The sequence below is a fragment of the Amblyomma maculatum genome, chromosome 1 (assembly GCF_055883805.1).
Source record: "Amblyomma maculatum isolate TAMU_Amacu chromosome 1, ASM5588380v1, whole genome shotgun sequence".
In the NCBI taxonomy this organism is placed as follows: Eukaryota; Metazoa; Arthropoda; class Arachnida; order Ixodida; family Ixodidae; genus Amblyomma; species Amblyomma maculatum.
In genome coordinates this window covers 37,874,825-37,992,216 of record NC_139344.1, presented here as the reverse complement: position 1 = coordinate 37,992,216, position 117,392 = coordinate 37,874,825, and the positions used below count along the sequence as shown (strand labels likewise).

The window sequence follows — 117,392 nt, the reverse complement described above, 5'->3', positions numbered from 1 at the left end:
GATCAACCATTCTGTCGATAGAAATTAATGGATCACATGCTTTGATTTCAAATCTTCCTACCTCGGCTAAATGATAAATTCCTTTATTTCATGCCATCTTAGATCCCATTAGCTTACGGTGGACTAGTTTCCCATCAGATGGTCTGGCCGAAGTCTCAGGCTGTTTTCGTGCGCCATTCTTGCACAGTGCAAACACTCACGCCTTGTAGAAAGTTTCGGCCCACAGACAGCCGTGTACTAGCTCATCTGAGCGACTTAAATGTAAGGAGACCGTGTGGAATAACTGTCCTTCAAACCTTATAAGCTTTAAGGCTATAGCTGTCCCACTGTATGGCTTAAGAGCAAACCTCCTGGGCTGTGTGCTTTCACTAAATCAGTTATGCCAACAAAGCCCATCGTATAGGATGGAGCCTAAGACGGTCAACCCGAAGGCATTTCACCCAAGTAATAGCCATATTTACCGCAACCATAAAAGCAACGAGATGTACGTAAAGTAAGACTGGAGTCCGCAGCTGCTTTATTCTTAATGAAAGCATAGGTAATACAATGGCGACCGACATGAACGTAGCCTAGTCATTGTTTAAAATAAAAACAAATCCAAATAAAGCCTACACCTGCGAAAATACGGAGCACTGATTTTTCCGGCCACCTGCATGCGAAGAGCTTCATAACGAGTGTTAATATGGGCCGAAGTCAAACCTGCCAAGCAGAAATGTGTAATTCAGTGCCAAAGATTACAAGGGGCACCTAAGTTTGGTCAAATTCGGACAAAGTGATCTTTCGGGAGTTACAGGGCCAAATTTTGAGGCGGCCCACGTAAGTTGGGAAGCCACCACCTAATTGACCATACTTGGATTAGGTTAGAAAATGATTTTGGTCAGATCTGACGTGTCAAATTTTCTGGATCCAGGGGCCCAAATTGTGGGAGTGGTCAATCCCAGGTTGGAGGTCACCGCTGAATAGGCCATGCCCGAATTAGGTTAGACATTGATTTTGGTCGAATTATGTATATATCACTCTTTGGGGGTCCAGGGGGCCAAACTTTGTGTGGGGCCATTCCAATTTATCTGTGGTCACTAAATTGGTAATACTCAATTTAGGTAACACATCGATTTTGGTCCAATTCTGGCGAGGTCAAACTTTAGGAGTTCGAGGACCGAGTTTCGGGAGTGGCCAATCCAAATTTGGAGGTCACCATCTAGCTGGCCATACTCCAATTATATTGGATGCCCAATTTTGTCAAATTACCTGGCTTTTTGTGCGGACGCTCTCTGATAAAGATTTCGGCTGACAAACTAGGTCCACAGGTTCTGTCCACGGCTTAATTGGCTCAATCAAGTAATTAACCATTCAGTTACACTTTTCACACACTTCATTAGTTATCCCTGCTATTTAAATGTCTCCTTAATCAACTGTTATAATATTTAGCCATGCAACTGGTGACTAATACTTCGTACGGACACTTTTGGTAACATGTTCTGATGAGCCGCTGTCCACGCCACCCATTAGCCAAGAAATCTTTCGCATTAAACGTATATTTGAAACCAACTTGTTCAATTTGGAATTCAGCCTGCCTCACATGCTTGTATGGCTCACTGCGATTGTTGTTCGAAGGATGAATGTAATTAGAGTTCGTGCACTGGGTACTGGATTTCGGTTTGCAATACTATAACCAGATCGGCGAGTTGTTAATGCATTGTTAGGGAAAGGGCGAAAGACAAAAGCAAGAGAGAGGAAAGCTGGACGACCGCTGACAGACGGCCAGCTGCTAGGGTTTAGCAGAAAGTTCATCTGGTTTGGTGTCTTCTTTACTACCACCAACACCACCTCCATCATCATCAGCCTGGATACGGCTACTGCAAGAGAGAGGCATATCACGCATATTTTCAGTTCGTTCTGCACTGCTCTATGGTAGCTGTAGCTCCGCTAGCTGCGGCCCATTCCGTCCCCCCCCCCCCCCCCTAAATTTGGCTATCTCATTAGCTCGCCGGTCACTTTGTCGCACCCTTCTGCGGTCTCCTGTTGACCAAGCATCGGTTACTTGCTCTACGCGTTACATGCCCTGCTCATGCCGGATTCTTCCTCTTAAAATGCATTTCTTTGCTGATCCATTCTCTTCATTTCCTGTCTCTCAACGTTACAAGTAGGCTATAATTTCCTTTCCACGGAGTGCTGCAATGTCTTTGATTACTACCCTTTATGTAGACCTCCGAATTTCCAGCGTGTTACTGAGTGCTGGCAATATATGACTATAATTTTCTCTCCTTCTAAACGGCATTGGTAAAATGCTAAATGTACCAAATGCGGTACATCCATTCTTACTTAAGCTATAGCTCGCACTCATACTTCGCATCTGCGGTCACCACATGGCCTGTAGATAATAGTATTTTCTTACTGCTTGCACTGCATCTCGCTCCCTATTACGATCTGGTATTCCCTTACTCCTTCAGAGTACTGAAATTCTCCTTATAGCAGTTTTCAACCACGCAGTTCTGCCCTGCGTGGTTTCCCCAATCATACGATGCGATTCTTTCCCCGAGTCACTTAGGAGAGGAATGTGGCAAGTCTGGGGTTACTGAGATGCTCTCTATTCACAAGTACGTGCAGCTCATACCAAGCCAATTCTCTGAATAGCTCTTGCAAACACGCGGTAAATGTAGCGGAGTGATAGTGTCACCCTATCTGATGCTCCTACTAAACGATATTCACAAAGTTTCTGCTGAAGTAGTATGGTCTTTGTGCAGTCCTTGAAGACACTTCCTAGTGCATTCGTCTAAGCCTTTCCGACTGACCCGTGTTGCAGTTCATTATAACTGCTGCACATTCCGACTGCATCAATTTTCTTTGTTTAATAGATCTATACGAAGGAGGGGGGGGGGGACGTTTTTGTGTCCATGTGTGTTCGGTCTACATGGCGGCTATCTTACTTGCCTTTTGTATTTTGTCAGCGCAATGCAGCAAGACGCAGGACCTAGGGACAGGTGCAGGACGTTGAACATTCGTCAAGGGTTCATCATTTAACCACACAGGTCTGTTTTGCTCGAAACAGCGATTAATGGCAGTCGCGCCCACGTACCCTGTCCATTGCTATTGCAGCCCTCACCCACCTGCTTACTATACGCCAGCTGCATCGCGCCAGCTTCAAGCAAACGTTCCGTGTAGACCCCAAGGCACCGCCTCAGTGGCTATGCCCCTGCAAGCAGCATTGACAAGCAAGGCAATAGTTTTGTAGTGCTCAGCTACGACGCACTGCGGAGGCGTTAAGATCGGGGCTCGCTGACGGCGCCTCGGCACCGGCTAAAAGAAAATGGGAATATGGTCGGACCGCGTGTGCTTTGTGCGCAAGCATGGTAAGAGTAATTCCTTTCAGGAAGCCTGATACGCAGCTCTCTTGTTTACGCTCTCCACTGCGAATCTTAACAATTATGACTCCAGCCAATAATAGACCGACCCCAGCAACCTGCTGCCCTCTGGCGACCTTCCGCCTGACGTCGCCTCGCGCCCACGGAATCGTGCAGTCATCCAGCTCCTCCTGTCGTTGTTCTGGCGCCAGAACCGAAGGTGTGGTTTGTTTAAGGGGAAGCTATCTCTTATGTTCACTGAGTAACCTCAGAGACGACTCGGTTCTACCACCTATCTTCCAACCTTTCACCTGAAGAGGCTCAAGAGAAGGCGGATATCATCGCTGGGCCCTTGGATGATACCCCATACCAGCGGCTCAGGCACAATATTCCGGAACGCACCACGTCCTACAGCCCGCTCCTCCAGCATTTGCCTACCATCAAAAAACTTCGCCATTGCCGATCCTCACAGCTACTTATTCTAACACTTCTAACGTGTTACATTTTCTTTTAGCAAGCTAGCTGGGGCGTTCTTCAAACTTTTAGGCGAAACCCAGGGACGGGATGATGATCTGCTTGACTGATATCTTTTCAGTTTGTATGAAAGCACCGGTTGTCAAGCAAACAACATCAGAGTTTCTTCGTGGGTGTCCGTGCAATGGACTCTTCCGGCCGACCACGCAAAATTTCACCCAGAGACGAAACACAATACAACTCTTAGAAGCACACAAAGCTATCAGAGCATCCAGAGGAGAAACCTCTGATATTACCTCTTGACAGGGTTTTACTTACCGCAAGAGGAGGCGTGACAACCGAAAGTAAAAAATTAGTTGTGCTGTAACTCTGGTTAACCCTAGTTGAATTGCGATAACAACGGTGGAAGCTTCTTGCGCCTGCTACATTATTCTATCCCGCCCTATCAGTTTAAGGTGCTACATTATTGGGGACACTTCTTAAGCTCATCCATTAACAGTATGACGCGAGAGCATAAGTTTGCCAGTCTTCTTCTTCTTCTTCTTCTTCTTCCTCCTCCTCCTCGGCTGTTCAAAGTCAAGCATGGCCTCCTCCGGAACCACGCGACGGCTGTCGCAGTATTGCTATCGCCATAAAAAAGCACACAAACGTCGTCAAAGCACATTTTACTTTAGCTGGGGGGCAATTCTCAGCATACGCAATTTGAAAGCTAAACATAAATGATGGACTCCAAGTCGTGACCCCCAATGACAACCGTAGCTATTTTTGTGGGCCTGCTACAGGCTTAAACGCGACCTCGTGACGAACGCGTAACACAGCTAGTGGCCGCGCGCGCCATGTTTGAGCTGTTGTATATATTCAAGCACTATTCGAATCCAAAATGCAACAGGGATAACATGGCCACGAATACAAGGCACAATTTCGGAAGCCGGATCGGCTGAAAATTTGTAAATTGATCAAGAATTTCATCGAATTTCCTTTCAAGTCAACAAGTACTGGACATAATCTAATAAAAGTGATCCCCCTTTTGAGGGGTATGGAAACTGCCTAACGTCCTTGGCTGTGATAAGCATGCTGTTCTGTGTTAGTCGCAACTAGAAACCATCCATCGAGTGTCCGCCGCAACTATTATTTGAAGAGGGTGGGAAAAATAAAAGTACTTTTGAAGGAAAAAGAAAAAAAAGCTTTGACTTTAACTGAACATAAACCTTTAGAGGACCAACGTAATTAGAGTGACTATAAACAAAGAATTCTGCGTCAGAACAATTCTGCATAATGCACTGGTGCTCCTCTACACGTGCTCAGGTTGAAATAAATAGCCCCGAGTAGAAGCGGCGCAGCATGGTAGACTATCGCTGCTGCATACTTGGATTTACAGCAGATTAATGTTTTGTTTCCATTTAAGATGGTGTAATAATAGTAAAAATATCAAATACTCGCTGCTTTTTTTTTTTTTCAACATTTGCGGCTTCAGTAGACGTTAGTAAAATCGTGGACCCTTTGTTCATTGAAAGCAAAATTGCCTTCACGAGGGAATGACCATACAGCGGTGCGCTCTGGTAACTTCTTGAATACGGTAGCGTTTCTACGCAGGTCTTAAAAGTGGAGGGTCGACCCAAATAACCTGTTTAAGTGAGGCGTTATCTAATCATGGCACTCCACGGCAAGTGCCTTGATTAGGTGTTCGAACGGTACACGGTTTTTAGCGCCCCTTACTGCATGCAAAAGCGCCCAGGCGGGTCATAACATTCCTCCGCTGGTCCTGACTTGTCCCGCCTCTCAGTGCGAGCATCACATTGTCTTGCTCGTGAGTACGCATCGTAACCAAATGCTGGCTAATTATCCTCAATGTCATGTTTGTGCGAAAAATTTAATTTCTGTTCATTCTTTTCTTAACGTTAGGTCACGATGCACAGGGGAGAAAATGTTCTTTCGTCTATTTTTATTGATGAGGACATCAGTTCTGTCGCGCAGAAAGTAATTGACCGAAAGGTATGTTTGGAAAAGTCTTCTTTGGAAGCCATGTTATCTGTCTGTGTGCACTGTACTTTTTGCGATCGGTTTTAACAAAGGAGGGTCAGACCAAAAATCATTGCGCCAGTTACCTTGGAAAGCCCACTTTACAATTATGTTCAAGATTAATGCAATGGAATGGAAAACCGTAATTTAGATCCTTTTTACGGGAATGTTTGAAAGTCGGCAATTGGCTGACAGTTTTATGTGCCGAGCCTTTAATGTATGTTGTTGTTTGTTCGTTTGTTTGTTTGTTTGTTTGTCTGTTTGTTTGTTTGTTTGTTTGTTTGTTTGTTTGTTTGTTTGTTTGTTTGTTTGTTTGTTTGTTTGTTTGTTTGTTTGTTTGTTTGTTTTTCACTGCAAGGTACCGAACTAAAATGACGAAACTGTTTTTCGAAACAGAAATATAGTATGACCACATACCATATAACATATGACTTCCCTTTCCCTCCTCTTCAGTTCTTGAAGGTCGTTCCGAAACTTCCTAGCACGCAGTTATAATAGCCTTCCAGCATTTTTACATCTGGTGACATGTATGCGAGAGGATCGATGCTGTGCGTCATAGAAATCATTTGCTCACGAGTTCTCACAGTTTATATACAGAGAAATTCACGACACGCCGATCGTTTCTTATTACTTGTAGGATTTCTTATCCTTCAACTAGAAGACGATTGGTCAAAATTCTTTTCTGCACGGGACACCACACATCCTCTTGCGCCTTAATAGAGTCTGAACTATTTCAGGTATACGAGGACGAAGCCTTCTTTGTTTGCGACGTACGAGACGTTCAGCGCAATGTTTCCCTGTGGAAGCAGCAACTGCCACGCGTCAAGCCCTACTACAGTGAGTGGTCGTCCCATCCACACCTCGAAGACATCCACTTTGATGTCAACTTCGCCCTTTTTCTCACTTCCGAAAAAAATAAATAAGAAGAGGTATGATAACGTTGGCGCCATTTCAGGAAGTGTTATTGACTTCTCCGCTAGAACTAAAGATTTCCTCGCACCACTTATTGTAAATAATGCAAATAGTAATAAATAATAAATAATGCGCTGCTGCATCTATTTCCTCGGCACCCCAGTAAATTAATTTGGACAGTGTTATAAATCTTCCATACCTTCATGAATCCTTTATGAACTACGTTAGTGATTCATAGAGGATTCGCACCGTGTCTTTTTGTCGAAATCACGACGCTAAGAGGCGGAAGGGTTCGCAGGAGTGGCTCAGTCGCTGTAGCGTTCGCTTCTGAACACGATCTTTTAAACCGCAGCCCCGGCGGCAGCATTTCGGTGGAAGCGACGCTCAAATAGACGCCCGTGTATACTGCGCGATGTAAGTGCGCGTTGAAATGAACGCAGACGGTCTCAATTGATCAGGAGAGTCAAATAATAGCAAATTTCATTTTGTTCCTACTTTGACCTCCCTCCTTGATCATTTTTGCCATCGTGGTACAGTGTTTGGGCGTCCGACTACTGTGCCAAAGGGTGCGGAATCTAATCAATGCTGCGGCAGCCGCTTTTCGATGAAGGCGAAAACGAAGGAGCCAGTGTACTGTGCGATGTCAGTGCACGTTAAAGAACCCCAGGAGGTCGAAATATGCGGAGCCCTAGACTACGGCGTCTCTCATAGTCTGAGTCGCTTTGAGACGTTAAACCCCATAAACCATAAATTACAACATATCGGCGTGGTTTATCCACCTGAAACGATACAACTATGCTGCATCTTTCCTTTCATCACAACCCATCCTTTCTCATCACTGTAGGAGGTAGAGCCATTTTGGATAATATATACCACTATGCACCTATAGTGGTATATATTATCTCACGACAGGTAAGTTTGTGCGGTCTGTGAAGGTCAGTTTTACAGCAAATTGGGCATTATGTAACCGATAGAGATTGTTTAATATATGAATAATCAGCTAAAGCTAATTAATCAATTTCCTATGTTTTCATTTTAAGGAGAAATACTATGCAAAATCGAACGTCAAAAATGCGTAATTAAAGCCTCGTTTATCACGTTTATTATGCATCAGATACAGGTGCCGATTGTGTATTTAGTTGTGTGGAAGATGTTAGCATGGTTTTTAAGACATTAACATACCTAACAGCGTCACTGTATAATTACACAATACTATAAATCCAACTCGGCGAGCATTCAAATGCGCCTTTTTGACATTCGATATTTCTAACCGCATGTGCCGATTAAGAAAGCCTAATAACCATTTATATTGGTGGTATGAAAATCCGCAAACAATATTCACCTTAAAATGAAGAATTAAAAGATCATTGGCAATTATTCCTAATTAATCGCCTAATTATCTAGCTCACTCACGTACATGCCCGCCTTGCTGCAAACCCATCTGCATCTCGCATAGTTCTTAAAATAATAGTTTTTAAATGGCAAAAATAAAATTATTTCGTATATTTATTCAGGCTGTCACAGACTTAGCAGTTCATAAATTTCGTGAATGTTGCGAACAAAAGAGGAAGCATGACAATAATGAAGTTTTAGAAGCCCGCACCAGTTACACCCCTTAAACAGTTTTATACGGTCGCAGCGGTGGGCTTCAGTTGATGAGCTCTAATTGACTTTAACTATAAACGCGACTTTCTTTGGGAGACTTCGTGTCCTCTGACATCCATAGTTAGCATGTTTCGCGTAGTTCTTTGCTGCGACGTTTCATCGGATAACCGATTTATTAAGGAAGTTCCATTGGAATGTCCAAAATAAACTCATTGACCAAAATATAGTTCCACCTCACCTCTTAATGCATCCATTTCTACAGCAAAGCCCTGGCGACTATATTTTTCCGGCCGCCTAGGGCTATTGCGTAATTACGTAGGCTCTACCATTGCACGTAAAGGCAGTAACGCGAAACCATGCACAAGCTCCCCGAAAAAGTGTCATCTATTGTTTACCGCGACGGTAAGCGGCAGTTTCGTCGTTGTCGTCAGCATGCAGACCGTGTGACGCCCGACGTCTCGCTTCAGCCGGTGCAGAACCCCAACTTTAACATAAAAACCTAGATTTTAGAACTCAACTTTCACTACCGCTTTTATCTCACGATTTCGTTATGTACCTACCGTTTCTTTTTTTTAGTAGACAGAGTTTCTTTTCTGCAAACGCATTTCTAGTACGAACATTTGCTAAAACACTCAGTCGCTAATTAACTCAGAAGTCCTCGACTCTTGCCGCGGATAGAAATGTTTTCTTACGCACACTTTTTTTTCGGCACCCGAACACCACGGCTTGACTGAACTACAGCGGATAATGTCAAGCTACGTGTATAGTCTGATCAAGTGAAATACTTTGACAATTCCGAAGTGAAAACATTCTTGGTGGTGTAAAATGCATTGAGACAGAAAAGCAGAAAGAACAGAGATGGCGCTGACACATAACAATTTATCCCAGTCACCACTCGTTAAGTACACTTCAGCTTGTAAAAAGAAAAAATTAAGAGAAGAGAATACAAAGAACACAATGCACATAATCATTCAAAATCACGTCACATGGCAAGCATAAGTAGAAGTTCACAGCATCATCTCAATCTGAAGTAGATATACGACCTTCTAACGGACACACTTAAAGAAAGTGCACACGCCCTTCGTCACCCTTCGTCATCTGGTTATAAAATAAGCAAGCTCGTTTTTTTTTGTTTTTTTTTTTCAAGAAACCTCTAAAGACCCGCGTCCTGAGGGCATTACTATAGAGGGTAGTAAAAATCAGTCATGAAAATACAAGAAGTAGCATCTAACGTGAGAAACTGAACAAAAAACAAACCGGGGAGAAGAACCGGTGAGAAGAACGGAACCAGAAGAAAACTACACATCGCTTTCAATTTTTAAAAGTTCATAAAATGATGTCGCATTGGTTTCAGTTGTAATTGTAGACGACAGCCGGTTCCGGTCAATAATGATTTTGGTTATGAATTATTTGCCAAAAGTTGAAGTGTAGCATGAGAAGCGTTTGATATTCAAAGGGTGGTCCCGTCGTGGAAAAACTGCTCAGGGTGAGTGAAAAAAATCGTGGTGTAGCAACGGATGAGGATAAATTTTGTGGAAAAGAGTTAAGCGATCTAGTTTGCGACGATGGGAAAGGTTTTCAAGTCTAGCACTTGCTTTTAACGTGGTGATGCTAGTAAAACGTAGCGGCATGCTTTTGCAGGAATTCGATACTATCTTTGATATAGGCTTGATCTGGGTCTCATGTGGCAGAAGCGTACTCAATTTTAGGTCGAATTAATGTAATATGGTCAAGTGTACGCACGGCCGCCGGAGCATGTCAAAGGTTACGTTTTAAGAAGCCAAATGAACGGTAAGCAGCTGCTAGAGTCAAGTTAATAGACAGAGCCAGGTCAAGTCTGGCTGAAGGCAAAACACCTAAATATTGATGAGAGGAAGTTGTCTCAAATGCTATGTCATTAAAAGTGTATGTGATTGGGATGCGATAAGCATTTTTTGTAAAGAAGATCAGCTTTGGTTTGGAGGGGTTTAGGGTCATTACCCACAACTGGCACTCAGGGTTAATAGAATCGAGATCAGCTTGTAAAGATTGTCGGGCAGGGTCATTTGAAATGGTTCGGCACACAACAGAGTCGTCAGCAAACATTATAATTTGAGAAGAAATGCAATTTGGTGAGCCATTAATAAATATTCGAAAAAGAAGTGGACCTAGCCCCCTCCCTTGGGATACACCAGATGTGACATGGGCCAATGTTGAGTTAGAACCAGTGGCAGAAGTGAACTGAACGCGAGATGAAAGGAAGACCTTGATAAATGCTATAGTACCTGAGGGTGAATATTTAGATGCGATAGTTTTAGAAGTAGTCTATGGTGCAGAAACCCATCAAATATCTTAAAAAAATCTTGAAATAAAGTATCGATTTCAATTCCGGCATCTAAAGCAGTAAATAAGTCGTTAGTGAATTCGGCGAGCTGAGTGTCGAAAGAAAATCAGTTGTGAAAACCGAGCTAATATATAAATATGATGCTACGATCTTCAAGATAATTAATGACCTGAGTGTGTATGACGTGGTCAAAAATATTTGAGAAGATGCAAGTGAATGAAATGGGTCAATAGTTTGAAGGATCAGAGCAGATGCCCGATTCGAAAATAGGTATTACTTTGGCCACGCGCCAGTCGTGAGGGATGTAGCCAGATGATAAAGACTGAGATATGTAATTAACTATTTTGTTGACGAGGCCCAGTGGATCCGTGCTTGTGGTAACCTAAAGATTAGCTAACGAAGAAAGAATACCATCTTCATTAATGACTACTGGAGGCATACAATAATCGTGAAATGAGCTGAGAACTGGAGATTTGGTGATGTCTTCTTGAGTGAAAACAGATGAGAAAGCGTTGTTAAAAAGTTGATCCAGATTGGGCATCATCCATTTGGCCATAATTAGAATGAATCAGGACGTAAGTTATGGTTAATTACGCTCCAAAATCTTCGGAAGTTATTAGATGGCATAGTGGGCAAAACGTCATTGTAGAACTAGCGAGGAGCAGTTTTGAGCATTTTTTGGTAATGTTTATCGCTTTATTTGTAGTTTTTCAATGTTTTTGCAAGGTTAGCAACCGCCTTCCTATACAACCGCTTCATTTTTCTATTAGCATCTTCGCAGCCTATCTTTCACCAGAATGCACTTGTACTTTACTTAACTGTGATAACCAGTATTTATTTTATAATGAGGCTAATTTGGGCAGTTTTTAACAATGTCTGCTTTTGTTCAATGGACCTGGATGAGCATTCAGCCAAGAACCGTCCGGAAAAAGAGGTTAATTCAAGATTCATCCGGTCAAAATTAGCTCTGTTATAACACATGGTCACCTGGTGGCAGTTTTTCTTTCGATAATACTACACTTGATGCATCCAGTAATAATATAATGATCAGAAAGACCGTTAAATTAAATATTTTAGAACAAGCATCAGGAATATTGGTTAGAATCAAGTCGAGAATGTTTGCAGTAGTAGCTACGGATCCCGTGTGCTTTTTGACAAGTTGAGTTTGGTGAAAATCTAGACAAGCCTTTAGGAAAGCGTGCGCATCCTTATCACTTGGACAAAAAATATAGCTTTTCCAAGTTGATACCTGGGAAATTAAAGTCACCAAAATAATTAGGACAAAATTTGGAAAACGCGTACACACATCGATTAGTAAGCGACAAAATTATTTAGCGAAGCCATCATACAAGTCGGTTGGGCAATATAACTCGCCAGCAATAATGTTTGTAGTAGCACATTTTGATGAGACGAACACACACTCGAGAAAGCTAGACGTAATATTTGGTACAGAAGTCAAGTCTTGCTTGATCGCAATAAGCACACCACCCACCTCTTGTTCTGATCTTTTAATCGCACCAAAATAGAACATTATTAACATGGAAAGATGTCATCTTCTGAAGTATAATGGGTTAGCCAAGTGTCAGTTTATGTTATTAACGAGGTTTCCGAGGAGTCGATAAAAGAGGAGAGGACATCACTTTTCGCTGTAACGCTTCTAATGTTAGTATAGAGGAAGCAAAGGTTATCTAGACATCTCGGTCCCGGCAATACTGGCGGTGCATGATCGGAAGCACCAGGATGACTTCAATGTTGTCAATCAGTGGAAGGTTCGAATTCAGTAGACAGTTCAGATAGACGCACAGCCCGATTGCAAGTATAGTCCCAGTGATAAACATCGTCGTTTACGTGAAGTTTATTAAAATACAGACGAATGCGGTCCCCCTCCTTCTTTATCGTCTTGGAAAAATGCCACAGTTTACGGCGCTTATCCCGAACAGCTTCAGAGTAGTCGCGTGATATACTAAAATTGGTGTTCTTCAGTTTGTAGCCAAGACTAATGATGGATTCGACTTCTTTCTCATTATAGAATCTGGCAATAATGGGACGTTTCTTGTCAGGCGAAAGACACCCGAGGCGGTGAGCTCTGGCAACGGAAGTGACGATAATGCCAAGTTTCTCGGCGCAAAATTCTTTTATGCACCGCTCTGAATTTTCCGAAGACTCAGAAGGATCGCGGTCATCGATGCCAAAAAATAACAAATTGGACCGCCTTGAGCGATTTTCCAGATCATCCACCATGTCCTGAATTTTTTTAGAGATACCAGCACCTACCACTGGTTGACCGGAATGTAGTGTTTCAATTTTTGATTCTAATTCATTAACTCTTTTAGTCAACTGTAAAAGGTCGTTGTTAAGGGTGACATGGAGACTCAAGACTTGATTTATCGATTCAAGAAGGCTTGTGTTGTTCGCCTCAAGACGGTGAATGGCTAAAGCTACAGTATCAAGCTTTTCTTCTTGCGCTTTAGTCATACCTGGGCCTGGGTTTACCTCCACGTCACCGCCGAGAACTAAAAGAAGCCTAATGTACGACGCAGCCGCCCTAACATACTTGATGTAATCTAGTTCACCAGGTGGCCACGACACCGCAAAGAGGCAAACAGTATTGCCTCGATAACACTTACATTCAAGATAACTGACATTTACAAGCTTCATTCGCGAGTACGGATGCGTAACCGCAGTGTCGTGGCCCACAGCGTCAGCAGGAATGACGTTCTTTTCAAGCAGCCTGACAGGTGACGTGGCTCCATGTTGCTCGACGAACTGAAGAGTAACTTCCAGAGTTAGCGATGAAGGATAATGCGGCCAATCCACGGGAAAGCAGCAGGTATCAAACGGCTCTGTGAAGCAGGTTGAAGCGTCGCTCTCCCAGACTTTCCCTTTGGGCCCGTCCAGGCAGTAGGTCGGACTCGATAGCTGGCCCAGGATAAGCAGCAGCAGCACCTGCACAAGCGTCATTCGTTAGAACGGATGCATTATAGCGTAAACAGCGAAGAGCCTTTCTGTTATAGCCACTGTGCATCTCGGTGCTGATATGCATGTTGCAAGGGGCGTGCAGAACGCAGGTACAGAAGAGATCTAAATCTAGCGCCCGCAAACCGAATTGTAAGTAACCTTCAGACGGCTTATTGTTACCATTACTCGGACGACAAACGATGAAAATCATGCAAATCTGCGTCAGTCTAAATTATCGTAGCGACTAAACTTAAGCTTAAGTTAATTTTTGCCACACAGGAGAGGTAACATGTACTCGCCGTTCCGAACCGGACACTGTAAGAGGCGAATGTCTAGCAAAACGCAAACTGGGAGAACTGTTGCATCTCGTTGCATGGTTAAAAAAAAATATCCCCAGGTGGTTTCGAGGCCTCAACCACTACACACCATGCAGTATAGTGGGGAATTACATTCCCCATGTCATTCCACCACCGAGGTGAGGAGAGCGCCGGCCTCCACCAAGATGTGCTGTAACTAATTCGGGACGCAGATGGCGGTGCATATCTGCTCCCGAGAGCGGTACTTCATTACCACTCAAAATGGTTATAAAGTACAATTCGTTACAAACATACTGGAGTTAAATAAAGATGAAAAAAGTGCGTATTTGCTGAAAAATAAATACTAAGCTGAGAATCTGGCATTCCTGGCATCTCTGCGCATTTGAACTACGTCTCATAGGGAGGAAAAAGACGTTGAATTTTCAAACCCTAACTTTTTCCTTTGGGTCCCTTCACCAGCGCCATGGTAGTGGTGAACAACTTTGACTTTAGCAGCGACACCTAATGTGCAATATTTGACAACGGCTGTGTTATCAAAACGTAAAAATGAGACCGCTGATCACAACTTTCCAAGGATGCTCTTTCCACTCATGTCACGATGCGTAAACTGGAAGCTTGGAACAACATCGTTCAATTATTGTTTGAGTAAAAAGCAATCCTACGGGTATTTCTGGGTACGTCTATATTTGTCTGGCTTCAGAAAACGCATCTAACGCCGAAAAAGTAGCACGTCAAAGTTTTTCCGCCACTCATTTTAATCGTCAGTTCAGGCCGTCACCTAGTTTTGAAGTGAATGGAGGTGGTACATCCTAGTCTATGGGATACGCAGCAAAAAAAAAAAAAAAAAAAAAAAAAAAAAAAAAGAAGAAAAAAGCTGTCGACAGGCCACACTTTAGTTGCGAAATCGACTGGTGAGGGCAATAGCTGTGTCCACTTTTCTAGCTTATATAACTTTCTTTTTATGTGAGCGCGCTTTCTGTACAATTTGAAGGCGATGTCCTGTTCATACACGCGAGCTGCTCCCCCAGCACCCCTTTAAAGCATTCACAGAGAGCACGAATATAAGTGGAAACGCCAGATTATCCACGTGCGAACCTGACTGCTATTGCGCTGTTTGTTTTTGATCGTTTACAATTTAGTCCATCTTAAGCACTGCTCAAGTGCGATATGGTAAATTATCTTTTTTGGTCCCCACCAGATGTAAGATGCTGCTCGGATCTGGTTGTCCTGCGTACGCTGAGCTCAAGAAGCGTAAATTTTGCGTGCGGATCAAAGGTAAGGAGAGTGTGTTTCGGAATTAATCAAGCAGTAATTTTCGCTCCACCTCCCTAAATCCTTCGACGCATGAGTGCTTGTTTAAGGATCTCACATGATGAAAATAGGAGCAATAAATGCGCCTTACTTTATTACCCTGAATTTATCTTGGTTTATAATAACAAAGTTGATGCCGAAAGCTGATTTCACAAAATTGCAAAAAGCGATATCACGAAGTTGTAGAACAAAAAAATATTATGTCATGTATACTGTGGCGTGTGTGAGTTTGTACATTTTCTTTGCACTTGTCAAAACTCGATTTAGCGAAGCCCAATTTAACGAAAGTCTCAATTTAACGAAAATATCCCGTTTCCCTATCAAATGCCCATATCGTCCAATGCTTTGACTAACTCCAAATAATTAAATTAATTTCGCTATCTGTCCCGGAATAACGAACTTTTTGCTTAAAACAGCGGTAACATCGTGCAGCAACTGCGTCCTGCTTTTGCCAAACTGCGCGGCCAGAAACGCGAATTATATCAATTTTAATTGACGATCGCCAAATCTGTGTCACACGCAGATAAGTTCACGGACTGCAAAAAAGGCGTCGTGTACAGTGTTCCTTTGGCATGCGGAAAGATTATTATGGTCAAACCGGCAGGTGCATCAATATCGAACTGAAAGAGCACGAAAATTCCCTTGCTGTGAAAAAATCCCCCTCTTCTAGCCTCGTGCGGCACTGCCGTGATTGCAATGTCTTAAATATGAACCTTTCCTGTCTGACTTGCATAACGCAACAATCCAATAGTACAGCAACAACCAGATAGGCAGGGAGATTTTTGAAGCTTACTGCATAGCGAAGAACCCGGTCACGTGTGTGGCGTAACCGTCCGTTACGTTACAGGATACGTTACAGGATAATGAGATAGCCTTCATTGATAAGTGCCTTTCTTTGCAGCATAATCATTGATGTCTTTTTTTTTTAGTTTTGTGCGCTTTCACCTTATATAGTTCATGTGTTTTCAAATAAACCTTCAGTTCTTAGAAAGCGCCCATGTCGTCTACTCATTCTTCTGTCCCTTGTCTTGTTCGCGTCATTCCACGAAATGAACCCTTTGTTACCTCGCTTTGTAACGTCTTTGGTACGTAAAAACCAATTAATTTGGGGATTTTAGGCCTGTAAGAAGCACTACACTATACTCTGAATGCCAAAAGTATTGAGATTGCATGGTTTGGTATCTCATTCGCATAGTGGAGGCCGGGGGGTTCGTTAAATATTAAAATCACGTGAAAAGTGGGGATTATGGCTCTTCGTACTTTGCAGAGATTTAGTAAGTACGCTTCTCTACGGCTGACAAGAAAATCCCGCAGCTTGCTTATTTTGGCAAACACGATGCCTCTCTCATTTTACTAATTCCTTCGAAGCGTTGACAACATTCTTGAACTGGTGGCAGTTTTTATCACTAGAAACCAAAAATAGTTCGAGGCCGAAGCTGGAAGACACTGGCTGGATACCGGCAGTTGAATACAAATGGTACAGTGGTACTGTTTTCTACACTGAAATGTCGAAATAGCAGCACCCAGTCTAGAAAACCGGATAAATATTTGAAATATTGTCCCCATGCTGGCATTCAGCAAGTGAAGAACGAATTGTCTGGGTATGTGAATGAAGACGACGTTGAGGGTTTACTTGAGCCGTTAAGCAGTGCCCATCGATTCCGGTGTTGTGTTGCCCACTGGTGCGTGGTTTCCACTAGTAACATCTTTGGTGGAGGTGAAATAATCGATCCCGTACAACAAGCTGGATCTCCGCAGTGAACGCCACGTCGGTACCGTCATCATATCCACAGACGCCACCCCCTCTACGGCCGCCGCCCCAGCTATCGTCATGGCTCAACCCCGGGACCCGGGCACCTTTTGCGGGACCGACGAAGTTGATGTGGACGACTGGTTGGCACTCTACAAGCGAGTAAGCAAGCACAAAGACTGGGATGCAACGCTCATGCTGGCCAATGTCATATTTTATTTGACCGGAACCGCGCGTGTCGGTTCGAAACGGACGAAGACCAGATGACATCTTGGGACGTCTGCAAACAAAAGCTTCACGATCTCTTCGGCAAGCCTATTGGACGCCACCTTGCTGCCAAAAAAGACCTGGCATCTCGCGCCCAAACTTCGTCCGAAACTTATATTTCCTACATACAAGACGTCTTATCCCTGTGCCAAAAAGTCGACTCGGCCATGACTGAGGAAGACAAAGTGGGCCACATACTAAAAGGTATAGCCGACGACGCTTTCTACCTTCTCTTGTGCAGGGACTGTTCTACTGTGGACTCTGTTCTTCAGGTGTGCAGGCGCTTTAAGCAGCCGAAACAAAAACGCATAAATCACCGTTTTCACCGCCTGCCGAACACAGCTGTTAGCTTGTCCTGTACTGACCTGCCTACTCTCCATCAGCCTTCCAACCAGACTAACTTAACCCGTATCCTCCGCCGCGAACTCGAGGCCATGGCTCCCGCTGTTTCCTCATCGCAGCTGACGGGCAGCACCTTGCCCTACTGCATCCTTCATCCTTGCTGCTGTTCGCCAGGAGGTTGCTAATATGGGCATTTCTACTGGCCGTGTCCCGGACACCATCGACTCCAACTCAGCCCCACCTGTGATCGCTGCTGCCTCTAACCCCAGCTTTATGCCACAATACCGCTACCACAGCCCTAATGACTGCCATACCGCTGACGATCGCCCAATCTGCTTCAACTGTTCCCGTGTTGTTCATATCTCCCGTCACTACCGCAACCGCTGGTACATGCCGTCCCGCCCATTCAATCGCAGTGGAGTCTCTGCACCGCGCCGTTCTTCGCCACAACCTGACCCGCCCCGTGCAGATCCTGTTCCACCTGTTCATGTGTCCAGCCGCTCACCTTCCCCGCAAACCCGGCGTTCCCGCTCTCCTCTTCCTCGTCGTAATTCTTCACAGTCCTATGCCGGCCGCTTCTAGGTAAACTAGACAATGCAGCTTCCGGAGATGATGCTGCATTCGCGACCTGGACTGAAAAGCTTTTGTTGACCTTTGCCCCGCAATCTAACCTCATCGAAGTCCTTGAGGATGGTGTTCCTGTCTCTGCCCTTATTGACACCGGTGCCCAACTCTCTGTCCTCAGTTCCTCGTGTCGTCGTCGCCTGAAGAAAGTCCTGACGCCGGCAGTTTCGCCCACTGTTCGTGTAGCCAATGGCAGCCCTGCTGCCGTGCTTGGCATGTGTACCACCTGCGTAACCATTGCTGGTCGTCACACATCAATCTTATTCACCGTCCTTCAAGAATGCCCCCATGGCCTGATCCTTGGCCTTGACTTCTTGACCGCTCACTCAGCCCTTATTGACTGCTCAACCGGCATTCAACGCTTGGACCTTCCCCTCTGCTCTGAAGTCCTCTCCACGCCCCCTCGCCTCCGCTCAGCAAAGTATTCCCGCCTCCCTTATGAAGCTGTTTACATTCATATGTGTCCTTTCCCGCCCGTGCCCGATGAAGACTACCTGGTGTGCCCCATTACAGACGTCGTCCTGCAGCAGCACGTCATCCTCCCACACCTCATCGTACACGTAACTCAGAATCGCACCACACTCCCAGTCCTCAACTTCAGCTTGTCGACCCAATTAATTCCCGACGGAATTTCATTAGCTGAACATTCCCAGCTGGCCGACTGTGAAGTTTCAGCCCTACCTCCTTACCCTCCATCTGCAGCCCGCACAGCCCTTGCCGCTCCTATCTCGTCTCCTTCCCACCGTGATCTTGTTTCCAGCATGATTGCGGCCGACCTGCAACCCGATTCTGTCGACACGCTCTACAAGCTGTTGCTTTCTTATAGCGACATACTTTATTTTTAAAACAGACCTCTTGGCCAAACGTCTGTTGTAGCCCGCCGCATCATCGCCGGCGACGTGCCCCTATTCACAAGCGACCGTACCGTGTCTCTCTTTCCGAGCGCCAGGTGACTCAATTTGAAGTCGGAAAAGTGCTGGCCGACGACATCATTGAGCCTTCGAACAGTCCCTGGGCGTCATCTATTGGGCTAGTAAAGAAGGAAGATCGGAGCTGGAGATTTTGCGTCGAGTATCGCCACCTCAACAAGTTGACCAGAAAAGACGTCTACCCTCTTACGCGCATCGGCGATACACTTGATTGCTTACATGGAGCCAGCTATTTTTCCTCCATCGACCTTCGCTCTGGCTACTGGCAAATCTCCGTCGATGAACGAGACCGCGAAAAAATGGCATTTATCACTCCTGACGGCCTCTATGTCATATCTTTTGGCCTGTGTAACGCCCCTGCAACTTTCGAACGGACGATGGAATCGTTTCTGCGCGGCTTCAAGTGGACGATTTGTCTGTGTTGCTTAGACGACGTCATTGTTTTCTCATCCAGTTTTGACAGCCACCTCTCTCGCCTTTCTACCATTCTGGAACTATTCCGCCGCGCCGGCCTTCAACTCAACTCCAAGAAAATGCAATTTCGGCCATCGGGAGATCAAAGTTTTTGCCACTTAGTGAATGCTGCTGGTACTGGTGTTTAGCCTGACCCCGATAAGATTCGCACCGTTCGTACTTTTCCCACGCCACGTTCATCTAGTGATGTTCTAAGTTTTCACGGCTTGTGTTCGTATTTATGTCGTATCGTTCAGAAATTCGCAGCCCTTGCTCACCCTCCCACCACCCTACTGAAAAAAGATGCCCCTTTCTCTTGGGGCTCTTACCAAGCTGCAGCTTTCTTCGAACTTATCTCTGCTCTCACCAATCCACCCGTCATGGCCCATTTTAACCCTTCGGCCCCTACCGAACTCCGCACTGACGCAAGTGGTCACGGCATTGGAGCTATCCTCGCTCACCGACACTACGGCCGCACCAGAGTGATTGCGTATGCCAGCCGCCTACTATCTAGGACAGAACAAAATTAGTATATCACAAAGAGGTTGTGCCTAGCTCTTGTTTGGGCTATTGCGAAATTCCGCCCTTATTTGTTTGAGTGACCCGTTACTGTAATCACGGACCACCATGCCTTGTGCTTCACTCAAAGACCCTACTGGATGTTTGGGACGCTGGGCGTTAAGGTTGCAAGAATACATCTTTTCCGTGGTTTATAAGTCTGGTCGCCTTCGCCAAGATGCACACTGCTTGTCTCGCCACCCTGTCGATCCTCCCAGCTCGGACTGTGATATTGACGCATGCGTCCTGTTTTTATCAGCCTTTACCCACATAGCCGACGAACAGCACTTGGATTCTGCGCTCCGGTCTATCATCGACCGTCTGACCATCGTCCAGTCTCATCTTGCCCTCGCCATGTTCGTACTCCAAGGGGACGCACTAATACCGCCGCAATACGTGATCTGATGGCTCTGAGCTCATGATCGTCGTTCCGAAACATCTGCGCTCCACCATCCTGGAACAATTTCATGATGCCCCCACTGCTGGACATCGTGTGTCCCGCACGTATGACAGCGTGTGCCGACGTTTTTATTGACCGGGTCTCTCTCGCTCAGTCCAGCATTAGGTGGCCTCATGTGAGCTCTACCAGCGTCGGTAAAAATCCGTATGACCATCTGGACACCTGCAGCTAATCTCCATCCTGACTGACCCGTTTTTCCGTGTTGGTGTTGATTTGCTTTTACCCTTCCCAGTCTGCCTCGCGCAACAAATGGATCACCGTAGTGACCGATTATGTTACGCGTTTCGCCATTACCCATGCGATCCGGACTAGCTGCACTACAGACGTCGCTGATTTCCTCCTCCACGACGTGATACTACAACACGGTGCCCCTCGTGAACTACTCAGGATCGTGGTCGCTGCTTCCTCTCCAGAGCGGTTGACGAGCTACTTCGTGTGTGCACCGTCCGTCACAAATTTACCACCGCCTATCATCCTCAGACCAACGACCTCACAGAACGCCTCAACCGTACGCTCACCGATATGTTATCAATGTATGTCTCCGGCGACCATCGTAATTGGGGCATTATTCTACCCTTTGTAAAGTTCGCCTACAACTCTTCTCGGCATGATACCGCTGGCTACTCTGCCTTTTATCTGCTTTTTGGACGATACCCACTACTCCCTTTTGATACATCGCTACCTGCTACTGACGCCGCCACTAGTACTTACGCTCGTGATGCCATCTCCTGCTCGCGACAGACTCTTTGCCTCCCAATGCTCCCAGCAGTCCCGTTATAACAGTCGCCACCGCGATGTGCACTACGCTCCAGGCTCTCTCGTTCTGCTCTGGCTCCCATCCCGCCAGGTGAGTTTATGCGAAAAGCTTCTACCACGCTACACAGACCCCTACCGTATCTTGCGCCAAATCACCGATGTCACATACGAAATCGAACCTCTGAACATGAAGTCATCTCGTTGTGCATGTGACACGACTCAAGACTGTTTCGTTTACTTAGAACGCACCGGGACTGTGCTACTGCGGCGGGGGTAATGTTATCTGGTGTCCCATGCTGGCATTCAGCAAGTGAAGAACGAAGTGTCTGGGTGTGTGAACAAAGACGACGTTGAGGGTTGAGTTGAGTCGTTAAGCAGTGCCCACCGATTCCGGTGTTGTGTTGCCCATTGGTGCGTGGTTTCCACTCGTAACAATATATTTAGGGGTTGTAAATTCTTCCTTAGTGAAATCTTTAAATTGCATCTCGTATACTCAAGAATTGCAGAGCGAAAAAGAAAAGCAGGCAAGAGTGTTCAGTTTTCTGCAACAGGAGGCAGCCTTTCTGGGAAAGAGCTTTTAGCTGAACCAAGTTGTTCACTTTTATACGCTCATATTAATTTCATTGTGTTCGTTCATAATCGAAAGCAGTTATCGATGCTTTGTCTGAATTACGAAACACTCTCGTTTGTAGCACCATTAGTTTAGCTGGTCAGAACACCAACCTTAGACGACGAAGTTTGTCGAGCTTTTGCAAAATGTGCCAAACTTCATCTTGAAACAATATAGCTGCGCCTGTTTCCCCTCAAAAAGATTATAGAAATCATTACTAGGCGCACTTTTGAAAATATTGGAGGTAGCTTTCACCGATTGTTTTCTGAATCACTGCAGTAAAACGCAATCAATTGGGTTTCAATACACGGGATATCTACGTCATACGGCTGAAAGGGGCAGGTTGTGAACCTGTCACAAACAATGTATGTTGCAAATTGAGCATTTCACAAAATAACAACGAAGAGATTCCGGGAGACGGCCTTCTGCGCCTACAGATGGAAAGGCGTCAGCAATGTTCGCAACTGAAATAACAATGGCTTCCAGCATATAATAATATCAGCGCAAAACACAGGGACACAGGAACATAAAAACCGAAAACGACCGGACGGGCGCTGTCGTTTTCGGGTTTATTACACAGCGCCCGTCCTGACGTTCTCGGTTTTTCTGTTCCTTTGTCCCTGTGTTTTGCGCTGGTCTTATTATATGCTAATATGAAACAACTGGCCCAAAGAGCTATTTTAATCAAATGGCTTCTAGCCCCGTACGTGTCGGCGTTTTTGCTTTCGCCCATCAATATGAAAAATTGTCGATGAAAGAGACTTCTACTGCGGCCGTCTCTCACGACTTAGATCACAGTGTATTAAGAAATCTAACATTCACTTTGAGGTTTTAAACTAACTTTTGCTGATTTTACGTATTCTTTAATAGCATGAAATGCAGATTTTACTGGAATCTGGAGTCAGAGCAGATTCGATCCTGTACAACAGTACAACGAAATGTGGCTCGCATCTGAAATACGCTGAAGAACGCGGGGTGCTACTGATGTGCTTTGACTCCGCCGCGGAACTGGCAAGAATCAACGGCACCGATGCAAGGTGATTCGAAAACTAGAGGCTGACTTTGTTAGTAATTAATAGTAAAAGGTGCTAGAAAAATTGTTTGCTTCAGTATTCCGCGTTTGTCTTATCTCGCATATGCGTTCATTCGCGCAGTGAAATTTGCGTCTTATTCTAGAAATTACTCACGTGGCACTGGTGTACAGCTGTATAATCTTATTGTGTCACTAGACGGAGGTCCCTTAGCCCAGAAACGTTACACACTGATCTTTTGTCGAGAGGCTGTGTTTTTTTTTTTTCTGTTTTGCTTTTATCTAAGGGTACTTTTTAGTTTATATGCTACAACCAGCGTTCCTAAAATAGAAGCTTTCTCTTGTATCAATTCTTCTCTCAACGAGATTAACCTGAAAGGCAAGCTGTTCGTCCGTAATAGGCGCTATTATTATTAGGAAAGTATAACAGGCGAGAGGTGAGCTTCGCGACCAGTGTTGTTGTTTTTTTTTTTCGGGAGTGTGTTTATAGCGTTCTCGCTTCATAGTTTATTGAAAAGCGTGCCACGCCATTATTGCTTTCATATTTTTTAAGGTACAAACTACTAGCACGTACAGCACAACGAGAGCATGTCGTGATTTTCTCGCAAAAACCAGAAGCAACGGCCCGTCACTTTCGATTCCTGTCGGCAACAATTTCCTGCCGACAACTGAAACAGAAGGATCTATTGAATACTGGGGCCTGCAAACGCTGCCGACTCCTTTTAGCTCATAGATATTTTGCAGCGACTTTGATGGGTTGTCTATGCACGAGTGCACATTGCAGGTTGTAATTCATGGCTTAATCTCAAGTTGGAAGCCGTTGTACAGCTCCAGCAAACAAATTCAGGGAAAATGAGGGGATTCCTTGAAACAAATGAAAGCCTAGAGTATATTTTATTTCGCGTTTATCAATGTGAAGTAAAACAATGTAATCGTGGAGAAAATATATTAGAAAGTAAAAGGAAAAAACCACGCGCGGCGGGTGGGATATGAACCCACCAACTCCGCATTCCGCCACCGGCGCTCTCCAGTGTTTTACCCAACTGTTTGCGGGCATTCTTGTTTTGATTAATGCATGCAATTTGAATCATTTTCCCAATTCAACCCAAATATTTCAGGCTTCTGCTTCGTATCGCAGTGCACGATGGCACACGCCAAGCATTCCTCAATGACCAGTTTGGTTGTTCGCTAGATGAAGCTGAGCAGCTTTTGCGCCTTGCAAAGACAACCCACCGCAACATCGTTGGTGTTTCGTGAGTACCTGCTCTTATGACGAGCTTTCCTAACCAGAAGTTGTTTAGTTGTTTAAGACGTTGAATTTATGCTTGCGTCCTGAAAAAAAAAATGAAAAATTTGTAATGCACAGTACTTTGGCCGTTCATGAACAATTTGAGGCTATAGCGAGCCTCTGCACATACAAAGTAGGAAGGTTTAGTTAGATTAGTCCTTATTTGTAACTAACTTTGATGCCTTTGCCACTCTCGCGGTTACTGATTTTTTGTCACATATGTTACTAATCAGTAACTGCAGGTAGTATGGGATATAGGTAGTAGCATATTTTACCTCTAGAAGGTAGTATCTTCTAGAAGGTAGACTACATCTAGCAAAATGTACTACGTCTAGGTGTAATACTAGCAACAACATTTAGCAATATTGCTACCTATAGGAGGTAGTAAGAGCAACTACCTTTAATAATGTGCACTGATACTACAGGTAGCTAAAGGGACGACTTTTTGCAAAATTTGCTACTTATAGGAGGTGGTAAGAGCAACTGCCTTTACTAAAATTCACTACCGCCACAGGCAGTTAGAGGAACTAGCTTTAGCAAAATACACTGCCTCAGAAAGTAGTAATAGCAGCTACCTATATCAAAATGTACTACTTCTGTAAGTAGCAACAGCCACTACCTTTAGCAACACGCACCACCCTCGGAAGGTTGCAGTACAGCCTGTAGTAAAAACTACTACACATTTAGCAAGCTGCTCTGCTTTGTTCGTGGTGGCATAACCACCAACCTGACCGCTGCATTACACAAGACAGAAGCACTGTGAACCAGTGGGCTTACATGGCTTCCAAGAAAAGAAACAAATTGAACACAAGTGTGATTAAGAAGATGCAACTTTATTTCTCATTATTAATTTGATGCATTCAATTTTCTAAATACAAAAAACTGCTCGCATCATAAGTGGTGAAAAGGAGATTGACTGCAGATGAGAAAAATGCTCAGAGAACAGGTACTTTTGTTCTGGTTTGGTTATCACACATTCATATGAGACAGTACATTTACATCATTTACATCGCAATAAGAAATCTGCCACATGCAGCTGTACAACTTAAGAACGCAAGGCACCATCTTGGAGAACAAAATCGCTTTTCGCTAGAGTGCTCGCTCAGATGGCCACTTCGCGCATCTAGTGACCAAGAAATAGCAAGCCAGAAGCTGGTCGCATCAGAGCTTTCTGTTAATGCCATTAAATAAAGCTGTGTAAATAGTGCAAACGTTGTAGCCAGCTGTTATTCAAGATGACCAAAACCCCTACCATACAAGCTTTGTTGCCAAAACTAACAATAAAATAATTAGTTTTATTAATTGATAAACTTTGGAAAATGAAGAAATGCTTCAGATTAAGCTTCGCGACTTATGAGCTCTCATCTGATTTCAGTGCACTAGGACACATCAGTCTTTTAAAAGCTTGGTAACATTAGCTGCGGCACCTTGGTGTATATTATACTGACTGGTGCGGACTGAACCACGTTTATTAGAAAAGAGGTTTGCCTATAAGTCGAACGGCAGCAATAAAAGGCCTTTTCATTTAATCATATATTAATTGCATGCCTTTGTCCAGATTGTTTTTATGTATGATGTGGTCAGAGTAGAGGAAAAGAGGGCAGGCATAAGGATGACTATACATTTGTCATTTGCTAACCCTACAGAGGTGATCACAATAGCACTGTCAAGCATCTATTACTACTCCGATTGTTTGCTCGACTGCAATGTCCCCAAATAGCTAACATTATATTTATTCCCAGATTTTGCCGAGCTGGGCGTCTTCCCTAGGTTTAGGTGTTCAGTTTACTTTCAAAAATCGAACAGACCACCAAAATCTGGCCAGCATTAGTGCAGACCATGAAAGGCCAGTACTGTTGTGGAGACTGACTGAAAAAAGCTAAAAGTCACAAGGAAAGCACAATACTGTTAGACGAAAAACTAAAATATTTGGAAACCAAAACGTTACATGTGACCTTAGGAGGTACCTTGCACATACTTCAGCACATGTCACTGGATCACTCATGTATGAAGCCAAGTATCCTATATTCCCTACAATACTTATAAGATAATTTCAAATACAAGATGTGTGGTCTGCAGTGTTTTCCAGGAACCTGTACATTTTAAAACTCTTGAAGTTAATAGTCGGTGGGATAAACATGCCGTGACAATCACCACACAAAACCATAACTTTCAGATACATCAATATGGTGCGAGGTTTGGCTTTGCTAACCGCAACAATGTAGACAGAATTGTTTGAGAATGAATTCTTATTTCACTGACTACACCCTTATTAAAAGAAATAAAGTAAGCACACCAATGCAACTGTTTATTCATACTAGAATTTTTAGCTATGCTCAAGGTGTGACCGAAATCCTGCATCCCTGAACGTGACATAAAATGTGGTGATGGCTTGCAGAAGGGCACTGCAGTGTGGTTGCTGGTAGATGATTTAGCGCATTCCTCTCGTTTGTGCTATTATATGTAGGTGAGCACAGGTAGGTTCCAGCCATTAACTGTAGTCTGAGTTACCAAGTAACTGCGTATATAAAGAGGGAAAAAAATCGGCAAGTGAGACCGGGCAAACAACTCCTTTCGCAGTAATTAAAACGGGCGCAGCTCTGAATCTAGTACGTAAAACCATGAAGCTTCTAGGCAAACAGCATTGAAAAGACTGCTCACAGAACAATGAAAAAAGTGTTAGACTTCAGCCTCAGTGCAATGTGCCGTAATAGCCAAAAGTTACCAGCCTGCATGGTTTTCTTCTTGCTCGTGAGCCTTTACATATTCCCTAAAAATAAAAAGTCATGAAAGGCAATTAAGGTTTTCCTTGTCTTTGAAGATTTAGAACTGAGAGATGGCAAAAGCATTCCACAATATGGATGACAGGTAAACCTTGAAGCCTGATTCCCAGAAAAAACTTCAAAAATGCCACAAGTCTCAAACGAGGCTATTTTGAATAATTTTTTTTTTCTCCACAGGTCTGAGCCACACCTACCTTAAAATCCGAAAAAGGATAAGGAAACTGGTGCAAAAAAGTTAAATATTTTTGTCTTCCATAATATGAAAGGACATGAAACATTTTCTCCATTTTGGCCTGTTCAAGAAGAGTAAATTTTTTCAAAACTAAGAAAATATATATGTATTACCCCATAACCTCAGAAATTACTCCATAAACTGTCCGAACATTTCAGGAACTAGTCTCTCGGAGGGGATAGAGAAAGACTTCAAGAAAACGCATTGCATTATTCTGCTTTCAAAATGTTATCACAGCTGAAACATGCAGCCTCAAGCGTCATTACAAGTGTTTGAATGAAGGTGCAACGGTAGCAAACAATGCCCGTTGCTGGAAATTTCTGCATATGTTCAAACAGAGACCTGCACTGCGAAGAGACAGCATATCTTATTACATTATTATGGACAAATGATGGTTTGTTACATGAGCTGGCGCAGTCATTAGTGGGTGCAGATAGCAGCTTGAAGTGATGCCCATAGGAATACATATAAACAACTGTTTCAAAATTTCCTAAGTTCAAACTGCAACTATGAAACGATTATATATTAACGAGCAATAAATGGTTGTGTAAAATGTAATTTCAAAGCCAGTATTTCTAAATGACTCCAACATCACCTTGTCAAACATGTTTAGCATGTCCATATTTCGTTGCTCTATTAAATTTTTTTTTTTAAGCAAGAGAACCTGATTTTCTTATCTTGTAAAACTTCTGACAGGAAAAACTGAACAGGAAACTAAGCAAGAGTGTGGAAAAGCCTACTATAGTAAAGCTACGAAGAAGCAAATAAATTGTATTAATTGGGCAAAACGAATCCCAATGTGTATTTTAGGAATAAACGCCTATTACAAAACAAAAATGAAGCAAGTATTTCAATAACAAAAAGACAAACCAAGGACCTGGGAATTCCAACGAATCGTAGATGCACTGTGAAAAGAAAATATTACACTTTTCTGAAAACTGTCATTTGCAATTACATTCATAAGGGCTGCCCCGGGAACTACTATCTGCACCCACGGATAGTGGGATAGTGGCACCACCACATCCCGAGTATGTCACAGATCAGCATTGGCTTATAATAATGTAGTCAGGCGTGCTTTCCTTTAATGACAAAGGCCTCAGCGGCCGTGTATGGGCAGTATTTTGAGGAACGGCGAGTTAATTTGTAGCCTTTGGGCTTTCATTTTAGGCCTTCTCACAATGCTAAAAAAAAGCAGATTTCAGATTTGATAACAATCCTGGAAACAATACAATGCAACATCATGTCTCATATTATTTTCCATCTCTTCCAAGAGATTTGATCCCTAAATTTTAGGAAAAATCAGGGATACGGTTGCTTCCTCTATTGCCTGAAAAAGAACGTTCAAATGGGCCGAATATGGGACAGCATTTAATGTTGCGTTTAATGGGACAGCGTTCAAAAATATATTTGCGAACATTTTACCACCCAAGCACCTATCTTTTCTGCAATTCTGATTTTAGGTGTGCCTCAGTTGCAATGAAAAAAAATATTTAAAATAGCCTCTTTTAAGACTTGTGGCACCTCTGAAGTTTTTTTCTTAAGCGGTGACTTTCTCATGTCAGAAATATGCCTGAAATTCTGTACTCCTTTTTGTTCTTATATACATGAAATATATTCATTTGGCCTGCATATTTCAATTACTAAGTGACTTCAAAGTTGTGAAAACGTTTATGCACAGAAAAGATGCCTATGCCTCGACGTCAGCCGTTTTTTTTTCTTCCGGAATACTAGAAATAGCGCAAAACTAATTTCACTGCTGGCGTATTGAGCAACCGGTGTACAATAATGCAACCAAGGACTTCTGCACAAATAAGAGCCCTTAATATCAAATCAGCTGGAAGCACAGCCGACATGACATCAAGTAAGGTGAAAGGACGTTATCATTCTTCGTTTGAAACTGTTGATTAATGCAGCATTTCAAAGCTTCTTTTAAAAGCCACAACACAACGAATGCGACTTCTCGCTGAAAGCTTCTTTCCGCCTTTGAACAACACTAAGATGCGCATAGTATGTTAGTAAGTACCAAAGGCTATTTGGTAATGAAAGCAATCACTCTTATCATGGACATTTGACTACGTGCGTCACTCAAATAATTATGTCAAGTCGTCATTCTACTGCCAAGCACCTAACAGCTTAATACATCAGTTTGTGCCTTAGCATCAGACTACCATTTTTTACAGAGATAGGAATATTTGTTGCACATGCCCACAAAGCATCAAAACTAACTGCGGCGACCACTCTGAAACATACGTCATCGCAACAACCTGCTTTAGAAGCGTTGATTCCACTCATCGCAATAATGCACCCAACTGTTGGAAAAAGAGGCGAATTTTTAACAGACTCTAAAAAAACATCTAATCTCAACTAAAAGATTGAAAACCACAATGGTTATACTAAGAAATAAATAAATTACAAAATAAAAGCTTATTTTTTACCGCACTTCGTTCGAAAAGGATCACACATGCAGTCGCAACTCGTTCGCTCACTTCGGGGTATTGATCACATCTAACACACACCCGCTACAACTATATAATGAAATATGCACCATAACATTATGCTTATATTGTACTAATTCTTCGCAATCGGGACGAACCTACATATGAAAAGCGAGGGCTTCCGAAGAGTGATTGGCTCGCCCTCACGGTAAAAAAAAAGGAAGCTTAGTGAATCCGTCGTGTTGAGTTCGCCGCCTGAATTATGAAGACAATTTGAGACCATACGCTACAGTATTAACAGCGCGTGCCTGATTCATCATCGTCATCATCAGCCTGACTATACCCACTGCAGGGCGAAGGCCTCTCCCATATTTCTCCAATTAACCCGGTTCTGTGCTAGCTGCATCCACTTGACTCCTGCGAACTTCTTAACCTCATCCGCCCACTTAATTTTCTGCCGCCCCCTGGTATACGCTTTCCTTCCCTTGGAATCCAGTTTGTTACCCTAAGCGACCATCGGTTATCCTCTGTTCGCACTGCATGTTCTGCCCATGCCCATTTCTTCTTCTTGATCTCCACTGGAATGTCAGTAACTTGAGTTATTTCTCGGACCCACGCTGCACGCTTCCTGTCTCTTAATGTTACCCCACCATTTTTCGTTCCATATCCATCTGCGTTGTCCTCAACTTAAGTAGAATCCTCTTGGTTAGCCTCCACGTTTCAGCCCAATAGGTGAATACAGGTTAAGATACAACCGTTGTACACTTTCCTCTTGAGCGATACCGGCAAGCTATTGTCATAATCTGCGAGTGCTTGCCAAAAGCGCTCCATCCGAGTCTTATTCTTCTTGTTATTTCCTTTTCATGGTCCAGATCTGCGGTTACTACCTGTACTAAGTAGTCATATTCGCCTACTACTTCCAGTGCTTCGCTATACAGCAACATTAAAAAAATAATTTCAAGCAGCGTGTTCACATTTGCAAGCAATCACGACAGGCCATTTTCTTCGTCCGTGCTGATGCCGGCGTTGCCACAGCGCGGTGCAAGTGCTGTACGGGCAGTGAATCTATCTTCCGCTACTTCACGCACTTCAGAACGTCTTTCGAAGTGCACATGTCACACATCAATTATGCGGCTAATTCGAGGAACCACAGCACAAATAAGCAGCACAACGCAAGGAAACGGCTTTCACAATCGCACCGCATGAAAACAAAGGCAGCATGGCACCAACATGCTGCCTTTTCGCTTCTGACGACTTCAGATCGGATTGGATTGACCTGTCGCTGGTTTTTCTGACTTTTTTTTACTGCCGCTTCATAAATGGATTTTCGGTTTCAAAAGCCAGTTTGGGCATATTTGTTTTCTTTGTTTTTTTTTTTTTTTTTTTTTTTTGAACGGAAGCATACTGCCTGAATCCGAAGCACAAATTACCAAAGCACGAAGCTGGCAGTCTCGGGGAAAGTGGTTTTTGAACGCATCTTCCTCCATCATGAAGGTAAAGTCAGGTTCTGTACTGTCTTTGAAAGAAGTGATTAAGTGAATTAAGGTCAGTGTTGGTTGCAGGGTTTGCAAGGGAGTTTTTAAACGTGCGCATGGATCGCTCTGCACGCACAAAGCAAATCGACTATTGAAAACGAACAACGGAACCCCTAAATGCCGCGTATATGCTATGTTAACCCAAACAAAAAAAGCACTGGAATTTTTTGCATAATTAGGAAATCATTTTTGCCGCATAAAAACTTACGAGATAGAGTAGCAACGTAATCAGGAGTGTTCCAGCTAGTGTATATTTGAATATTCCTGCCGTTTATGATGTCAGATATTTTTGATCATGGTAGTAGCAGTTGAAGTCCATCGACTACCATGCGCCCAGTGAGGTAGTAATGAGGTAGTGCAGAGATAGCTGAAGTCAGAAGACGTAGTAACTGCGTAAAATACTACCTTTTTACTACCTCATTTTTATTTGAGCTGGAAAAGGCTGCGATTTCAATGCCATCGCGCGAGCATCGACCGAGAACATGAACAGCGCCATGCCTAGAATCCTTTGGCGTGGCGAGGAAGGTATCAGGATAGTTTACCTCACTCTCTGCTGTTCTTTAGGCAGCCTCCACTCCACTTAGGGCGAGCAGATATTAATTTGTTTTCTTTTGGCTTCAGCGAACAGACTGTGATTGTATTGCGCGTGACGTATTTTCACCAATTTTTGTTACACACTAAACAATTGCTCTCCCTTAAGATTGCAAAAAAGGGCGCGGCGCAGATTTTCACCCCATAACGCACCCAAGATCAGCCTATTTGGCAATATCTCACCTTTAAAGGTGCGGAAAAGGGTGCGGCACAAATTTCCACCTTATTTTGGCGAAGCACCCTACGTTAAGGGTGCAGAATGGGGCATCTACTCGAAGGGTGCAAACGATGGCGCATAAAGGGCGCGGCAACAAATGGATGCGGCAAATACAGTATATATTCTAATGGTGCACACATCACGAAGCGTTATTATTAATATGTTTCGGAAAAATTAAAAGAGTGTAATTGACACAGGGACGGGAACCACAAAAATATTGAATGTTTGAAAAGGATATTTATTCTCTCAGCAAACTTGTATTTCATTCAATTTCTTTTTTTAATAGATTGCAATTAGCATGCACATATCATTCACATAGACATTTGCAGCAGCAAAATACAATCTGTACTGGTTTAGAGAGTGTATAAAACAATGTATTGACTATAAGATTGATGGCAGTGTAGCAAATTTCTTAGGGAGAATGTAAATAATATTGGATCATATTGGAGGGATGTTGCGTCCATTGTAGAAAATGTGAGATTTCTGGTTTTTTAAATTTGGGCGAGAATGAATAATGAATGAACAAAAGCTTGGAGGGCGAGACGACACAATAAGTGAAGCTCCTCTTAAAATTAAGCCAGGTGACTGATACTTCTGTATAATTACATGGTCACACATTTGTTGTTGCAGCTGTCAAGCGCATGTGCGCACCAGGCCCGGCACTTCCAAACATGATTTGATATTGGCTTAATTCAACTGGGTATAGGCATTCTGCCAAGTTCTCGGTAATACACGTTCGCCACCAATAACGTCTCAATCTCATCGGCACATTGAGTGCTAGCACGCAAGATTTTGCAGCCTGTGCACCTTAGCATGGCGCCTATTCGAACTACATAATGCATAGATGTTTTAAAAAGGCCGCCTTCGATTTTCTTACACCGCATCGAATACAGCCCTTTTAAAACGCGCATCCCTAATTAGAAAGGAGAAAGAGAGAACGTTATCTGCATCTTCTAATCTTTCACGGGACATCTACCAGACAGCGTTGTTCAGCACCGCATTATAGGCACACATAGGGAGACAAGGCTGCATACAATAGACAACGGACTTCCAACTCGGGTTCCAACTCTGCCGCTTCATTTGTCGTGCTGTCGATCACAAATTTGAGACAGATGCCTCGTTTTCGAGACTACTGATGTTCTACAACAAATTTCATGCTCACTTTGTTCAGCTCGCTGATCCATCGCTGGAAAGTGAGAATCGTATTAAGGCTGCCATCTGAACTCACACATGCAATTTTCAAACTCCGTACGAAGCAAGCAGCAGGCCCTTATTCCACATTATCCCAAATTGTCAATTTCGTGGGCATTGTTCTGGTTTCTTCTGTCGCCAATTTGCCCTTATTCCAAAATACAGCACTAGAAATAACACTGAAACTCAAAATACACTCAAGCGTTCTTTTTTTTTTTCTGCATTGAAACAGAAACCGAAACAAACTTTATGTTACGCTTTCACCCTTTCACCGCCAGGCGGTCGCCGGTAGCTACCCAGGCCACCTTGCTCTCGCTAACATGGCTTCTTACACTGCGGCAGTTAAGAGCACGTTTCGACGATTGTTAAATGTGTTTCATCTATTGTGACCCGTCGGGAAATGTGTTGCGTTTCGCGTGCATAACTGCTGCAGAAGTGTGTATGCCTCTGAAGTGCCGTCGACAGGTGATGTTTAAGGCAAACGTAAATTATCGTGCCGGCAAGTTTGCAGCGTTCGTGTTCTTTGTGTTTTGCTCAAATGCATGGGTTGCTTCACCGTGTCACGTTTGAGAGGTTCGAAAGAAGAAGGCGTGAAAGAGTTCTTTCTGCGCGACCAACTGAACTCGCAATTGTTGGTTCGGCTCCGGTGATGCGAAGGCAAACAGCTTTCTGCACGGCTTACGCAATCGTCTGTAAAGGTAAGCATACTCTTGTTCACATTCCGATGCCGGTAGTGAGGGAAAAGGAACAATGGGCCTACCGCAATGCTAGAGGCAGTGCTGCACTGTCTGTATTTTGTTCGGGAACGTGAAAGAACGGGAGTTGAAAAGTCTGGGAAGCGCTTGATTGCTGCCAAAATGACATCGCTCATGAAGGTGCAGGGCGCGGCGATTGTTTCCGCACAATTGTCGCAAGAAAATAGGACTCCTTTCTTTAACAAAAATAATAAGCGTACTGTTCTATCTTACCTTTATTACGCGCATGGGGCTCACGAAACGAAATTATTTTCATGGGGCTTGGGTGATGAGCGCTGTTATGTTCTACGCGTTTTTTGTTCGTGCTAGTTTACGTTATGTAACAAAGTACAGAAAACTTACTATGTTTGTACATGAAATGTTTATCAGACTATCGAGATAACGCTAGCATTTTGCGAACGTAGAAACTCAAACCACTTTCCCATCCGTCATCCTGGCTTTTCCGCTCCGCTGTTTATCCCAAGGTAGCAGGTTAGGTTGAAGTGAAAAGGAGAAGCGCATGGTATAGTGCCTTGTGAGTGCACGTAGCTGATTAACTGATGTCTAACACTATTCTTCAGCCATCCTGTATAGTCGTAGCCCATTTGCCCTTTCGGGACGTTAGATCGCATAATTTACAAAGCGCTATTTTGAGTTGGTACTATGCCCAACCATTAATAATTTCCCGCACCAGGATTTTACATTTTTAATCGCAATAGGAGCTGTTTTTATCGTGTGGATCTTGTATCTGCTTGCCTGGAGTGTAAAGTCTTGCATTTAAATTGTGATGTTTTTCTTGTGGTTTTTACACTTGCTTCCAAGTTTAGATTTTGTGTTGTCGGTAGTGGAGATTACAATGAATGGATATCTGCAAGTGATTTTTCTGCATTCATGTAGAAGCTTCAAGCTTGGATTCTAGGCCAAAAAGCATGCAGTAAGTTATTGTCACAATATTGCTATGTTTCTTGTTCTGACCAAATGTTTACTTTCTTTGCTCTTTTCTTTAAATATAATGCATGGAGCAGTTCTAAGAGCCTGAGTCTCATGTGTCACTACTGTAGTTATTTGCTCGTTATAATGATCATATTGTAGGCCTGTTAGTTTTTTGTTTGTTTTTTTCAATTGTTCTGCGTGCCAGTGTAAAAAGCTCTGTATGTTCTAGAACTCTGAAAATGCATGTGTCATACTGGCACTCAGTGCATTTGCAAAATGTCTGCTAAAAGTTGGCAGGCATTGTGGTCAATACCATTTCAGATCTCGTTTTTCTGAGAAGCAAAAATCTACCTCATGTAAGAATTCAGCACATGGAGCAAAGTGTGCAGAATGGTGCATCAATATTTGCATAATGTGCTCCAGTTTCGTTTCACACTCTTTTAGTATATTTCGGTCAGTGCTTATTGAACTGAATATGTACCTGTTACTTTTACATTTTTCAAAATACCTTTTTCCAAAAGTAATTGCACTTTAGGGCATGCCAGTGCCTATTACTACCAATAATATTACTACCAATAATACAGGTTTGTCTACTTCACGTGCAGCTACTTTGGAGCCGTCTGCTATGTTACCTCTCATCGCCGACAAGGACAAGGTGACTCAACCTACAGTGCATTCTGTGGATCCAGCTTCAGACCATTTCTTCCCAGTCAACTGCCCTGCTGCACACCCTCTAAGCTCTGGTATATTTATGCAAGCCATCACCCTCCTGCAAGTGCCTGAGACGTGCAACTAAAGTGCATGAAATCATGCAGTCACGGTTTTCAGCTCAGGTTAGTTACGAGACTAGTAAATAATTCTTAATTTTGGTGTATCACCTCCTTTGACAGTGACATTTGTTGCCGATTATCATAATTCATGCATCTGAATGACCTCTCAGAAGATGTTGAACCTAACCCTAGACCGTATATAGGAGCCTGCCTGCATTGCTTGTAATTTATCTGAAAAGCTTTATTGTAGCTGCAATTTACACAATACATCATCCTCGCTTAACTCACTCTTATTTTCTGTTCTAAGAGACATTGAAGATATGTTTGGTTGTTAGCTTTTTTCTGCTGGCACACTAGAAAAGGCTGGACAAATTGAATATCTGTTTATTTCTGCGCCTTGATGAGCAGCATAGAAAATGTCCACTCGGAGATTGACTCTCAGTGACAAACACAGCACTGTGAGTTGCATGCAGTTATTAAGCTTTCTTTTTCATCACAGATGATAAGGGTGTGTTCAGACAAAATGGTAATCAAGGTCCCATGACAATTTTTTGTTCTCAATGAAATTTCTTTATATGGTGGGCAGATCTCTCGACGCAAAGAAATGAGCTTTATTTTTGCTAGATGCAGCGTAGCTTTCTCGGGAAAGAAATCGTATATCACTACAGGAGGAAAACGCCATTCTGGCCCTTTCAGAAAATTGCAACTGGAGACCGGCTGCTAGCGTAAAGAAATTTTGTCATCCATTCCTTTTTACCCACTGAATCTATGCAACCATTACCTGTAGCGGAATGATTGAAGACCTGTTTTTGTGTTGCACTTGAATTAGTAAAATATCGCAAATATTGCCGTAGCCCTAAGTGTGTCCTCCAGAACGTATCAAATTCGCTCAAAATTCGAAGAGAGTAAAGCCACACAAATCTGATTCCAGTTTAACAAACACCATAATTGATTTTTATGAACATCTCTTGCAAAATTTCTCACTACCTCAGAAATGTTGGGACCCAAAAAAGTCTTCCATCATTTTGTTTAAGAAACAAAAATAAATGTAAACTGAGCGCTGGTTTTCAGAATTGTCAATTTTGAATCCTACTTCTGGCACGACTTTATTAATAAAGTGTTGCAGCTGAAGCTTTTTCTCTTTATTATCCAGGACTAGCTCTGTATTTATGTCGAAATTAGGAGCTCTTGTTGGTTCTTTCTCTATATTATATTTAAATAGGCAAAAATCCAAAATTATCAAAAATGAAAAACTTTTACTAGAATTTAAAACTACTGCATCTTGGATATTTATCGAATTCTCCTAAAAACAATTCTGGGTACTTTATAAACATCAAACATCAGGTACTAAAATGTATTCTCCTGTGTAAACTTCAGATATAAAAAATATATACCTGAACGAATATTATTCTATGGAAGTACTTATAGCTTTCCTTTAAGAAGTAGGCATCAAAGGTCCGATTTAGTATTTGCTGAATTTAGTTACATTTTACCTCATGCAATCTCTATAGCCTTCTCAATGCTCATAAAGTCGTTTTCTGCTTGTTGGTAGTGTTAATGATTGCTTAAAATAGAATAAATTCTGGCAATTTCATTGGAGAACACAAGTGACTGTTGAACTCTTTCTCTATCTTGCTTTTCTTTTGTTGCACGGAGCTGTACTGTTCAATCCACTTGTTGATTATATTATTTCATTTCTGCTTTATGACAAAAATTGACAATACTCTTCTTGAAGACCATTTTTCTAATGGGCACATAATTACAATCATAAGCAAAACACTTTGCAGCATGGCAGTTTAGGTGGAATTTTACATTTCTTTATAGCAACAGCACAAATGACACAAGGTGATGAGAATTCGTGTTGACAGAGCCATCTAGCTACATTTCTTTATAGCAACAGCACGAATGACACGAGGTGATGAGAATTCTTGTTGACAGAGCCATCTAGCCCAGAAAAAAACGAGCCAGCACGGAGCGAACCCGTCGTCCACTTAAACTGCAGGTTATGTACACTTTGCAAGTTAGGTGGATGGCTGGCGGGTTAGCTCCGTGTTGTCTGGCCTTTTCTTTCTGGACTAGGCTCTGTCGACAAGAATGCTTGTCATCTCGGTTCATTCGTGCTGCTGCTATAAAGAAATATAAAATTCTACCTATACTATCATGCTGCAAAGCACTTTGTTATGATTTAAATTGTGTGCACATTAGAAAAATGGTTTTCAAAAATAGAGTATTATCAACTTTTGTCATAAAGGAGAAATGAAATAATACAGTTAAGAACTGGATTGAATAGCACAGCTCCTCGCAACAAAACAAAGTGCAGGATAGAGAAAAAGTTTAACAGCCACTTGCATTCTCCCATGAAATTGCCAGGAGTGGCGAATTTATTCTACTCTAAGCAATCATCAACACTGCCAACAAGCAGAAAACAACTTTATAAGCATTGAGAAGGCTTTGGATATTACATATGCTAAAATGTAACTAAATTCAGCAAATAATAAATCGAACTTTTGAGGCCTACTTACGTAGAAGCCATAAGCACTTCTGCAGACACAACATGTGTTCAATTTCAGATTTATTTCTATATTGTTAGTTTAAATATTCCAAATACTTTAGAACCTGATGTTTATAAAGCACTTTCGAATGTTTTTACGTGACTTCGATAAGAAGGCAGATGCTGTAGTTATTTAACTTGGAGTCAATTTTTTTCATAGTTTTGAATTTTGCCCGGCTTTAATATAATATGGAGGAAGAACGAAGGAGTCTAGAGCTTCTAATTCATTTTAGGAATAGAGAACTTGTCTTAATAATACAAAGAAAAAGTCAGCGGCAACACTTTATTAAGTCGTGCCAGAATGTAGGGATGAATATTGACAATTTTCAAAACTAGTGCTCGGTTTTGCACTTGGCTTTATAAATTTAAACAGTATAATGCAACACTTTTTCAAGCCGTAGTATTTCTCAGGTACTGAGGATTCTTTAGAGGGACTCATAAAAATCTATTTTTTTTTTTCTAAATTGAAATCAAATTAGTGCGTTTCTGCTGTTTTCGAATCTTGAGAGAATTTGATGCATTGTGGAGAACACACCTAGCAGTCCAGGGCTCCTAATTTTGCCTGAAATTAAGAAAACTATCTGAATAAGAAATGGAAAAAGGCTGAATACTAAAACCATGGCGCATCATGCCCGTATTTTAGGTTGAAAATGGACTTTTTTGAAGTGCGTTGCTTCTGGAGCAAAGCTTGCGGCTTTTTGCCACATCAACTGCTACAACTAAAAATGTTTTTAATAATTCCCATAAAAGTAAAAGTTGCACAGGTTTAGCGGGTAAAAAAGAATAAATGACAAAATTTTAAACTAGCATAAGGTATACAAACTTTCAACTTTTTTGAAATGGCAAAACCGGCATTTTTCTCCTGCATTGATATACGATGTTTTTTCCGAGGAAAGTACATTGCACCTTGCAAAAACTAAAGCCCATTTCTTTGTGTCGAGATGTTTGCCCACCACATAAAAAAATTTAATTGAAAACAAAAACTGGTAGGGCACCTCGATTACCATTCTTATGTGAAGACGGCCATAGGATTTTATAGATGCTTTTTTTTTTTTTTGTGACAGCCACTTGAAATATTTGTAAATCATAAAGCCGCTTAACTGGCTTCAGTCTTTTGTTCTATTGAACTTCATGGCACATAGGCTGCTAAGGCCACCAGGCTTATTTCTAGAACTGAAACCACAACATTTATTTCACTTTATAAGGTTACCTTTGCCGCTGTTCGGAAAGTTACTGCCAGCACTTTTTTACTCATGCATGGCAAATAGTGCAGAAATAAGATCACTGTCATCTTAATTTTCCTACTTACAACAGTACATAGAATAGAAATCTCTCAAAGATCCCTACTTATGGGTATCATGTCAGCTCTCACGATTAAGTTTTCCTGTTATCACTGAAGGCAAGAATTCATTATATTAGACCAGACTGTCAATAAATGTGGCCCTTCTACGTTCAGTCAGGAGCTCATATTTTACTTGGAGCTTTAGAATGTGTTAATTTTGCCTTTGATTTCCTTTTATTTATATATTTTCGTGTATCAAGTGTGTATATGGCTCTTTTCTTAGTTCCTACAATATCTAAACTGCAAGAAATACTACCACTCTTCAGAGTTACCTCTTTTTTATTATTTTTATTATTACACAACTAGAAGTCCTTAAGAGATTATAAAATAATGATTCTTTGTATTTTGCTGTATCTATACACAGTGTTTTCAAGAATACTGAGCAATGGTTGAGGTTAATCCTCAGTTCAAAAGCCAACGTTTTGATATAAGGACTTGTTCTCATCTTGGCTGTGCCGTCATCAGTGGTGGGGCTTTCATATGCGTTTACTTCACAAAAAGAAAGCAGAGGAAGGAAGGCAAATAGGGCTAAGGGTCAAAAGAATGTTATCTTCTAAGTTCCTTTCACTGGATTCTGAACCCATGATTCTACAACCTAAAAAAAAAAGGCAGTGACAACAGAAAAAAAATACTAGGTGAGATATGGGTTGAATCAGCACAGGAAATGAACTTTATGTTGACACCTGTTTCTGGGAAGGTGATAGTTATTCCAAAAGGAATGTGATAAGGGCTATAGCAGCAGCAGAATACATTTAGAAAGCATTCCGGAGGTGGCAAATTATATACCAGTGTTAGGTGTGGGCAATAAAACAAGAACTATATGTCGTGCGTGCCTTGTGGAAAATTATAAAACATTGTTGAGAAGCAAAAATATAAAAAGACAAAACGTTGGATAAACACGTGGAGTCATGCATTGAAAAATGTATTCATCACCTACTGTCTAGAATGCTCCCACCGCTATAAACAATACATTGCAGAAACGGCAATCAATGAGCATAACTTTAAGTAGTCATCGGGCAGGCACAAGCAAACGCGTCCTGAATGCAATTTACAGCCTTTCAATGAGAATAACCATAATTTTGATGAAATTAGGATACTTATTCTCGAGTCAGACTTTAACTCCAAAAACAAAATATAAGGTGCATTTCTAATCCATGAATTTAGAGCAGAGGAACCAAAAAGAATAAATATCTCTAAAGGAACATTTGAATCCCTCAAATATAACCCCTCGGCACCATGAGTAGTTGACAAGGCAATCACATGCACCATGGACTATGCAATTTATTCATAGCAAGTGTACTCCACTAGCAATGCTCCACGTTTTTTCTAAATATCTCCTTATCACTGCTTACTTTGGTTTTTGGTTCCCCCTTGAATCCTTTTCGTCTGATAATGCCCTCTTTGGCAGATGTGGCTTACTCAAATTTACTATTCTATTTTTTTTTTTTTCAGTTGTCTTCTCTCCTCAGTATTTCATTTATATTTTGCATAACATTCTTGGTTTATGCTAGTATTAAACAATTTCCAGAGGGCTCTTTACAACGATTTACCTGCAGCTGTATTGCCTGTTCCTTTCAAGAAATGTGCCAACATTGAACCTGCTTTAGATGCTGAGTTATCTACCCCATACTGTAGTTTCTCTGCTGCGGCCATATTTTTATTTTGTTTTTCGGCTAATGGGACTACCCAGGTCAAAGTAAAATAATACCAAAGCAAACATAATTTTGTTTGTAGTTGTGTCACACTTTCTCTACCCTACCTTCCTCAATTTTCTTATTGGGAAGCAAAGGGTTCTTTCTTCTCTGCCAGTGATGCTTATGCTGTCCAGATGAAGACAAGCGTCATGTCAAACCTTTGGCTTGGCTTGCAAACTGAGGCTTTTTTGCTACCCTTTTTCAATGCTCTTTCATAATATGTAGCCACCTTGCTCTTTTTCTACCCTGGATTATCTTCCAACATATAAGCAGTATGTATATGTGCAGGTAATGGCCACACTGTATGGGCCACTACCGCCCAAAAGGGAGTCTGTAATCGTAAAGACTAACAGTAGTCATAGTAATCTACATGTAAAGTAAAGCCATAAATAAAAACTGATCGAAAGGATTGTTAAATCTAATCTAAATGATCCCTGGAATGTTTTTACATTCCATGGAGAGCTACTGAACGTCATTTTGGTTACTTGGCATACTGTCTCAGGGTTTGTTATAAGCTTAATCATCATCGGTATTTCAAATTGTGTTGTGCAGAAGACCATAATTTCTTTAGATTTGATAAAGGTAAGCGCAATAGAAACATCAAAGAGCCTAAGAACTGTGAGCAAGAGCGGGTTGCGCACTGTATCTGCAGGTCAAGTAGTTTCCCAATCATACATGAAAAAACTGAAATGCTGCTTTCAGGTAACGATCAATTTTTGAAACATGCGGTATTTACCCACATATCTATTTGTCAGCATTCCACCTGCAGTCATGCAACCTGTTTTCTGCCCAAGAACAAATATTTAGTGGCATCTCTAAATGGCTTGCAGATTACTGATGGCAAAGCAATTGGGTCATGTTTGTTCTTGTCAATGTTTAATTTAAATTACAAACATATTGACCTGAGCAAATTTGAAATAATTAGAAAAAAATGAAAACTGCCAACTGAAAAATTGTAGTTATGCTGGCCTTTGCCAAAAATTTACATTTGGCTTAAACAACTATTGCATGCATAAATATCAAACGAGCCATTTGTAATGTTAAGATCCTTTGTATTACAGTGAAATAATTTATAGCATTTCAGTAGCATTAAAAAGAGTGGATTTGAAGTAATACCTCTTCAGCAATCAGTACCAATGCAATATTTAATTGCCACTGCAGGACTCATATTCCAGCTACTGTCGCCATATACTGTGGGGAAAGCATTGAAGATGTCGACCTGCCGCACATCCAGGTGAACTGTGAAAAGATGTTCTCTGTGACAAGTGAAGAGGAGGGACTGACAGCAGCTGCGCCGATGTGGCAGTGACCCGTTCCGCCATCGGACAACAATAAGTCCGCCTCGCGCGGCGAAAGCCCATTATGTGGCCCTTTTTCCCAAGCATTTCACCCCAGAAGAGCCGAGCACCAGGCCGCAGGAAAGCTTGTACTCATTGAAAAACCGGTGGGTAACCGGCGGCACCAGGGGTCGAACCCGGTACCTCCCGAATGCGAGGCGGATGCTCTACCACTCTCTAACATGATGCTCTCGAACATGGTCTTCAATATCCCGTACAACTGCAAGCTATTCAACGCTTGTTCTAGAGTGCCTCTTGTTTAATTATGCATTTAGTGTACCTAGAGTGGTAGCTACAAATTTCTTGAACAGTCACCTAAAGTATGTCAATTTTTTATGTTCTAGGAGTTTTATGTTGTGCTGCTTTCTCATGAATGTGCTTGTTTTTTTATATGTCTACCCATTTCTTAGACATTCCTGTAGGAGAGAGTACAGTTCACGAAATAATTTATACAATAGTTTGCTCTGATATGTCTATTTTATGATATATGCTGTGATAAATTGTAGACATCCCTCCAGCCTAAGTAATTTTGAAATTTCCACCCCTATAAACCAACCAAATAGTTTGCTGATAGTGCAAATAAACACTGCTACCACTACTGGTGGTGTCACTTCTTATATGATTGTAGAACTGCCTTTGGGTAAAATGTTGCCAGGTGTATATTTGCTTTTGCTGCACACAATTTTTTACTTTTGTGTTTTAGGAATTGCCTTGCCCTATTGACATGTTCTTGCCCGGCACACGTATTGGAACAGTTGCCAAGCATCTCCATGACATGCACAGATAGGCCTTCAATTAGAGCAGTATTCATGTCTAATTCTGCCTCCACAAAATTACATATGCCTTGAACAATATATCTATAGAAAGTATTTTTTGTTAGATGCTTATAGGGTGCTCCACATAGATTTGGCCTGAAGCAGAAGCCTGGGATGGATGTGTGGCAGGAAATGCGTGCAGAAATAAAAATTTCTGTAGACCAATATTTTTGGTTTGCATTGTTTTTGCCCTCAATTATTGGTACAAACACAGGAACTCCTCCTCAATGCTTACTGGCAACTGAACAGACATAACTGCAATGTCTTAACCAGTGCAGGGTAAAGTGAAAATGACTTCGGACAGGTCAGGGATGCACAAAAACTGAATATCAATTTTCATGCATCACTCACATTTCCAAAGTGTCATTTTCACTTTCTCCTGCACTGGGTAAAGCATTGCAGAGATGTCTGTTCGGGTACCAGTCAGCATTGACAAGGAGTTCCAGTGTTTGTACCAAACAGTTGACAGCAAAAACATGCAAACTAAGAATATGGACCCACAGAATTCTATATTTGTGCATGCATTTCCTGCCACACATCAATCCAAGGCTTTTGCTTCAGGGCGACTCTATGTGGAGTACCCTCCGCCACCTATTTCGTAAGGGTGCAAAGAAAAATTTGCACCCTTAGACAAGGGTGCAACCATCGCACCCTCTAAAATTTTGAACTGGGCACTCTATTTTAAGGGTACGGTATCTGCACCCTATTCTTTGCACCCTATTGGTTGCACCCTTTAGGTAAAAAAGGGTGTAAGAAATTAAGAGGTGACAAAGTCAGCAATTTATCGCAAGGAATAGAAAGCTTAGAATAGAAATAAAAGATCATGAATTGGTCATGGGGGTAATGGTTTTATCATGAAGCAGCGAACGAGGGAGAGAAGAATGAGAAATCATGATTTTCCTTGGAACACTAGGCTGGTCGACGCACGCGCCGTAGCCTTCAAATCGCGCTAGAATAATAACGATTAAAGAAAGATAGTAACGATAGCCGTTACTACCTTTCTACTACCTTTTTTCTAAGAGTGATGGTACTTCTCATTTGTCACATCCATTTATTCTGCACATTTGATGAGCATGTGGTCTAATTAACAGGCGTTCCAAACCTTTTTCCATGTCTGTCACTATATCCTTCAGACAATAGCTACAGGTCTAATATTTTTGGCTTAGATCTAGACTCATAAGTATGAATGGCTTTAGGAGATAGCAGTAGAAGCGAAGCACAGTACCTCAGCAAGCATTATATTGTGATCTGATGTTTTCTAGAAAAAAGGAGGCAAAGGCGAAAAGCTTTAGGGAGCTTAAGGTGCCGTCATATGCGACTGTCAGAAGGTGCGCAACTATGTTGAGGAATGCAAAGAATTTATATGAGGCGTCCCACGCTCCCATTCGCCACGGCCGCCACTGATGAAAAATTGGGGCGCGAGGAAACAGGTGCTGATGATTATAAAGCGTGTGAGAGTTTTTCGGTCAGCCATGGAGGCAGGCATTGATAGTATCCTCGTCGAACTAATAGTCTCCTCAAAAACATCTTGTGTACATTCAATATGTGTTCATGTTTTTGGTGGTATCACGGGTCTCCTGAGAACGCTCAGGCCGAAAGCATGAAGAGTATTTCCTGCTCAATTTAATCCAAACGCCAGAATATTTACTCTTAGCACCATAGAATTTAATCTAGGTGCCATAGAAAACAATCGAAACGCTAAAACATTTAATCTCGCCGCCACTGATTTTAATCTGGTCGCAGTCCACCAGTTCCTGGACAGCCAAGACCATTAAATCTTTTTTTTAACCCTATAATCATGGGTACCAAATTATTGTGCTTTCTGAGCATAATAAGGTAAATATTCTTGTAAAACGATTTTGGTGAGTCATGGGACATGTAACGTGACTTGGTGTGACATGCGCAATAATGCTGCCACTTTTTCAACCGTATCATCACGGGTGTCAAATGAAAGGCCTTTTTGAGCTTAATAAGGCGAATATTACAGTACAATGATTTTGCTGAGTCACATCAGAGTCTAAAATGATTTCACTTGAGATGCGCGATAATTTTCTTTTTTGTCAACCCTATAATCATAGGTATCAATGATTCGCCTTTCTGAGAGTAATAAGATGAATATTGTTGTAAAACGATTTTCGTGAGTCATGGGACAGTTCAACATGACTGTGTGACATGCGCAATAATGCGCCAATTTTTCAACCCAATCATCACGGCTGTCAAATGAAAGGGCTTTTTGGGCTTAATAAGGCGAATATTGCAGTAAAACGAGATTGCTGAGTCACATGACAGTGTAACATGATTTCTCTTGACATGCGTGATAAGTTACTTTTTCTTCAACACTATAATAATGGGTATCAAATGATTGGGCTTTCCGAGCGTAATAAGATGAATAATGTTGTAAAGCGATTTTGGTGAGTCATATGACAGTGTAACGTGATTTGGTGTGACATGCGCAATAACGCGCCCCTTTTTCAACCTTATCATCACGGGTGTCAAATGAATAGTCTTTTATAGCACGCCAAGACAAAAATTGTAAAAAAGCTCTTTTTCTGTGTCATGTGGCAGAGTTACATGGTTTGTTTTTAGCTGCGTGGTAATACGCCACATTTTCAATGTTATCATGATGTTTCCCTATGTGCAGCAAAGTTACCGTTGCAGCAAAGCTATTTTGCTGATTCATGTGACAATGTTGGGTAATTTGGTGTGACATGTACGATAATATGTTTTTTGCATCACTATTTCGCTTGGTGTCAAGTAAATTAGTATTGCTTGCGTAAAAGGCTATCACTGCAGCAAAATAATTTCGCTGAAACATTTACAAAACTACGTGATTCGCTTGGACATGCCCTAAATTTTGTTACTTTTGCAGCCTATTGTTAGGGACATAAGTTTACTCGGCTTTTTGAGCGTACAGCGCAATGCAGCGAACGAATTTTCTTATTCTTCTCATTATACCTAATGTTGCTTGACATGCGATAAATGCCTCTTTTGTTGCCGAGTCGTGTTGGCTAGAGTAGATCGACTTTATCTGCGTAAGAATGCTACCAATGGAAGGAAAGTTTTCGCTACGCCAACACGTGGCTTATAGCGAATGCATCTTAACACGTCGTTTTCAGGATTTTGATGATGTTGCCAAATTAATTGGTTTTTGTTTTTATAAATGAAGTCAATGATCTTTCAGCCATTATAACACGTTCCTTATCCGCTTGCAACATGATCAGTCGCTTTTCCAACCTTATAACGTCCTCCTATCGCGCTGCTACGGAGGCAAGAAGACAACTTGAAAAGCTCTATGAGACTAACCAAGTTAAGTTGAATAGCTGGTTTGAAAGCTAATATACGAGAAAAACGAAATTATTGTTCAACATTTTTGGAACGAGACAAAACATTACAACAGGCCACCATGCATTGGAATTGGGAAGGACAAATATTTGTTTCGGGCAGATAGTGACTGCAGATTGAGAGATTGTGAATGAAATATTGCACGAAGATAATGAGAATGAGGACGAATTCAAGGGCCGTATCCAGCGGAGATTCCTTTCGGGAACCGTTCTCTTTCAAGATGACGTCAATTTGACGTCAGCAAGGCAGCGGGCGCCACCTCACGGCGAAGACGGGAAAGACAGCGGCCAATCAGCGATGGCCCCAGATCGTAGGCGTGTCCACCACGAGCATGTGGCTTTTTCTGGTACCAAATACTTGTACCAAAGTGGTGTTAAGCACGAAATAAATCTAATAATTACACAGTAATGCAAACTAGTGAATAATACACTGAAATATTCTTAGAAGCATCCTGTTAACAACTGCCAAGCAATTGTCTTGGCTCATGAGTACCTTTCTTCGCCGCTAGATGGTGTCGCGCGCGCGGTGGCGTCGTCTGCTTCCTCGCTCGCTGTGAAGTTTTTGTAAGGTCTGCCTTTCGCACAGATGGGCAAATATCCTAAGAACGATGTCTACAACGCCCGTAGTATGCAGTCCGAATCACGCTAGCTCTTTGACGGAGGAGTTGCCGCCGCCGTTGCGAGTACGAACGAGCTGCTTGATACCGGCACCGCGCCTACCTATGTAGCGGGGCAGCGTCCGTAGCCTTATCGGCCGCTCAAGCGTCGTGAGTATGCGCGACCTTTCCGTGAATAGCTGTCAATGTAGGACGCAGCCGATGACACATGGAATCCGACCGCACTCGACCCAGTCAGCCACCGTCTGCTCCCCTTCCGCTGATGTAGAAGGAGGGAAAACTCAGCCCACACTTACGGACGCGAATTATTTGTCTCTATGACTGCCGGATTCAAATGGTCGCACTGCTGTTGACTGAGAGCTCCCGATCGCAAAGTAGCGATCGAAGCGCGTAGAGCACCTTTGCTTCTGACGGCAGCCCGGCATACCCCTTCGTCCCCACTTCGCTTCGCGATCGGCACGCAGCCTTAGCCAGTGTTGCCGCAAAACCTCCTGAGACATGTAGAAGGCGTTGTCTCGTTTTTCTTTTTTTTTTTTTACTGCGTCAGTTTACTAAACCCGCAAAGCGCTGCCCAAAAACACACACAACAAAAATTGGAGGCTTATTAAGGTTAAGCCCAGTGGATGCGAAGCATGTTAAGCAGCTGCCTCAGTGTGGATGGGGCTAAATAACGGAGACGTGGTTTTAGGTTAATCGTCGTAGGCATCTTGACCGCATACACGCCCTGCGCAAAGACGCTGGCGCGGTTGCGGGCACAGAGACTGACGCGACGGCGGGCGCGCGCCGCTTCATCCCTGGCGTGACGTCACATATCACGTGATGCAGCGATGGTGACGCCGCCGCCGCGTCGCGGACGACGGCGCGAACCGAAGCGTGGAGGCCTCCGCCGGGCGACGTCCGGCGGCGCGATATGAGGCCCCATCTGCAGCCGGTGTGACGTCATCACGTAACGTCACATCATGTGATCTCACTTCAAGGTCAATGGTGGCCACCGCCGGGAGGCGACCGACGGCGCGATATGAGGCCCCATCTGCAGCCGGTGTGACGTCATCACGTGACGTCATGTCACGTGACCCCACTTCAGGGTCAATGGTGGTCACCGCCGGGCGTCGCGCGAAGGCCCGAAATCTACGTTAATATGCTTCGCATAAAAAAAAGGATACCACGGCCGTACTCAAGCAGCTGCGCGGCGCGCGCCGTCGCTCGACTACGGCCATGAGGCGCCACAGCGAGCGCAGAGCGGTTCCATCTCGAAGCAGACCAACTCGTCGCGGTTCCTGCGCCGGCCGGCAAAAAGGTTCCTTTCGGAGCGGTGGCCCCGCCCCGTGACGTAGGCGAAAAACGCGGAGCCGCCTCCGGAAGTTTTGGGGGTGACGTGACGCAGCAACCAATTAGGAGCGGCGAAAGGAACCAGTTCCTGAACGGAACCGTCGCGGGATCTGGCCCCAATATTCCAATACTATGATGTGATGATTTTCGGCTACCAGTCACCTTCAAGGTAAAAGTGCACATCTGCAGCGCTTAGTGTCCTCAATGCTTATTCACTGATATACGTGGTTGGTACTCATTTGTGGGACAGGAAAGGTAGTTTTAAAAATTCAGTTTAAACTGCGTTCATTTAACTCAGAAAGCTATAAAAAGAGACAGGAAAGAAGGAACGGGAAGCGAGCAGAATAGGGAGAAAAAATTTGATTATATCATGCTCAAATAGAAGGAAAAGTGCGCACAAGCTGGACTGCTATGCGAATTCAAGATAATCCATAGAAGTAGGGGGAACTAAGTGGACTCTTAGAAAGCGTAAGTCTAGTAGATGACCAGCAATATTCAGGCAGTTGATTGATATTAGGAAATTCGCAGGAATAATGATGACCCAACATACACCGCACAAATGTTATAACAGTACTGTGGGCGAGCCGTTTGTCCAGCATTGGGAGTAGGGAGATGCTGATGATAACCAATGTGAGCTTAGCAGGTTGAAGCAATCTAGAAAGGCATTGTGCATTTACATGCCATTAATGCTACAGCGGTACTTCCTCCTACCCTGCACTTTCATTTCTGAGCGTCACCGCCTGGTCTCTGCATGTCGCTAAATTAAATTGATGAAATTATTTGTTACAACGTCAGGTTTTTGTTACGCTCTCTAAGTAAAATTTACGCTGATATGCGCCAGAATCCTCAACGACAACCCACCGAGGCATAGACGTTGTATCTTAATAAGTGCGTACTATTTGCGGTATTGAGTTCGTTGAAGAGTGTAATTAACTGTTGCCAGTCGCTCACTCTCGCTAGAAGATCTGCATCGGTCATGGAAAGCACATAGTCATCAGCTGGGACACCAGCAATTAGGCTGCAAATCGTGGCCCCTAATAACACTTTCCGTCCGAGCGAGTAAGTTTAAACACACTGAAGTGGGTTACACCACGAAAACAATACGACCACAAGAAGACATGCACAACTGTTTGTATGCGTGTTGTTCTCTCGCTGTGACCCTCCTCAATGTTGGCTTTACCTTTTTCGCCGTTTTCGATTTTCCTTTTGTGTGTTTTTCTGTGTTGTATTTAGGTTTGCATTTGCGACTTATCTCTCTGTGTTCAGGGTGTCTAGCAACCAGGAAATGTCAGCGAAATTTCATGCACCGGGAAAAATAGGAAAATGTCAGGGAAACCATCAAACATTTCTCAAAGTCAGAGAGTATGGAACAATATCTTCTGCGGTGCATTTTCGTTTTAAGCGGGCGCACCGCAAGCATGTCATTTATGCAATTGTTTTTGTGTGTGGTCTGCGGGTGGCCTCCACCGCGAACGAGCCGCTAGGCGAGGTGCGATATATTACTTTGACGCCAGCACATGGCTGAGCTGCCACAATAGAACAACCAAAACACACGTGAGTTGGGTACTCAATAAATATGCCGAAGAGCTGCGTGAGAATAGTACGTACGCGACAAAAAGCAGGAATAATCGTGCCGGCAGCGGCCAGCGCGAAAGCGATCAGAGAGCTGAGCTACAGCCTGGTCCGTTGTGACACTCCAGCGGTTGACCGCTCCCGTCTTCGTGATCTCGCCGCAGGTTCCGCGTTTCGTGTGCGCGATATGACCACAATCACGAACTTGGTGCCGGCATCGCATTCCGCGCTAAAACTGAGGTGAAATTCGCGTTGGGTCGTGGACTTTCCAGACAGAACGGCAATGCGCCGGCTTCTCCATAGTAGTATAAGCAGCGGCGGCGTCAACTCAAAGTGTATACCGTAATCCGAGATGCCATTCGCGCTGTAATTGGAACCCACGGTGTCGTCGTGGGGCAGCGTGGTTGCTGTTCCCTGCACATCTAACAAGTCTGGCCCCGGCTGTACTCAGGTCCCGACGGGCACGCTTGTGGCCTGCGTCTTCTAGTTTTTGTTCCACGCCGGTTTCTTACAGCTTCCAAAGGCTCGTTGCGTGCACGGTTACAATCTACTGATTTTCGGCATCTCGATCGCAAGGAAAAACTCTGCACAAAGAGGTGCATCGAGAAGCAAGCGCGAACGGAGACGTGCATGAAGCGGCGACAACGGCAACAAACGCCAAACAGCAAGAAAAAAAAAAAGGACGCACAGATCAGCGCGCCACGTCAGAGCTAATAAGGGATAATAAACGGCCTTCGGAAAACCGGCGCGCGCAGCCTGTCCGCTTGAGCGAAGCCAGTTTGAGATAGCGGAAATAGCGCACAACAACAATAGCATTAAACCAAGCCCACGATGGCGGCGATCGGCCAGGTGCAACTACCGCGGCGCGCGCGGGAATTGCGAACAAAATTCCTCTTTCGGGGGGCATTTCGTGGCTGCAGTGACGTTTTGAAAGCCGATGTTATCGCATTTCCTGACCGAATTCAGCATTAATAGTCTGAGTGCAGGGGCCCTAATTCCGACACACATGGCCGCCGTTCACGCCATGTTTCTCTGATTAGTTATCAAAAAAGTCACATATGTTTCAAATTTGTGGCTCGAAATTGCGGTCTGTCGAAATGGCTTTTTTGCGGTGACGTGAAAATGACGTGAGCATGAAAATGAATTGTTATCAGCGCTAATAATGATGCCTGGATGGTATTTATAAATAATTGCGGAGGAGAAACGGAGATATAGATGATAGACAGGAAAGCACTTATGCTCGTATTACGAATGAGGTGAAATGAAATGCCCACTGTCAAGAGGCGCCTCTTGAAATCTGATTGCCTGATGTTGTGTGATGGAAAATACGTCATGCATAAACATTATATGATGACGTCAAAATGATGGTTGAATAGGTGGCGCATTATCGCGCATGTCACACCAAATCACGTTACACTGTCACGTGACTCGCCAAAATTGCTTTATTACAGTATTCATCTTATTACACTCAGAAAGCCCAATAATTTGATACCCATGATTATAGGGTTGAAGAAAAAGCAAATTATCGTGCATGTCAAGAGAAATCATATTACACTGTCATGTGACTAAGCAATCTCGTTTTACTGCAATATTCACCTTATTAAGCTCAATAAGCCCTTTCATTTGGCCCCCGTGATGATACGGTTAGTTGCGCTTATCGCGCATGTCACACCAAGTCACGTAACACTGTCCCATGACTCATCAAAAACGCTTTACCACAATATTCATCTTATTATACTCAGAAAGCCCGATCTTTTGATACCCATGAATATAGTGTTGATGAAAAAGCGAATTATCGCGCATGTCAAAAGAAATCATGTTACACTGTCATGTGACTCAGCATAATCGTTTTACTGCAATAATCGTCTTATTAAGCTCAAAAGGACCTTTCATTTGACACCCGTGATGATAGGTTAAAAAAGTGGCACATTATCGCTCATGTCACGCCAAGTCACGTAACACTGTCTAATGACTCGCCAAAATCGCTTTACAACAATATTCATCTTATTACGCTCAGAAAGCCCGATAATTTGATTCCCATGATTATAGTGTTGATGAAAAAGCCAATTATCGCGCATATCAAGAGAAGTCATGTTATACCGTCACGTTACTCCCCAAACACGCTTTACAACAATATTCATCTTATTACGCTCAGGAAGTCGAATAATTTGATACCCAGGATTATAGGGTTGACAAAAAAGTAATCGCGCATGTCAAGAGAAATCATGTTACACTGTGATGTGACTCAGCATGACAACCAAACGAGGCAAGTTCGCCTCGTTTGGTTGTCATGGGGACCAGGCGTCGGAAAGCGCGGAAGGTTCAAATGAGATTTCCCTGCTCAGCCTGGATTGGTTAAGATTGGCCGATTTCGTCTTGTCTGAAGAAAAGAGTTTATATAACTGGTATTTTTAAGATAGCTTTGTACAATGACAGCAGTTTCTGTTTAATAAAATAGCGTTATTGGCTTTTATATATTTACATGCTTTTCACGGTTTACCGTCTGGCCGCTGCAATCGACAAACGCAAGCTCCGCTCCGCTGCATCGGGAAAACGCACTATAACCCTATTCTAAAACTCGCCGGTCGGCTCGAACGTTGCGCCGCGGCACGCTATCTTCTTGGGGGCCCCAATCCTTGGGTTCCCCTATTCTAAAACTTCCTAGTATTCGTCTTATTACGCTCAGGAAGGCGAATCATTTGATACCCATGATTATAGGGTTGAAAAAAAAAGCAGATTATTGCGCATGTCAAAAGAAATATTGTTAGACTGTCACGTGACTAAGCAAAATTATTTTACTGTGATATTCGCCTTATTAAGCTTAAACAGCCCTTTTATTTGACACCCGTGACGAGAGGGTTGAAAAATTGGCGCATTATTGCGCATGTCACACCAAGTCATGTTACACTGCCACATGACTCACCAAAATCGCTTTACTACAGTATTCGACTTATTACACTCAGAAAGCCCGATTATTTCGGACCCATGATTATAGGGTTGATGAAAAAGCAAATCATCGCGCATGTCAACAGAAAGCATGTTGCACTGCCACGTGACTCAGCAAAATCATTTTACTGTAATATTCGCCTTATTAAGCTCAAAAAGGCCTTTCATTTGACATCCGTGATGATATGGTCGAAAAAGTGGCTCATTATCGCGCATGTCACACCAAATCATGTTACACTGCCACATGACTCACCAAAATCGCCTTACTACAGTATTAAACTTATTACGCTCAGAAAACCCGATTGTTTCGGACCCATGATTATAGGGTTGAAAAAAAAAAGCAGATTATCGCGCATTTCAAAAGAAATATTGTTACACTGCCACGTGACTGAGCAAAATCTTTTTACCGCAATATTCGCCTTATTAAGCTCAAAAAGCCCTTTCATTTGACAGCCGTGATGATTGAGTTGAAAAACTGGCGCATTATTGCGCATGTCACACCAAGTCATGTTACATGTCCCATGACTCACCAAAATTGCTTTTCAACAATATTCATCTTATTACGCTCAGAAAGCGCGATCATTTGATACCCATGATTATAGGGTTGAAAAAAAAACATTTATTGGTGGTGGCTTTCAGGAACTGGTGGACTGCGACCAGATTAAAATCAGTGGCGGCGGGATTAAATGTTCTGGCGCTTGATTATTTTCTGCGGCGCCTAGATTAAATTCTACGGCGCTAAGATTAAATAGTCTGGCGTTTGGATTAAATTGAGCGGGAAATACTGTACAGGCCAGCCGTACCCACACGGACACACATTTAACACACACACACACACACAGACGCTAACACGCAAACAAAATTAACAAAAAGCTAACAACCTACAAAGACTAATGATAGACGCGATGCTTCACACTTTGAGAGAGCGTTTCATTTTCGAGCTTACAGTTCGAACCGGGCTACGCATTCCGTGGGTCCAGGCAATGGCTACGGCGTCGAGGTGGCGTTCGGCTTGCAATTAGCTGGTCTTGTTGGCCGCAACGGACGACCTCCCATTGAAGCGTGGGCTGAAGCAACGTTAGCGTTCGTAGCGGCGTTGAGGTGAACCTCCTGGGTGGACGGTGGTACAAGCTTTGGAGGTGCACCCTGGACGTAGCAGGTAGCTGAGTAGTCGCTCAATCACCGGAACTGGTTCGAGAACAGCAGGGAGTCTACGGTGCAGTGCCCGTAGAACATGAGGACACCGGTACAGCAGCCGGCGTTGCTCACTCCCAGCCAAGGCGTCCCTCACCTCCCGGAGCCTCCGCTTCTCTAGCTTCCCCCCTCTTGCCTCTCCATATCGCGCCTTTTTATAACCTCCGCGTTAATACACGTCAGCCTTATCGTCGTCTTCATCGTCTTCTGTTCACCAATCAGCGCTTGCCATGTCACCGACTATAACCTCCGCGTTGATACACGTCAGCCTTATCATCGTCTTCATCATCTTCTGTTCACCAATCAGCGCTTGCCATGTCACCGACTACTTCTTCGTTTTCTTAATCCTTCGTTTGTCTACGTAAGCCTTTTCGCCGTCGTCGTCTTCTTTTCTTTCGCAAAAAGCCTCTGTATTTGGCCTCTTACATGTGACAAGTGGCTTACATTTTTAGAACTTAAAATAACGAAAAAGCGATTTGAATGTTCCCCGGGTATAATTCCCACGAATGCCCCTCATAAGGCCTGTCTTCATAAGTGGTCAACGACTAGATGCAATATCACTGCAACCATGTGAGCACACAATAAAAACAGAAACGTTTAACACGGCTTAACTTAAGTGGACAGAACGAAAGCGCGCGACTTTTCCATGGATGCATGCGAACCTCAAGGGCACCACAGTCGTGTTTAGACAAGGTGCCGAGGGCACTTGAAGGGGGAGGTTATGCGTAGTTATTAACCATTCACCGACATTATTTAAAACTGGAAATCCAGGCAGCAACGGTGGATACTTGAGTCATTACTAGTCTGCATAGCGGGACTGTAGCCTTGAGTAAAGTGTTCTCACAATTCAAGACGACACGAAGGCGTCGAGGACATTTTGAAAGGGGAGGTCCCATGAAGCGAACCAGGTGGGCTGTGGTGGCGGGAAAAGGTAGGCAGGGTACTTGAAGGCTGTGTGGCATTGCGTCAGGCAATGTTGTATATTTGTGGAGGTAGATACCAGTAGGAATGAAGTTTGCCAGGTGAGTGAAGAAGAAGCAGATGTGCGATGAATCGAATCAGCAGAAGAAGAAGTGAACGTCGCCGGCTCCACGCGCCATAAGTGCGAAGAAGCAAACGTTGCGGAAGCAGGTATTGTTCCTGCTGGTAATATGGACCACACATATTATCGGCAGCTGAGACTTGGTGGTGAAGAAGACAGCCGCCCTGCATCAGCTGGCTCGGCACTCTCCCAGCCTGCTCGGCTTGAGTCGGATAATGCCACGTTAGCGATTAACAGCGTTCAAGCCACGATGGAAGCACCTAAGGACCATAACGACAAAAGTGGAGACCGGACGTTTCCTACGTTGCCTCCCGAAAACTTGGCCTCAACAAGTCAGCTGGGGCCACCCCGCACCAGCGTTCCTCGGAGCTATGCCCGGCCAGAACCACCTTATGTGCCAGGGATGCGGCCGCAGACATTAGAGCAGCTGCTGGAATTTCAGTGGGACCGCGGCTCCAGCTTTCTCACGGGGCAGGCCCAACACGTTGATATCGCTACACTGTTGTCATGTCTGCACCAGTTGCGCTCTGAAAACATGGAGCTGGAGTCCCGCATCAGTGACCTCGAGGCTCGCCGGAACCATCTGCTGGCTGCCAATGCTCGCCTGATGGGGCCTCTGGGCGGGGGCAGGGCCTTACCCATGATACCTACATCCAACCCTCCTGTACCTCTCGGGCCCCATCACACTGCTGGAGCTAGCGCAGCAGCAACCATGAGACTTCCCACAAGCCCAAGCGCGCCTACATCTTCGGTGAGTGCCCAACTGTTCGAAGGAGATAGAGGAAGAGGTTGCATGGAGAGGCATGCCGGAGCGCCACTAGGCTTTTCACTTGGTTTCCCCTCCGCGGCTCAGGCGCGTGCCGATTACCAGCAGCCCCAGGCGACCGAGCTAAGTGAATCGTCACAGCAAGGCGTCCCTGTCAATGCATGCCTGATGAGGCCTCTGGGTGGGGGCAAGGCTTTTCCCACGATACCCACATCCAGCCCTCCTATGCCTCTCGGGCCTCGTGCCGCTGCTGAGGCCAGCACAGCAGCAACCATATTTCCCGCAAGACCAAGCATGCCTACGTCTTCGGTGAGAGCAAAAGAAAAAGGAAGAGGTTACATGGAGAGGCATGCCGAAGTGCCACTGGGCTTTCCACTCGGTTTCTCCTCCGCGGCTCAGAAAAGTGCCGATTACCAGCAGCTCCAGGCAACAGATCTGAGTGAAGCGTCACAGCAAGGCTTCCCTGTCAATGCACCCCTGATGGGGCCTCTGGGTGGGGGCACGGCCTTTCCCATGGTACCCACATCCTGCCCTCCTCTGCCTCTCGGGCCCCATGCCACTGCTGAGAAGAGCACAGCTGCAACCATGAGCTTTCCCACAGGAGCAAGCATGCCTACAGGTTTTGGGAGTGCCCATGTGTTCAAAAGAAAGAGAGGACGAGGTTGCATGGAGAGGCATGCCGAAGTGCCACTGGGCTCCCCACTCGGTATCCCCTCCGCGGCTCAGTCAAGTGCCGATTACCGGCAGCCCCAGGCAACCGAGCTGAGTGACGCATCACAGCGCGGCTTCCCTGTCAATGCCCGCCTGATGGGGCCTCTGGGCGGGGACACGGCCTTTCTCATGATACCCACATCCAGCCCTTCCGTCTCTCTCGGGCCTCATACCACTGCTGAGATGAGCACAGCTGCACCCATGCCTACATCTTCGGAGATTGCCAATGTATTCAAAAGAAAAAAAACAAGAGGTTGCATGGAGCCCTCGGCTCAGACAAGTGCCGATTACCAGCCACACCAGGCATTTGAGCTGAGTGCAGCGTCGCCGCAAGGCTTCCCTGGCTGGCCAGCGATGGGGAACCAAGAATGAGTGACCGCTGCTAAGAGTTCATCAAACTGAGGCTTCACGCTGCCCACCTCTCGCCAGCCAATAGCGAGGAAGCGCATGCATCACATCAGCTCCACCTCTACAGGACACATTCAGACGGCATGGAATGTCACTGAAAATATATTTTTTGTTTTCTTGCAGATCTGTTTTATTGTTGTTGTTCTGGTTATGTCCGAACAAAACTCGCCCAACATAGTTTTATACACCTCATCGCTATTCAGAAATTACTGGCATGGTTCCCCATGTTAGGAGCTTCGCATTTCAACTTTATACACAGAAGGGACAATTACATGCGTCTATTACTGACTTTATCTCTCTCTCTTGGGGAAAATAAAGGGGGAAACAGTCAAAGCAAACTATGGGCATAGCCCTCAACAAGCCTTCGCTCTAGCATTGGTTGATATTTCAGTGCTCTCTCACCTGGTTTCGCTCAGTCCAGAAACCACATTGCTAGTGTTGGGGTAGCTGCTGTCACATTGGCCCTCTGTTTTATTTGTGGATGCTAGCAGATAAGTCAGTAGCTGAAAGCAGGAGATCCAACCTGTTTTCGCTCATGCTACAAGAAATAAGCTTTCCTAAGGAAAGATTACATTTCTTTTTAATGAGTCATCTTTGTCTTGTACATTTGTATATAAGTTGTGCTGTGAGTCTTGCTTTCATTAATTTATGGCGCTCCAAGTGAGTAGAAGCTTTACAGTCACTAGTGTTGTCTCTGAGGTAGACAGAGCATGATATTATACTCATACAACCATGCAGCTATGTTGACAGCAGCCCTCCGTGTTACCCCATTAACTGTGTTGTCTGATATTTTATGATCACCTCTAAAGCCTCCTTGTCCAAGCCACTTGGCATCATTATTCACTGCTATACACAGCAAGGTGTTCATAGGTGTAACAACTTTGGTAGAACATTTTCTATTTCCTGATGCCATCACAAAGTACAAAAGGTACATGTTCAGATTGTTTTGTTTGTGTAAACTGTACAAAAGACAATGAACACTGAGGTCTTTTAAGTAGCACGAGTGTTCATTTATGTTCATTTCACATATATTGTTTGCGCAGTATTTCTGCCCACTGCATGTACTGTAAATAGCAAATAAACGTTGGCATTTTAGACGGCAAAAAAGGGCCACATAACTGAAGCGGTGGCCTTGTAGTAGAGCATCCGCCTCGCATTTGGGAGGTGCCAGGTTCGATCCGTGGTGCCGCCGGGTCAACACTGATTTTCAATGGGTACAATATTTCCCTCGGCCTGGTGCTCGCCTCTACTGGTGTGAAATACTTGGGAAAAGGGGTCATGGCCCGAAAATGTGAGCTCAGAAAAAGACAAAGGGCCACATAGTGGGCTTCTGCCACACAAGGCGGATTATGGTTGTCCGATGGCCCTTTTCAGTACCAAAACGAGAAGTGACGCTATTCCAAGCGGTTGCCTTCCTCGATGTTCTCCGCACCAAGGCTTCAACCGGCCTCTGGCCGAGGTACTGCTCAGGCTACAACCAGCAGTACACACTAAACAATTTCTCATCCTTAAGGATGCAAATTGGCTTGTCCCCAGTTGCTCACCCTTTCTTACCTAAAGGGTGCAACCAATAGGGGGGAGATGCCCAGCTTAAATTTTATGGGCTGCAATGGTTGCACCCTTTTCTAAGAGTGCACTTTTTTCTTTGCATCCCTTACGAAATAGGCGCTCGAAGGGTGCACCACATAGATTCGCCCTGAAGCGGTAGCCTGGGATTGATGTGCGGCAGGAATTGTAAGCATAAATATAGAACTTTGTGTGTCTATATTAGTTTGCATCGTTTTCGCTCTCAACTGATTGGCACAAACACAAGAAATCACTGTCAATGCTGACCGGCAACCCAACAGACATCTCTTAAATGCTTTAGCCATTGCAGGAGAAAGTGAAAATGACACTTCGGACAGGTCAAGGGTGCATGAAAACTCATATTCAAGTTTTCATGCACCCATGATCTGTCCAAAGTGTCATTTTCACTTTCCGCAGCACTGGTTAGAGCATTACAGAGAAGTCTGCTCGGTTGCTAGTCAGCATTGATGAGGAGTTCCTGTTTGTATCAATAAGTTAAGGGCAAAAACAACACCACTAAGAATATGGGGCTACAGAATTCTATATTTGTACATGCATTTCCTGCCACACATCAATCCCAGGCTTCTGCTTCAGGGCGAGTCTATGAAGAGCATCCTATAAGCATCTAACAAAAATACTTTCCATGTTTAGGTATATGTAATTTTGCTGAGGCACAAGGACATGTATACTGCTCAATTTGAAGGTCTATCTGTGCATGTTATGGAGATGCTTAGCAACAGTTCAGACAAGCATGCTGAGGAAAAACATACCAATAGGGCATGGCAATTCCTGAAGCAGTAATGAGAAAAAGTGTGTGCAGCAGAGTTACTCAGAGGCAGCTTTACAATCATATACAAGTGACACCTACAGTTTTGGTAGCAGTTCATTCACACTATATCAGCAAGTTATTTGGCTGGTTTATAGGGTTGGACAACTCAAAATTACTTAGGCTGGAGGAATGTCTACAATTTATTACAGTGTATATCACAACGTAATGACATATCAGAGCAAAATATTGCATCACTTATTCCTGGCCCTGATAATATACCTAATTCTTTTTTACATCGTTATGCTGAAATGATTTCTCACTTTCTTACGATCATTTTTCGAGCTTCTCTCTTGTCTTCAAGTCTGCCTTCTGACTGGAGGGTTGCCCGTGTAGTACCTATACATAAGAAAGGTGATGCCGCATTGTTTAATAATTACCGCCCCATATCGTTGACCTCTTCATGCTGCAAACTTCTTGAACATAGCTAATTACATAAAAACCTTTCTTGACGACAACATATTATCGCCATTCCAGCATGGATTTCGGAAAGGCTTTTCCACAGTCACCCAGCTTACATCTGTCATTCACGATTTTGCTCAGGTTCTTGACCATTCCGGCCAAGTAGACGTCATATTTCTAGATTTTAAGAAAGCCTTTAATTTAGTTCCGCACAGTAAACTTATCCATAAACTAGAAACAATTGGTCTCCCTTCATTTATTATTAACTGGGTTTCAGCTTATTTATCCGACCAATTTCAATATGTCAGTATCGATGGTCACTGTTCCAGCCAGCTTCCAGTAACCTCCGGTGTCCCGCAGGGCAGTGTCCTTGGGCCTCTACTCTTTCTTATCTATATTAATGATATTACCAACGTCATTACTCACCCTGTTCAAATTAGATTGTTTGCCGATGATTGTGCTTTGTATAATGAAATTAATGTTCCAGGCGACCAGATTTTACTTAATTCTAACTTATATAGTATTAGCGAATGGTGTGATAAATGGGGAATGGAATTAAATGCTGACAAGACAGTATTTATGCGGATTACGAACAAAAAGAACCGCCATTCTTTTTCATACAGTCTTCCCACCCGGAACCTTTCAGAAGTCGAAGATTACAGATACCTCGGTGTGACACTAATGAATAAACTTAGCTGGAACAAACATATTGACACTGTATGCTCATCTTCTTTCCGTAACCTTTGTTTTCTTATACATAAGTTAAAACAAGCTCCTTCCGACGTCAAACAGCTAGCATATAACACCATGATTAGACCTAAACTTGAGTATGCGTGCACTGTTTGGGATCCACACACTAAAACTAACATTAATGTTCTCGAAAGAATTCAACGCAAGGCTGTTCGGTTTATATTTTCTAAATATCGCAGCGACTCACCATCTACCCTAATGCTTAAACATAACATACAGTCCCTTGAATCTCGGTGCAGAATACACAGGCTAAAATTCCTCTACTAAAACATAATAAATTATCAATGGCTCCTGATTTGTATCTTAAACCGGCATCGTCTAGGGCAACAAGAAATACGCACACCGAATCACTAACACCTTACTTTGCCAGAACTAACATTTTCAAATTTTCTTTTTTCCCGTGCACCATAACCGAATGGAATAACCTGCCATTATCATCCCTTCAGGACTTTGATTCCTTAGAAAAGGCCGTGCATTGATTTGCTGTCTTGCTTGTACTCGTGTATATTTTATGTTCATGTTTTTTCAATTTATGCTTTTCTGTTTTCTTTGGAATTGTTGCCCCTCCTGCCAGGACCCTTCACTGGGTCTGCAGCATGATCAAATAAAAAAAAAAGTGAATGGCACCCTCTCCTACAGGAATGGCTAAGAAATGTGTAGATATACAAAAAAGACAAGTATATTTATGACAAGACGGCAGAACATACAACTCCTTGCACATGAAAATTGAGATACTTTAGCGACTGTTCAAGAACTTGGTAGCCACCACTCTAGATACAATAAATGCATAATGAAAGAAGAGGCTCTAGAACATGTGTTGAATAGCTTGCAGTCATACTGGATGAATTGAAGACCATGTTGGCGAACAAAACAGCTACCAGTAACTCGTCCCCACTTGTCGCAGAGAACAGCTTTTCACGGTCCACCTGGATGCGCAGCAGGTCAACATCTTCAATATTATCCCCAGAGTATATGCTGACAGGAGTAGCTGGAACACAAGTCCTGCAGTGGCATTAAAATATTGCATCGGTGCCGCTTGCTGAAGAGGTATTCCTTCAAAAGGTAAAAATGCACAGGAAGACACACTCAAGTGAAGACAACACAGGACACGCACTGTTCTGTGTGTCCATGTGTCCTGTGTCTTCACTCGGGTGTGTCTGCCTGTGCGCTTTTACCTTTCGTAAGGTTGCAATGCACCATCTAGCCCATCTTCAAATTTTGGTAAAGTATTCCTTCAAACACACTTCTTTTAATGCTACTTAAGTGCTAAAATTTATCTCACTATAATACAAAAAATGTTAACAATACAAATGGCTTGTTTGATATTTATGCACACAAAAGTTGCTGAAGCAAAATGTAAATTTTTGGGCGAAGGCCAGCAAACCTACAAATTCTAAATTGGCAGTTTCGTTTTTTTGTAATTATTCCAAATTTATTCACGTCAATATGTTTGTAATTTAAATTAAACACAGATGAAAACAAACATGACAATTTCCTTGCCAACTGTAATCTGCAAGTTATTTAGAGATGTCATTAAAAATTTATGAAACAAAAAAAGTTGCATGAGTGCAGGTGGAATGCTGACAATAAGTATGTGGTTGAAGACTGCATATTTCAAAACTTAGCCTTTAGTTGAAAGCAGCATTTCAGACTTTTTTTTTCATGTTGTATGATTGGGAAACTGCTCTACCTGCAATACAGTGTGCCACCCACTCTTGCTCACAGTTTTAGGGCTCTGATGCTTCTGTTGCTCTTTACCATCATAGCTCTAAAGGAATTATTTTCTTCTGCACAATACAATTTGAAATGCTATATGGTAAAGCTATAACAAATCCTGAAGACAGTAAGCTATGGAATCAAAATGACGTCCAGCAGCTCTCCATATTATATTTTTAGGCCTTTAAATCACCTTTTATTTATAGTTTTACTTTACATATAGATTAACAGTACTGTTAGTCTTTCAGATTATAGACTCCCTTTTGGGCGGCAGAGGCCCATAGAACTGTGGCCATTACCTGCACATATACATACTACTTGTTGTAAGATGATCCAGGGTAGAACAAGAGCAAGGTGACTACATAGCATGAAAGAGAATTGAAGGGTAGCAGAAAAGCTTCAGTTTGCAAGCCAAGCCAAAAGTTTGAAAAGGCACTTGTCTATCTGGACACCATGAGCATCACTGGCAGGGAAGAACCTTTTACTTCGCAAAAAGAAAACTGAGGAAGTGAGGGAGGGGAGGGAAGGAGAGACAGAGCAAGAAGCAAAATTATGTTTGCCTGGGTATTAACTTCTATGACTTTGGTCTGGGTGGTTTATCACCAGAAAAACAAAATAAAAAGGTGGCAAGCAGGGAAAACTACAGTATGGGGTAGATAAGCCAGTATCTAAAGCCGGTTCAACACTGGCACATGTTTCTTGAAAAGAACAAGCAATACAGCTGCAGTTAAATAGTTGTTAAGAGCTATTTTACAATGGTTAAGTACTAGCATAAGCTAAGAATGCCATGCTTAAGAATCGAGTAAAACAGCAGTAGGGGAGACGAAACACGTGAACGACAGTTTCGTCTCCCCTAGCGCTGTTTTACTCTATTCTTAAGCATGTACCAACCAGCCCGTACTTGCCCTCTTCAAGAATGCCATGCAAAACAGAAATGAAATGCTGAGAAGAAAGAACAACTGAAAAAATAAGTTTGAGTAAGCCATACCTGCCAAAAAAGGCATTATCAGATGAAAGAGATTCAAGAGTGAACCAGTCAACAGTGATAAAGAGGAAATGTTTACTAAACACGTTGAGCTTATGCTAGTGGAGGTACACTTGCTATAAATAAATTGCACGATTCATGGTGCATGTGACTGCCTTGCCAACTACTTATGGTGCGGAGAGATTGTATGTAAGGGATTCAAATGTTCCTTTCAAGATACTTATTTTCCACTGCTCTAAACTCATGGATTAGATATGGCTGTCTATATTTGGTTGTTGTAGAATTAAAGTTGACTCGAGATAAATACCCCAATTTTATCAAAATTATGAACAATCTCATATAAATGTTGAAAACTGCATTCAGGAAGGTTTTGCTTGTGCCTGCCCAACGACTATTTAATGTTATGCTCATTCATTGCCCTGTCTCTCCAATTTTTGTTTATAGCAGGAGCATTCTAGACAGTAGGTACTGAATACTTTTTCCAATGCATGACTCCATGTGTTTACCCAAAGTTCTGTCTTTTTATATTTTTGCTTCTTGATGTTTGATAATTTTCCACTATTCATGTGCGACATATAATTCGTTATCACTACACTCCTAAACACCTAATGCTGGTATATAATTCGCCACCTCTGGAATGCTTTTCAAAAGTTAGTACTCTGCTGCTGCTGTAGCCCTGTTCAGAGAAAGCCACTTAAAAGATAACATTCTCTTAACCCTTAGCTCTATTCACCTTTCCTCATCTGCTTTCTTTTTGTGAAACAAAAGCTTATGCAAGCTCCACAACTGATGACCCCACTGCCAAGATGAGGACAAGTACTTCTATTGAAATGCTGGCTACTGGACTGAGGCTCACTCTCAACCCTTGCTTAGTATTCTTGGAAACAATGTGTACAGATACAGCAAAAAACAAACAATCATTATTTTATTGTCTTTTAAGGTGCTCTAGTTGAGTAGTAATAAAAAAGAAAAAAGACAGGTAACGTTGAAGAGTGGCAGTAGTCTTACAGTTTAGATACTGCAGGTGCTAAGAAAGAAAAGCCATATACACCTTTAATACACTTGAAAAATACAAATAAGAGGAAATGAAAGGCAAAGTTAGCATGTGCTCATGCTCCAAGTGAAATATAAGCTTCTGACTGAACTTAGAAGGGCCGCATTTAAGAGAGAGTGGTCCAATATGAATTCTTTTCATCAGTGATAACATGAGAACTCCATGTCAGAGCTGCAATGATGCTCATAGGTGGCAGTAGAATTATACCCGAAACAGCAGAAAAAAATGGTTATAAAATACCTTTAAGTGAGAGATTTCTCTTCTATGTACAATTGTGAGCAGAATTAAGACAATTTATTGATCTTATTTCTGTACTGTTTGCCATGCATGGGTAAAAAAGTGGTGGTAGTAACTTTCCGAACAGCGGGCAAGGTATCCTTGTAAAGTGAAATAAAAGTTGTGGTTCCAGTTACAGAAATAAGCCTAATGCATAACAGCCTTAGCAGCCTATGTGCCATAATGTCCAATATACCACTACAGTGAAGCCGGTTAAGCAGCTTCATGATTTATTTAAATATGAAATAGCTGTCATTGAAAAAAGCAATCTATAAAATCTTATCAGCGTATTCAGATAAGAACTGTAATCGAGGTCCTATGACCATTTTTTGTTTTCAGTGAAATTGTTATATGTGGTGGGCAATTGTCCCAGCACAAATATGGGCTTTAGTTTTGCAAGCTGTGGCATAGTTTCCTTGGGAAAAAATGGTATATCACTGCAGGTGAAAAATACAGTTTTGCCATTTAAGAATGTTGAAAGTTTGGAGACCTGCTGCTAGCAAGTTTGTCAGCGATTCTTTTTACCCACTAAATCTATGAAAATTTTACTTTTATGGGAGGTATTAAAAACATGTTTTGTTGTTGAAGTTGATGTACTAAAAAATCTGGAACTTTGCTCAAGAAGCACCACGCTACAAAAAAGTCCATTTTCAACCTTGAATAGGTGCATGATGCATCATATTTTTATGAAGCCTTTTTCTGTTTACGAATCAGATAATTTTGTTATTTTCAGGCGAAACAGGGAGCTCTAGACTGCTTTGTGTGTTCTCCACAACAGATCAAACCTGTCCAAGATTTGAAAACAGCAAAAATGCGCAAATTGGATTTCAATTTCTTTAAAATATCATTATCGATTTTTATGAAAATCCCTCTCAAGAATCCTCAGTACCTAATGAATATTACAGCTTGAAAACGGATTGCATTATAGTTTAAAATTATAAAAAAGTTCAAAATTGAGTGCTGGTTTTGAAGCTTGTTAATATTCAGCCCTACATTCTGGCACAACTAAATAAAGTGTTGCCACTAAAACTCTTTCTGCACATTATCCTGGCCTAGTTCTCTATTTCTCAAAAAATTAGAAGTTCTAGACTTGTTAGTTCTTCCTCCATATTATCTTGCAATTCACAAAAATTTGATATTACCACAAAATGGACAACTGTGACTTGAATTTAAAAACTACAGCATCTTGTTTTTCATTGAACTCACATAAAAACAATCCTAAGTACTTTATAAACATCAGGAACTAAAATGTGTTGCACTATGTAAGCTAAAGATATAAAAATAAATATAAAACTGAACGCATGTTGTCTCTGTAGAAGTGTTTATGGCTTCCTCTTAAGAAGTAGGAGTCAACAGTTCAATTTATTATTTGCTGAAATTAGTTGCCTTCTCAATGCTTATAAAGTCACTTTCTGCTTGTTGACAATGCTGATGATTGCTTAAAGTGGAATAAATTCACTCTTGCTTAAAATTTTATGGGAGAATGCCAGGACGGTTCAACTTTTTTTCTATATGGTATTTTTTTTTGCAAGGTGCTCCCAATTTAATGAGCTCCCAATTTTGCATAAAATTAAGAAAATAAACAAAGAATCTGAATAATAAACAGAAAACGATTTAATGCTAACGACATAACACATCATGCCCATATTTAAGTTTGAAAATGAACTTTTTTGTAGTGCGCTGTTTCTGGAGCAATGTTTGCAATCTTTTACTAACTCAAATGCACCAGAAAAGCAAATTTTTAATCATTCTCATAGAGGTAAAGGTTGCATAGATTCAGTGGGTAAAAAGGAATGGATGACAAAATTTCTGTACGCTAGCAGTAGGTCTCCAACGTTGCAGCTTTCTGAAAGGGCAAAAATGGCATTTTCCACCTATAGTGATATATTTTTTTTTTTCTGAGAAAACTACACCATATCATGCAAAATTAAAGCTCATTTTTTGTACCGAGACATTTGCCCATCACATATAAAGATTTCATTGAAGACAAAAAATGGTCATGGGACTTTGATTACGGTTCTTATCTGAACACACCCTTATCCTCATCATATGTGGTGGAAAAGGAAGTTTGTGTTGTGTTTGTCACTAAGAGTCTATCTCCAAGTGCACATTTTCTATGCTTCTCATCAGTATGCAGAATGAAACAGGTATTCAATTTGCCAAGCCTCTTTTAGTGCGCCAGCACAAAATGGCCAACAGCCAAATATATCTTCAATGTTTCATACAGCAGAAAACAAGAGTATTCTGTAAGTTCCAAATACAATAAAGCTTTTCAGATAAATTGCATGGAATGCAGGCAGGCTGCTATGTGTGCTCTAGGGTTTAGTTCCACATCTCCTGATAGGCCATGTAGGTGTATGAATTATGCTAATCAGCAACAAATGTCAATGTCAAAGGAGGTGATATATCAAAATTAAGAATTGTTTACCAGTCTCGTAACTAACCTGAGTTGAAAACGTGACTGCATGACTCCATTCTCACTAGTTGCACATCCCAGACAGTTGCAGGCGAGTGATGGCTTGCATAAATATACCAGAGCTCAGAGGGTGTGCAGCAGGGCAGTTGACAGGCAAGAAATGGCCTGAAGCTGGATCCACAGAATGCACTGCAGCTTGAGCCACCTTGTCCTTGTCAGTGATGAGTGGTGACAGAAGAGGGTTCCAAAGTAGCTGCAGGTAAAGTAGACAAGCCTGTATTAAAAAAAGACTGATTGGCAGTAATAATGGCACTGGCATGCCCTAAAGTGCAATCATATTCGGCAAAAAAAGTGTTTTGAAAAATGTAAAAGTAAGTTACATATTCAGTTATATAACCACTGACAGAAATGTACTCCACAAGAGTGTGGAAAGAAACTGGAGCACATTATGCAAATGCTGATGCACCATTCTGCACAATACTGCTCCCTTTGCTGAAATATTACATGAGATAGCTTTTTGATTCCCAGAAAAAAAAAATCATAAATAGTATTCGCCACAAATTCTAACTTTTAGCAGGCATTTTGCAGCTACATGAGTGTCAGTACAGCACAGGCATTTCCAGAGTTCTAAAACATGCAGATCTTTGTATACTGACCCACAGAAGGAATGAGAAAAAAAGCCTATTGAATAAATGGTGTATAAGAAAGTTTTTTTTTAAATATCTTGGCAGAAACTGTGGAAGGAAACCAATTGATGAGATGTCATCCATTCGGTTCAAAAAACAATAATGACAGCATAAAATTCAAATGTGAATATAAAATCTTACTTTCGGCACCAAAAAAAATGGAGATGTAAATATCGGACGGTATGAATGTGATCCAAAGGAAATCTAGCAAGGGCCACTTATCAACGCGGCTTAGTATGTTTTCTTTAGGAATCCGGTGCGTACCTATTTTTGTAAAAAAAAAAATCGTTCTTTATTGCAAAGCATACTATCACACGAAAGAAAAAAGAATGAGAGTCATAAAACCGAGGAGGTTAAGTTTTCAAAATTCAGGGACTGAACAAAAATGAAAAAATCTAGAGAATATGCATTCCTTTTTTTCTGCTTCTAGAACGGTTTGTAAATCTTAATCTCATTTTGCTCGCAAGACTTATAAAGCAATGTTTTACTGACTACGAAATCCATAGCTTGTGTCGTGCAAGAACAGCTCCAGGAAGAGGCCAATTTGAAGCCATGACGGCGATCCATCGGCCTGTGCCCAAAGCAAGCACAGTACGAAAACAAAACAAAAAGAAAATACTGATTCAAACCCATACGCAGAAACTGGAAACAGAAAAACTAGCTGGCCTACAATATGGCTATTGTAATGGGCAAATATAACTGCTCCAAGAAGTAGATTTAAGGAAAAGAGCAAAGAAAGTGAACATTTGGTCAGAACAAAAAAACATAGCAACACTGTAACAGCAACTCACTGCACGCTTTTTGGCCTAGAATCCAAGCTGTCAGCTTCTACTTGAACGCAGAAGCATCACCTGCAAATATCCATTCATTGTAATGCCTAGTACCGACAACACAAAATATAAAGGACTGCAGGAAGCAAGTGTAAAAACCATAAAAAAGACATCACAACCCAAAAGGAAGACTTTACGCTCCAGGCAAGCGGATAAAAGACCCTCATGGTAAAAACAGCTCATATTGTGATTGAAAATGTAAATCCTGATGGGGAAGAATAACATTGGTCGGGCATAGTAGCAACTCAAAATAGTGCTTTGTAAATTATGCGGTTTAACTTTCTGCAAAGGCAAATGAGCTATGGCCATACAGGATGGCTAAAGAATATTTTTAGGCCTCAGTGAATCCGCTACGCGCACTCACAAGGCACCATACATGTGCTTCTCCATTTCACCTCTATATAACCTGCTACCTATGGATGATCAGTGGAGCGGAAAAGCCGCGATGACGGATGGGAAAGTAGTTTGAGTTCCTATGTCCGCAAAGTGCTAGCGTTATCTCGAAAGTCAGCTAAATATTTTATGTACAAACATAGTGCGTTTCCTTTACTTTGCCCCTTCACGTGAACAAGCACAAATAGAAACGAGTAGAACGAGGCCGGGACTTTGACATATCAGCGCTCATCACCCAACTTCCGAGAAAATTTCGTTTCGTGAACCCTCTGTACGTAAGGCAAGAAAGCCCAGTACGCGTTTCTCTTTTTTTTTTTATGGAAGGAGTCCTATTTTCTTGCGGCAAATCTGAGAAAACAATCAACGCGACATCCAACTTCATGAGCGATATCATATTTGCAGCCAGCTGAAATCAAGCGCGTTCCGTTGCAGCCCATTCTCTCACGTTCCAAAACAAACGACAAACAGTGCAGCAATGCGGTAGGCCATTGTTACTGTTCCCACACTGCCCGCCGCGGAATGTGATTGAATATGCTTACCTCTACAGATGATTGCGTAAGCCGTGCAGAAAGCTGTTCGCCTCGCACCACCGGTGCCAGACCAACAAGTGTGAGTTCAGTTGGTCACGCAGAAAAACATTTTCACGCCTTCTTCCTCCGAACCTCTCAAACGTGTCACGGTGAACCAACCAATGCGCTTGAGCAAGACAAAAAGCACGAACACTGCAAACTAACCGGCACGATAAATGCTCGTTTGCCCGAAATATCACCTATCGACGGCACATGGCAGGCGTACACACTTCTGCAACAATTATGCACGCTAAACGCAACACATTTCACGACGGTTCGCAATCGATGCTGCAGATTAACAATCGTCGAAGCGTGGTCAAATCCGCAGCGTGCAAGTAGCCATGTTGGCGAGAGGAAGGTAGCCTGGGTAGCTACCGGTGGCCGCCTGGCGGTGAAAGGGTGAAAGCATAGAGTGTAGTTCGTTTCTGTTTCAGTTCCGTTACAAAAAATGAAGCTTGCGTGTGTTCTGTTTTTTAGTGTTATTTCTAGTGCCTTACTTTGGAATAAAAGCATATTCACGGCAGTAGAAATCAGAGCAATACCCAGGAAATTGCCAGTTGGGGGCAATGTGAAATAATGACTTGCTGTTTGCTTTCCACTGAGTTTGAAAAGTGCGCGTGCCAGTTCAGATGACATCATTAATACGATTCTCATTTTCTGGTGATGGATCAGCGAAGCCGAACAAAGTGCACATGAAATTTTAATGTAGAAAATCAGCAGTTTCGAAAACAAGGACTGTCTCAAATTTATAATCGGCAGCACAGCAAATGAAACAGCAGTATTGGAACCCGAGTAGGAAGTCCGTTGTCTATTGTGCGCAGCAGTGTCTCGCTATGCGTGCAGACAATGCAGTGCTGAAAAAAGCTGTCTGGTAGATGTGCCGACAAAGATTAGACGACGCAGAAAACTTTCTCTCTTTCTTCTTTCTAATTAGTGCTGCGCGTCGTTTCCTAGGCGTTTTAAAGGTGTATAGACCAACACCGATCTGTGACGTAAGCAGGATGCGGTGGCGCTTCTATCGCCAGCGTGGGCAGACTGGGGGTGAAAAATAGGTTTAGCGCCCATAGAAATACATGGAAGCAAAGTATTCCAAAGCAGTTTTCTAATTTCACGGATCATCTGTGATGTCGTTATTCGGTACAGAGCAACCATGAACGCCCTGGAATAGACCGTGGAAGTGTGAAATCTCATTACCGAGGCGAAGTATTTTTAAAACACCGCGAAACGTATCGGGGTGCGATTTAAGAGGGCGACCCATAGAAATACATGTAAACACAACTTACCGCAACATTTCGCTCGGTTCAGCAGCGTTGAACTCTTCTCATTTTCTGGTGAAAGTCTTCTACGACGCCCCGACGTGATATTACATGACACACTACATGCTCTTGTAAGTAATGCAAGTCTGAAGACTTGCGGGACCGCTAACAGCACGATAAACTGACCGCGCACAGTTGCAGACGACCATGCACCACCCGCTGTCGCTAGCAGACGCTCCGGAGCTGGAGGCGGCCGCGGTGGGTATCGCCAGCTACGCTGTCGTCTGCTGCAATGCGCGAATCTCGTTCGGTTCATATTGTCGTATGGTGTTTGACAACTGCTTTTTAAATGTAATTCTGTCTAGCAAGTATCACTGGAGCGACAGTATTATCAAGCTTATTTACCCTATGCGGCAGCTTATCAGACTATAAGCAAAACTACGCGATTCGAGACATTGCCTTTTGGTGGTGGTATTCATAGCACAGGTTATTCGGGGAGTTTTAAAAGTAGACTGCCTCCATAATGACGCACCGTACTTTATCACACACTTCTTCAAAGCGCTGGTGAACGTTTAACGACCGGCCACCACTTCTGATGAGAAAAATGTTCCGGTAAGTTGTGTTTACATGTATTTCTACGGGTCGCCCTCCCAACTCGCACCCCGATACGTTTTGCGGTGTTTTAAAAAAACTTCACCTCGGTAATGAGATTTCATATTTTGACGATCTGTTCTAGGATGTTCATAGTTGCTTTGTCCGAATAACGACATCACAGGTGCCCCGTGAAATGAGAAAACTGCTTTGGAATACTTCGCTTCCATGTATTCCTATGGGCGCTAACCTTATTTTTCGCCCCCAGTCGGCTGTGGCTGTGGCGCCGCGAGCGCCCCCTTTGTTTGTAAACACGGTGTTGGTCTATAGACACTTAATTTTTGAATTCGTGTTTTATTGTTTGTAATAATGCGTAAGACATTACTGCATATGAATCGTCTCATGATATTTGCCTATGCTCGCTGTATAATTAGCAATCGAATTTCTTTTATCAGCAGTTTTGGTTTCGCTTTCAACAGTCGAGCCATGGCTATGACGTCACAGTCAAGTCTATGTCACGTGAGGCATGAATAAAACAGCGATATAATCGTTCCTATGTTGTTTTAATTCAGTAGAAACCTAAAGCCAGCTTTCTTGAAGGACAAGAATTACAAAAGATGAAGAGTCTGCAATTTGCTGTTTTTTCATGGCGAGCGTGGCCTAGATTTGTCACAGTCATCTCTCAGCTGCTGAAAACGAAAGTAGAGAGAAACGAAGAATTAAAAAAATTTACTAAGTGATCGTAGGCAAAAATCGATTGGTAATCCTTATACAGGATTGTCTTGCGCACCTTAAAAAAAAAAAGAAAAATGCCAACAACATTTAGTGTCTATAGTCCATTAAAAGTGCTGTATTCGATGTGGTGTAAGGAAATAAAATGCAGCCTTTCTAAAACATCTATGAGTACGTAATTCGAAAAGGTGGCGTACTAAGGTGCAAAGGCTGCAAACTCTCTGCGTGTACGCAGTCAATGTGTTGATGAGATGTAGGCATTCTCGGCGGCGAACTTTTATTACCGGGAACTTCGCAGAATGCCCATACTCAGTTGAATCTCTGCAATACAAAACCATGTTTGGAAGTGAGGGCTCGGTGCTCACACGCGCTTGACAGTTTCAACAGAAAACGTGCAACCACGCAATTATACAGAATTTTCAGTCAGCTGACTTAGTTTTAAGACTACCTTCACCCATTATGTTGTCTCATCTCCAAGCTTTGGTTCATTCATTGTTCATTGTTGTCCAACTCTAAGAACCCAAAAATCCCAAATTTTCTTGCATGGACCCAACATCCCTCCAATATGACCTAATAATATTTCTATTCTCCAAAACAAATTTCCCACACTGCCATCAATTTTATAATCATTACAATTTTTCATGCACTCTCTAAACCAGTACTCTTTGTATTTTCCTGATTCAAGGGTCATGTGAATGATATGTGCTTGCTAACTGCAATGCATATGAAAAAAAAAGAAATTGAACTAATCAACTTTCCTGACAGATTAAATATAGTATACAAACGTTCAATATTTTCCGTGGTTGCCATCACTCAATTCTACTTTATTTTTTCGTGATACATATTAACAACGATGCTTTGTGACGTGCACACCATTCGAATACATAGTACTTGCAGCACTCATTTGTTGCCGCACCTTTTCAGCGCCATCGTTTGCACAATTTTGGTAAATTGCCCATTCTGCACCCTTAAAGGGATGCTGAAAGATTTCCCAGAAAAATTGAGTGAAGAGGTGCACTTTACTATTTTCCACCCTCGGAATTCGAATTTCTCTTCGAAATCAGGCAAAGGAAAGCGCAAACCTATTTTATTTTGGCGAAAAGTCCAGCAGCAGCGGCGGGCCACCTCGCGCGCCGCGCTGCCTCATGTGATTGATTGGGCCTCTTGTGACGTCAACAAAGGTGTTTGATGCTGCTGGTTTGCTTCTTATATGACGATGGAACACATGGACAATTACCCGGAGGATCTTGGTGTCATTGCCTATATGTTCGAACCAATAGACTGATCCCACCGGCCAGTTTCACGATGCTGCCGCTGTCGCGGTGCATGCTGGCACATGTAGTCAACCGGCTGCTCCAGTCGCCCGGACAGCCTGCGCGCCGTGTTTCCGAACAATTTTTAGTTCGTGTGTATGCCTTAGTGCATTGGAAAAATTCATCTGTGTCGTTCCTGGGCGCTGTAACAGCACATAGCACATATATTACTCTAGTGTTATGTATTTATGCAATAGCTTATACAGCTCGTTCGGCCGAATAGCCGTCGGCGCTGTTGTAGTAGTAGAAGTAATAGTTGTTGGCACCGCATGTCGGAAATACGGAGCACTGCATAAAATCCTTACGCTGGTAATTTGTCCTTCTACTGATTGATAATCGATTGGTATTTGATAGGTGACGATGAGCTAATGGAATCAATGTGATTAATTGAATAAATAAGAAAAAACTAAATTGGAAAATGGATGGTTCTATAGTCTCAAAACGCTCAGATGAAAAGACAATTTGATGATGCTTAGAAAATTTAGTGTAATTTGCCACTTAATTAGTTGAAATAATTGAAAAATGAAAACTTGTGTGTTCTATTATCCGAATGAAAGGCCTGTGCTAGATGGTTATGTTTATGAAAATTTAGAATGTGTAATTAAATGGAAAAAAAATTAAAAATAAAAACAGGGCCTCAATGGTGTCAAAATTATTTGTACTTTAAAGCCAATGCTTGATCATGCCATTAGGAAAATTTAGTGTGTAATTGATCTATTAAGTAATTGAAATATTTCAAAAATGAAGAATTAGAAAAAGTGGGTTGACATGTGTCCAATACTCAAAATAAAAAGCCAACGCGTGATGATACTAAAAAAGAAAATTTAAAGTGTGTAATTGGTTAATTAAATTAAATACTTGAAAGAAGTCAAAATTCAAAAAATTATGGGGGTTCAAAGGTGTCAAAATGCCCAGGATAAAAAGTCAATGCTAGAGGGCTCTAAATGACAAAATTCAGAGTGCGTAATTGATCAAAAATAACTGAAGTGATTGAAAATCCTGTGTTATTAAAAAAGGTAGTTCAAAGCTGCCAAAATTAGTTTGACATCGTTAAGTGCACTTTTTCATTCAATACAATCATTGAGATAATGAGAAATTACATTTTTTCATTATCGTCATCAAGCATTTACTTTTATTTTATGTATTTGACCCATCTTCATAATCTCAGTTTTTCTTCTATTTTGAATAAATGATTGATCAGTTCCCCCTCTAAATTTTCTTGATTAGTCTATCAATCATTGACTTTTCGTTTTATGAAATTTAGCACATTTGAACCAGATTTATTGTTTTTTTTTTGTTTTTGTTACTTCAGGTATTTGAGCAAATACACACTTTCAATTTTCTTTATTAGATCATCAAACACTGGCTTTTGATTACGACCATTTTGTCAACATTGAAACCCCTTTTTCTAATTTCTCATTTTTTTCAATTAGGTCACTAAATAATTGATTAATTACATAATCTAAAATTTCTGTTAGCATCATCATGCATCGGCTTTTAATCCTGAGCATTTTGACACCGTTGAACCCCTCTTTATCCAATTTATTCATTTTTTTCTTTAATTCATCAATTAATTACAATAATTTCTTTATTTCGCCATCGCCTATCATACACCAATCAACCATCAATTACCAGAACCATAAATTACCGTGATACGATTTTTTGTACGCAGCCCTCATTTATTTCCGACAAGCTCCTCACAACTGAAACGGAGGCTACTGGTTGAACAAAAATTAAGGCCCCTAGAACGCTTGCTTTGCATCAACAGTCACTGTAATAATGACAATGAATTTTTCTCGGCAGCGAGGTGTGGGAAGTATGCGTTGAGTTCATGTGAAGCGGAGATTGCGGAGAGTGTAGTCGTATGTGCTCGCGCTGACCAGCCGACTACAACAAGCGGAAACCCGGCGCATGCGCAAATCGGTCGGTGGGATCGGTCTATGCAGAGCAAACCTCCCCAAGAAAGAAACGATGCGAACGAAAGCGAAGTGTCAGCACCTCCACGTATTGGAAACGTCCTTTGGTAATGAGTGAATTTTGAGGCGAGCAAATGTAATATAGCACTGATCCACGTAGCATAGCACTGTTGTCTTTCACGGCTTGAAATCCTTTTGCTTAACTGCAGTGACCCACTTCGCGGAAAGCTTCTTATTTTGCTGGAAATAGTGAAAGATCACATCGTCGCGGGCGCCGGTGTTCGTGCAGTCGAAGGCTGCGCAGAACGCCGGCATGATGGGTCCACCGCGTCACTCGATACTGTACACGTTACAACAAAAACGAACAAATACAGAAACACAGTGCAGCTCCAAGCAGCTTATGCAAGCACACACGCAGAAAGAAGTACGGTCGCGGTGGCTGCGAAGCGACGATCACCAGTTTTGACGTCATCATTCCGCGGTTTCCGGTTTCGGCTCGCATCGTCAGGGTCATCAGCAGCGCTCGGCGGACGGCGGGGGGCGGAGCTACCGCGCCAATTTAAACGGCGATTACGTCGCTCCTAAGCAATGAATCTGCAAAAAAATTTCACCCGCATGATTTATAAGGACCCCACATCCACACGAGAGCATCTTAATAAATTCGAAAAACTCTTCAGCGTCCCTTTTACCTAGGGCGCATCGGCGGAAATAAAGTGCAGTTTTGTAACACACCCTTTTTCGCACCTTAAAGGTGAGATTCTGCCAAATAGGGTGTTTTAAGGGTGCGCTATTGGGTGCAGATATGCGGCTCACCCTTTTTTCTACCCTTAAGGGTGAGAAATTGTTTAGTGTGTAAGGACTACCGTGTTTTGCCGATTTCAAATGGCACATGTATGAATGAAGGAATGAAGCCAACAGTCGGCGAGGCTAAAGAAAGCATTGGGGATTGTACTTTATGTCATTTTTGTTAATTTTTACTTCGGTAATCACATGTTCCCACCATTGGCACGTTATTTTTCTTTCTACTTTGTGTTTATTTATCTTTCCCCTAAACAGATTACATTGCTAATTTATGTGATTAGCGAAGCAAAAATAAAAAAAAAGAATAAGTACAATCCCCAATGCTTTCCTTGGCCTCTCCGACTGTTGGCTTCTTTCCTTCATGTATTATAACGAGCACCCTCATTTCCCCTTAATTGATCTGCTTGTAGCTTACGGGGGTCTCGGTTCTGGCAGTCTTGAAGCCATAGGTAGCAGAAGAGGGTTCTAGCACAGCTTTCGCCCTCGCTCTTGATCACGTTCTACGTGATGCTGGCGGTAACACAGGACGTTCCACGTCCACCGCTACGGTTGAGGGTGGCGCTGGTGAACACTCTCAAGGTTCGTATACAGACAACATTAATACCCAAGAAAGTAGCAAATGGGACAGCGGCCGATGTAGCTCAGTTAGAAGAGCCCCGGACGCGATATTCGGAGGTCGTGGGTTCGGTTCCCACCATCGGCACGTTGTTTTTCTTTCTGCTCCTTCGTAGAAAACTAAAGTATGTATGTATGTATGTATGTATGTATGTATGTATGTATGTATGTATGTATGTATGTATGTATGTATGTATGTATGTATGTATGTATGTATGTATGTATGTATGTATGTATGTATGTATGTATGTATGTATGTCAAATAGCCTGCATAACAGAGGTCATGATCGGCACGGGTAGGGCGTGAGTGAAATTGCTGTTCTGCTGGATAAATAGTCTCACATAACCATCTCATCTCCGAGTGCTGGTAGAGTTGTATGAGCCCATCAGAGAAAAGGTATGAAGAGTTGAGGGCAACTGGTTTTGCTTATTCATGATGGCATTCTATGGCACGCATGCAACGCTGCACAAGATGCATCGCTGAATTGAGAGTTTTATGTCTGAAACAACTTACTGATTCTCGATATGTTCTCCTCAGTGAATCACATCTGGTTAGAAATTGGAAGAAACAGTTCAAAAGACAATTTCATGTTGATAAAAAAAAGCAAGAGAGTTCCAGAAACCCATCTACTTCTGCTTTATTGATTATGCGAAAGCGTTTGACTGCATAGATCACAGCAGATTGTGGCAAGCTCTCCAACAGATGGGAGTTCCAATTCACCTCATCTGTCTCCTCAGGTACCTGTATGAAGGGCAAGAGGCCAGAGTCAGAACTGGGCATGGTCTTACTGATTGGTTTCCGATTGAGAAAGGAGTGAGGCAAGGCTGCATACTGTCGCCCTGCCTATTTAACCTATATGCAGAGTGCATCATGAGGAAGGCCGGTCTGGACGAGTCTTCAGCTGGAGTGAAGATTGCTGGAAAACGTACCAACAACCTTAGATATGCGGATGATACCACTTTAATGGCAGAAAGTGAAGTGGAACTCAAGAGACTTCTGATGCGCGTACAAGAAGAGAGTGAGAAGTTTGGGCTTAAACTGAACATTAAAAAGACAAAGATCATGGCATCTTGCCCTACCAAGTCTTGGAGCATCAAGGGACAAGAAGTGGAAGCGGTGACAGATTTTCTCTTCTTGGGCTCCAAGATTACCTCGGAAGGAGACTGCAGCCATGAAATTAGGAGACGCCTGGTTCTGGGAAAGAGAGCAATGGTTAGCCTTGACCGCCTAGTAAAGAGCAGAGACATTAGTCTGCCAACCAAGATCCGTATAACTCGTGTTATGGTCTTTCCAGTTGTGATGTATGGATGCGAGAGTTGGACTGTGAAAAATGCTGACCGCCGAAGAATTAACGCGTTTGAATTGTGGTGCTGGCGAAGACTCTTGAGAGTTCCTTGGACTGCCAGGAGATCAAATCAGTCGATATTGTCGACCATAAACCCTGACTGCTCATTGGAGGGTCAAATTCTAAAGTTAAAGCTCAGCTACTTTGGTCATCTGATGAGAAGAGAGGAGTCTTTGGAGAAAGATTTGATGTTGGGAAAGGTTGAGGGTCACCGGAGAAGGGGTAGGCAGCGAACGCGATGGTTAGATGGCATCCTCGAGGCACTGCAGATGAAGTTATGTGATGTTAGGGAGATAGTGAGAGACCGGAAAGCGTGGCGTGACATGGTCCATAGGGTCACGAAGAGTCGGACACGACTGAACGACTGAACTGAACTGATTATGGCTGAGGTACATGAGCACTGTGGTCAGAGGAGGGTAGCAGGTCTCTTTCTTACCTCTCTTCAATTGCCTAAATATTTCGAAAATAATAGTAGGGTGTATTCATGATTAGAAGCAAAGGAAGGAAATGTTGGGGAGGGGTGGCATACGTAAAACAAATGGACGTTTGTTTCGTGTTCTACTGATCTGTTTGCTTTTATTCTGGCTTTTGAATTTGTATCCACATTTTTTAAATTTTAGTACTGATATTTGTAGGCAGCGAACGCGATGGTTAGATGGCATCCTCGAGGCACTGCAGATGAAGTTATGTGATGTTAGGGAGATAGTGAGAGACCGGAAAGCGTGGCGTGACATGGTCCATAGGGTCACGAAGAGTCGGACACGACTGAACGACTGAACTGAACTGATTATGGCTGAGGTACATGAGCACTGTGGTCAGAGGGGGGTAGCAGGTCTCTTTCTTACCTCTCTTCAATTGCCTAAATATTTCGAAAATAATAGTAGGGTGTATTCATGATTAGAAGCAAAGGAAGGAAATGTTGGGGAGGGGTGGCATACGTAAAACAAATGGACGTTTGTTTCGTGTTCTACTGATCTGTTTGCTTTTATTCTGGCTTTTGAATTTGTATCCACATTTTTTAAATTTTAGTACTGATATTTGTAGGCAGCGAACGCGATGGTTAGATGGCATCCTCGAGGCACTGCAGATGAAGTTATGTGATGTTAGGGAGATAGTGAGAGACCGGAAAGCTTGGCGTGACATGGTCCATAGGGTCACGAAGAGTCGGACACGACTGAACGACTGAACTGAACTGATTATGGCTGAGGTACATGAGCACTGTGGTCAGAGGGGGGTAGCAGGTCTCTTTCTTACCTCTCTTCAATTGCCTAAATATTTCGAAAATAATAGTAGGGTGTATTCATGATTAGAAGCAAAGGAAGGAAATGTTGGGGAGGGGTGGCATACGTAAAACAAATGGACGTTTGTTTCGTGTTCTACTGATCTGTTTGCTTTTATTCTGGCTTTTGAATTTGTATCCACATTTTTTAAATTTTAGTACTGATATTTGTAGGCAGCGAACGCGATGGTTAGATGGCATCCTCGAGGCACTGCATTTGAAGTTATGTGATGTTAGGAAGATAGTGAGAGACCGGGAAGGGTGGCGTGACATGGTAAATAGGGTCACGAAGAGTCGGACACGACTGAACGACTGAACTGAACTGAACTGAACTGAACTGATATTTTTGCTTTTATTTTGGCCTTTGAATTTGTATCCACATTTTCACAATTTTAGCGAAAAAGTAAATGGACCCAAGAAATAAAGCAACACGACAATGACGCCTGTACACCCTTTATGATTCAATCAGGCTCTTTAATGCTTTGGTGAACCTTATGTTTTTGTCGGATTTAAGTTATTTCATCTCATGATTATCCTGTCTTGTTCGGCAGAGGTGCAACTGCATCGGACGCATTCTTTCGTAGTTAACTTTTTATAATGGGCCGTAAGTGGAGATGTCAAGCACTGCCCTTTTCCTCGTGATTTAGCCCATGAGACGATGGTTGTCGATCTGTAGATTATAATGAAATGCTCTAATTGGGTTAACTGCCATCGCTTGCGGCAAGAAGCGGCGGCTTGAAAAATAGCAACAAGTGGGAAATTGTGAAGCAAGTACCTGCGATTAACTCCCGTTGCCCTTCCCTCAAAAGTTGCAGCAAAGAGCGAATTGCTGCCAAACGCGCAGTAATCCCCGAGAACGAGCACAAAAAAAAAATAGCGACGTAAGCCTTAGATAGCACAGAAGTTTTGCTAATGCGGCATTCAAGATCGTGGTATCCTCCCAGACCTCACAAGATTGGAAAGTGGGGAAGGTCATCCCAGACCCAAAGAAAGGTAATCCGTTTTCCCCCAACAACTATCGTCCCATATCACTCACAAGTGTCTGTTCTAAACTAATGGAACACATAATTTACTCTCACGTTGTAAATTTTCTTATAGATACCAACTTTTTTCATCCCAACCAGCACCGTTTCCGCAGGGGACTCTCTTGTGATACTCAGTTAGCTCTCTTTATAAACGATATAAGCTCTAACCTTGACACTAACACCCCAGTCGATGCCTTGTTTCTGGATTTCGAAAAAGCATTTGATAAAGTACCCCACAAACGTCTATTTTTAAAACTCTCATCTCTGTCCTTTAACGATCTAGTTTTCAATTGGATACGAGACTTTTTAACTAACCGTCAACAATTGGTGTTCACTAATAACGGCTCCTGAGCTTCATCCCCCGTTGCTTCCGGAGTACCACAAGGCACTGTTCTAGGCCCTCTTCTGTTCTTATTCTATATAAATGACCTTCCTAATCATATTTCCTCATGTATCCGTTTATTTGCAGATGACTGCGTGATCTATCGCCCTATTAACAACATAACCGATGCTAATGCACTTAAATCTGATCTCGACAACATTCAAACCTGGTGTGACAAATGGCTTATGTCCTTAAACATTTAGAAATCAGCTCTTCTTACCTTCCATCGAAGACAGACCCCTTCTACCCGGAAATACACTCTTCTTAGTTCCGACCTCAACTCCGTAACTACCTACAGATACTTAGGAATTAACTTATCCGCCGATTTTTCATGGACCGATCATATAACTACGCTAACAAATGAAGCTAACCGTGTCATCGGCTACTTACGCCGCAACATTCGATTCGCCCCTCCCTCTGTAAAATTATTAACATACTGCACAATCGTTCGACTTAAGCTTGGATACGCATGCGCTATCTGGGACCCCTACCAAGCTAATCACATTAACTTGCTGGGATCTGTTCAGAACCGCGTGGCGCGTTTTATTTTTTCCGATTACTCATACGTGTCCAGTGCTACCAAACTCAAAGAAAAAGCTAACCTCCCCAACCTTATTCGCCGTCGCAAAGTCGCCCGCCTCTCCCTCTTCCATAAATTCTATTATGAATCCCCTCGAAACTCTGCCATTCTACCAGCACACCACCACTTCTCTCGCCTCAGTCGTGACAAGATGGTACCTTCAGCCCGATCATCAGCCCATCTTTTCTTGTTTTTTGTACAGACACCAAAAGACTGGAATGACCTTCTTGCTACCGCTGTTAGTCATTGCAATCACATCCACTTCAAGCACTTCATCGAAAAACTCATCTGCATCACCTAAGGCCCACCCCTCATGTAAAACCCCTTCACAGGGGCATTTGGAAAAAAATAAATTATTTTGACGAACTATTACGGGCTGCAGGCACCACAGGTCGGTGCTGCAAGCAAACGCAATGTTCAAGGGTGCTCTTTGTTTCTTTTTTTTTTTCTTTTCCTTAGCCCCACCATTGCGTAAATAGCGCAACATAACAGTTTGTGTCATGCTGCCCTTGGCGCTTCAGCCGTATACAATAGTCCTTTTTTTTTTTTTCATTTGCACAAGACTTCTAAGCATTGTGAACTCTTGTTTGCTTGCGAGTAAAATTCTACTTTCCTTGATGCTTTTCACCAAGAGTGCGTATCTTTCAATTTATGCGCGTAAATGTACGTGCAGCTTCCTCCTGCGTACATATCCTGGCATGCCTTTGTGGAAAACTCCTCTGTTCACCTGCGAACTTGAAAACTTGAGAACTGTGCCTTGTTAGACAGCAAGGATAGTTAAGCGGGCGAGTTGGTGATACATCATCCAAAAAAAACAGCGCAAACAAACGGGGACGACAGGAAGAAACAGCGCCTGTTCCTGTTGTTTCTTCCTGTCGTCCCCGTTTGTTTGCGCTGTTTTTTTGGAAGACAGCAAGGAGTAGGATCCACCAAGAATGTTTGTTTGTTCTTTTGCTCGTTTGTTTGTTTGCTTGTTGGTCGTTAAGCTCCACGGTTTGTTTTTATGTTGTAGAGCATGGAATATGCTGCACCGCCCATGTTCAAAATTTTTGGAAGGACGCGCGATTTCCAGTATGGATGAACACAGGTAGTATACCTCCCCTTCAGGAGATTTTGAGCTTCGGGTGTGTCGGAACTTCCTCCGGTGCTTCGCAAAATTACACCCAGTGGCCTGAATGCTTTCGACCACCCAAGTACGCAAGTCTGACGCGAATTCAAGGGGATCACTTCACACCAAACCTATTTGGTATAATGTTCCCTTTCGCAGTTTAGCTTACAAAAATGTCGAAAGAATTATATATGTGTTTTTAGTAAGTCAAAGTATTCCCCAGTCCTGCATCTCATTCTTTGCAGATTACGCGAATGTCGCCCCAGAATAAAAATTATCTGTGGTTTAGCTCGTGGTTAAACCTGGAGTTACTCAAAAAGCAATCTACATGGCTACGCTTAGGCTCGGCTTCAAAGTAAAGACATGGCTTTTGCGCATAGTATTTTACTATATGCATGGTTTCAGCTTTATTTGTGCCATAGGAGAATCACTTCACGCATGAACACTCCTTGCCTCTCGTCGTTGACCATTCTCATTCGGGTGTAGAAGACTTCTAGCGGTATGACATCGTCTCTAAGTCTAACTCCGTGGCACACCGCCGCCACAACGTTCGGACGAACCGTTTGTCCTAGCAACTCGCTGTTGTCGTTCGCCTCTACTAGCTACCGAGTTATCTGTCTTCTTCTTCTTCTTCTTTTACTTCTTCTCCGTCTTTTCTCTTTCTTCTTCTTCTCCTTCAGTTCAGTTCAGTTCAGTCGTTCAGTCGTGTCCGACTCTTCGTGACCCTATGGACCATTTCACGCCACGCTTTCCGGTCTCTCACTATCTTCTTAACATCACATAACTTTTTCTTTTTGCTCCTCCCTTTTTTTCTTGTTCTTTTTCTTTTTACTTCTTCGTCTTCTTCTCATCCTTCTTCTTCTTCCTTTCCTTCTTTTTTTCTTCTTCTTCTTCTTCGTGTTCTTCTTCTTCTTCCACGGTGTCACGATGTCACGCCGACGGCTTGAAAACGTACCGCAGTGTTGCTTTCGCTACAAAAATTAATTGGTCTGTTTTAGCCGGAACGAGTGCGATAACCTAAATATCGCTCGAGACCATAGCTATATTCTCAGAAAAAAAAAAAAAGAAAGGTTACAGCATGCGAGCGTCAGTCATACTGCATTGCGACTTTCTGAGAGCGCCTGCTTTAAAGATGGATGGCGAAGACGTGTAGATGCGTCTCTATTTCCTTTTTTTTTTTTTTTTCTCTGGGGCGCTCCTGCTTCCCAAAGACGCCGAAAGACGTCGTGACAGTAGTGACGTATGAGCACCGCTTGGCTGCCCCACTTTTACTCTTGGCAGCACGTGTGTAAGTGCAAATGCATGCATGTGTTTTTGAAGGGTGCAGTGGCGTTTACTCCACTCTCCTACGCAGGTTTCACATGGGGGAGATTTCGGTACACAATGAAGCTTTCGCCCGAACAGTTCAGAATGCAAGCATTGTGTTTGACCTGGGGTTACAAGAAGGCTTCCCGATGACAATACTCGATATAGGAGGCGGATTTTCTATATCTTCTCGGAAGAGAGAGTTTGGGGAGGTGAGTACCAGAAGTACTTTCGTTTTTGCGAGTGCAACTGATACACGCTCTAGACAGTGCCGAGTTCCTTATCATGCTTAAAGATGTGACGCCAGCAAATTGAGGAAACACTTTCTTTGCTTGCGATAACGTATGCTTAAAGCGACCGCGGCTAATACTGTCTAAGCGAGTCAGCCTGTTTCTTGCAGCACCAGACAGAACACAGCGTGGCTGAGGTCCCATGCGTTCGAAATACCTTCACCTCTCTCAGACTAGAGTGGAAGACTCAATAACCAATCTGTTATGCGCCGACTCAATAACCAATCTGTTATGCGCCGACGTTCAAATGGGAACCAGTAGGGTATTTCGTAATCTATTTACCATGTGACTACCGCTGCGCTTCCGTCATATAAAAATATGTTCCCCAAGTGAACACGGGCAGTGCGTGATTGTCCACGGATTACTTCTTGCAGGTGCCGTCCTGTCTACAATATAAAGAGCGAGAGGGAGCTAAACTGTAAAAACTTTGCTGCGTGAAATTGTGCCGGTTTTAACCGAGCGCAGTCACCAGGGTTACAACGCTGAGCACTTACTACCAGAAATTCTTTTTTATTGCGTCTTACTTTAGGGATTCATCTTACTCTGCAGCCTTTGGCAAAACCGACAAAAAGTTAGTTTTATAGCGATCTGCCTGGTCAATATCCTGTGCGCTCTCCTTCTTTCTTTTCTTTCACAACTACAAGCTATTTCATACTTTAGGTTGGTTGTTTGGTTTGTGGGGTTTAACATACCAAAGCGACTCAGGCCATGAGAGACGCCGTAGTGGAGGGCTCCGGAAATTTAGACCACCTGGGGTTCTTTAACTTTAAAGCGGCAGTGTTAGGGCTCCCTGTCAGCGGAAAATTCGGACGCGTGATAGGAGAATACGGATTGATCGGAAAGAGTTGATGCCGCACGTTGAACGGCAGGAGTGAAAAGTTGTACAAACATCACACAAATTGCAGTTAGAAGGTCGCAACTTCGCTCAAATGTCATTAGGGCACGTAAATATAAATAAAATAAATCCCGCTGAAAATATATTTAGGGCAAATGGGAATCAAAGCCGAGGATCTTGGATTCCGCTCAGGGCATGCTACTGCCACGCAGGCTAAAGCACGGCTTAATATCTATCTCGTTAAGCCTTTCACATTTTGTGATACCTTACTACTGTGTGCTGGTGAGTATCTTTTCGATAAGAAGGGCATCAATTATGGGAGCAGTGATTATCGACTAGCAGAGTGCATATCGGTGAGTGGCAAGTGCATGCGAACGAGAACCTGCAGTGGGAGCTGCTGACAGGAGCCATTGGCGCGGTCGCATCGTAGCCCTTAACGGCAGAGCTAAAGTCGCTATGTTCGCACATTTCTGTCCGCAGACCGTGTCCACAGAACGTGTCTGCCGCAGTTGTGAGAAATTGAGAAGTGGTAAAGGTTAATGAGTGATGTCAATCGATAGAGGGTGGCGTAATGTTGTGTCCGAAAAAATAATTAGGGCAATAAGTTATTAGGTAATTAATTTAAATAACTGCTTCACAGGAAATGAGAGGCGCAGTACCTGTCACACTTGTTCTGTGGACACCTGAACCACGTCGTAAGGGAAGGGAGGAAGGTGGGAGTGAAAGCGGAAAGAGAGAAAGGGGTGCCGTAGAGGATATGACGTCAAGGAATTGACGTCACGCAACCGGAAGCAGAGCCGAAACAAGGGCATAGGAAGGGATTGGCGCGCAATTTGAAAGTACCAAAGACTACAATGTACAAACAAGAAGTGCATTAAGCAACTAGAAGCAACCAGAAGCAACCAACAGCAGCATCCGTGCTTTCGCATTACTCCAATGCAGAATCTGCAGTGCTCTTCAAGTTTTGTTTTTTGAACTAAGGCCCCTCTGAAATTCCATGCTGATCTAAGGTATGATTTAAGTGCTGTCCCTGTATGTGCAGTCAACTTGCAGTCAATGGATAGCTTATCGCCCTGCAGCAATCCTGATATTAGACGGGACAGAGTACCACATGTCGCGGAAGTTCCCGGGTCAACTCGTTGGTTGTCGAAGCGAGACCGCAAACGTGCCACGGCGAGAAGGCTACAGTGACTTGTTAGCGAGAATTGAAGAGCGGCAATGAAATTTCTTTCGAAAATATTTAATCACACAATTATGGGTTGATTGCTGTGCCACCTTCTACAGATAACGACGGTTTGAGCTGAATAACGTTTGTGGCAAATAGAACAAACTGAAAGTATCAGGATGATAACGCGTCACACAAATGAAACAGGCATTTGCATCCTGCCTGAATTTTCTAAGCTATTACGAACAAGGTGCGGCTTCCTCAGAGACAATAATTTTGCGCATAATTTGAGTTCACACCTCGCGTTCTTGTTTCTCTTGGTGTTTGGTTTTCTCCTCATGTCAACAGCTCGATTTATAAAATTGCTTGAGTTCGCGCAATCCTAAGCATATATCAAACTCTGCAGCGCACTAAATGTTTGCCGCGTCTAGTTTTCACAACACACTTCAACACCAATTGTGGTTTTTATGGCGACTGAATGATGACATTGTGAGGAAGCTGTGTGAAGGAAAAAGGAACCCGCACGTACTATCTCCAGCGTACGTTCCAAAATTCCTCATTTTTCACATTCGCTCCCGAATATTGGGAAGAAAATTGTCTGAAATTCGATAAAAGGTACACTGTCAATAGTTGTTACAGGGTGCTCTAAACGCTTCGTTTTTGTGAAGAGTGTTGTGTAGAAAACGGGTTCCTCAATTCTAGTTTTTCAGACATATGACAGAATGAACAGACAAAGATGAGAATGTGTGGGACTCATTATGACATACATGTGAAGGAATCCAACAGCCATCGAGATCAAGGAAAGCTTAGGGGGATTATTTTTTCTTTTTTTTTTTACTTCTAGTCTTTATAGACAAAAAAGTAGTAGTGTAAACACGTTTTGTCTGAAAGGTAATAGAAAAGAAAAACAACAACATGCCAAGAGTCACAATCTGAGACTACAAACTTCGTAAGGGTATTAGCGAGATTTACTATCCATTCAAAACAATATATTAAAACTTACCTTTCCCTAAACTTCCCGCATTTAGGTTTGGCACAAAATGTTTACCACACGTTAACAGTTCATTCGACTAAAGAGACAAGTTTCATCAGAAAATAGTATGATAACTGCCTCACAAAGCATAAACTTGAATATGGGTTTGGATGGTGACCAACCATCGCTCGCTTATCTCTAGAGAAGGTTTTGAAGAGAAAAATACGCCACTGTTCACAGCTGCGCCGTCCAAACACCTTCTTCTTTCCTTCTCCCCGCTCCACATGCTTATATTCATCCTCATTGTGTCAGGCCTAGAGTATCCCGCAAGTAATGCCCGTAAGAGTTCCTCTCGGGGGTGAAACTTGAAAGCTGCTGAGACATCTATCTTGAAAAGAGGGTAGTTGCCGTAGAGAGGGATTAAACGACAAGAAGAGGGTAGCGTTAAAAGGTGAGAATCACGATAACACATACTACTCTCTTTGTAATGAGATTAAGAACGCAGAGTGGTTTTGGAAATAAATAAAAAGAGATAATTACAGCCTGTGCGAAATCAGGAGGGGTCGCCTGCAGTTGCCCAAATGAAGGCCAGACATCTTATACTAAAATACTGTAGCTGTAGAATACTCAGCGTACTGTGGCTTGTATGAATTGTCTTCAGTTCCATTTGGTTTAGCGCATGCTTCGAGAACCACCTTGCTCTCTATCAACAACATCCTGTATTTCTGCAACGATCAGAGCAAAGATGACGATGCAAACGACTTCTTTGGAGAGATATCCGCTGCTACAAATGTCGACAGGACGTCCATCCAAACAAAAACAATAACTGTACTATCTGCACCCCACGCACAGGTCTCCGAGTTCGTCTTCTATATTATCAGCCCAACTGTTTCAACGACAGGACAAAGGCCGCTGCTATGTCCTTCCAATTCATCATATCCTGTGACAGCTGCGGCTGCCTGATCCGCGCAATCTTCCGAACCTCATTAGCCCAACTGATCCTCTTGAGATCCATGCAAGCTTTTTTCTTCTTGAAACTACGACCATCGCTTATATAAGCTTCGCAGTTCATTCCCTGCCCACGCCCATTTATTCTGGTACTCGATTAGAATGCTTTTTCCACGAGCCACTGTGGTTCCTGAATCACAAATTTATTCCTATCGTTCTCTTTTCTACGGCTTGCTGCGCTGTCCTCAATTTTAAAGTTCAAATCTTTCATTAACCTCCAGGTTTCGGCTCCATCAATACCACCACTGAACCGGTATGTGCTTTCCTTTGAGAGACCCTGGTAAACTTCTGTTCCTCACCCGAGACTGATTTCCAGTTGCACCCCACTTCATTGTTTTTCTAGTATTTAAATATAACCTCCCGGATCTGCTGTCATTACCTGCCCTAGGAAGATGCATTCCCTTGCTACTTGCAGGGGTTCGCGGCCTATTGTTAGCGGTCGTTCCTTCCCAATAATCTTGAGCGTTACATTAGTGCACTATATATTAATTTTGTCCCCACATCTTTGCTTAGCTTGTTTAGGTCGTTGATCACGCTTTGCACTTCGTGCCCTCAGTTGCTTGCCGAGTCAATGTTATCAGGGAATCACAGATAAATCAAAATATTCTCTATTACCTTGCATCCCAATTCTTCCCAATCTATATGTCTGCTTCCCTCCTGTAAACACTCGGTGATTCGTACCGGAGAGATAGTTCCTTACGTCCTTCCTGATTCGGATGCTATCAATTTTCTCGTGGGCTATCTATGACAGCTGCGAACCTTCTACCGATATTTTTCACTACCTTTACACATCGCCTACACCATTCTGCATGCATGACTGCTGTGGTTTCGACTGCGTCCAATGCTTTCTATATTCTATGAATAGCCGGTCTATACAGCACGAAAGAAAACTCAACAATGGTTGAGGAGAGCCTCAGTTCAAAGCGGAGCCAATGGTTCGACAAGGGGTTTTCGTCTGTTCCTCTCGTTCTACCCCATCTACACGTGTTTTCTGTAAGGTCCAAGGCGTCTATTAAAGGCATCAGACCTTAGATTTATTTATCCCCGGGGCTATATTGAGGGCTACGGTGGACACCAGGTAAGAGGCAGATTGTTTTAATTAGTTCAATTATAATGTAAATGCATTAATTTATTCTCATTACTTATTTTAGGGATAGGTTGTATATACAAAATTCGAGCTCGTCCTCCGATCAGTATAGCCGAGAAAAACAATTTAGGAACTGTAGCGGTAATTACAAGGGCCATCGATGTCACCCTGAAAGGCGGCTTCACACCGTAACACAACGCCAGCGTGCACGTGTGACGTAGATCGCTCCATGCAAAGATTTCTCAACCCTGATGGCATCATCAGCCACGTGGGCGCATGGAGGTTCGTTGTCAATTTCGCTTCGACCGCGTCCTCGCTGATATCCGCTGCATCGGTACACAATGCGCACCGTCATTTAGCTCGCAATCCGGCCTGAAAGCGCCAAAACGGAGCGATCTAAGCCAGACGCAGTCGCTGCCGATTTGTGAATCTACCTATGAGGCGGACACCTGCGAGCCTGTAACGCGCGCTACCATTTGTTTAAATTTTTTGGCTGTACTTTTGTATGGCCACTTCCAATTCTGCAAGTACAATACATCCACTAAAGTAGAAATTATAAATAACGTATTTAGCTAGTTAGTGAACTATTTAATGCATTCTGCGTGTTACCCGGTGCCCTCCGTAGCCCCCAATACAGCTCCAGGCCTAAAATTAATTTGATGGAAGTTCTCTTTTTTGTAAATATATTATACCCACTGAAAAGCCATCGAATATACGGGCTGGTTGTCTTCCATGCATATCTCTATCACCTGATTGAGGTGAACACAGGCAATTGTCGAGCAGTCTTTACGAAAGCCAGCTTTGTCTTTTTTTGTGACTAAGTCTATAAGACTGTTCTATAAGAGATTACTTTGGTAAATTCCTTGTAGGTGATGAACAGCAAGCTGATCTACTTCCAGTTTTTCAAGCCCTTGACATCTCCTCTCGTATGTATTAAGCTATTTTAGTGCTCTTCCAAGATGAGAGTGGGCTCGCTGTCGTAAGCCATTACAATTATTGCAAGTTCTTCTACGACAATGCCCTTACCGCCATTCATGAAATGTGTTAATCACTTTTCAAGGTCGTTTCGGCTTCTGCAGGAATCTCAATAAAGTTACTCTACCATTTCGACCAGCTTAACGATTTTTGCTACTTCTTTTCCTCCTTGTATCTGCGGGCGTGCAGATGAGTTGTAGGTGACTGATTTCCTTGCTATATTGGTTGAATGCGTTGTACAAGAAAAAAAAAGACAAAGCGAAGCAACGACTGTACGTAGGGCAGACTTGTGCGTACTGATTTGCTATGTAGCGGGCACTACGTGCAGTTGCTGTCTTTTTTTGCATTTGTTCCCCCACAGCATCTGCGCGCTACATAGCAATACGATGCCAACTGGCCTGATTCGTCTCCATCTAATTACCCCTCGATGGTTTTAGACTCCGCTACCCATTATCCTTTAAAGCCCACTCGATCGTTTGCATAGTGTACTTTATTATGTCAGGTACCTCATGTCGCCTGGCTAGCTTTGGCTGTTCTTGGAACTCTATCCAGTCAATGTGGTTTAAGGTTTCATATTTTTACGTTTTTTATTCGTGTACACCGTCTCCTGACAAATGATGTTTATTTTCTCTTAATCAATACTACCCGAACATCTACTGGACACTCTTTAGGGATATTTTGGAGCTTATCATTCTTCTCCTGAGAACTGAGGCTGTCGTATTTTCTCAAAGCGGTATATCTTTCCTCTAGCTGGATCCTGAGCTCTTCCCAATTCCCTCTTACCGGTGGCTCGTTAAGGGCCTTCTTTTTCCACTGTTTCTTGTCCAAATCTACGCTAATTTGCGACCTCACTTCTATGGTCACTTCATCGCGCCCTGCCCAGCAGCTACGCATCCTGTTTGCCGGATGTGCGCATAATATGGAAGCAATTTCATTTTTATCCTCGCCATTCTGACTCTTCTTTTTCTTAAAAGAAGAGTCAGAATGGCGAGGATAAAAATAAAAATAAATTAAGAAAAAGAAATGGACGTGGGCAGGACATGTAGTGCGAAGAGAGGATAACCGATGGTCGCTGAGGGTAACAAACTGGATTCCAAGGGAAGGAAAGCGTAGCAGGGGGCGGCAGAAAGTTAGGTGGGCGGATGAGATTAAGAAGTTCGCAGGGGTCCAGTGGATGCAGCTAGCACAGAACCGGGTTAAGTGGAGAAATATGGGAGAGGCCTTCGCCCTGCAGTGGGTATAATCAGGCTGATGATGGTGATGATGATGATTCTGACTCTTCGATGTCCGCTTCCTGTCCTTCCGTTTGCTGAAGGTGTTCATGATCCGCAAGCTGTTTTGTTTTACGAGCCGTATTGATGACTTCCCACGCTATTCTTAGATCTTACGTTGTAGTTACCTACTGTCTGCTCCTTGCCTATCTTGGCACTGAAGTCTCCCATCATGACAGCACACTTCGTTTTCACTGTACTCACTGTCGATGTCATGTCTTCACAGAACCTTTTGACTATACTGTCACCATGACTGGATGTATGTGCACAAGTCTTCACAACTGAAATGTGGATTTAATGGTTGGCTGGAACGTCTAGCACTGGCAGTACTTCGGGCACAGCAGGGTCGAATTACCAGCCGCAGGGCACAGCTTCAGCGCGAGCGAGATGGGCGCCGGAGACAAGCGATGGTGATGGCGATGCCGCAGCGTTTTTCTGTTCTTTGTCTTCTTTACATTTCCCCCACGTGAAGAAGTCGCCATCCTGGCGACTCAGGGAGAAGAGACGACCAGAGGGTTGTAATATGGCTTGAGGCGGCTAACGTGGACAACCTCGCGGCCGCGACGGCGGTGGTCGGAAGAAGGGGTGACTGGCTCGATGACGTAGTTCACAGGGGATGTGCGTTCCAAGACGCGATAAGGTCCGTGGTATTTGGTGTCTAGTTTGTTGGTGGCAGGAACGCATAGCCAAACGAAGCTGTCGGCCAGGAACGTGGGAGCAGGGGTATCGGGATCATGCTGATCTTTGCGATAGCCTTGAGTATTGGAGGTAAACGTGCGAGCAAGCTGACGGCATTCCTCGGCCTTCTGTGCAATATCTGACAAAGCACTGTACTCAGAGGCATCTGGATGGTATGGCAAAATTGTGTCCAGAGTACAAGATGGTTCACGGCCATATAAGAGAAAGAAGGGCGAAAACCCAGTTGTTGCTTGGGTGGCAGTGTTGTACGCGAACGTTACGAATGGCAGTACCTGGTCCCAGTTGGAGCTTCCCGATTCAGATGTAACATACATTGCGAGCATGTCCCCAAGCGTACGGTTGAAGCGCTCCGTGAGGCCATTTGTTTGCGGGTGATACGCATCAGACGGTGCATCACTCGATTCAATGAGCTCTACTTGATGACTGGCGCAGTCAATGATAGCATGATGCTGGGACAGGAAATCCCAGCCGAGAATGACGTCATGAGAACATGTGGGGAGAACGACGAATTCGATGATGTACAAGGCTGCAGCAATGACGACGCGAGCAGTGCAGATAGCTGTCGGCTGTATACTGTGAGCGGATGCGGTACGAAGCGATAGTCCCTCGAGAGGCGTAGTCACCTTTCTGATGGAGCGGCAGAGTTTTTGGCTGATAACTGATACAGCGGCACCGGTGTCGACGAGCGCAAGAGTATGAACACCTTCAACGATGACAGGAATAACATTCGCGGGATTAAGACGAGGACTTTGAAATTCGGTCGGATACGCAGTTCGTGCCTCGCGAACTGCGGCGGTTAGTTTTCCGGCTGGGTAGCGGGTCGTCGGCGCATTGGCGAAATGGAGCGGCGACGTGGTGATGGCGAACGACGAGGGCGGAAGTCCGGAGGTTCAGGGGGTGCTGTTGGAGGACCCGATGGGACTGGGAACTGGGGGGCCAAATAAGGTGGCGCAGGCCGTGCAGCAAAGGCCATATTTATTCGGCGCCTGCAGTAGCGTGTAGTGTGCCCAGGGATGCCGCAGTGGTAGCAAATAGGCCTGTTGTCTGATGTGCGCCATGGAGATCGTGTCGGAAGCAAGGGGGGAGCAAAAGCTGTTGGTGCCGACCGCATGGGGGGCGAAGCATAGGCATATGCTGGCTCAGGCGGTGGACTTGAAGTGACTTGGGCATACGTGCGGCGCAATACTTGAGGAGGAGCCGGCGCGAATGCTGGAGCGTAGCTCAGTGGCGCAACGCCGGACGATGAAACTGTGGGCGTGAGTAACGGCATTGAAGGTGCGGCCGGAGCTGGTTGAGGAACAGGATTAGGGAGGACTTCAGATACATGCTGTTGGATTGCATGGCGAAGCTCCGGAACAAGGCCAGTTGTTGACGACTCCTTAACATAGGGCTGCAAGGACAGTTGTCGCGCGACTTCCTGGCGTACAAAAGCCTTGATGTCTTCAGAGAGGCTAGATGACTCCCTCTCCGCGGCTAGTCCAGCAAGTGATGTATGAGGCTGGCGAATCAAAGCACGCTCCCTCCGGAGCTCGTCGTAGCTTTGACAGAGGTCATAGATTTCCTTGACCGTAGTGAGGCCTTTCGCGATGAGCATGTGAAAAGCGCCGTCATCAATTCCTGTGAGGACATGACGTATTTTAGCGGCCTCGGTCATGGTCGGGTCAACGCGACGACACATATCAACAATGTCCTCAATGTAACTGGTGAACGTTTCACCGGGCAGCTGCAGTCGCGACCGAAGACGCTGTTCCGCGCGGAGTTTTCGGACGGCGGGGCGGCCAAAGACATCAGAAAATTTCGTCTTGAAATTCGCCCAGGTGCCAAAGTCCGACTCGTGGTTTCGAAACCACAGATTAGCGACGTCGCTCAAGTAAAAGATGACATTGTTGAGCTTACGGTTGTCGTCCCAGTTATTGTGACGGCTGACCCGTTCGTAAGTGGTCAGCCAATCGTCGACGTCGTCATCGCTGCTTCCACTGAAGGTAGCCGGGTCCCGTTGACGAACGGCACCTGTGCAGGTGACTGGCGGAGGTAGGTGCAATGAAGTCGGCTCCGTCATTGGGGTAGTCAATGTTCTGCTGCGAAGTTCCAGGGCGAGATTGGTACAGGGAACCTCAGATTGACCTCCACCAAGTGAAATGTGGATTTAATGGTTGGCTGGAACGTCTAGCACTGGCAGTACTTCGGGCACAGCAGGGTCGAATTACCAGCCGCAGGGCACAGCTTCAGCGCGAGCGAGATGGGCGCCGGAGACAAGCGATGGTGATGGCGATGCCGCAGCGTTTTTCTGTTCTTTGTCTTCTTTACACAACCTTCATTTTTTTCCCGCTTATTAAGCTTTACTGGGATAACTGCCGTACACTTGTTAAATCTGCACTGTAGGATTGCTGTAGCTCGACAGATGTATCCTTATTGATAAGAAATTCTCACCTAGTTCTCGTTGGTCCGCAAAACGACTGTACCACGAACAGTACGTCCCCGCTCTTTAGCCTACGTATGATGCATAGCCTCGCAAATCTCTGCGATATCCCATAAAACCTACTAGCGGCTCAAAGAGAAATGTTAGCTTTGCCTACATAGATAATGTCCCTGCGTGAAACGTTGCCATGTCAGATTTCTAAAGGCAGCCTGTCCGAAGCAAAAGACTATTATCACAGTGCGCTGCGCCAAAGGTCTGACTGCGTCTTTATCAGCTGCTCTGCAGCCGCCGGTGGTGGAGGCCCGTGGACAAAACGTAAGTATTCACAGGTACTAAGCCACGGTGGCTAAAAACTTATCCCGATGTAAGGTACGGTGCCTGCTCATGAGGCGGCGCCGAGGCCTGGTTGTTCACTCCCACCGACCCTCGGATTATTTTGTTTTTATCCGAGGGAACATTATTCGGCATGACATCCGAACCACGGTCCTTTTGAAATCGAGGCTGATACTCTGCCTCTATGCCTTCGCTGCCCACTATTTTGTGCAACACCCAGCAGTTGCGCAAAATGTACTCAATGCTAAGCGCCTTGGCCTTGCGGCATTTTATACTGCCGTAATATTGCGACGTTAACTACTTTATGAGCATAAGTTTACAGTGTGAGAACATAGCATCGGCGTCATTTAACTCCTATTTATTCTGCAATAAATGGATGATTATCTATCTAAGGGCCGATTTTTGTTGTCTAATCGTTATTTACGCGCTCCATTCTAAGCATTTTTTCATTTCCGTGGGTGCTTTTCTTTTTTGTTCGAAACCAGGACGTTTGTTCTCGTTGAGGCGCGCATAAACTAGTTCGAGTGAAAAATAAAATTTAAGGAGAAAAATGGTGAGTGGTACCCAAAAAAGGGAAAGTTTACTCTGCCGGAGCTTGATTAAACCTGCTCGATTCGGGGAACTGCTGAATTTGTAAGGGAGATAGAAATAAAAAAAAATGGATTCATGTAAGTCATTTCAAAATCAATTATTCAAGAAAACACTGGGTAGCCTGTCTTAGCCCGTAGCAAATACACTCTTTTGTTTAGTCTGGACCAGTCAGATGTCATTTTCCGGTGAACCGGTAGCATAAGCCACCCGAATATGGTTATAGCTCTCTAACTTACGGCTAATAAGAAAAAAGAGAACGATTTTATGCACCAAAAGCAGCATTTCTCGCAATAGAATCTGCAGGCGAGCATTTTCTAGCCCCATGGCCAGAAAAACGAAAACGCGGCAGCTTCATCGCGTAAACGGCGATCAAGAAACTTTACTTTTTCGTTTCTAGGAGTGCCGCCTGGTCAAGCTGGCCCTTGAGACGTACTTTCCTTCATCCACCGGAGCAACACTGATTGCCGAACCCGGGCGATTCTTGGTGGCGTCAGCGTTCACTCTTGCAACGAAAGTTGTGGGAAAGCGCAGAAAGGAAGCAGACGCGGATGGTATGCTCACCAGCGCCATTGCCTGTTTCTTTCTGTTTTAACGCGATTTACGGCTTTCACTGCGTTCACGATAGAGTCTTCCGGCGTTGATTCTTATTTCTCTGACAATATTCCTCGCCAGAATGATATGTATCCGCCTTTGCAACACCGAGCTCCTCTTTAAGAGTTCCCTTTCACCGCCAATGGTGAGGGGCAGGTAACTTAAACAGGGAGGGGAACGGGGGTGCTATCTGAGGCTGTTTTGTCAGAACTAGTTTTTATATTTTGCAAACTTCCGTCATAAAGTTTCTCTAGCTTTTGGAAAAGATATTTCATTTCGATATTCGTGATTTCAGAAGCGCATTTTCATGCTTTTTCGAGGTCATGTCGAGCGGAACCGTGAGATCTAGATTCCAAAGCCTATACCTGAATTTTCCCAAATCAGAAGTTTTGCACTTTTGTACACCATTTCGTCGATAAATCTAAAGCGTAAGCGTACAATTTCTTCTACGGGTTTGAAATAATGCTTTTTACATGAGCAGGACTAGAATCAGGGCTCGAAATCAGTTTGTTTATGACCAAAAAAACATGCACAGGCAGACGTTTTCCATAATTCCACTCGTGGTTGTATGAAAGAGAACCGAACGAGTGTTGACGGGTAGCCTTAGTTCGCAAGCTAATCCAGCGTTTTGGCAAGGGTACTTCTCTTCGCCCAGACGCCCAGACGAAGCCAAGACCCTTGTCGAAACGCTGGCTGTGCTTGAAAACGCGTCCCCTGAAACACTTGTACGATTCTCTTTCACAATGAATAGCCATCTTCCCCTCGTCCTACCTTGCAGTCTTGGTTGTGTGCACTCTAGAGGTAAATGTCAGAATTTTGCATTAAGTATATTTTAGTAAAAGAAATCTAAGTGTTACAAAATAAAAATAAAATGAAAAATGCTACACAAAAACGTTTATTATGTTTTGAACTTTGATGCAAGCTGCATTCATTTAGAACACTGCTGGCAAATTTCATAGGGCCGCAGTTGCCGCTTCGACAACTCTACAGCCAATTTTCGAAAAATCATTTTGAAAGTCTTGTTCCAGCTCCACCGTTTGAAGACTTCGCATGTATACAGTCGCGCGCAAGCATCAAGAGACCACGCGGACCGCTACAATCGCTGTTCGTCGGTATAAAAACGCACGCTTGGCGGACGTGCTTCGGCAGGCTGGCAAGCATATCCAGGGCGCGCACCCTATTCATAACTTTAGAACAGGCGCTGTATCGTCAGAAAACGATGACATCCAGTTTTCTCATTTCCTGGGTCTCACTACTTTCGTAAACGGCTGTACGCACATACTGAGGCAAGCTGACTGAATTATATAGCGATATTGGGCGCGAGCGCCACTATTGGAGCGCACGGCGCTATTGTCGACCTAGGGGAGCAAGTGGGATCACGTGACTCCAGAGGTGGGCAACCTCATGAGGTCAACCTCAACCTCAAAATGACCTCAACCTCACGGAGTGAGGTGAGGTTGAGGTGAGGTCGGCAACACCTGAAATATTTTTGAGTGAGGTCAGCAAATGAGACCTCAATCTCATGCGTGAGTTTGAGGTTGAGTGAGGTCGTAACTTAGTGAGGTCGGCTTGTGAGGTCGAAATTATTCTTTCCCACAGCGATAACAAAGCCAGAAAAACACCTTTCATAATGCCTGTCGTGTACACTCTTTTGGCTACCAACGCGCACGTACCGAACAGTTTGCGTTCGACACGAAAAAAAAAGAGGGGGGGGGGGGGGGGGCGTAAAGCGCAGCGCGGCAAACGAGTGGGGTTGGACGACGGCTGCAGACTCGAAAGAAGGTGAAACAAGATCCCGCCACCATTCCGAGCGAGTTTGGGAAGGGAAGAAAGTCTGCGCAAACTCGAAGGATTTCCAGACCTACGTGGGTATGTCGACTTCTCGGAAAAAGAAAAAAAAGCTAGAATAGTAGAAAACAGGGAAGCGCAAGATCCAGCAACCAAGCAATTGCTTGGGGAGGATGGCACGAGAGAGGAGGTTTCAGAGAGGCATATGGAAAGAACAAGGATGCAGAAGAGACAAGAGATAAATGGCTTGACGAGAAGTCACCCCACGAAGACTGTATTTTAGTAAATAAAATCTGCTTTTGCTATTGTATATGGTACGAGTTAAAACGAAAGAAAGCAATGGGACGGTAGATCGTAGTTGTATCTATCTGTGCAATCCACTCTTTTATTATTATTATTATTATTATTATTATTATTATTATTATTATTATTATTATTATTATTATTATTATTATTATTATTATTATTATTATTATTATTATTATTAATATTATTATTATTATTATTATTATTATTATTATTATTATTATTATTAATATTATTAATATTATTATTATTATTATTATTATTAATCACTAGACATTAAATTAACCCTTACATAAAAATATAAATTTAATGTGCCCTTCTCGAAGAATCATTGAAGAACAGACAGATGACTGACGACTGCTTGCAGTCATTCTCATACCCTACGTGAGCTTGCGCCTTTTTCATTTACATGTTTGTTTATCGAGGGCCTCCCCTCCGTTTTACAGCTTGCAGTCAAAGTGGCGGGCGCGCCTTTTGTTCGTAAGCTGGCTTCTGCTCTTTCGGCTCCGAAGCCGATGTCCGATCTCAACTAGCGGACAAAGCGCGGACCCGGGAACCCCTTGGCATTTCTTGGAAAGTAAGCCACTTCACATACGCGCGCCTCTGTGAGTTTGTGAGTTTTAGGTATTTTTAAGTGCGTTTCTGTCAACGGGGCCGAGAGTTACAAGGACAGTGGCAGTGTGGGCGAGAGAGCGAGTTGTGTGCGCGGTGCTCGAGCGTGTGAATGCGCGAGTGAAGATCTGCGTCTCCTCTTTAGTTTTTCAGTAGACTTGCACCACCCCTATTTTTCCTCACTTCTTGTTTTCGTTTTGTGGTCACTTACCAGTGCCCCCTCCCGCGTTTGTGCCCCCGCGTTTACTCACAACCGGCCGCTTTTCTGCGGTACGGCCAGTCGTCACCCTTCCCTCCCCCCCCCCCCCTCCTCCTAAGAAAAAAAAAACAAAAAAATCAGAAAAGACAATTCTCAGATTCTTCCTCTCGCAACATTCTTTTCTTTTTTTTTTGCTTCTATAGCTCTTGGTTATGCGCTATACCTCCGACTGGCGTATTCCTGTTGGTCTAAAGAAATATAAAGACAGGCCCTTCTCGCTTCTCGGAACGCCGCGGCGGCTGTGCGGACTTCTGTCGCTTGTCGACCATGCAGGCATCTCATCGTTTCGCAGGAGGGAAACGCTAGTCAGTGTTCAAACTCTGCTCTTCCTCCCTGTAGACACGTTGCCACCCTGCTCACCACCCGCTAGTCTTCCTCTCTTGAAGAATATCGTGCAGTCGAAGAAAAACGAAACTCCCGTAGCATGGGTTAAGTGTTCCCGCTTCATTCTCCCAGTGGGCGTGGTTCTATCGTTGCGACTAGAAGCTGGTGTCTTAGCCCCACGTTCTCATCGACACCAATCGTTTCTGGAACGTCTGCTTGGAAGTCGCCTCCAAACGGCGTCGGTGAGCCGCCCGAAATCGTAAAAAAAAAAAGGCAGCATCTAAACAACATGCTGTGTTCTTCGCCATTTACCGTGGCCGTCTTTTTCAAGCGAAGACACGCAGCCATGCCGTGGTCGGCGACTTTCTGTAATTTATGACAGAAGTTTCCGCCCTTTCCAGCTGAGGTCTGCCCTTCTTCTTCGAGGTCTATCGCATTATTGCGTTCGGCGTCGAGGGTGCATGACATGGTTGCGGTTATGGCAGGTGTGGTTATGGCAGATATAGCGAAAAAATCTAAATATACCGACGATGATGTGTGCGCGCGCAGTTGTCGAATTGACGAAGACACCGAAGGCCATTTCCGTTAAAATAGCCACGCAAACGAAACGAAAAGCACTGTAAACTTGGAATGCATTCACTGCGACAAGAAACTGTGTGGACAAGGAAACCAGCTTTTGAGCTTCTGTCGTCATCTCAAGGTAATGTGCGAATTATCCCTAATCCAACGTATTATTTCTTTAACTTACATCAATGATAAAAGGAATGTTTTGGGGCTGCAAATTCATCGCTAGTTATTAGTATAAGTAGAAGGGAGGGTAATCTTTCCAATAATTTGTCACGGCGTTTGTTCTATACAGCACAACCCACTCGTCAGGATTATCGAAAGTAGCACAATGTCAAAAGTCAAGCACGCTTTACCTTTTCGTAACTAAGCGTCTCTGCATATGGCAACAATTTGTTCTGTCCGCCTCTTGTGATAAGTCCCACGTCAGAAGTCAGTTTGATAAAAGAATGTTATGGTACTACAACTTCCATATATACGCAAGTGGTCGATGTACTTTTTTTCTTTTGTAACAGAGACGTTACACTGAAGAAACATTAGATTGTTTGTGATTTTGTCATCCGATTCGATTTCAAACCGCAGGAAAATGTCTTCACCAAGAAATTATGACTTGCTTGTCATGAGGAAACACTATTTGACGGTCACAGATATGTGCGACGTTTCACTGCAGACCTTCGGGAGTTCGCATCCAGCAGCACCAAGGACACATAAGCATTACAGCGGGAATTAGGTCAAAAGTCACCATATCAAAACAAATAAAAATAAAATTTGAAGAGTTGAAACTGACCAATTATACTGCCGTTATTAGGTCAGCCTGCTGTGAATCAGTAGCCCGCTGGCAAATGTTCATTAAAATTTTTTTACTTTACAAGTAAGCCTCATCATATTCAATGTTGTTTAAAATTTATGTCGTCATTCTGGCGTGTCACCGCACAGGACTTGTGCCATGTCGTTTTATAGCTAGTGTTCTCAAGTAAAAAACCTTTTATTTATTTATTATTATTTTTTTTTTTTTTTGAGGTCGAGCGACCGAACTCAAACTCACAGTTTGAGTTTAAGGTGAGGTTGAGTGAGGTCGGTGGTGGCATCAGAAAAATTGAGGTGAGGTCACCTGGTCAAACCTCAACCTCAAAGCGTGAGGTTGAGGTTGAGTGAGGTCAGGAAATTTTTATTGAGGTTGAGGTGAGGTTGCACTTTTTGAGGTCAAATGCCCACCTCTGCGTGACTCCTCTTAATGTTGCTGAAGCAGACGCTCAATTGAATTTGAGCGTTTTAAAAGCTAATAATCGCGTTTATTTCTGTCGGTTGGGTTGATAAAGAGTGTCAGCCTTGCACTTTTTGATCTTGCATCGTTACTGAGGCTGCTGAAGTTTATTTAAGCTGTTTCTACGGTCCGTTACCGCTCTGTACCCGGACGTAAGCGAAGGACGTAAGCTCCCATTGCTCACAGAACCTTCCTTAACAAAAAATTTTAATGGGCAAATCAGCGAGTAGCAGACATTTTAGCGAACAAGATTTCGTCCATAGAGTTGGCGCTAAATGTTCAGTGAGCGGCAGAAGAAACGGCGAACGCGTTTTAATTTGCGCTTATCATTTGTGAAGCTAACGATACTATTGCTGGAAGGATGGTAAAGATGCTGGATGCTTCATGGAGCAGTACCCTCCCAAAGAAAGGAGGGATCGTGCGAAGGCCAGAAGGTCTCAAATTGTTTTAAATGAACGCGTTGATAAGGAAATTTTACTGAACTAGAAGCTTCTGCCGCCTCAGGCAGTGGTATGCATGGTGAGTTGTCTCAGACAGCGTCTTCAATACTGTAGTAATTACAAATGACAGAGTCCGTGAATAAACGAAAGATGGAGCATTGCATACATGCTGTGATGTGCTGATCGAGATATGCGTAAAAAAAAAAAAAAAAAAAGAAAAAGAAACCTACTGTTCGCGGGGAAAACAAATATCCGCTGTAACCAAGAGTGCCAATGAAGATAGTCGGTGCGCAAGAATTCGCTTCGTGGAACGCACGTCTTCACACTTGCTAAAAAATTAATCCATGTCAACATCACAGTCAAACTTGTTTGCTCTACTACGTTCAAGGAAGCAGGCGAACGGTGCCGCTTCCCCCGGCGTTATGCGAAGGCGCTCAGCATCTGTCAGGCTCCGGACAGTCATTTGCTCTTGCAGAGGAATCCCATTACCTGTGTACTGACTACTTACATCTGACTGGTTGTGTGGTAACTTCAGTTTTTGTTTTTTGTTTTTTCATAACAGCAGAAATGCTGCAGCCGGTGCTCGTCGTCGCAGCAGTAAAGCTCGCCAACTTCGATAACTTTGATTCGATAAAGTGCTTTTTTGCCGAATGATTGGGTCTCATACCTCAAAATAAGCTTATACCGACCCAGACCGAAGTGTATCCTAAATAAATAAATAACCGTAATGCTAACGCGCAACTGAACTGCCTAGGAAAGCATCCTACAGCAGCAGTTGAACGTGCGTTACCCACTTACTTTGTCATGCGAGTGCTTCCGAGAGGTGACGCCACGGTATATGTCCTCGCGCCCAATAGCGAACACATATAGCGAATATCACAAGCGAAGCTGTGCAACTACGAGCAGTGATTAAGCTCGTCTGGATCAGCATATAGCCAGTTCTGGCCTATCATTAAAGAGCGTTTCTTTGTTGCAGCTATATGTACTATCCCTACAATTCTTCATTCAAAAGTTTCCACTATCTCAAAATAAAGAAAAAATGTTTCAACTTGTTTCGGCTCTTGTCACTTAATTTCGAAAATGCGCCTTCATAAGCCTGATTACCGCAGGGTCCTTCCGCTCGAAACCGGACGGGCCAGAGCTCTCGAGGCGTTGTTTAAATAGTTTTGGGAGCATACGTTCTCGTGGCTTCGAATGGTGCCACCGGTAGATTTTGGCCCTTATCCAGTGATTTGAGGGTATCTTGTCAGCGAGTGAAACAAAAATAAATTATCTTCAGGTGAATGTCAGGACTACGAAGAGGTTTTCATCAACGAAAGCAAGTACAACAGCATTCCCAGAGATGCAAGCCAGCTGAGCGGGATTAGCCTTCGACCGCTGGTCGTGAGTATGACACTGAATATGTTTTGTCCCCGACATATAAAAAAAAAAAATCCCTGCTCTCCTCCGAATGCGAGGAAGGTCACACATAAATGAAGTTGAATTCATTTGCCTTACAGGCACAGCTTGCATACCTTCGATTCTTGTGCACACCATTCAGTTAAGCTTTTTTCAAGATTTTAAGGAATTATTGCTCTCAATTGAAGATAAAGGGGCGCGTAGAGAAGAATGCGGTAAGAGAAAGGCGCTCAAAATACCAGAAGGAAATGATTACAACAGGTAATAAAGAAACGTAGCCACTGGAAACAGTTTAAAAATGCGAAAACAAAAACGCAAATCACGCAAACAAAAACGGAACGGACCGGTCTGTCGTGCCATCTTTTCTTGCGCGTTCCATTCATTTTCCTTTCTTGTCTGTGTGTGCGCGGAAGGGGGAGGGGGGGGGGGGTCCTTGAATAGGTACAATAAACAGCTAGCAGGTAATCTAACAAGAGCGTTCCTTAAGACTGCACTGTTTTATTAAGATCTTGAACACACGCACAAAATGAGAGCATTGTTTGTGTTGAAGGCGGTCTTGCCCTTTGTTCTACTGATATCAGGTTAGCATTAATTCACTACTTCTGCAAAACGGGCAACAACTTGTTAAAATGCTCGCGTTCCCTCCGTAGCGCATTCAGAAGCCGCGCTCCACGCTGACCGTCTTCTGGGCCGCCACCAGCAACCCCAGAGACCTCATCTTCGACAAGCAGCTTTTCTGGCCGCTGCAGGTCAACGACTGGCTTCTCATGGACAACGTGGGTGCCTATTCGATGGTGCTGGCCTGCGCCTTCAACGGCTCGGGGGCGCCTCCGGTTGTCTACGTCACTTCGGCAAACGACGCTGACGCAGTCAAAAAAACCCTCATTGCTGTTTCCGTGTGCAGTGGCTACTCTCAACTGGAGCGAGCCATTAAGCCACTTCGCGGAACAGCAGACCGCTCAGTTATGTCGCACATTACAGCCATGATGTAAAAACACGTGCTACATTGGGTAACGGTTGACCTATTAATGACGTGTGCCAGTGACGCGATGTCGTAACGAGCATTGGCTGTTGTGGTCATAGTATGTGTAGTTATTCTGGAAGTAAATATAGCTTTACTTCAGAACTAACATTTCAGAACTAACAGAATTTAACATTCGAGCGGCAGGTGTCGGTTTTTATTTGTCTATGTATACGACAGTGTAGGGACGTGAACCAAACATTCGTTAGACTCTATTTTTGCGCCTACTGACGAGACAGGTGATGAGGCGATTAGGAACAGACACGTGAGTTTACATGTTTCTATCCGTCTCGCCTCTGCTTGACCAAAGCGCCGAAAGGCCTTGCAAAATGAACAAGCCACGCAACAGCATTTCCCTCACGTCATTTCCGACAGTGCACACACTTGCATACATGTGCAGCGTAATATGGGAAACTTTTCTTTTTTGTGTGGCCATTCTTTTCTTTCTCAAGAGAATCTAGTTATCACGGACGGGGCCAGCGTGCCGAGACCAATAAAATTCCGAGCCTTCGCACAATATTATCCAAGTGTCAGTGCACTATTATGTATTTTTGTTTGGGAGATTTCAAGGACATTAAAATGATGTAACTACAACTGCGTCGACATAATTTTCTTTTGCAGTCGCACAGCAAGCCAAGCAGTGCGCACGTATTCATGGCTTCCCTCACCATATTATGAAGTTTCAATGGTGTATAGTGTTTTTCAGAAAGTTCAAAATTAAAAAGAATGCGTTGCTAGTCTTAAATTCGTTTAGCTCTGGGGTTATATCGGGGGATACGGCCTACACTAAGTAAGAGGAAACCTGCTTTAACTAGTTCGCTAGTTACCAAAATATGTAATTGACTTTTTATTTTTTATTTTAGGTAGTGACTTGTATTTGCAGAATTGGAGCTCGTCCTCCAAATAGTATAAGCGACAAATTAATATTTAAAATTTTTAGCGCTCGTTACACGGTCCATGGATGCCACACAGATAGGCAGCTTCAAACTGTGACGCAGCGGCAGGATGCATGCCTTAAGTAGGTCGCTCCACTTGGAGATCTCGTCAATCGACTGACATCACGCGAGACCCAGACTCGCGCGCAGCGGTTCGTAGTGAATTTCGTTCCGACCACGGCCTCGCTGATAGCCGCCATGCGGTACCCAATGCGCGCAGTCATTTTGTTCGCAATCCGAGCTCCGCCCCGAGGCGGAGCGTTCTACGCCTGGCACGCTTGCTTCCGCGTTGTTACTGCGTGAAATCACCTATTAGGGTGACATTTGTGGGCCTTGTAACGCGAGCAGCAATTTTAAAGATGTTTTTTCTCGGCTATAATATTTTAAAGACGACGGTTAATACTCAAAATACATGCCTCCTAAAAATGTTTATATGCTAATGAACTCATTTTGTCAATTAGCGAACTAATTGTAGCATTCTGCCTCTCATCAGCCCCAGGAGAAAAATGAATCTGAATCAAGTTCCCTGGTTCCAAACATATTGGGCCCTCTAAAAAAACGCCCTCTATTTTTCACACGCTTTACCCGCTTTGTGTATATGGTCATGTATTACGAGTCTACCATGCTTTAGTGTTGTTGCACTCTTCGGAAACCAACGCCGTGCAACATTTTGTTTTGCTTTTCAGGATAAATTTCGCATTCTTGTGTATTCGCTATTCTTGTTGCTTTATTACTCGCAAATATAAAAATAATTAAAATAATTCTGACCAATCGACAAACACAATGGGAGATCGCCACCAGATATAGCATGACTACATGCATCACGCCCTCTTTATCTTAGGTATGTAAACAATGTCGCAATATTAGCTCATATGCACAACAGCATAGCCGTGCGGCTATGCTCACAAATGCTCTGTGCTTCTAAACAGAATATGAATGCATCCCACGGCATTCAGAGACGAGTGCCCGTGGTGCGGGAAGACCCCTACCCTGTACCACATAACATGGGAATGCAGCTCACATCAACTACAAAAAATTGAAAACCCAAATGAAAGACAGTGGAAGGCTTTGCTGGCCAGCTCTGAACCGGAGGCTCAGCTATACCTGGTCACAAGAGCTCGCAACCTGGCGAAAGCCAGTGGTACCCTGGACTGGGGGCGCCAACCGCTCGTCAGCCTCGGCTGAAGAGGCGAAGAAAAAGATCCCCGAGCAGTTAATAAAGTTCACTCACTCACTCACTCACTCACTCACTCACTCACTCACTCACTCACTCACTCACTCACTCACTCACTCACTCACTCACTCACTCACTCACTCACTCACTCACTCACTCACTCACTCACTCACTCACTCACTCACTCACTCACTCACTCACTCACTCACTCACTCACTCACTCACTTCACCGGCTGCGTGCCGGCATAGTGAATTCCGCACCGCTGACTTTTGATAGCCTTTGCGATAAGCTGTAGGGCAGATGTTGAAACTGAAAGGCTGCTCCGAATCCAAAGTGAGCAACGCAGCTGTATCCCTGCTAGCGATCTGCAAGGGACGCGGTTCTACGAAAGGACGATTTTCAAATGCATGGGATTCACAGTATTGCCAGCTTAATAACAGAAAACCCGCAACAGGAAGCCCCTAAATCCGCTAAAAAACGCAATGTTCAATATTTGCATTAAGAAAAAGTCGATTTTTACGCATACTCATTCTGCTATAGAGTCTGTAAACAAAAATTGGCTCGGTTTGTATGGTTTTAAAGTCTCGAAGCGACTCGGGCTATGAGGGACGCCGTAGTGGAGGTCTCCGGAAATTTCGACCACCCGAGGTTTTTTAACGTGCAATGGCATCGCACAGCACGTGGTCGGCCTGCGTTTGCCGGAATTGAAAAGCGGCCGCTGAGGCCGATATTCGATCCTACGTACTTGGATTCGGCAGTCGAGTGCCCCAACTACTCAGCCACCAAGACAAGTTTGTAAAAATATAACTAATATTATGACCTCGCCGGGGTGGCGCAGTGGTTACGGCGCTGGACTACTAATCCCAAGGACGCGGGTTTGAATTCCGGCCTCGGCGGCAGCTCTTCGTTGGAGGCGAAAAGCAAGACGCCCGTGTGCTGTGCGAAGTCAGTGCACGCTAAAGAACCCCAGGTGGTCGAAATCTCCGGAGTCCTCCACTACGGCGTCTCCACAGCCTCAGTCGCTTTGGGACGGTAAATTCCACAAACAAACAAATAAATAATATTCTGAATATAGTATAAAGTCTTTATTTCTCTTACGACTCGAAACTTCGGGCTAAGAGTACTTTCATTCCCAAGAATATACCGCCTGCCTTCTACAGGTTGAATCGAAGGTGCAAAAACGCTGCATTTATTAGCTTCATTTAACTTCATTATAGCTTCAGCATAAGCTTAGCATTAGCCTCATTATATATATATATATATATATATATATATATATATATATATATATATATATATATATATATGTGTGTGTGAAGGAAAGAAGCCAACAGTCGGCGAGGCCAAGGAAAGCGTTGGGGATGGTATTTTATGTCTTTTTTTTTTAAATGTTTACTTGGATAAGCACAGAAATTAGTAATGTAATCTGTTTAGAGGAAAGATAATTACACACAAAGTAGAAGAAAAAACAACGTGCCGATGGTGGGATCCGAACCCATGACCTCCGAATAACGCGTCCGGTGCTCTACCAACATGCCAAAAAAATATCCCCTTTCCTTCACATCACCGACTGTTGGCGTCTTTCATTCGTGTATATATATACAAAGAAGTCGTCTGCTTCATAGTAGCGTCCTGAGCAGTCTGCCGGACGATCGTTTTTCCCTGCCTCCTATCCTAGGCAGGGCTCCAAAGCTGCTGACAGCATGCAACTTCATATCGTGACTATTTCTTGCATTACATATGCCAGAGTTCGCGATTTTAGCGGTACTTACTCAGCCTTAGGAGTCCGGCTAGAACTTTTATAACGGCATTCGTCCTCTCTACTCACATATGCATCCCTGTTCATATTTGATAATATTTATTTCCTTGCGTTCGACCAGAACATCGTCAGCTGGGAGAGAGCAAACTCGGTACGCTCAAAGAAGGCACTATCTTCGCTGGTAGGGTCTCTGCACTTGCGCACTTCGTCGTAGAATGCAGCTGTTCTTGCGTGGTTGTTCCAACTCAGAAAGTTGGCTTCTGCGGTTGCAGTTGAATGGGCGCAGTTGTTTCTCGTGACATACTTCTGAATTATATAGGACGCACCGACGATTCTTAAACTCCATAAGGAGTGTTCGTTTGGAGCTTCTAATAAACAGTCTAGAAACTTAGGTCCTGTAGGAACTCTTTCCTAAAGCTCTTCACATACATAACAGGCCCCAGTCTACTAGACTGCATGCCCGGCAACAGCGGACTCAACATTCGGATTAAAAATCTCGCACAAATCAATTCAATGCACATTGAACATGTTTGGCTGATCGCCACCCTGACATCTCAGAGATGTCATGCGCTCACAGTAGCCTTTTGAATAAATGAGTAAATTTTAGGGAGCATGACCAATTCTAAGCAGAATTTGTAAAACCACTAAAACCGTCAAAAATATCGTCTACAGGACCTAAAAAACGCTAAAAAGCCCGCCTACCACAATAAAACATTTTTACCCGCTAGCGAGTGTAAAAAAAAAAAAAAAAAAAAAAAAAAAAAAAAAAAAAAAAAAAGAGATAAATTAAGCGGGATAACCGCTTACTTGACAGCAGTTGTGCGGCTGTCAAAACTGTTCATCGAAGCTTTTCAAGAGTGGAACGTGCGTGAGAATAAGTGTCTGAGCATGCCGTCCATTTCCTTGTCATCTAAACACTTTGTCTTTTTAGAAGGTTCCGAAAATTACGAGATTTTTCGACTCGCTTTGTCGAGTCCAGTGATTTGGCTCCGGCCACGTAGCAGACAGCCAAACTTGAAGATGAGGGACGAAATACCCGCGGAGGAAACGAGGAACGTAACTTTGCAGCAGAGCTTCGACAGTTAAGTAACAAACTAGCGCTCAAGATATAACAGCTCACTTCCAGCTACAGAACCTGACTGAACACTTAATATTCGGCTGCCAAAGCTGACAGACTACGGATCTGCTGAGCTCAGTGATTGCTGAAAACCAGGCCTGTCTCTAGGCCCTGGCGAAGCCTGACCGAGACTGAATTTACCCTCTTGAAACCGGTGTGTTCGGCAAGCCTTCTCTTCCCATTTCTTCGGAGGGTGCCCCGAAAACTCCCAGTGTTAACTATAACCAGCTTTACAGTTAGTTTAAATTCACCGGCTTGTGTGTGCTTTTATTTACTTTTATTTTCTTGTGGGCATCCATCCTCCCGCATTTGAAATGTCGTACAGAAAAGCAAGCTTCGCCTATCGTTGAAAAAAGAGCGCTTCAATCTTTCTATTGTTCGGCGTTGCCCTTTTTATTGGAGTCGATTTCACATCTCCAGACCTATAGCGAATATCAGACCTGAAGATTGCTACACAGTAGCGCGTCTTCAATCTAATTTGTATGCAGATTCATTCTCGACGTTATGCTGCATATTTGAATAACTACAAGGCTGCTTTTGACCCGTGCGGCTTACATGTGAAACCTAGAACTAGTCAAAGCTTATGTACTCAATGGCATAGTAGAGAAAATGAGACTGGCTTGATTGCCTCGCAGGGTTCATAATTCAAGACGCTGCTTCTACTTTTTTATACATGATGGTTTGTGATTGTCGATGTGATAGCATGTATACGACTCAATGCTGGTCTAGTTGGCTCGTGGGGCTGAAACAGTGGGACTGAAACCTAGAACACCGAAAGAGACGAGGCAGGCGAGTATAGCGCCTGTCCTGCCTATGCTTGGCAAACTTTCTGTAGTGCTGTTAATATATATATATATATATATATATATATATATATATATATATATATATATATATATATATATATATATATATATAAATACTCACGGTTCGTATACAGACAACATTAATACCCAAGAAAGTAGCAGGGGTGACAGCGGCCGATGTAGCTCAGTTGGAAGAGCACAGGATGCGATATTCGGAGATCGTGGGTTCAGTTCCCACCATCGGCACGTTGTTTTTTCTTCTACTTTGTGTTTAATCATCTTTCCCAAAATAGATTGCATTACTAATTTATGTGATTATCGAAGAAAAAATTAAAAAAAAAAGACAAAGTACAATCCCCAATGCGTTCCTTGGCCTCGCCGACTGTTGGCTTCTTTCCTTCATATAATATTTTCGGGTCACGCTTCATAACAGCTTGTGGAGTTTCATGCGGGGAGCTTTCGCGGACTGCGACATACGCCCTTTTGTGGTGATTTTTGAGGTAAACCCGCCTGGGTGGCGCAATGGTTAGGGCGTTCGACTATACTGTGTCCGAGGATGCGGGATCGAATCCCGGCCTCGCCGGCCACTTTTCAGAGGAGGCGAAAAGCTAGGCGCCCGTGTGCTGTGCGATATCAGTGCACGTTAAAGAACCCCAGGTGTCCGGAATTTCCGAAGCCCTCCACTACGGCGTCTCTCATAGCCTGAGTCTCTTTGGGACGTCAAACCCCACAAACCAACCAAACCAACCAAATCCGTGAGGTAAAAGTCGATTGGCAATTAATGCGAAAGCAATAGTATAGCTACGTTCACGCCGGAAGTATCCGCAAAATGTGTCGCCGGAAGTTGGCCCCTTTGTGACGGCATCAATAATCGGATGATAGTTGTAAGTCACGATACAGAGGGAGGAGTTTCTGAACGTTTTTAGAGATTTAAAACTATGCAACGTCGTCTACAAGCAAACCCCTTGGGCTGCGTAATTTCTACTATGCCTTACCTAAAGACTGTGTTTGGGGTGTCTGTTTTGATAATTACGTAAAGATACATAGTAATCCTTTTTCTGCTTTTTCACATTTTGCAGCATCCTGTTCACCAGCTGTCCGGACAAACCCAGCACTGAGCGCCGCATATCTGTAACCACCGTTGCAGAGGCAGAGTGGCATGGCTCTGCGCGTAATGTCACACTGAAGATTGATGCAGAGCGCGAACCAGAGTCAAGCTCATGGTGCAGGTGGTTATGGGCATTGCCAGAGTAGTAGCACTGCGCTACAGCAAAACGTTATCCGCAAAATTCAGGACATGAACTGCGCGACTCTCTTGGGAGATACGATTATATACTAGTACGCACATGATAAACAAGTCTTCTTCCATATAATACTATATACAGGGAATTTCTTGCTCGTGATATGCTGAAGAATCCTGCTGCAAGAACCGGAAAATACGGAGAAGATTTATAGGCAGTCTGCAATCCAGTTTGTCGCTACTCGTGTCACCACCTAGTGGCCAAGAGCAGAAACGCTGAGTTGGCCGAGAAGTGCTCAGACCTTTCATCGCTGCCTCCATACCTTAAAGTGAGCATTTCCATCGAATCAGACTTGACTGCCTCATGACTATCTTCTGAATCGCTCTCGATGGATACAGCTACAGATCCGAAGAGGAAGAATAAGCATCTGTACTTCTTCGAACAGACTGACACGACAGAGTCGCGAAGGGAACCCAGCAGAAAAAAAGGCAGCTTAGGAAGGGCACGGTAATGTAACTGGGCATTACGCAGTAATACGCGAGTTAGTTTGCAGTCGTGTCAGGTGTACTGTAGACAGCACAGCTTCTCACGTATGCGGGTCCTCTACACCGTGGGAACGCGAAACGTCCGCATACCACCCAAGCTTAATACACGATACTCGTCGGAGCCCTGTGCCGTGATGTCGCATCTCTTTCGTGAATGTGCCCTGCATTTTTCATCCCGAGCGGGTCCAGACCGCTCTAAGTTCCGCTCTTGAGCGTTTTATGTGCCTTATACGTGCCGGATGCATTAATTAGGCGTTCATAAACAACTAATCATTCATTTTTGCATGTGCCTATTGCTCGGTTTTCTGTCCTTGCTCACATCCGCCTGATAACCGTATGCGGCGTTTTGCGTCCTGAATGGCGTTCTTTTAGAGCGTTTTCGGTACGCATGATTTCGCAAACGCGCATGAGGGGCAAACAAAAATCATGGAGCGAGTGGTCAGAGAGCGCAACCATGTCATAAACAGGCGATATGTTCCGAAAGAAAAGGCAGCGAAGAGATGCAGCGCATCGCAGTGTCACAGAAGCTAGCCGAGATTATAGGGTACCTCTACGTGGGCGGTACTGCTTTGATTAGTTAAAAGCATGCGACTTATATCTTCAAAGAGATCACTGACTAAAGGTTCATCCTCTAACGCTAGCTTAACTGCCACGCTTCTTCCACGCGTGTTTGTATAGGGAGCCCGCTAGGGCTCATTAACGAAGCAGGGTACTTTCAACTAGCGATTACAATCATCTAGGCCGTACCGGCAGCTGCACTTACCTAGGCAGCTGTCGCTGATCTTTACGGCGCTGCGCACGAGCTGCGCGGGCCAAACATAAATATAAGACGTGTTGTGAAATTACGGGGCGGAATCACGAGGCAATCCGCGTATTCTGCTTCCAAGAAAGACAACAAGAAGCAATTAACAGCATTTCAAATTCATTCTCGCTTTCACCGTTATCTCAGGTCAGTATCCTGTGTATGGACCGATCGAGGCTACGTACATGAAGCGTGTACATCGCTAGGAGTAAATAAAGCACTCTGTGAGGTCCAACGCCGCACGCGTGCTCATTTCGTTGCGACAGTCATTTCGCCGTGACGTCCTGCCTGTTGTCGCAACCAGCGCACGTGTCGAGACTGGATATGGCTTGGAGTTTCGGCTGCGCACGATGGGTGCGCGGTGAGTCGCCCTATGCTATGTAGGAGCGGGTCACGTTGGCGCCGCTGGGACAGTACTGGCTGGAAGACTCTGTGCGTTGGATTGTATGTATTCATCGCTTGTTTGACAAATTTATTTATTTATTCATTCATTCATTCATTTATCTATTTTTGTTGGGAGGGGGCCAGGTTGTCTTGCCCTGTATGCACAACGGGCGAGAAACGCCAAGCTGCCACACGCCGTTCAAACCTTTGGCGCTTTGCAGACGCCCGTTGTTTCAACGGATGTCTTCCTTAAAGCTATGTCGGAGGCCGAAAGCACTGTACAGTGCCCTGAGTGGTCTAAACTCCTCAACATCCCCGGAAATAACAAAAGAGAAAGAAAACACCGATCTCTGCGGCCTCCGTATAGGCTGCATCCAAAGCTCCCGCTGGTGTTGCCGGCCGCCTCAGATTAGTCGGCGCTGGCGTTGGCGGAGCTGAAGCGTTGAGTTCCAGTGGCTCCGTTTAGTCATTGCTGGTTACCTAGAGCCCGGTCACTGCTCAAACTCGGGTATTCGCTAACCGAAAAAGGCGCCACTCTCAGTGGCACTTAATCAACTGCATCGCACCAACTATTACGTCTGTTACACACGACACGTTATGCCGAATCGCGAATTAAAAATTCCCTCCTAGACACTGAAAACTATACTGAGATACCCCCGTTCCCTGAAAGCGGTAGAATCGTACACCTATGTAGCCTCTGAATGTTCACTTCGAGCATAGAATAGAAAACGTCTGACCAACGTTGAATCTACTCTTCTGTGGTTTTGTCAGCATCTGAAAGTTCTTGGTCGTGTATGCAGTATAGGCGACGGCGTAAAACCAAAACCTCGAACCCGTCCAAGCGTCGGCAGCTCCCAGGACTTATTTAGTTCCAGTTATAAAGGATTATTTTTGCTTAAAATATGCTTGCTCCGATTTACTTGCCATTTTCGCCTGAATCCTATCAGACGCGACAGTTATCCTTTTACGTCTGCGCTATAGTAAAAAAAAAAAAAAGTACCGCTACTCATCTTAGGTTAGGCTTGTCATACAGGTGACGACACGTCTGTGTTTTAAAGAACAATTGTCAAATATTTTACCAATATATTCGCTATCTTTTCCAGTAAGCCTAACCAGACGTACTCAGTGCGTTCACGGGTTAAGTACAAAGTTTACACGGCCGCTTCTTTACTGCCTTAGTCCTGCGCGTACAGCGCAGTATATATCGACTGGGACCTTCGACAGATGTGAACGGTCGAGAGCTTTGCAGTTATAGTTCACCTCTCTATTGTCTGCCTGTGCTGAAAAACACCCCATTATGTTAAAGAAAAGCATTCCATTTTGTCGAAATAGCAGCCGTCATGCATGCAGCCACAACAGAGTGGGCAAGGAACCAACGAAAGGATGTAGACGCGTCTCACCTGGTTCATCTTTTTTGCGCAGGTTCTGAATCCATGCAGTGAACCGTTAGCCGCGCAAAGATTCAATGACGCCAAGACACCGCCAATCTACAAGCTTCATCAACAAGTGCAGGTTGCGTCGCTTTCCAACAGCAATATCTTGCGGAACGAAAGCAGTGTCTGAAATTTCGAAAATTTTCCTGTTCCGCAAAGGCACATAGAAGCCACATCGCCATTGCCTGAGCCGACGGGCACCGCTCTTCAAATGTTTTTCTTCAGTGGGCAAGGGACCAACCAAAGGATGCAGATTCGTCTAACCTGCTTCGTCTTTATTTTTTTTTTTTTACGCAAGTTAGAAAACCTAGTGATCTTGGATTTAAAAGGGATACCTTGTGTCTGGATGCGGTCTCTTGCCCAAGGGTGGTGCGAACGTGTCGCGGTTTTGTAGCCAAGGCTAGACTGCGGTAGGTTTTCAAGTCGTCGGCGTGGCATTGTGCTACCGTGGCACCCTGAAAGAAGAGGAGGAATAAGAATAAGAAGAAGAGAATGAAAAGAAGAAGAAGAAGAAGAAAAAGAATAATAATAAGAAGAATAATGAAAAGAAGAATAAAAAGAAGAAGGAGAAAGCACAAAAGCAGGTGGTGGTTTTTGAGACAGAGTTGCAAAGAAATAAAGGTTTAGTTTGTAGGGTTGAACGTCCCAAAGCAACTCAGGCTATGAGAGACGCCGTAGTGGAGGACTCCTGAAATTTCGACCAACTGGGGTTCTTTAATGTGTACTGACATCGCACAGCATACGGACGTCACTCCGTTTCGCCTCCATCGAAACGCAGCCGCCGCCGGTCGGGATCTAATCCGGGTACTCCGGCATAGTAGTCGGGCATCTTAACCGCCCCCACCACCGTGGCGGGGCGGCCAGAAATAAAGTGTTGTGCATGTAAAATAATAACCATGTGTGCCTAGTGGCTAAGCGCGAGGAAGTTTTCATTGTAGTTTATTTCTTTAACAAAATCTTCCCCCAAACAAATACAACAAATCTCATAATAAAACGTGAGACTTATTTACGCATAGTGTAGCCAAGGCGGTGGAAGAAACATTTCTGCCAATATTACAGAGGGTGGGGGTACAGCCCCCTACACGGCATTTGAGAGCCCCCTTCATGTACGGAGGGCCCTCTTGCAAAGCAAAAGAAAGCCCTTGGAGGGCTATCCTAGCAAGAGCGCTAGTAATAATCTTGCGCTAGTCCTGATCGGCTAACACACGCTTTGCAAACGTAGAAGAGATATATGTGGGCTTTAAATGGATAGCAAAGTTCCCTAAATTTCTACACTCGAGACGTGTAGAGTAGCAGTACTCAAGGCACCCCGAAAAAAGCGTACTTAACTTTCGAGGTCCGGTACCCTTCTTTTTTTTACAGACACATCAAACACACTGACTATTACTATTTGGCTGCTGCGTTTCAGCAGCGGTATACAGAATGCAAGCGCGCACAATTATATAGCGAAAACCTCGACTAATATCCGCTTCAGGACAGTTGCCGAAAAAAGCGAATAGCACCGTCGCTGTACTCAGCGCCCTCGCTCGGCATAACTGTGCTCCGCACACGTAAAAACGCTGCCTGCACATGATACACGCTTAGATTTTATCATCCAAAGAGCAAGAATGAGGGCGCAAAGTTACGTCAACTAGGGCCGTATTGCGAGTTTGCGTCGTTATTGAAAGTGTCGCTACCTCCTCGACCTCGAGACATCTGATTGGTGGAATCACCGGAACCGGATGTCACTACCGCTTCCGGTTCCGGCGTTTCCACCAATCAGATGACCCGAGGTCGGGGAGGTGGCGACACTTCCAATAACGAAGCAAACTCGGAACACAGCCCCTGCTATACCCTCGGAGCTGACGCACGCCGGCAAGCGCTGCAGCGAACGTAATGCCGCCACACAGCCGCCCGCCTCCCGCAGGCTTCGGTGCAGTCTGATTACTTTTGCAAAGATGGTACGTCAGGGTTGAGGATAAGAACGAAAGACGCAAGCTTATTAATCTCGTACAGATTTGGACGATGAATCAGTACAAGACGATGACAATCAGCCTATTCCTCGAATAGATAGGATCCTCACCGAGCGGATGGCCACAAACGCGGAGCCACAAAATTCACAACGGTCCAATATTTGTCGTTTGCGATCACTTTCTTCAAATACACAAAGTGTTGTAAATACTTCAGCTGAATTTGAAACGCCACTTTATGACCATGACCCAACGGAGACATGGTTGCAAGCGTGAGCCCTTTATAACGAATTTATTCCCTTGCCATACAAAATACTAAGATGTGACAGACAGTATCGAGGGGGTGGAGTAGCTACTACTTTTATGGAAAGCATAAACATGACGGTTTTACCAGCTATTATCGATCATGAAAACATATCCTGTAAACTTACCTTTTTTTTATTTATTTATTTTACGGTGATTTTGTTATCGGTGTTGTATGCCGTTCTCCAACAGCAGACCTTGGGTTTCTTCAGCATCTACAGCGTTCTTGGGAGGAGCACGTAAAATTTCTTATCCGCGGATTTTAATTTGCCGAATATTTACTGGTCAACCATAAATGCAATGGGCTTGATTTCTATGCACTCTGACCTTCTTGTGAACATTGGTTTTTCGTGCGACCCGGCTCAGATTGTTGCTGCTCCAACCAAGACTACTATTAATGCTAGCTATACAACTTATTTATTGTTTATGAACTCCGCAATGAAATGTACCTCTGTTGATGTCATGAACGGGCTCTCTAATCCAAAGTTAGTGTCTGCCACCTTTTTCTTTCAAAATTGTTCTGGCAAACATAACTCCACGATTGTTGTGAAAGACCTCAACTTGGTAGATGGTCTGAGTATCCTAGACTACTTAGAATT

At 43.6% G+C, this 117,392-nt stretch overlaps 1 protein-coding gene across 1 annotated transcript; it reads left to right on the top strand.

Annotated features, from left to right (window-relative positions):
- The first annotated feature begins 5,723 nt into the window (after positions 1-5,723).
- Positions 5,724-104,928, top strand: LOC146202152 (ornithine decarboxylase-like). The gene is made up of 9 exons (XM_084584116.1): positions 5,724-5,807; positions 6,572-6,671; positions 15,148-15,224; positions 22,880-23,046; positions 24,158-24,292; positions 84,181-84,343; positions 96,175-96,328; positions 103,205-103,308; positions 103,974-104,928. The coding sequence occupies exons 1-9, from the start codon at positions 5,724-5,726 to the stop codon at positions 104,313-104,315; spliced, it is 1,326 nt and encodes a 441-aa protein (XP_084440242.1). The 3' UTR covers positions 104,316-104,928.
- The last annotated feature ends 12,464 nt before the right edge of the window (positions 104,929-117,392 follow it).

Bases quoted from the DNA above. Each gene is read 5' to 3' on its own strand.
- LOC146202152 (XM_084584116.1), top strand. From the start codon at position 5,724: ATGCACAGGGGAGAAAATGTTCTTTCGTCTATTTTTATTGATGAGGAC. The intron at 5,808-6,571 runs GTATGTTTGGAA...GAACTATTTCAG, and splicing joins AGAAAGTAATTGACCGAAAG to GTATACGAGGACGAAGCCTT. The intron at 6,672-15,147 runs GTGAGTGGTCGT...GGTCCCCACCAG, and splicing joins ACGCGTCAAGCCCTACTACA to ATGTAAGATGCTGCTCGGAT.